Below are 144,179 nucleotides of genomic sequence, written 5' to 3' on the forward strand. Positions count from 1 at the left end.
TAGAGGGGCTCCATGCTCTGAGCGATATTATCAATTGCTGCCCCCTGTTTGGAATTGGAAACCATGGCTTGCTCCCACTCAGTATACCCCGGTGATGTGTGGCCACCGCGTTGCTGGGCTTCACACCTGTGGGGCCCAAGGAGCTGCCGTCCTTGTTGGGTTGGCACCACCTGCGGCTGCAGGACTACATTCCTCCATTGACGTGATGCCCCAGGCACATCAACAACTGGTGTGGAGTGTGACCCTGCGTCCCGATCCACCACAGGCGGAGGTCCCACCACTGTCAGGCCTATCAGTGCAGATGTCGTGGACAGAGGAGTGTCCACATCAGAATCACTCACCGCTGACGAATGGACCTGACACACATCCAACTCAACATTGTCATCAGAGTGATCATCCGGGCTAGACTCGTTGCCAGCCCTAGACACGATGGTCTGTAACACAAGTGGGTTCTTGTGGTCTACCACCCCACGACCCCCAATTGTGCTGGGTTGCTAGTGTGATAGCAACCTTGTGCCTGGCATGACAACACCATCCTCTGGCTCCATTGCATCATCATCTGAAAAGGGGAAAAAAACAAACATGAGTACACATGTCAGAAGCACATAATCCGCAAACACATAGACATCACATTGAAAGCCAACACATGAAGCAGACATGTCACACAAAAATGAGAACCTGGCATGCATCCAGTGGTCTTGATATGCAAAGACATCCCAAAAGCAGAAATGGATGTGTATGAATAGCAAAGCCTGCACAAGTACAAAAAGTAGTATATGAACTCCATCAGACACCACCTCGGTCAGGCTCATGTCACAGGCAGAAAAGACAGATGGCAACAAAGAGATGGCACATACCATAAGCATGTCTGAACTGCAAATTGACCACTGCTGCAAATAAATCCAAACACACGACACACGTAATATGCATATACACATGCATCACTAAACCATCATAACCAAAATAGCTCCATCCATCTGCAGCTCGGCCCGTACCGGGTGGCATGGGCCATGTAGATATAGTGAATGTCCCAAGCAAAGCAAGTGCCTGCAACCAGGCATGAGGGACCATAACGCCCAGTATGGTCCGAGCTGCAGGACATGAAGCCTCCACAACCCCCCCCCCCCAAGGCCTGATTGAGCACATTGTGCTATGAATGTGCCCTATTGCATCATTCCTTGTTTAAATTCTCCACAGCCAGGCACCACCATATTAGCTAAGTGGGCCTGGGCGTACACATACTGCACAACAGTGCACCTTCAGGATTATGCCAGTTGAACATAACGTGCACAATGCAGAAATCTCACCGGCATGAACGTCAATCAACTACATATTAGTCAGTCAACAAAAAAGCTGCGGAAGACACATGTGTAAATGAACACTTTCACACACACATAAGTGAGTAGTCGCAATGTTGCACTACACAATGCTGCTTGCATATGTACATGTGAAAGCGTTTAAAAAAAAACTTTCCCCATACACCTGTATTGTGAACATGAACAGCATCCAATACAGTAAAGCAAGCAGCTACAACGCTGCTTGCATTGATGTATGTGGAAGTGTACACACGTGAAGGGAGCTCCACAGTCATTACAACCTGATTGGCAGGCTACATTCAATCTGCACCCTATGCCAGTTGGTATAGGCCGCAGATTGAGCAATCAACTTTGCTAAACAACCACTAGGGATTTCCATTACTGAGTACATGTGTCACAGGATGCACCTGTGCCCGTGGCATTCATGACAGAGAAGGGATGAAAATCTGACAATGCATGCCAGGTCACTTTGACATTGCATCAGTGAGTAGGCATATAGAACGGTGTGACACGGCTCAGAAGTGGGTTGATGCAGTGCAGAACATGTGTACATTACCCACTATCTACATGAACTAGTACATTATGATGTCTATCAATAAAAATGAAGGCAGTGTAAGGGCAAGTTCAGGTATCACGTGCAATGTGCATGCAATGAGTTGCATGGCTACAAGCAACCCCCCCCCCCCCCAAGTGAAAATGCAGGGAGACATTGCATGGCAGCGAAAGGGTGACCAGAGACCTGTGTATTGGCAGACAGTGTTGACTAGCGTCAATTGCATCATCTGAGTCAACTGACAACACAGCAGATGATAATGGGACAGTATGCAGGACACATGATGAACCCTCAGTAGTACACCCATGTGTGCAGAAGCCACTACACCAGCTGAACAGAGTCAGGGAGCCTGAAACAGGGGGAGGCCTGTGCCCCACACAGACTGTGACACCCTAAACATGTGCGTGATGCAGGACTGAGCCAGAGTGGGCATGGAATGGATGATCCAATGCCATGAAATGTAGGTCATCCTGGACACATACTTCAATAATCATCCAGTCAAGGACACATAGGGGCATGCATGGAATGCACATGGAGCATGAATGGGCACTCATGTCCCTGCGGAGCATCTGCCATCTGCACAGTCCAAGAGAGACACCCTGCATCAAGGACAAAGGATGTACCCCACTGTATGTGTCTGGCAGGTTGGCTGGGGGAAGTGTGCATGTACACAGGAGCCTTGAACAGGCCATTGCAGTACTCCAACATGATACAACATGATACACACCAGTGCCATGGTGAAATTGGGGTGCAGGGGGGTGGAGGGGCAAGGGAGCATGCCTACATGGAGTACCCGCATGCAGGCAGAACACACATGCACGTCAGTCATGCAATGACATAGTCCCAGTGCTGAGAGGAAAGACACCCCAGGCTACATGCAGAAGGTCCAGTGAGCTGGAACATGGACTGGACGGGCAGCCGGACGGGCAGCCGGGTGACTAGCATGTGAGCAGGGTGCAAGTGTGGTGATGATGAGGACAGTCCTCATCTGCTCTACATGTCCAGCATGCTGCACAGCAGGCACACATCAGTGAAGCATTGCATGACTCGCACATGAGAACCATGTACACATGACATTTAGTGGCAGTCAAGCACAACACATCACACAAGCAAAACACACATGGTCTGGTCAAACACGTGACGACACTCACTGGATGGGGCATCTAAGTCCTGCATCTCTCCCACTCCTTTGACCAATCATGCCGGTATGAACCCCGCAACGATTGACTCGTGCGAAGTGAGGTCTTCCTCCTGAGCTGGTGACCCACCGCCAGGCAACCCAGTCACGGCATAATTGGAGGCACGCTTTGCCTTAGCACTGCATAGGAGGTCACCCTGTGCCTCCTGAAATCCTGGAAATCATCCAGGGACTCTTCCGGTGTCAACACGACATGCGCTGGCCCACCCTGAGCCTGGGTGATGGTGTCCACAGCTGCACCTGCAGCTACCACTACCCATGGGCATGTGGCAGTCGATGAAACGGACTGCTGGGTCACATGGGCGCCAGTGCCAGATGCAAGAGCTGCATCTCCCGTAACCATAGGGGGTGGTGGCATGACTACAACAACACATGGCACAACATCATGCCAAACTGGCGCAACCCTGCCTCTTCCCCATCTGTGGCCACCCTGGACACCCTGGAGTCCCCCTACTCCCTGGTCATCCCGGCCACGTCCCTGACCACACCCGCCACATTGAGTACGCCCAGCTGAGGTGCCTCTCACCTTTTGTGGCCTCCCAACCATGGCACAGATGGAGTAGTGCTGGCAGAGATGGAGTAGTGCCAATGGGAGGTGTACACGAAAATTGTCCTGCGCAATTGGGGTGAAGGGGGTGGGATACAAGATGTTAACTGACTGAGTTGATTGAGTTGATTGACTGAGATTCTACTTATTGGCACACCCACTCCCTCCTTCCCACCAGCTCTCTGGCGGGCCTCCCTTGGCCCTCTTCCTGCTCCTACCTGCTCGGCAAAAAACCTCGGGGTCATCTTCGACTCCACACTCTCCTTCTCTCCTCACATCTCTGACGTCTCTAAGAAGTCACACTACCAGCTACACTTCCTCAGAGGTATCCTTCCTTTTCTCTCCTTCCCCCAGAAGCTCACTGTCTCCAGAGCTCTGGTTCTCGCTAGGCTGGACTACTGTAACAGCCTCTATCTAAATCTTCCTGCCTCTACTCTCCGCCCTTTGCAACTCATCCAGAACAGGACTGCGAGACTTGTCCTTGGCCTCAAGCCCAGGGACCGTATCTCTCCAGGACTGAAATCACTACACTGGCTCCCAGTGGCTGCAAGGATTAAGTTCAAAACCCTCTGCATTGTCCACAAGGTCTTCTGGGGCCTTGGGCCGAAATACCTTCAACTCTCTCTTCCTAAATATCTTCCTTCTCGAGCCCTTCGCTCATCCACCTCCAACTACCTCAGGGTCAGCCGCTTCTCCAAGCAACAAGCTGGTGGTAGATCTCTCGCCGCAGCAGGGGCCTCCCTCTAGAACAGCCTTCCTGCCTCCCTGAAACTTGAGGAGAACCATCTCCGGTTCCGGAAGCACCTCAAAACCTTCCTCTTTGCCTCCGCTTTCTCTCCCTCTCTCCCGTGCTAAAATCACTGAACCTGCACTAAATCTGCAACTGGGCCACTCACCGATCTCATGTCCTGGCCCAGCCACTCTTCCTTTCACTGCCTACATGCACTACAGGACTGTCTCTGTATCCCACCGCCCCTTCTCCCGGCACTTACCTTTGCACTTGCCACCAGCTGGCCCTATTATTTATCTCGTATTCTATTAACCATGTACTGCACTTTCCTTGCACTTGCCACCAGCTGGCCCTATTATTTATCTTGTATTCTACTAACCATGTACTGCACTTCCCCTCTCCCCTTCCCCTGCACTTTTTCCCAGTCCCCCTACCCTTGCACTTGCGCGATCTGAATGACACCTGGCCTAGTAGGATCGTTGTCTGTCTCCCTCTGTTCCCCCCCGCCTCGTCGCGCCTTGAAACACTAGTGTATAGGCGCGTTACAAATGCCATATCATATCATATAATAACAGCACCCCTGTACACCTGCTTAGGCCCTTTCCTCGGATTACACACATTAACACGTGGATGTGCCGTTTTTTTCACGTGCTGAATCACTATGCACCCGTCACGAGGGAAACGCCAGTGCGCGTTACATCACAGACGCGCTTATGCGCTAAGGGCCTTTCCTCGAATTACACGCTGACGTGCTGTATTTCTCCGTATCAAGCTGGCCACACGACAATACACGGAAGACCACGCTCCTGCCCAGAAGGCTGAATTACTGCCCCCCCGAGTCTGTCATGATGCCTACCTCCAAGGAGCCAGGTCCGACCCAGCAACCCCAGAGGCAGGCATCATTCCCCCCAGGGAAGTGCCAGCGGGCCCAAGCTGGGGCCCTTTGGACACAGTCCTGGCGCCTTAGGCGCCAGGCTCATGTTGGACCCCTGTCCTGGCACCTTGGGCGCCAGGCTCATAAAGCTAGACATGTGTTCAAGTGTTTTAATGTGCACTTACCTGATGCAGACCATGCTGCTACATCCAGGCCCTCTTGAGGCCTGAATGGAACTACTTTACCTGTGGGACTACTTTCCACCTGGGTGTAGTCAGGGAAGGATACACCTGATCGGTGGAAGGATACATACCTGGGACTTCATCCAAATCTATTTAAACCACACCCGATCAGCAACTCACGCTTCGCGTTGTTCTGCTCCTCGCAGCTGGACGCTCACCGTGTCAGCTCCTGCATCTGGACTTCAGCCACGCCTGTCAGTATCCTGGGTCACCTGCTAAGAGAGAATTGGAAGAGAAAGAAGACCTTACCTGCTAAAGCTGTATCACGGAGACATCACACCGACGATCCTGAAAGGGAAGACATCAATTTTAAAAGCATTTCGCTTCGATTGCTGCAGCGCTGCATTTCACTCACCTTTCCTGGGCACCTCCATTTTCAGCAGCGATCATCCGGATCCGCAGCCACTTCCCAGAGCCTGGAGAGAAAAAGACAAGAACACAAGGTGAGAGAAGGAAGGGAATAGGAAAAGCTCAGTTTCCTTCTAAGACTTACCTGTTGGGTCATTCCCATTTCATTTCGGGTCCTGCCGCTTCCTGGCATTCCGGACCCCGGCCCCTATGGGGAAAAAAGACAAAGACATCGAATGAGCAAATGCAATGACATTACCCGAACGCTTATCCAGAACTTACCTGTCATTTACTGGAACTGCACGTTTCACTTCGGGTCGGCGCCATATCTCCGGCATTCCGAACCCCGGCCCCTAAGGGGAAAAAGACATAAGCGTTAGCGCTTGCTGCTGCAATAAGACTATGAACATTATTATTAAGCTTGAACTTTTGAACTTGCAACAGAACTCTTACAGCGCCCTACCTGAATAGTCAAGCTTATTTGAACTTCCAACAAACCTCAATCCAGTGAAGTAACTGGGTTTCTACGCTCCCCTGCATCAGAAGCAAGATGGAGAACTCATCCTTCCAGACCCTAAGGTGAGACTTCACGGGGAATCGTGGAAGGGAGTCGTGGAGGGTTGGAAGGGAGTGGGAGGCTTGAGCATTATTCCGTCAGTAGGTAATACTCCCTTTTCACGCACAGGGGAATATTCCTGCGAGCCAGAGAAGCCAAAGTAGAGGGGCACTACCTGTCCTGCGCTTCACCATTGAAGAAGCATCAGCACTCAAAGCCAGACCTGCGCCTCCGTGGGAATCAGGTGAGCGTGACAGAGTCCCAAGACCGCTCCCACCTGCCATCTGCTGCTGCATGCCTGCCTGCTGGCCACGTGCCCTGATATTTGTTGCCTGCACGTCAGCCATCTGCAGGGGTCTAGTTGCTGTGACCATCCCTGCTGGAATAGAAGACTCCTGACTGACGTTCCATCGCTCCACAGCCCAGCACCAGGACCCAGTTGCCGAACCACACCTGCCTCAGGGGTTGCCATGTCGGGGGAAACACCATCGGAGACCACTGGCAACCCCCAGCCAGAGAGGCAGAGAACAACCGGCTTCAGTGCCACAGAAGTTGGTATCCTGGTGGAGCAAGTCCTGGTGCATTATGATGCCCTCTTCGGAAGACAACGCGCCGACAATGAAGGATGGAAGAGGATCTGGAAGGACATTGTGGCTGCCATCAATGTGGAGGGGGTGGCAGCCCGCGACATGCAACACGTCTGGAAGTGCTGGGAGGACTTCAGGTCCAGGACCCTCAACAAGGCCCGGCACCTCTTGGAGACAGTGCATGCAGAGGGGTGCCGGGTCCACCTTACCAACATCCAGATGAGGGTCCTGGAACGTATTCGCCCAGTGCTCCACCTCCAGATCCTTGAGAGGCAGACCCGTCTGGAGTCGAGCGGTAAGTGTCCATGCGCACTGATTGGATGCAGTGCATGTTGAGGTGTGTCAGGAGTGTGCAGGTTAGACATATGTCTTGAAAGGCCCATGTATGGATGTGTATGTAAAGGGACATGAGCCTGCCGCATGTGAGTCCAGTCATGTGTGAGGCCCCTCAATGGTGTATGTAAGCATGATTCCGCAAATGCATGTAGGGGTGCACACATGTTTACATTTCTGTCTATGCACACATGGATGCTGGTTCCACCTTCATGTACGTGCACGGTGTAAATGTGCGTGTGTGTGTATTTCACATGTGTGCCACTGTGATACACCATGGATGCATGTGACACCGACATGTAGGAGGCTGCTTGGCAGATGTGACATAGTTGCCGATGATTTCACTGTGACAGGTGGTGGAGATGTACAGATGCGTGTATGTCTGGTGGCGTGTGTGCATGTGTTTGGCACTCCCCGTGTTGCATGTGACCTCAGGCTGACCTTTGGATGCTCATGCTGTTGTATGTGTATGGATGGTGCTGCCTGCTGCATCATTCCTGTTAATTTGCGCACATGTGTGGGTTCAAATGATGTGTGTTGGGGAGTGTGATGCCATCTGTGAAGTTTGACACTGCCACTGTGCAACTGTCATGTGTGTATCAGACCATTGTACAGTGCCCTGATGCCTGTGTTCTGTCTCTCCCTATCTGCAGCGTCAACTGATGAAGAGGGCAGAGACGGTGCTGTGGAGCACAGCAGCAGGGATCCCACTCCCAGCTCCCCTCCCATGTTGTCATCTCTTCGGGGAGTGAGGAGTCTGATGCCGCGGCTGCAGCTGCCGAGGGTAGGTCCAAGAGGCGGAGGTTGGAGGTGGACACCTCGGCAGCTGAAGGGGCAGCTGAGACCCCAAAGGGGCCTATGGAGGAAGATGGCACAGAGACATCCAGGTTGGTGGGGGGTTTGGTTGAGGAGGAGGCCGTGGAAGGGCCATTCACGGGGCCTGGAGGAGGGATTCTACTGGTGCTAGTGGTGCAGTCCAGGGGCAGGGACAGGAGGCAGCACAGGTGGCCGCAGAGGTGCCTGTGTGTAATTCTGTCCCTGATCCTGTGACTGCATCATCCGGCACCAGCAGGGATGCCTTCGTCCAGACCGGTTTTCAGGGAGGGGATGCGCACACAACAACTGGCCTTCAACTCCCTGCGGACGTGGCAATCTGGGACCGTGTTGAGCCTGTCCTGGCTGGGGTGGCGTTGCATCAATGTGGCATTCGGGATGACGTGCAGGGTTCTCGTGAGGACAATGCATGTTATTTTGGATTCCTCGTTGACCACGTCGACCTACTAGGATGGGTCACCGGTGCTGAGTTCCTCCGTGTGCTGGAACTTCTACCAACCCCCTCCTCAACTGAACCCCCTATGCGCCAGTCATCCTACGTGCCATCTTCCTGACCACGTATCACCTGGGCACCCTGTGGAGCTGCCCCTGACCCAGCAGCCAGGCTGGTGGAGGACACATCCCTGCCACAGTCGTGAGTCGGAAGTCCAGCTGGGGTGGCCACCCCAACAACTGGACCCCAGCAGGAGGAGTATGTGCAGGCATCTACAGGCAGGGCACATGCACGGCAGCAGCAGGCTCAAGGTGGGAGCAATGATGGCTCAGGGCCATCGACATCACAGGGGCAGGCATCGGCCAAAGGGCAGGAGGACCCTGGATTGGGGGTGTCTTCCGTGTAGCAACAGTTGGGCCAGCAAATAGATACAGAGTGGCGACGGGCGGAAGAGGCACGGCTCACTATGGTCAGGGCGGAGAACTCCATGCGCAGGGCATTGAGGCGGGCTGAGTGCCACGAGGCAACTCGCAGGGAGTTGGAGGAGGCCATGGCTGCATCCCTGCAAGACCTCGGGGCCAGGGAAGACGCCTGCCACCAGGACGTTGAAGAAGAGTTTGATGATGCCCTGGCCCGGGACATCAACAAGTGAGCCGTTGGACTTGCCCGCCGCCTTTGTACATAGTTATTTAGGGTTAGGTTTCCTTGGTTTTTTCTTTCTTTTGGAGTCCATGGACTTTGCTCCACTTTATGTACATAGTTAGTTTATAGGATTTTTGGTAGGTTTCATTTTGTATGGGCATCATGGACCCTTCGGACTTTCACAGACTTGTACATACTTTAGTTATTTTGTACTCCCCTGGATCAATGGCATTTTTTAATTTTTCATGTACTTTATTTGGACATTTGAAATGGACCACTTCCCATTTTTCCTCTTGTGGATTTTTGGCTTACATTGGATTTTTTTTTTTTTGGGGATTCAATCATTTCTTAATTTACAAGTTTGATATTTCTTTATGTTTTTTCATTACGTATTTTAATACACATCATATTTCTTCAATATTGGTGTGGTGTACTCTCATTGGTTTTGTGCATGTCTCAATGAGCATTGCCTCAGTCATGTGTTGCCAATGTCTGGCTCTGTTGTACATTTATGCTTGGCCATGGTGGTTATTTTGAGGCTCTCATGGCATGGGTAATTTGGGGGTGGGGGCATTGGATGCTTGCGTGCTTGTACTGGGGGGTAGGGGGGATTTGTGTAGGCATTAGGCCCATGGGTCTCTTTTGTTAGAACATGGTGTTTGGTGGGCCACGTCTTGGGGCCTGCTGGCAGGTGCCCGTCCATGGTGGGTGAGTGCTCGACATGAGTCGGGGCCTGCTGGTAGGTGCCCATCAATGGTGGGTGGGGGACATGAGTCAGGGCCTGCTGGCAGGTGCCCGTCAATGGTGGGTGGGGGACATGAGTCGGGGCCTGCTGTCAGGTGCCTGTCAATGGTGGGTGGTTGGATGGGGGACATGAGTCTGGGCCTGCTGGCTGGTGCCCGTCAATGGTGGGTGGGTCAGCGGGTGACATGAGTCGGGGCCTGCTGGCAGGTGCCCCTCAATGGTGGGTGGGTGGACGAGGGACATGAGTCAGGGCTCACAAATCCATGGTGCCATGTGGGCTGCCTACAGGGCATGGTCAAGGGTGTAGGGTAGTGGGCAGGGGGGATTTGTGTAGGCATTAGGCCCATGGGTCTCTTTTGTTAGAACATGGTGTTTGGTGGGCCACGTATCGGGGCCTGCTGGCAGGTGCCCGTCAATCGTGGGACATGAGTCGGGGCCTGCTGGCTGGTGCCTGTCAATGGTGGGTGGGTTTCACGGGGGACATGATTCGGGGCCTGCTGGCAGGTGCCCGTCCATGGTGGGTGGGTGCTCGACATGAGTCGGGCCTGCTGGCAGCTGCCCATCAATGGTGGGTGGGTGGGGAACATGAGTCGGGGCATGCTTGCAGGTGCCCGTCAATGGTGGGTGGGTGGATGGGGGACATGAGTTGGGGCCTGCTGGCAGGTGCCCGTCAATGGTCGGTGGGTCGGTGGGGGGCATGAGTCAGGGCCTGCTGGCAGGTGCCCGTCAATGGTGGGTGGGTGGATGGGGGACATGAGTTGGGGCCTGCTGGCAGGTGCCCGTCAATGGTGGGTGGGTGCTTGGGGGACATGAGTCGGGGCTCACAAGTCCATGGTGCCATGTGGGCTGCCTACAGGGCATGGTCAGGGGTGTAGGGTAGTCCCCTGTGGTGTGGGCTGCCTGCAGGGCATGGGGGGAAGGGCACACCCAGGAGGACCCACAATGCCAAATCGCGTGTAAAACTCCCTGCGCACCCCCGAAATACACATACCCCACTCGCGCCAGGCCTATCGCGTGTTAAACTCCACGCGCACCCCTGAAATACATGTACCATGCTCGCGCCAGGCCTATCACGTGTTAAACTCCACGCGTACCCCCGAAATACACGTACCCCGCTGGCGCTAGCGAAATCGCATGTAAAACTCCCCGTGCACCCCTGAAATACATGTACCCCGCTAGCGCCAGGCCTATCGCATGTAAACTCCATGCGCACCCCGAAATATACGTACCCTGCTCGCGCCATGCCTATCGCGTGTTAAACTCCCCACGCACCCCCAGAATACATGCAGGCAGCCCATCCACCCTCCCCATGCCCCGCAGGCAGCCCATTCACCCTTCCCATGCCCCACAGGCAGCCCATCCACCCAGGGCATACTCCACAGGCAGTCCACACCACAGGGGAGACTTTTTCCACGCAATGTACCTGGCACAATCAGGGTACATGTATTCCGAGGGGTGCGCGGGAGTTTTACACGCGATAGGCCTGTCACGAGCGGGGTATGTGTATTTCAGGGGTGCGCAGGGAGTTTTACACGTGATTTTGCTAGCGCCAGTGGGGTACGTGTATACCGAGGGTGCGCAGGGCATTTTACACACGATTTTGCTAGTGCGAGCGGGGTACGTGTATTCCTAGGGGTGCGTGGGGAGTTTTACATGCATTTTCGCTGCCACGAGTGGGGTACGTGTATTCAGAGGGGTGCGCGGGGAGTTTTACACGTGATAGGCCTGGCGCGAGCGGGGTACGTGTATTCTGGGGGGTGCGTGGGGACTTTTACACACATTTTTGTGGTTGGGGGGCTGTATGCTGGTCCACTGGTCTTTGCGCCATGTACTGGATTTGTGCGATGTTTTTGACGCACAGGCGGGGTTGGAGCATAACTGGCGCTGCTGCAGGGTCGCTGCGTCACTCTGCTCCACGGCTGCTTATGGATGTATAAATCCATGAATACGCTGTGCGCCTAAATGGGCTTTGGTGCACACGGCTGGCGCAGATTGCCGCATGCGCACTCGGTGCGCCAGCCGCATGCCCCACTTGTGCGCCGAATTCTATTAATTACCCCCATAATAATTCAATTCTGATATAATGAACCGAATAGTCTCAGTGTCCCATGTTTCCATGTTAACATTGGGAAAGTCCGGGTCTTGCTAGAAACCGTTAAACATTAAATGTTATGTCAGGGTCGTGTTTCAGTGATAGCCAATGTGGAAGGATCTAGGTAGACTAGATCTCAAAAATGGCAATTAATAGAGTTTTGATGGTTCCCTTTGGACTTCATGTTTCAGCGGTCTCAAGTTGCTTGATTGCCGTCCTTCATCAAGGCTCCATATCGGGGACCTTGTATGAAAAACACATAAGTTGTATAAGCGGTGTTATGACCGAATGAGCATAAAAGTCCCAAGTACACATATAGAAACAATTTTAATTTGAAAAAAAACTTGAGGCGCCGGTGGTGCTCTTACCTCCCGCTGCTCAATCCCAATTTCTGAGTGTTAGAACACATAAGGAGCAACACATCTGGTTCCGGTGGTCCCGTTGTGGACTTGGTGAAAGGGGATTTGTTTCTCAATGAAAGGTATAGGATCCTAATGCTGCAGGCGCTCCACTTTCTGATGTCTCATGGGATCCTATGTTGGGTCCAGTAATAACTCCTATCCGGAACTATGTAAGCAAAAAGGAGGGGAAACTTAATGGGTCCATAGAATTTTGGGAGTTTGTGGTGTCACTATAGAGTGGTTTAGAATTAAAATAGAGGGTGTTGTTCTATAACTAAATGGGTAATGCATTTTCACAGTATTATTGTATTACCTGTAATTCAACACTGAAAGCATACTGTTTTGTGCTGCTTGTGTGCTGTGGCTTGCATCCCCTTAGTTTTGTCTATAGGTCATGTGCTTGGTCCTAAAACAGCGGGGGAAAGGATACCGGAGTGTCATGATCATATAATTCAAGGGTAGTGTACAAGTGATGTCTATGTGGTAATTATAGTGACTTTCTAGAAGATCTTGTAGGTGACTCAGTAGCATCCCCTGTGGATTCATCATGCGATTCTTCTAAACGTACAAGCGGCTGTTAATCTATGTTTGTATACCACTGACATTTTCAGTGTGCCTGTTGCGGGGCCGTTTGAAACGGCTAGAAGGTGGCGGTCAGTGAGTTAGTGCCCAGTGGAGGGAGAGTGCCCGTACTTACATATGTAGTGCTTGACAGGGCTCAGTTAGTTATGTGGCTCCGGGTCTGACTGTGTTCGGTGTTCTGATTGCTAAACCGATGTGGAAATGGTGGCGCATGTATTTTAGAGGCATGTATATGCCTAGTTGTCAGGGAAACTACGTCTGTAGCGTAGTGCGCGCATGTTCGTTGAGGTCTATTGTATTTTGTAACCATGGCAACTGCTCTGTTGGCATGCCGTGGTCCACACTGTGCAAGGCAAACATCAGGTTTCAAAGAAGGTCTTCTGTGTGCATTTTTGCAGTGGAGGTGAGATCTGTATATTTTTTTCAATGACCCGCAGTGTTATTGGGTTGTGGTCCACACATTTGCCACACTTTTGGATTAGTGGTTTAGGTCGGTGGACAGCCAAATCGTAAATTGGCAACCCGATTACTAGTAATGCACACATGCTCGTGAGCCAGTACTTGTGCTATTATTGCAATTTTCGTCGTGTGGTGTTCAAAGTTCCCCTAGTGGCCACTTGTGTGCCATGTTAATATTTGTGATCAATATATGTGCCGCATTACTGGTCGTTGTACCAGTATTTGAATGATTAGTAGACAGTATTTTGCAAATTTTGAGTCTGTATGGGAAAAAGAGGAGTGCTAGAGTCATCCAATGGTCTTAGTTTGAATAAAGTAGTCCCATGCCATGGTGACTATGAGATCAAAGTGAAAAAGTGACAGGTTGGAAAAAGTAATTGAGCCCATGGTGGTAGGCATCTAACCTATGGATCCATCTTGATACTTTTTGTAGAAGGCTTTGGTGTATGTCTGGTTCTCCTTTTATTTTCCCTACCACCCACCACAGAAGGTTGTTTGGTGTGTGGTTGGCTTCCAAGTAATGAATTATGAGTGGTGCTGTGATATTCTTGCATCTGATTTTAGACCGATGCTCTGATATTCTTGTGTTTACCATTCGCGTTGTTTGACCAAAGTAGCTCAAGCCACAACGGCATTGGATTTAATAGATGACATTATTGCTTTTACAATTGGTTAGATCACATAGGATCCATTGTTTATTACCAATGGAAAATTATTTGAATTTCTTAGTAAATTGACATGCAATACAATTGCCACAGGGATAGTGGCCTTGTAAGGAAACGTAGATTCCAGTGGCCACCACTGGTTGTGTCCGGTTGGTAAAGGGAATTTACTGGATATTCCTTTATGTTTTTAGCCCTTTTGTAAGCGAACCTCGGAATTGGTTCCTACGGTAAGTGAAGTTGTGCTAGGTTCCAATACTTCCTAATGATTTTCTTAATTTTGGAGGTGTGTGTGCCATGAGTCACAACACATGTCATGCAATTTTCTGAGGTGTCACTTTGTTCTGGCTCAGGATTCAGTAGGAGATCTCGGTTGGCATGTTTAGCTTGTTTACTGGCTTGTGCCAGTTGTTTTTTTGGGTATCCCTGTGTCCGCAGGCGTGTAGTCAGAGTGTCTGCATGTCTCCTTCCCTCTCGCACTCCAGACACAACCCATTTGAGTTGACAATCTTGTACAATTTATGACTCTGGTCTTGCTATAAAAGACTGTATAGGAAATAGGTTATTGTCATGGTTACTTCCTCGGGGAAGCCCTGTGGTTTTTCAGAGCGGTATTCAAACACCACATAGTTATGACTCTATTTCGGCTCAACAGAAGACTCATGCGACTGCAATGAGCAAGGAGGTGCCTAGTGTAACTAGGAATAACAGCGGTACAAATCCAATGTTGAGTCCTGGTTGGGACTCCCAAAATGTTTCAGCATCTTTAGCAAATGGTACAATAAGGGGTGCGAATGAGAGGGACCACTAAGCTTTTGACAATTCAGGTGACAGGTGGGTTGATGTCGATGCACATTTTGTAACTAAAAAACTTGGGTAGTTCAAGACTTTAAATCATTACTGGAAAGTTTACTTCCGGAGAACCACAATATTAATCTTACATGCAGCGACATATTGAAACTCTTACGCTCGATTTCATCACTGAGAGTAATAACCAGTGGTGATGTTGCTCGAGTGGACTTCATTGATCACTATAGATAAGACCATGCTGTATTGTATATACAGTCTAAGATAGTGCTGGACCTATTGATGAGTGAGTTACAGTCAATGAGGATTCTGGGCTTTGACCTCTCTCATAACAATATAAACAGAATTAAGGGTGGGTTGAGAACCAATGAGGGTGATGGTAGTTTATCCCTGAGGAAGGCTGTAGTTTCACTATGTAGAGACTGCAGTCACCCTCATTCGGCGCTCTTGTCTTAGATCATCTTGAAACATGGCAAATGTCATGTTATAGAATTCCTTTAAGGCAGACTGGGTTTCGGAAACATCATGCCACTTCACATCATGGATTTCTATTGACACTAGCTGCCAGATAAGCTGGAAGGTGGGGTTATTCTAAGGCCAAGGGATGTTTTGGCGATAAAGGCTACTCCACCTCCTTTACCTAAGTTCCTGTCATTCCTGAGTATTGAGTAGCTTTCTGGGATGGCGAGGGATAGAGAAGGTTGTTAGCGGAGATGAGGTCTGCAATGTCTAGCGCATGGCTGACCAATGAACGGGCATTGATGAGAGCGCATTTGATCAGGGGGTGTTCAGTGATGCCAGTGGGGGCTGTTTGGGAGTTGTCCAAGATTTGCGCGGCGCTGGCTTGAACTTGGTTGTGCATGGGGTAAGGGTGTTTTTTGGTGGGTGGTTTGAGGGTTAAGAACGAGAGCCGAGTCTCAGGTTTCTGTCCTTCACTGGGCAAGGGATCCAAAGTGTGGGCGGAGCAGCAAATCGACGGATCCTTTCTAGGGGGCTAAGGGTGCAGTTTGGCTGGTCGATTTGTTTAGTCTCAGCATACTCCATAGTCGAAGTATGTGTGGGATGGTGAGGTGGGGGTGATTGTGGTTGTGGTTTAGGGAGGTTGGTGTTGTTGAGGTGGAGCAGGGAGAGAGTTGACGTCAAGGTGAGAGTGGTTAAGTAAAGGTTTGCCATGAACAGACAGTTTGAGTCTAGAAGTGCAGTCAGGCGCAGTTGACTTGGGACGATAGGCTGGTTTGAGTTGGGGAGAGAGCGGTTGGTTCGTAGCGGGCAGGTCAGTACAGGCTAGGCATAGTGGGCTGCAAATAGGCTATTTCAAAAGCAGGCACAGGGCTGCAGAGTATGCTAGTTCAAAGAACAGGCAAAATAGGCTAGTTAAAAAAACAGACACAGTGGGCTGCAGATAGGCACAGATAGGCAAAAACACGCACAGTGGGCTGCAAATAGGCTAGTACAATAACATGCATAACATGAGGGGATAGAATGCTCCAATACACATATGGCTATCGGAGTTTGAGCAGTTTTAAGCAGTATTAGCTTTGAAAGCTGCGCGGGACAAGCTGTGAGAGACAGAAGAATAGAATCCACAGTATGTATATCTCAAGAGGGTAGGGCTATTTCCGCTTATGCCACAATAAATCTATACTCTTTCAGAGTAGGTTTTTACATGCATCACATATACTAACGCTGTTTCTACATAAGGTAGTTATAAAGCTCTGTTTTCAATGGTAGCAGCAGTGTGGGGAAACAGGCAAAACAACTGGCGCTCGATGTAATGAATAGTGCAGGCAAGGCAGGCTTAACAGAGAGGCAGTCCTCCATCAGCGAGCATCAGTGATGGGTGCATGTTACAAGCAATACAACGTACACTCGGAGTTATGGACAATGCGGCGAGATATAACGGACTTCTGTTCTGTGATCCAATAACAGCGAACAGTAGTAAAAGGTTGCAGGGCCGAGCGATGCAGGTGGTTCACAATCATTGAGGGGCGTTACCGAGTTCACAGAAATAATGGAGCGGCACGGTTCTAAACGGGGGGCTGCGAGCATGGCTATGAAGAGTTGCACATAAATCAGCAATGTTCCACCCTCTACTGTTGTGCACCGAATATTTATGGATTCACGCTGAGAGGATATAAAATTATGCAACTGCAATGTTTGGAAATCAACTGGTGATAAGCACAATTAACAACCAGTGAAATACCCCCTGCCAATTAGTTGCAGAAGAAAGCAGGCAGATTCAAGCCCACATTCCATGCTGCCAGCTGTTTTTAACAGCCTGCCTCAGCTTCTGTCATCTTCCTCGCCACTCCAACGTACATCTGCCCACCCCTTGCACCTACTAAGATTCTAGCAATCTCTTTGTATAGAAAGATCTGAACACTACTGTCATAACACAAACTTTGAAAGCTTATATTCTGAATAAGAGTGCAGGAGACTAACAGGAATTTCTTTCGCTGTTAATACTTGTTAGGCTTGCTTTATATTGTTGGTCTGGGCTAGAAGACCTGGCACATCCCCTTGCACCAGAAATTAATTGAATACATTAAATGTATTAATTAACGAGTGCTGCACACTGATTGTACCTACTAATGTATCTCTGTCCACTCTCCAGTCACCTCCTCCTCTTCATCCAGCCAAGTCACCGCCACAGCCCGGCCTTGTCATTCACACCGGCAATACTTCCAACAGGAAATGGTAAAAGGAAGATGGCCTCTGCTTGGAGCCCTGTGATTCATTTCTATGGCAGACATTTTTTTCTTACACTTTTCTAATCTCTGATTCCACGCTTATCCTGTCCGTGACCTTTAGCATTAGGGGATCTGCATCATGGTGCTAACATCAATAGTGCCTCCCCTTCATGCAGCACCAGGTGGTAACGACCCACACTATGCTCGGCATTACGACTGGGAAACAAGCCATTACCAACCTATATGGCCCTCAGAACATGCCATTGTTATTTAAGTAAACTACACAATCTAAGAATTATTGCACTAGACATTGGAAACTATCAGCTGCCGCACATTTGCATCAGTGGAGCAATCTCCCTTCACTAGGGCAGTTGATCCCCTGCACAAATTGAACATATGGTATCTGCAGGAAAAGTTATATTCTTTGTAATAAACTGACTTTTTGTATGGATAGAAAAATGGTACAAAACATTACCATTTGCATCAACCCTGGTAACACATTTGTTACGTTAAATTTTCATTGCTCAGTCCACTTCAAACATATCCCTGACAGTAATTAAAGAAGTATTCAAGAGAATGGCACGACGATATGGATCACCAAAAATGATATCAACCGTCAGATGATGCAAATATGGTATGGTACACACAAAGTCACAATGCAGCTGCGGCAATAGAGAAACACCTATGCCAACAAGTACCACATTCATTTTGACAGTAAGAGAAAAAAGCACACTTGCCTTAATATTACTTCTGATGTGTACTTTTTTTTAGGCTGAATGAGGTTCTCATATTCGCTATAATCGTGTGGTAGTTGCTGCAGAGTATTTTAATTGTATTAGAGATTATTACTATGTTGTGTTCTCTCATACCAGAGGGTGGGTAAAATGATGTATCATAAGCAATCTAAATGTATTATTGGAGTATTATTCATTTTTAACTAGCAAAGAGCGAACAAGGAAATATAAAATAAGTTCATTCTAGCTTTCAGAAAAAAGTATTGAATTAGGTTTACGACCCGCTGACATATGCTTTGGTATGAAATGGCATGTTATGCTGGGTTATGTTATGTTAGGTTGCTGATGGCTGGTCCCCTTCTGCAATGGCGCAGATGGGCTAAACATGGTGGTATGGAAGGTTGCCTAGAGCACTTCCAGTGGTTTAGCGTAATCCAATCCTTCCAACCTTCATCATTTCTGGCTAAGGTTTTTCTCTCTATGCGAGAGAGGGTTAGTTATGTTTACATGCAGAGGGGACATGGCTTAGTAGTTCAGGCAGAAACCTCCCCTTGGTGGCACTGCCAGACTGATCTCCTGGCCCACTCTGCAATGGCACAGTAAAGCTAAACAAAATGGTGGCATAGATGGTTCCCCCCACACCATTCCCAGTGGTTAAAATGAATCCAAATCTTCTACCCAGACTTGTGTGGAGGATATTATTCAGGAAAACATATAGGGCCTCATAACGAGTCTGGCGGCATCCCAGTGGTAATTTATTGTCAAACCAATAAAACAAAAAACAACAATAAAAGTATAGCCACTGTGCATTGTATATTGTGTATAAACAACAGAAAAGGTATAGCCACTGTGCATTGTATAGCCACTGTGCATTGTATATGCACTGTGCGTATACTTACAGCTGCATTGTGAGTATAACCACTATATTACATTTATCTGTTCTCTTTTTCAGCTTAGCCACTGTGTTATATTTAGCTGCATTTTGAGTATGGCCACTGTGTTATGTTTAGTTGTTTTGTTTAGTACAGCCCTGTGTTGTACGTAGCTGCATTTCAGTTGTAGCCACCTGGTTATATTTAGTTACACTCTGATTATGGCCACTGTCCTATTTAGCAGCATTTTCGAGCATAGCCACAAAGTGTATTCAGCCATATTTTCAATATAGCCAATGTGTAGAATTTAGCCACACTTTGAATTCACCCCCTTCTAAATTCAGCTGCATCTACGTAACAAAGAAACCAGCTCAGACACATGGTTACGTATCATGCTTATGGAAGAATGCATCTGCTATCATACACTACTCTAAAATACATTGTACAACACCCCTGCCATAAGAATACATACGAATGCAGCATATCCCCTGTGACAAAAGTGTGGTCTAGCTGCATACATAATGATTGTCCTGCACTCGCATAGTCCCCAGACTACCTCTCAGCACACATCCACATACCAGCTCGATATGGGGGGCTAGCAGAGACTTGGCCACCCTTACTACCTTCATATTGGCTAAAATGCAAACACGCATTCTAAACTCCTCTGATGAATTTCCCATACCAGCGCTTTGAGACCATACCAATAGGAAAAGGCGCTACACAAAGGACAGTTTCATTACACATTACATTAAGCAATGCTTGGCAGTGTTGAAAGGAAGGAGGTGCCTGATTTGCATAATATTTTAGGATGTTGCAGTTTTGGAAATGAAAGTAGAGAAGGCGTGAGAAGGGTCATAGACAATGTCAATGGGCCTCATTACGACCCTGGCGCTAATGGGTTAACAGCGCCGTAAAAGGCTGCGGCGCCGTTAACCCATTAGCACCTGATTACGAGGACCCTTTGCGGGACCCGACCTTAACGGCTGGTCTACACCAGCCGTTAAAGTAGGGACCCGCAAAGGGACCTTGGTGCTAAGTACGGTACCGCAATTTGTGGTACCGTACTTAGCGCCTTCCCCATTCCCATTGAGCCTTATGGGGCAAAAATTGGAATGGGGAAGGGCCATGGAGGAAGGGGGAATTACCGCCCCGCCAACCTTGTAATGGGGTGGTAATTCCCCCTTTCTCCATGGCGGAGTCGGTAAGTTACCGGCATGGACCATGGTGCTATTAGCACCATGGTTTTCCGCCTGGGTCGTAATGAGGCCCAATGCTTCTAGCTGAAGAGTAGTAAGGGAAAGTGTCAGGTGGGAACTGGAAAGGAATGGTAACAGATGCGAGAGAGTGTTTTTCAGGAAAGAAGAATACATCTGTTTTGATAGTGTTTAAGATCATGAGAGTGTGAAGCCATCCAATATTTAATGGCAGAGAGATAGTTGAAAAGTTTTCTAGAGAGAGGAGAGTTCAGGAAAATAGAAACAAATGTGGGTGTCATATGTGAAGAGTTGGTACAAGAGCCCAAAGGAGGAGGTAAGTGCCCCAAGAGCAAAGGTGTAAAGTGTGTGTGGAACACCAACAGTTGGAGGAGTGAGGTGAGAGAGGTTATGTTGTGTTAATTTATATAGCGCACATTCACCTGAGGGCATCATTGCGCTCACCAGACAAAAGGATATAGCAGGATACAGCAGGCAAGATTCAGAACAGAAAAGTCTTACAAGCCCTGCAGAAAGGAAGATGGTCAGAGGTCGCACGCAGAGACCGGGGGAGCGAATTCCAAGCCTTAGCCGCAGCTACTGAAAAAGCCATGGCCACCCATACGCGATAGTCTGACCTGAGGGATTTGAATCAGTAAGGCTGACTGCGAACGAAGGAATCTCGGGGGAACATAAGGAGGCAATTTGGTTTGCAAATATTCAGCACCACATTTATAAAAAAGCTCTGTGCACAATACAGAGTGACTTAAAAAGGACACATTTCTCGACTGGAAGTCAGTGAAGCTGGTGGAGAAGGGGCGACATATGAGCGCTGAAAGGAGGGTGAGTTACTGACCTAGGCACTGCATTCTGAAGAAGCTGCAGACGGCGCACAAGATAAGCAGGCTGAATAAGGTAGAGCACGTTGCAATAATCAATGTCGTTAAGCGCGAGGGTGGCTTCCACGAATGCCTAAAATTTCAGAGGAATAAAAGACAAGACTTTCTGTAAGATTTTAAGTTTGAAATGGCCGGATTTACAGATAGAGACGACTTGGTCACACATAGAAAGAAACGATGAGAATTTAACCCCCAGATTCTTCACAGAGGAAGCAGGGGAAGGGAACGGGCCAAGAATAGCAAGCCAGAAGTCAGGGGTCCAGAAAGGCAGAGGGCCGGAGGTGCCAACAACCAGAACTTCTGTCTTTTCACCATTCAGCTTCAGCCAGTTCTCGCCCATCCATAAACCCAAGTTCACAAGGCACCCCTTAAACTGTGTAGCAGTATCAGGCCTGGCAAGATCCAGACAAAGCATGATCTGCGTGTCATCAGCATAGAAGTAGCACAAGAAGCTTAGACAATGGTAAGGCAAAGAAGTGGGTGAATATAAATGTTGAACAGAGTGGGAGATAGGGCAGAGTCCAGCAGGACAAAGAGACGGATCCTAGAGCAAAAGCGAGCAAGAAAACAAACTGGGAACGGTCAGCCAAAAAGGCAGAGAACCAAAGCAGGACCTCGCCAGAAACAGAATTCGCAGATGACAGCCAAGAGATCAGAGTGGGATGGTCAATGGTATCAAAGGCAGTTGATAGGCCAAATAAAAAATCCACCCTGATCAACCAGGTGAGCGAGGTCATCAATCACGGACACAAAAACTGATTCGATGCCCCTCCCAGGGTGAAAGCCAGATTGAAAAGAGTGAAATAAAATAGAAGATTCAAGAAATGAGGAAAGCAGGGGGAGACCAGAGACTCAAGAAGCCTCATAAGAAATGGGAGAAGCAAGTTAGGGCAGAAATTAGAAAGAAAAGAAGGATCAAGAGAGGGTTTCTTAAGTAAAGGATTTACTAAAGCATGTTTCAGGGCACGAGGAATAAAGCCAGAGGAGAGAGAGGTATTAATTGCAGATGTAATCAATGATACAATCTCCCCTGAAATCTCCTTGAGAAGAGCGAGGGGAATAGGATCAAGTGGTGAGGCAGATTTAAGCTTATGAATAGTCACCATGATATCATGATCAGTAAAAATAGGAAAGGTAGACCTATTAGCAACAGAAGTGGAAAGAGAGGGGGAGTGAGAGAGAGCCACAGACCGCGAAGCAGTATTAACAATTTTCTGATGGATGATGTTAATCTTAACAAAAAAAAAGTCAGAAAGAGAGTCGCAGAGATCCTGAAAAAAACAGCTTTAACAGCGGAGGACAGTGAGTGAACCAAATTGAACAGTGCTTTAGGTTAGTATTTTGCTGCCTCAACTTTTGCACTATAAAAAGATTGTTTAGCGAAAAAGATGGCCTTTTGATAAGTAGTGGTGGCTAGGCAGAAGAGAGTCGTATCAGCCACACTGTAGCAAGCTCTCCACTTCCTTTCCGCCTGCCTACAGAGAAGTTTATAAGCCCTGAGTTCATCAGAGATCCAGGATTCTGTGAGGTAATCTTTCCTTTTACAAAGCTTAAGAGGAGCCAAAGAGTCAGCAACACTATACAATGTATATGCCAAAGTCATCAGAGAACAAGGCATAGTCTGAGCACATTGGGAGGTGAGACAAGGCACAAGATTGGGTTTGGAAACAAGGTTCCAACTGCGTCTAAGAACGACCTGTCTGACAACAGGTGGAATAGCAGCCAGTAGTGGAATGGAGAATGGCACAACAAAGTTATCGGACCAAGTTACAGGGAAAGGAGGAGTAATGGTAAGAAATGTCTCATGGGCAAAAACAAAGTCGAGGATGTTGCCCAACTGATGGGTAGGGTCAATGACCTGCTGAGGCAGACCGAGGTCTGACATGGAAACTAAGAAAGTGGAGGCATGCAGAGCACTAGTCAAGCTGACGGGAGATTAAAATCACCAACAAACAAAAGGTTGGGGTACTTAAGCTGAAGTTCGGACACAAAGGCAGGAAACTCGGTACAAAAGTTGCTATCAGCACCCGGAGGCCGATAGACCACAAGAACAGACAGAGTGAAGGTAGGTGAGACCAAAATGCAGACTAATAGGCTCTCCATCTTCAAAGTGTGGTCGACCACGATAGATGAAATTTAGGAAATGGCTTCATGAATTAAAGCAACACCCCCCAGGATGACTGGAGGGATGGTCACAATGGACAAGTTCGTAGTTAGGGGGCAGGGCTTGAATTATGGAAGGGCCCGAGCTGTCCCAGAGGCAGGACTCATTCATGAACAGAAGATCAGGGTGAAAAGTATTCAGCAGATCATGATAGTCCAGGGCATGAGTGACCAGAGAATGAGTATTCAATAGGAAACAGCATAAAACAGAGGATTTGAGTTGGCACTTGGCGGGGGTGGGGATTTGCAGAATCCAGGAGGCCACACAGTCTTCTCATTGGGGGCTAGAAGCAGCAAATCACTGCAGGCCACATAGCAGGAGGACATATGTGAAGGAGCATTACCTATGGGATGCGCCCCTTGGCCGGCTTGTGCACGCACAATCACAAATGGGCTAGACTTTGGTGCGACTTCGGCGCGAGGCTCTAGCCCGTTTGCTTGCCCGATGTGCTCACTGAAGAGGCGTTCTTTTTGACAACACAGGGTATTGCGTTAGTCAAACCCCTACTACACCCCAGAGTGAAGAGGGAAGAAAGACAGCAATGTGTGTCTGCAAAGAGAAAGCCAGGCCCCTTCCAGCCGGAGTTGGCGTGTACAATGAAACCAAAGCAAACAAAGTATTAAAAAACAAACAAAACAATCAAATAAATTAACATGGCATCCAGTCAGCCACAGCGCACGCAAAGCGTGCTAAAAGGAAATTAATAAAATCAAAGCAAGTGACTAAAACAAATAGAATTCATTAAGCAAAGCTGGCCGTACCTGGTGGGTGCTGGGCAGAGGCAAGGCGGACTGCTTAAGAGCAGGAGATGCCAGGCCCCTTCCACACCCCAGAGTGAAGAGGGATGACAGACCGCAATGTGTGTCTGCAAATAGGAAGCGAGGCATGTTGTTGTTCCAGGAGAGAGAGAATTGGTGAGGTGCAAGGTGGAATTCAATCGAAGCAAGGGCTCAATTGTGAATCCCAAGAAGTGAGTATTAAGGAGATCAGAGGGATCGGCAGTGTGGAAGGCAGCAGACAGTTCAAGGAGAATTAAGATAGAGGATAGGTTGGTGTGCTTAGCAAAGATGATGAATTTGGAGACATTTATAAGAGCAGTTTCCGTGGATTGACAGGAGCAGAAACTTGCTTGTAGGAGGTCTCGAAGGTTGTGAGATCTATAAGTAATGTTTATGACTATTGAACACAACTCTTTTGAACACTTTAGAGGAGTTTGGAAGGAAAGGCACTGGGCAAAAGTTGGCTGGTAGGTTTGGGTCAGCCCCTAGCTTTTTTAGTAGAGGAATGGCTGTGGCTGTTTGGAAAATAGAGGCAATGGAAGCAGAGTGAAAGGACAGGTTGAAGCATTCAGCAAGGTGAGAGGCAACGAAAGGGCAATAGGCTTGACTAGCTGAGGAGCAAGAGGGTGTGAGGAGGCCCAAGAGGGGTTAGCCTTCATCAGTAGACATAGGACTTCTTTAGAATTAGTGTTACTAAAGTAAAAAAAAGTGAGAGATAGAGGCAGAGGATGATGGTAGAGTATGCAAAGTATAGCATGTAGGAGGAGGGAGTGTGATGAAGGTCCGGGAAGAGACTCCCATTTTGGAAATGTTTGCAGTGAAGTATTCAGCTGAGCTATGAGCAGTGAGAGTTGAGTAATACTCATTTCTTTATGAGCAATGTGGAGTTTGGGGTGGCCTGTAGCCAATGAGAATGGTTGGAGTGAGAGTCAATGATGATGAGGTAGAATTCCCTTGTTCGCTGTGTCAAGCAAGGACTTCAGATCGTTCAGGGCAGAGAGGTAGAGTTGCAGGACCTCATGTGAGTGGGCACCCCTCCATTTGTGCAGCAGGTGATGCATGTGTGTGCAGAGAGAGTGTATTAATGGGGTGACCCATGGTTGAGGACGCTGAGAGGGTGAAGTTAGCAGTGGGAAGTGAGAGAAGGAGTCATGTAGTAGGGGTTGGAAGGTGGAGAAGGCAGTGTTAGTGGAAGAAGCATCAGGTGTGAAGGAGGAGAGTGAGAATTGTAGCTCAGAAAGAAATGGAGGAAAGACAGAACTTTTACATTTCCTTTTAGTAACAGGTGAGGAAATTGGCGAGGAGAGGTCAGAAGGTGGAAAGGAGATGGTGATGGAAACAGTGGAGTGATCAGGTAGAGATGGTGTGACAGTAATATTAATGGCTGAGAGAGAGGTGGAGATGAATTAAAGATCCAAAGAGTTACCCCCAGTGGGGGTTGGTAGGTTATGGATAGAGTGTAGAGCGTGGTCATTAAGAAAAGATGCCAGTTCAGATTTCAGAGAAGTGGTTGTAGAGAGACGGTTAAAGTCACCTAAGAAAATTAGGTAATGTTAGGTGGAAAGAGAATCAAGGAGTTGCCCAGGTTCATCAAAGAATGGTCCAGTCAGGCCAGGCGATTGTTAGATGAGATGATGTGAATAGAGTGAGGCAGAGCAATAGTAGAGATGGTGAATTCAAAAGAGGTAGGAGAGGATGTGGCATTGGAGATTCGCGAGGCATTGAGGTGAGTTTGACACCTCTGCCAGTCAGACGAGGAGAGTGACTGAATGATAGTTTGGAGTCATGTTGAACCACCATGTTGGCAGTGTCAGATTGAGAAATCCAGGTTCCAGTGAGTGCAAGCAGATCAAGGGGAGGAGAGCTGGTGTTAAAGCAGCTTGTAATAAAGGACGTATTACTGCATACAGACTAAGCATTCTAGGTGCAATGTTCAGTTGATGTGGTAAGTAAGAACAGAGAAGTTGAGCCTCAGAGGAATGAGAGGTGTTAGCGGAGGCATGGTGTGATAGGAAAGGAAGAACCTGTAGCGTGACTGGAGAAATGCGTAGGAGGAGCAGCAGGAGCGAATGCATTATAGGTGCGTACAGCAATGTGGAGCGACAGCACAGTAACTAGTAAGATACGGGTGCTCATGGGTGCAGCAGGGAGGAAGGCAAAGCAAAGACTCATAGGCGAAAAAGGCAAAGAGCTGGTCAACGGCTGGTCCTCACCTTTACTGCTCTGCCCTAAACTGGATGCCCCCATCTGGACACCCCTAGAGAGTTCAAAAGTGATGTCACATGCTCTCATCACCTGATCACCTCGTCAAACAGTGGTTGGACTCTCTGATTTTGTCAGTGGTGTTGCTGGGATGATGCAATTACTTTTTGATTGGTTTTCCCAGGGGCAGTGTTCAAAGTGTTCGAAAAGAAGTAGTGGAACTATGTTCCCTACTGGCCTGCCTGCTCCCCCTCAAACCCCATCACCACTCTGCCTCCCACACACAATATAAAGCCCCACTTCACCTTCTGTTTAATGGAATGTTCAGTGCAGTCCACTGAAATTGCAAGTTTCAACTCCTTCCTACGCTTTTATTTTAAAATTAAACCATTCTTTATCGGGTTCTTTTTAACATAAAAGTGTGGAAACTGTAAGAGTTCATTTAACAAAGTAGAGGAGCAACGCTCCCAACTTCTCCCACTCACTTCGACCACTGCCCAGGCAAGTCTATCGTGGCCTTAAACTGGATATTTGGCTAAACCAAAACGTCACATACTGCTCACAAACTGCACTCTGTGATGCACACTTTTATCACATATTCTTGGTTTGGATACACGCCATTATTACATATTATATGCATGGGTCCAAGTTCTCTTCTCTATGCTTAACTCTGATTCAATTAATCTATTTTGGAATAGTTCATTTGCCCTGGCTTTGGCCAGATTTTATGTACTCACACATTATTAATAAATTAACAAACATTCAGACGACCAGCAACACTGGAAATTGGTACACGTAGTGAATTGTATGTTTCAAACATTTAAAATTACATTCAAAATCCATAAAACTCTCTTTTCTTTTACTGTTTCAAGATTTGACGGTGTTGTACGGGAATGAACGCTCTTTGTCTCAGGAATCTGGTCCGGGAAGACGCATTCTAAGCAAAGAGATATTTTTAAGGTGCAGAGAATTGCGTGTTAACTCAATAAAACGGTTGGAAAATGCATTGCCTCGTGATGGCGCAAAGCATGCCGAATCTATCAAAAAAGCAATGTGCGCCTTTTATTCCCTAATGCATGTTGCCAGTCTGCACAGGCTCACGATAATTTCACTTTCCTGGATTTCATGAATTTAAAGTGGGTCATTACTTCCATTTAAAGCGGCATCATGGCACTACACAAACGATATCCAATATAATGCAATCAACGTATGGAGATGACATCAATGCCATACATCAAGAAGACGTGAGTATTACAAAGTTTCCTGCAATACGCATAACCTGACGGAAGAACATTTCAATTCCTGCCAACATTATGAGAAAAAAGTTTGACATTTACCAATCCTGAACTGTCTATCGTCTCCCATTCATCGCCCACATTTGTCAACCGTAATCTCATTTTGAATAGATCAGCTTGTGCTGATGATCACTGCAGATACTGACCATGTTCAAACCAACGGAATAAAGGAAATGGCATTAGACAATATCGAAGAAAGACTGTGGACAACAGTCGGCTGGTGGTGTCACTCTAGCTGGGACACATGAAAAGGAATTTGGGGCACAGAACAAAATAATATCGCAAACACACCCAGCATCAGCAATAATTGCCCACTGTCTTATTGGATATTCAAGAACATAACACACAGGCATATGACTTAAGTGCAAAGACGCTCAGCAAGATTAGTTTGAAACACATGCAATGTAAAACAGTAATCTGGTGTTCCTCAATAGGTTGCACCATGTGCACAAAGGCAATATATGCGCAAAACTGTAGTGTCCTTTTTCCATTTGTACAAATCTAAGGGTGGGGCGGGTTGCTTCCAGCAGTGCATCTTTTTTCTACCACGGGGCACGACCAGTCTGAACTGCTGCTGCCCCGGATCCAATTCACAACCATCTGATTTTTTTTAAACTGTACTGTAATGTCTGCATGCAGTGTTTACATTGTATCGCATATGCACGTTTTTTTTAACCGGCCTGGTAAACATTTAGGTCCTCATTACAAGTATGACGGAGTGGGAAAATTGGCGGTAATGGAATTATCACCAGTTCTCCCGCTCGCCATATTACAGGAATGGTCCTGGAGTGGAGGATTTAATCCTCCAACTTTTCACCTAAGAGTCGGCAAAATTACCTAAGCGCTAATTTAGCCAAAAAGTCCCCATTGCATCGGATGGATTCTAAAGAAATTGGGATTTACACTGCTAGCTCCACTTGTAGTACGGCGGTAATTCTGCCGGACCAAGTGGTGTTAACGGTAAATCGGTTGGCTGGAATTTCTGGCAGATTTACCACCGGAATACCACCCAACTCGTAGTGAGGCCCTTAGTGAGTCCTTGGCCCGCTGATATGCAGTAATAATGATTTTTTACCACAATGGTCATAATGAGGCCCTGAAAAGTTGCATGATAAATATATGACAAAGACAAAAATCATCTTGCCTCTGGAAAACTACCATTATGCTATCACTGTGCAGATCGCTTTAACCCATACCACACCTTGCTCTTTTCATAATTCCACTCTCCTACGCCTGCACACTTGAGCCTGGGCTGAAGCCAAAACGAAAATATTATTTTGTGGCACACACACTAAATTCACAATATAAAATTGCAAAAATAATAGGTGACAATACAATGCACTAAATGGCAGACTATGGGGAAATGAGACAACCAGAAGAAAATCGAGGAGCCTTCATAAATCTAGCCCGAACGCAAAAGATGTCACCGGGTTATCAAACAAACACATAAACGTACATCATAATCAAAATAATAAACATGAAAAGTAGACGTCCTGTGGTTTTGAGGTTTAGCTAAAATTCACCCACATCACATTAAATAATTAAAACAACTCTCAAAGCAAATAAATGTGCTTTAATCTACTATTGAAAATGTTTCATTGAATAACAGTTCCTGAAAGAAATGGGCAACGTATTCAAACAGGGCATCCACTGACCTTGAATGATTTTCCACCAACACGGGAACTGTGAAATTAGACAAATTATTTGAGTGTCCGAATTGGAGCAGAAGGCTACACTAAATCGGATAAATAATCAGGAACACAACCGTTACGAAATTTGCAAATCTAGTGCATGGCCCGGGCATACATTTGATTTCATAAAGTAAGCCAACCAATGGCAGGGGGGCTTGAGTTCTATGATCAAACTTGGGTTACCCCTTGTTGAACAACAAAGTGTTTTCAGGAATTGCTTTGTAATACCTAAATAGAGGTACATACAAGATTGAATTCTCGCGAGAGTCACTGCTATGCAGTCAGTTTCTAAATCTGTTCATACAATGTGGATGAAACTGGGCAGATTTCACAATCTCCTCCACCTGATCTGAGTAGGACAGATGGCTGTCAAAACACCCTGATTTCCAGTCGTTTGCCGCGGCTTCAGAGTAGTACAAAGATGTTTTGACCACTGAAAGGGAAAAGCGATTCCAGTAGAGTCACCAAGGATCTCCTTCCCATCACCATTTAGTCACAGTATCTGTTCTGCATTCATTGCTTCATCATCCCTAGACATTCCTTAATCATCGGACCCACTGTGGATCCACTGTGGATCAACCAGAATCTGATTTTCATCAGCATAAAGTTGATACAAAAGACCAGGGGCGTTGCTAGGGGGGGCTAAGGGGGCTATAGCCCCTGATCTTTTGGTTGTAGCCCTGGATAGAATCTCAGGAGCTACAGCCAAAAGACTAGCTAGCCCCCAGTCCCAACAGTTCTGACATCAGCTTAGCCCCAGGTCTTTTCCAGACCTAGCAACTCCCCTGCAAAAGACCAACACTCTCCCCACCTAGACTCAAGATACATATAGATAATAAACAGGAGAGCAAACAGAGAGGAACCCTGTGGAACACCACAAGGAATCAGGCAACTGGCTGAGATGAATTGTCCCAGCTGCACCCTCTGCCCCATGCCTGATAAACAGATGCTAATGCTAGTCCTTTTATCTTCATTACGTTTTCCAAATGGTGGATTAAGATGCCATGAACCACAGAATAAAATGCTCTGGACAGACCTAATAAAATAATGGCAGCCAGTCCCGCTCTCTGTCCCTGGGGACTAACAGTTTAACTCATCAAAAGGTGAGGTCTTGGTACTCTGCATCGGCAAAACCCAGATTGGGAATCAGCACATATGTTTCCCCCCTCCAGACAATTAACCAATTGCACTGTATCCTCCCTGTCAGGATTTTACTTATAATGGGGTAGTTAGGAATATGTCAAAAGGAAGCAGGAATTTCAGAATCTAAATGTACTTTGTCAAGAGGGATGTGACTACAGCTTCTTTCCGCTGGATAGGAAACAGAACTGTGTGCAACGAATCATTAATCGTAACAGGGAGGTCTTCATTAGAATTGAGATATCGTCTTTTATAACTCTTGCTGGAAAAGGGTTACCAGAAAAGAGGACATTTCGAATCACTAAACCTTTCCTTACAACATTTCAACTAGTTAGAAATTCAAAAGAGCCGAAACCGGAGGATGAGTTGACTGAAACTGGTGCTACATCTTTGGTCCATCAGTAATTGAATCACAGAGTAGCTGAGAAGAGTCTACTTTACTTAATTCCTCAGGAAGTGTAGCACAGTTCTCAATACATTTAAAAATGTTCACTTGAATTTGAATGAGCAGCCAAGATTCTGCCCACAAAATAGACCTTCTTGCCTACTTTCCATAGACTGAAGAATCCTATCTACACTTTACTTCATTTTCTGGAAGGAGTGAGGATATCCTGTGATGCTGCAGTTGCCGAAATTCTCTTTCTTAATCTAAAAGTTCTCAAGTGAACATGTAACTTCAAGCAATATTTAATACAATGCTCTGTTGTGGGGTGAACTGATCGGGGGTACTGAGATAAGCCTAGATGCCAGTAAGAAGAGCAGAATATCTCAAACTATGTTTCTATCATAAAATGAAATGTCTGGCAATATCTAAAAGTATAATTATAATCTCCAGGTCACAACGCAACTTCAGATCTCTCGCTAATAGCACATGATGAAGCAATCAAGACGTGATGTGACCAAGAAACTGGTAAAAGGGTTGGCTCATCAAGTTTGGTATTAATATCTAGAATCAAGTCTAAAATACTTCTGCTACATGTGTGGGGCCTGATGAGCATTGTCTTTAATCTAGAATATCCAATAAAACTGCAAAACCTTACACTATAACAGAATCCATAAAGTCCAGATGAAGATCAATATCATCTAAAATAATATCTGTAGCAGAGAGTGTTTCCAATTCTTCACAATGTGTTTGAAAGTGAGACATAAGCAGATCATTATGCTAAGGATCTATGTGATTACTGCGAAAATAAAATACTGCGGAGAAAAATATCAAAGTGGTTTATTTTGCTTTTTGCACATTTCAATTAAATGATATGCAGGGGAGACTCGCGACAGCTCCCCCGCACCCTCATGGGCCCCTCACATTATTTATTACCCTAAACTACCCCATACATAATTGCATTTAAATGCGTAGTAAACAATTCAGCACTTTGGCATTTTCAGATGTGCATTAATGGGGTTATACCAATTAGGATAATGATAAACAATGGTACCAGGGCAGATAATTCTACAGCTCCTATTACTTTTAACTTTTATAGTAGAATATGTCTATTTACTCTTTAGTGGTTTACTTTATGGAGCAATATCACTAATATAATGATATCCCCAATGCAACAATCCCATCCTACAATCGGGGGAAAAAGCAGGATCCTTTAATCTGAATATTTAAAGAAAATACTAAAACAAGTAATTAAAATGCTAGAGATGTCTCCCGCAATACTTCAAATGAATACAAACAGCCTTTCTACAGAAATGAACATGGAATGTGTCTGCTGATGCCTCACTAATGTTTTCACTCAACACATAATATAAAACCTGTTTCTTACAATCACACTAACATCTATACATTGAAAAACAAATATGGATGACTAGTCTAGCAATGGACCCAAATGCTTCACAATGTAGACACACAAATTGACAGTTTGATTCCATTTTTGTGAAACCGTCACTCTACAGTGTAGAATTATGTTTATCTCAAACCGACCATTCATATCAAAAGGCGAAGTAGTTCTCAGAATCAGGTTTTCAAAAAAGCAATTTATTATGGGCATCAAAGGGATATGTTTGCTCTAATGGATGGTACTCTAATTCTTGGGATAATTGAAATATAGAATATTGGATATTATGTATTAAATTATCTATTACAAACTATGAGTTCTGAGCTTGGGCATAGACTCTTTTTCATTTCATTTGCGATGTTGGATTGGTGGCAAATAATTAGAAATGATAGGATTTCTCAGATTTCCAGTTTCTCTAGGAATGCAGGGAAAGAAGGGCCTAACTCGAGGAATCAGGGTTACTTTCATACTTTGACACCACCCCAGTCCCATATTTTCTTAACAAATTGACTTCAATTACTTTCAATTACTTTATTGACTATGGTTGACACCAATCAAAGGATGTGTGTGTTATTCCTTGATTCAATTTGAGTTGCTGAAGATGATGGGGAATTCCAAATTACAGTAGAAAAGCCCTATTAGGACGATGCTACCTAGGGTTTCAAATTTAATTATAAATCACAAAGCAAGTACAGCTTGTACTACAATCCCTTCTTCAGTACTATAGCTTTAAAACATCGCCCCCCAAAACACCTTTAAATGCTATCTGGGATTTTAATTAATTATTGGGACAAGCGTCTAAATACAATGGGGCTATGGTATTTACATTTTGTCTGTGTTTTCAAGGAAAAGGACTGATAAGGAAACTAACTGGCCGCAGGCAGATTCACCAGCTAAGCTCTTCCTATCAGTCTGTCCACTTATTCTTAAACTCCATCTCATGAAATCAGTCCTGCCTTGGAAAAAGCCTCTACACTCAGTCAAATGTGGGAACAAGCCCTTTTAAGGAGATTTCTCATCAGTTACATTAATGTTTTTCCAAAATCTATCCCTTCTTCTTAGGTGGTTGAGCTTAAATATCCAGGAAACCCTACCCATGCAGCATTATTTGATGTGGCATTTTGAAATGGACAGATCCTATGCAAGGAATCAAAAGTGAAATGGAATATTCATGTTTCAATAATTTCCTACATAGACATGCAATGTTGTTGAAAATGATAGATTGAAATGTGTAAGAATGTTCTGAATCTGGAAATGTCATGTACGTTTCTACCGCTTCATGCATAATAAATTATAAAAATATGTGAGTCATGCATAAATCATACATATATAATTTCTATATGCATATGACTCTTCTGTTTCTGCTGAATTCATATCTGTATCTGAGGTCTTAATGACTTAATGAGACAAATGGTTTGCAAATGATAACTAATGATATTTCCAACTGTAATTGTGTCCTGCAAGTTGCATTTCATTTGTGCGTGGCATACCCCTTAATCAACACAACTTGCACTTAGCTGGTGACCAGGGACTCATCAATCTATTGCCTGAGTGGTTTTATAGATTAGCCAAAGACCATGATCTATATCAACACATTGACACCAACAATCTCCTCCAAACCTACCAACCTGAGTTCAGACCCAGATGCTGCACAGAGACGGCATACAGGTGGTCAATGACATCCTCAACATCCTTGACGATGGCCACCCTTGCCCCCTGGTTCTACTCGAACTGTCAGCCACTTTCGACCCAGCAGACCACCAGGCACTCACAGAGTCTCTACATCGGCGCATGGGGATCAGTAACCTTGGTATGGTATAGGATGTTAATGTTTATTTATATAGCGCCTATACACAGGCAAGTGTTTCAAAGCACTCAAGGAGGGAAGGAACACAGGGAAAAACAACAGTCACTCAGAGCCCTTCAATTCCTGAGACGATAATGGTCTGCACAGGCAGAGTAAGCGAATATGATACATTCAACAGTTTAGATACAATAGGCCTACCGGCGATTCTGCAATTTTTTTCAAGTGCACATTAAGGGGTGAGACAAGGGAGGACAAACAGAACGATCATCAGGCAGGGCTATATTAAGATTGTGCAAGTGTGGGAGGGCAAAGGAGTGGAACCCAATCATTAGAGACTGGTGAAGTGCGGAGAGAAGGTTTTATTACAAGTGCAGTGGGTTGCAGGGCCTTGCAGCAAGTGCAGAAGGATTGGCAGGGGTGCCTGGGACGTGTGCGACTCTGAGGTGCACCAGGCCGCCAGTCAATAAGCTGTGTGGAAGGATGGAGAGAAGAAAGAGCAGATAACTAGGTTAGCAGTGTAGGGTTGTCATGACCCTTGCCTCTGACCCTCACTGGCAAGTCAGCCTTACATTTAGGGCCAGGTCAAAGGCCTTAGGCCTTAAAACCTCATCCAAGACTCTCTTTGGCACCAAGCTCATAACCACTATGAAGGCCAACATTAGAATGGCACTATTTACTTAGGACTATTTAACTTGGGGGGGGGGTTCAGTTAACATGGAGGCACACACATAGCTCAGTTACAAGGAACTGAGCTATGCGGTCTAGTCTTTTGGGTGTGGCAGGCCTGGGACTACTTTACCTGGACTACTTTACCTGAGACTATTTAAACTACACCCAAACAGCAGAACATGCTTTGCGTTGTTCTGCTGTGGGCAGCGTAACGCTCACTGTGTCCAGTTCTTTGATGCCAGCTTACTTGAAACCAACGACCTGCAGAGAGAGAAAGAACACTACGAACCTTGCCTGGAACAGTATCCTGTCTTCAATCCATTGCTAACTTCAGTTCCACTCACCTAAAGGTACGAACTCCATCATCCGGCAACGCATGCATCCTGGAATACCATAACCTGGAAATAGGAGAAAGAAAGACAGCATTAGTAAGCGTTTACTCACATTTCCTCCTGAATGAAGAAAGCCACACAATTCTTACCTGGGTAGTCATCCATTGCGGGAACATTACGGCGCTCGGCCAGGAACATCGCAACCTGCAAGGAGAGAAAAGACACAGGTTAGCAATATAAAAGGCGAAACAGCGCCGCGCATCACGCATCACTCACAGGACAGCATCGCGCACACCGCGCTTTCGCCTACCGGCCCATGCTCATCTTCAAACTGCATGACAACACCAAAATACCTTTCCATACCTAAAAGAAAAGAAGCAAGACATTATTATTCGAACTAAGGAACATAAGAACTGTATATAAAGACTGTAAAGCAGCAAACCTACCGAGTCGCAGCAGGCCTGGATTCCCACAGGGGGCTTGCACCAGTGAAGTAACTTGGTCGCTGCTCGCCCCCCACATCTACGTGCCCCTATCACGAGGAGCAGGACGGAAAATCCACCTCTTACAATATTAAGGTGAGGAGAAGGTCCAAGGGGGAGGAAGAAGTTGAGGCCAAGAGAGGTGGGAAAACATAAAGACAATCTGGTATTGAATCCAGCTCTCCTATATTGCAGATCCATCTTTAACCAGAGGCCTTAACAAAGGACCCGAAGAGGGTTGGAGAGTGCATATTATCCAACCAGGGCTGGGTGGCGTCCCCGTGGATACCAGGTGAGCGTAACAGAGCGCAAAGCCTCACTAATATTATCCACCTGGGCGTCATGGAGACTTCAGAGACTGACCAGTTAGTTCAGTTGTTGGGAGAATTACGCGCTGAAGTACATTCAGCCAGGCAAGAAACCAACGCTCTTAGGAGGGATTTGATTTTTACTAAGGATCGTACTGACGAAATAAGTAGACAATTGCTCCAATAAGAGGCAGGACAGACCCCATTGCCTGGTAACCTCCCGCCAGCACCTGTACCAACTTCTTCCACCAATCCAGTACAAATAATCCTTCCTGGGGCAGTTCCTTTAGCTCCACCTGAACAATTTACAGGAGACCCCAAGAAGTACGCAACGTTCATGAACCAGTGTCGTCTTCATTTCCTTTGCAGACCTGGGGCTTTTCCTAACGACCAAGCGCGGGTTGCTTTTGTCTTGTCATATCTGAGTGGCAGTGTTGCGGATTGGTCGGTACCATTGGTAAGTCAGGATAACCCGTTGTTACATGACTTTGGGGGTTTCCAGATGGAAATGGAAAAACTCTTTGCTCGTCATACCCAAGGCCAAGCATTAGACAACAAACATGTGTCACTCCGTCAAGGAAGTCAAGACTTGCTTACATGTATATAGCAACATTTAACAGACTAGTCGTTGAAGCTGGGTGCCTGAGGAAAAAAGGACCAGACTAATTCATCGGGGTCTACGAGGGGAACTAAAGGATGTTCTTGCTCAAGTGGTTAACCCACCTAAAGACTGTGGAGAATTCATCAACCTTGTGGTGCAATCAGAACACAGATTACAAGACCGAAAAGTGGACCAGATAAGGTTAGGCACTCGAGCTGGGTATGTCCGGTCAAAGAATAATGTTCCACGTACATTGGAAAACACGGTAGAACCCATGCAAATCAGAGGTTTACGGCCCCCTTTAACTTAAACTGAAAGAGACAAGAGAAGGCAACAGCCATTATGCTTATATTGCGGAAAATCATGCCACTTCCTCAAAGAAGGTCCAGTGAAACCACCAAGGAGAACTGTTGGAGCCACAGAGAAGGAAGATAATAACAAGGAGTCTGAAAACTACCAAGCCCAGCAAGAGTAGAGGTCCGCTTGTCGAGCGAGAAGGATGAGCCACAGAACTCACACTTTGCATTACAGTAATTTTGATCAATCACCAACAACCGTCTCAAATGCATGCTGTCGAAGCATACATAGACAGCGGAGCAGTTGGGAATTATGTAGACCAAGATCTGGCAGCAGAGATGGGGCTTCCCTTATGCTCTAAGTCGACTACTGAAAATGTTACTACTGTTGATGGGACAGAAATAGCTTCCAGACCAGTAACCCAATGTACAGCAGCACTAACCCTACTGTGCCAGGATGGACACTGAGAATCTATTGCATTCAATCTCATCAAAGCTCCACAGTTTCGACTAATCTTAGGGATGCCATAGTTGGTAGCTCACAACCCTCTAATAGATTGGCGTGCCTTTTCCGATGATTGTGCTTGCAGCTGTTATTACCATGAAACGGGGGAAACAGACTTATGTACATCTGCTACTCCCAGTATGGCGGCAATTGTACTAGGTGTGACTAGTACTCTCCCAAATGAATACCAAGATTTTCAAGACGTGTTCCAGAAAGAACAAGCCAATACTCTACCACCGCACAGGCCCTAAGATTGTTAGATCGACCTCATACCTGGTGCGCAAATTCCTTGTGGTCGAATCTATGCACTTACTGAACCAGAAAACCTCAATTTGAAATCCTATCTTGATCAGTACCTGGCAAATATATTTATCCGCCCATCTAAATAACCGGCAGCCAGTCCCTTATTCTTCGTAGCAAAGAAGGAAGGAGATTTGAAGACTTGCATCGACTATCGCGCATTAAACCAGATCACAGTAAAAAAACATTATCCACTGCCCCTTATTCCCGAATTATTGGATCAAGTCAAAGATGCCCGAATCTATACCAAACTGGACCTTAGGGGGGTGTACCATCTTGTTCGAGTGAAGAAAGGAGACGAGTGGAAAACCGCCTTTCGTACCAAATACGGCTTGTATGAATACCAGGTAATGCCTTTTGGACTTTGCAACGCTCCTGCTGCATTCCAGTACTTTATGAATGATGTTTTGCGGGAGTTCATTGACGTTTGCGCCCTGGTTTACATTAATAACATTTTAGTGTATTCTGCTACAAAAGAGGACCATGTTAGGCATGTCCGCTCCATCCTTACTAAACACCGCCAACATAAACTGTATGCTAAACTCGAAAAATGTTCTTCTCATGTCACCGAAGTGGAGTTCCTCGGTTTTATCCTCACACCAAAAGGTATCAGAATGGATAGGCACAAGGTAGATGCCATTCTTAACTGGCCGTCACCAACTTCATTTAAAGGAATCCAGAGTATGTTGGGCTTTGCAAACTTTTACCACTGATTCATCCCAGATTTTTCACAAATAGCGCATCCAATTACATCACTATTGAGAAAAAACAATAAAAAGTTCCATTGGACTGAAGAAGCAGAGAAGGCCTTTCAAGAACTTAAGAACAAATTCACTTCTGCTCCACTTCTATGGCATCCTCGCCCAGACCTCCCTTATATAGTTGAAACAGGTGCCTCTAGCATGGCTATGAGAGCTGTTCTCTCACAAAGGCACCCAGGAACTGGCCAGTTACACCATGTGGTCTTCTGGTCACGAAAATTCTCACCTCCCGAACTCAACTATGCTATCACAGACAAAGAACTCTTGGCTATAAAATCAGCTTTCAAGGCATGGCAACACTATCTCCTTGCTGCTAGACATACTGTCACGGTCATAACTGATTATCGAAACCTGCAATACCTAAAAACATCAAAGGCTCAATCGTCCCATCGAATGCGGTGGCCTCTTTTCTTCGCTGAATATGACTATGTGATCACCTACCGGCCAGGAGTCCAAAACGGAAAGGCTGATTAAAAGGTATACATAACTCCAGATCCAGTAGCCATCATTCCAAAAGACAAACTCCTGGGTCTTACAACAACATTGACACATGGTGAACTCCAAAACAAGATCCAACTCTTAATGGATCCCACTTTCTCACAAGAGTGGTGTACTCAAGGAGAACATTACACCATTAAAGACCAGTTACCATATTTTAGGAACCTTCTATACTTGCCAAGTAAAGATTTACAAGAGCAGGTTATTTCGAGTTATCACGACTCCCTGATTGAAGGTCATCCTGGAATTGCCAAAACTGTAGCTAAACATGGTGGCCCACATGGCGTGGATACATCATACAATTTATCCAATCTTGCGGTGTGTGTGCACAAAACAAGTCCCAAAAGCAGAAACCAGCTGGTCTTCTCCAACCATTGGAAATTCCTCCCGCACCATGGCACACACCGTCCCTTGATTTCATTACAGATCTACCTCCCAGTCAGGGATTCAACACCATCTTAGTAGGTGTAGACTTGTTCTCTAAAATGGCACACTTTATTCCTTTTAAGGGTCTTCCAAATGCATCCAATTTAGCAAAAGTATTCCTGGAGGAAATCGTACGGCTACATGGCTTTCCATCGGTCTTGATCTCAGATCGAGGTAGTCAGTTTGTATCCAACTTCTGGAGGAAATGCTGTTCAATGGCCCAAATTGACATTCGACTATCCACAAGTCACCATCCTCAAACAGATGGCCAAACAGAAAGAACAAACCAAACCCACGAGCAATATTTACGTTGCATGTTACATCAAGTAGAAAGAAATTGGACGGACTTGTTATGGATAGCTGAATATGCCTATAATAATTCATTACACACCAGCACTGGACAAACCCCTTTCTACACTATATATGGTAGACATCCACGTACTTCAGAATTGGATCTCCCAACCCCTTTGGAAATGCCAGCGGTTAAAACCCTACATACAACTATTTCCCAGGCCTTCAAAGAAGCAGTAGAACATTTACTCCAAGCCAAGAACAGACAAAAGAAATTCACTGACCAACATCGTAGTAAAGCCCCCGACTATCAAATCGGAGACAAGGTCTTGTTAGCCTCAAAATATGTGCCCATAAAAGGGACTCAGACCTTTCGTCCCCGATATCTAGGACCTTATTTTATTGAATCCATAATAAATCCAGTGGCAGTTAAATTAGCCCTACCACCCACTATGTAGAGTCATCCTGTGTTTCATGTATCACTCCTGAAACCGGTACAACCCGGTACTCGGGTTACAACACCACCAAAAGCAGTATTAGTTGACGGAAAAACCAGAGTTTGAAGTAAAGGATATCCTAGACTCAAAATACACCAGATCCAAACTATACTACTTAGTTGATTGGAAGGGATATGGCCCTCAAGACAGATCATGGGAACCTAGTGAATATGTCCATGTACCTCGCTTAATTAAAAAGTTCCATCAGAATTACCCAAACCAGGACCAGGCGGAAGTGCCACCATGAGAGGGGCCTTGGGAGGAGTGCTGTCATGACCCTTGCCCCTGGCCCTCACTGGCAAGTCAGCCTTACAGTTAGGGCCAGGTCAAAGGCCTTAAAACCTCATCCAAGACTCTCTTGGAGTCAGTCCTGGCGCCAAGCTGATAAGCATCACGAAGAACAACATTAGAATGGGACTATTTACTTGGAACTATTTAACTTGGGGGGTTCAGCCAACATTGAGGCACACACATAGCTGAGTTACAAGGAACTGAGCTATGCGGTCTAGTCTTTTGGGTGTGGCAGGCCTGGGACTACTTTACCTGGACCTCTTTGGGTTTGGCAGGCCTGGGACTATTTTACCTGGACTAATTTACCTGAGACCATTTAAACCACACCCAAACAGCGGAACATGCTTTGCGTTATTCTGCTGTGGGCAGCGTAACGCTCACCGTATCCAGTTCTTTGATGCCAGTTTACCTGAATCCAAGGACCTGCAGAGAGAGAAAGAACACTACGAAACTTGCCTGGAACAGTATTCTGTCTTCAATCCATTGCTGACTTCAGTTCCACTCACCTGAAGGTACGAACTCCATCATCCGGCACCACATGCATCCTGGAATACCATAACCAGGAAAGAGAAGAAAGAAAGACAGCATTAGTAAGCGTTTACTCACGTTTCCTCCTGAATGAAGAAAGCCACACAATTCTTACCTGGGTAGTCATCCATTGCTGGAACATTACGACGCTCGGCCAGGAACATTGCAACCTGCAAGGAGAAAAAAGACACATGTTAGCAATATAAAAGGCGAAACAGCGCCACGCTTTGCATATCACTCACCGGACAGCATCGCGCACACCGCGCTTTCGCCTACCCGCCCATGCTCATCTTCAAACTGCATGACAACACCAAAATACCTTTCCATACCTAAAAGGAAAGAAGCAAGACATTATTATTCGAACTAAGAGGAACATAAGAACTGCAAATAAAGACTGTAAAGCAGCAAACCTACAGAATTGCAGCAGGCCTGGATTCCCACAGAGGGGCTTGCACCAGTGAAGTAACTGGTCGCTGCTCGCCCCACACATCTACGTGCCCCTGCCACGAGGAGCAGGACGGAGAATCCACCTCTTAGAATATTAAGATGAGGAGAAGGCCCAAGGGGGAGGAAGGAGTTGAGGTCAAGGGAGGTGGGAAAACATAAAGACAATCTGGTATTGAATCCATCTCTCCTATATTGCAGACCCATCTTTAACCAGAGGCCTTACCAAGGGACCGGGAGAGGGTTCGAGAGTGCAAATCATCCAACCAGGGCTGGGTGGGGTCCCCGAGGATACCAGGTGTGCGTAACAGGGTGAGAGAGAAGGAAGAGGGGAAGGGGAAGGTCTTGAGTAGTTTCCTGAACTTGAGAATTTCAGGCTCAAGACGGAGAGTGGTAGGGAGGCTGTTCCAGAGGAATGTACCTGCTGAGGGAAGGGATCTCCATCCAAATTTCTGTTTGGAGAACCGGCTCACTTGCAGAAGGTTGGAAGTAGATGAGCAGAGAGCTCGAGAGGGACAGTATATAGGAAGGCAACGTTGAAGGTAAGTAGGTTCCAGGCCCCAGAAAGCCTTGTGGACAATGCAGAGGGTCTTGAATTTGATCCTGGAGCCACTAGGAGCCAGTGAAGGGATTTCAGTGCCGAAGCGATGTGGCCCCTGGGCTTGAGGCCAATAATAAGTCTTGCGGTTCTGCTCTGGATGAGTTGTAGAGGGTGCAGGGCGGAATCAGGCAGGTCGAGGAAGAGGCTGTTGCAGTAATCCATCCTGGAGAGAACTAGGGCTCTGGAGACAGTGAGCCGCTGAGGGAAAGTGAGAAAAGATAGAGTGCCTCTAAGGAGGTGTAGTGGATAGACTTCTTTGAAATGTCAGAAATGTGAGAGGAGAAGGAGAGAGTGGAGTCGGAGATGACCCCAGGCTTTTTGGCCTCACAGGTAGGGGTAGGCGCAGGGCTGGTTCAAGTCCTACTTCACCACCCACCAGTAGTTTGTTCAGATTGCCTCCTCAGTATTGCCAATGCTACCCGTCACCTGTGGAATCCTGCAGGGTTCCATCCTCTCCCCAGTGATATTCAATCTATACATGGAGCCTCTGGGAGCCCTCCTAGCTACACACAACATCCACATTCAGTCTTTGATATCCAGTGTATACTTGAATCTCAGCCCATCCAAGACCTGATTACCTACACCTCAAGAACAACAGTGAACACCCAGACATACAGACCTGACTATCAACCATGAACCCAAGCTCACCTCTTGTGCCAAACCCCTCTGGTTCCAAATCAACAAACATTTCTCCTTCAAGACACACATTGCTAAGAAACCTCAGACAGCTTGGTATCCGCTCTCCTTCCTGTGGAAAGTCAAGCCCTTCCTCCCTCTGGGCAGCCTTAGAGGCACCGTTCAGGTGCTGGTCCTATCCCACCTGGATGGGGGCAATGCCCTCCTTGAAGGCCTCCCGTCATCCTCCCTTATGCTCCTGAGAGGTGACCTACACACGGCCGCACGCCTCACCAAGGGTCTACGCCCTCATCGACCTTCACTTGCTCCCACTGCACGCACCAATCAACTTCAAGTCTTGCTGCATAGAGTCTTCATATGATGATTAAATCATGTTTGTCCTCGTAGTTGGGCAGCGATGGCGGGCTGCATGGGATCCTGGATGCTTGAGTGGTGAGAAATTGGCTGGATCCACGGAGGGGCTGTGGAAGGGAACGCTGTCCCGATGTGCGCCTTGCTTGGTTGAGTGCATCCAGCCGCTGCAGTCCGCTCGATCAGGTAGCCGATAGCCTTCGCTAGGGCAGCCCGCCATCGCTGCCCTACTACGAGGACAAACCTGATTTAATCATCATATGAAGACTCTTAGTGTCCTGAAGAAGATGGTCCACAACTACTTATAACCATCAAAACCGGTCGACCAGACCTGTTGTGGCTCCTCCACGACAACACACGGCACCCCCAAGACCAAGAGGGGGTACCGACACACTGAACGCTAAACCCAGACAAGCATGGGTTTTGTAGCACTCCCCATGGACTAGTGGGACTGTGTGGTTTTAAGTAAAAAGCAGAACACCTTGTTGAAAAACTAGTTTTTTAATATATATTTTCATATATTTTTTGTGGGCAACCACCTACATGTAAAGAGTTTTTGAGCCACCAGGGTGAATAAAGAATTAGCCACAGAAATCCCGATGCCTCTGACCTGTACATGGTCGCCAAAATTGTTTTGGCCCACTACAACGAGATCCAACCCCCCTCTCGTATCAATCCATCATTTTGTTGGTTGCACCCCCACTCTCTGTAGGCTGTTGGCATCAGCACTGCATGCGGTACATATCTAACCACATGCAGATAGCTGAATTTAGTTCCTACTCGTTCCCTCTCATACAGGTACTACACCATCCCCTGTCCACAGTCAGGCAACCTGAGCATAAGACCCCTCCCAATTTTTTCCACCTTTGGTAGGGTTTTGGGTGCCCGACCAGAGGGCCAGAGCAGCTCATCATCTTGTGTCCAACGACTAGGACTACCACGATAATTACCACAACCACTTTTCTTTCCTTGCTTCCTTTTGCAAGTTGTTTCCCCATTGAACCGTCCATTGTGTACAATTATGCCCTTACGGTTTGGGATGGCAGTTGCTACCCTGGTTTATGCAAGCCTCAATTGACCCTGTTGTTACCTCCACACACATGTGTTCTCCATCTGTTCATGTGACCCGAGTAAGAATGCCGGCAGTATAATATTTCACTGCATATGATGCAGTGTATGCCCATCATTCATGTCATAATCCATGTAACAGTCAAAAGGCACATGTTTGGCATATATATCTCAACATCTTGAAAAGGATGACCCATAACCTTGTACATTGGAGTTTTGTTGTGGGTACAGCTTGCTATTGCAACACAAAGTTTACATCACTGTTATAACGTTTTGATTCTGAATAATATCTGCAGAATTCAACTGATGGGCACCTTAGACTATATTTTTGGTAAATAGTTTCAGATTCTCATTTCAAGCTCTACATCCTTCTGTTAGGTTCCAAATATGGAGTGCCATTCAGTTGGAGATGGATCCACGCTTCATGCCTTCAAAATTGACATACACCCATAAGACAAGACCTAGGGCCTCATTAAGAGTTTGTCGGATTTACTTTGGATACAGTTACAGCCACTCATACTCTTGGTGTATTTGCCAGATTACAAGAGGCAGTGCTAAATCCAATTCCTGAAGTCTTATAGGACTCAATTGGAGATTTGGAGAATGTACCACCCCTGGGAACTCTTCCATTTTTGGGAGGTAAAGTGGAGAAAACCCTGCAGTGAAGTACTGAAGGTTTTTCATCTACTTAGCCCCCATACTGGGAAAATATGTCAGTGCAGTGAAAGTGGTGACAATTCTGTTATCACAACATGTTTTACCACACAGACATGAACGTTGTATTTACTTCAGTAGAGTAAAGGCTTTCTAGCAAGTGATGTCCTCTAGGAACCAAATTGACAAAGTTATCCAATGGACTTGTGTCTCCATAATCTAAGACTAAACATGTCCCAACGTGGTCCAAGTGAAGCAGTGAATTCACCAGAGAACATGAGGTGAGGCCTAATGAATCAGTAGAAATGTGCACTTGTAACACATATGGAAATAAAGTTAAAGAAAAAACAGAGGTGCAATGGGGCAACCCATCAAAAGAAAGCTGGAATCCCAGGGAGTGGTGGTAGCAGAGTGGTGGGTGGTGATCACAGTCAGGGTATGGACATCTTCGAGGTCCTAGCCCTAAATACTATTGGGTCGCAAGGATAGCTCAGGGGTAATAGGTTTGTTTTGGAAGCAAGACAACGCAGAGAAACACAGGTTCGAATCCCGGTCCCACGCTTAGAAACTGGTCTCCGGTATTAAGTGTGTTATAAAAGATGGACCAACTTGATTGGATAGAGACCTTAACACTGGCTGGAAAAAACAAACTCCTCTGTCACGTGAACTTTGAACCAAAAAAACTACATACACCGAACGAAGTTCTGAAGAGATTTCCTGACAAGTTGTTAAGATCCGTCTTCTTGCGTTCTCGCCTTAATTTACTGCCAACAAATTAGAGGCCAATCTCAAACAAACCTCTGTCAATTGTGTGGAACGACACGTGAGCCAGAAACCATAAAACATCTTCTTCTGCATTGCCCCGAAACAATAAAGTGGAGAAGAGCTTACTTGAGACCACTAATAGACAGTGACTTCTTGTATGAAGAAAAAACCTGGTGGAATCGACTGATGAGTGGATCTAGGACAACTTGGGCTTTGGCAACTTCCAAAATATTAAAGAATGCCTTAGAGTCTTTTCTACGTAAATCAGAGGGGCCAGTCTAATCAGACTTTTAAGTTCAAAAGGGTAACTGCAAAGCCTAAACTCTAACTTCAAGTCGAATTAAGCTTGCGAAGAAAGAACAGAAAAGACATTTTGATTGACTTGTTCGTCCTGTTTTTGCAAAATCATTGAATTGATAGAAGCAATAAAAATAAAAAAAAATAAAAAAAAGAATTATTTTTTATTTCATCACGGTTTCCCAGTGCCGGGGGCCATGAGACTTTTGGGGTCCCAGAAGAATGGCAAGAACCTTCTTGTCATAGCTTCCATGTTGCAGTTGAATAGAACAATTGGATGATATCAGCAGTTTACCAATTAAGGTTACTGGTGGTTGATCAACAACCAGATGGATATGAGTGGTCACAGTATCTTGGATAGGTGTTTTAGGTGATGGAGAGGAATGGTCTTCAATAAAGCATATGATCCATATTCTATGGACAAATAATGGAAGGCCATCAGGCTACTTGTGAACATAAAGTGAAGACCTGAGGGGCCAAGAGGTGCCTCCTTAGAATGAGCCATCCTACGGTATGCACTTGGCCTGTGGTGTAGGTTTCATGGGCTGGTATGTTTTCCTTCTTCTGGCAAAGATCAAAGAAGCCAATAGAAAGTTTACGGCGATAACGAAAGTGTGAGGTACAAGGTCAGGGCTTAGACATGTTGCTGGTTCCAGTTACATGATATAGCTGTTGTGTTGAGCCTGAACTGTGCCCAGTCCTTTCTTTCAGACAAATTCACCTAATGGGTGTCTCGGACCCAGAACTCACAAAACTGGCTTTAGGAACACAGATGATACCTCTGACAGTGTACTGTGGGATGTCTTCAAACATTTGTTATCATAAACAGTTCAAAGAGGACTTTTCTATTAGAATTGATTGCTTTACAGGTTTATAGTCATAATGTCGAAAAAAAAATGTCGACAGACAAAAATGTCGAAAAAAAATGTCGAAAATAATAATGTCGACATCCTATACTTATAATGTAAAAAGTCATTTTTTCGAAAAAAAAATGTCGACATTTTTTTTGTTGACATTATGACTATAAACCCTTAAAACTATCAACACCTCACCCAACACCCCCCTGCCACCCCCCCCCACACCCCCCAACCACCCTTTCACCCCTCATACTCAACACATACCAATTATTTATTTATTTATTTATTTATTTATTTATTCAATAAATAAATAACCTAAAAAAGGATCATTTACTATGGGGGGGTCCCCCCCAACCCCCCCTCACCCAACACCCCCCTGCCACCCCCCCACACCCCCCAACCACCCTTTCACCCCTCATACTCAACACATACCAATTATTTATTTATTTATTTATTTATTTATTTATTTATTCAATAATTAAATAAATAAAAATTGTATTTACTATGGGGGGGTCCCCCCCCAACCCCCCCTCACCCAACACCCCCCTGCCACCCCCCCACACCCCCCCAACCACCCCTCATACTCAACACATCATATATATATTTATTTATTTATGCATACACTAAATTAAATTTCGAAAAAATATCGAAAAATGTCGACATTTTTGTTTGTCGACATTATTGTTTTTCGACATTAATTTGTCGACATTTTGACTGTCGACATTATTGATGTCGACATTATGACTGCACACCGCTTTACACAGGGAAGGGGGTGTGGGGTGGCTGTTCTCCCGCTAAAGGATATTGCACTCACTAGTACGTTTTCATGTGAAAATGTCCTACTCCTTGAGGTTAGTTCGATGGGATGAGGCTGGGTCAAGAAAGGGTAAATCAGTGGGACACTTAGGTTCCTCGGTGCTGATGATTGTAGGATCCGCCTGAAGTGCAAATACATCACATAGGAGCACAGAACCTGGGAATGGGATAACTATTCCTGACTTAAATCAATGCAACATAGTTTCCTGCCCTATTCAGGGGGCTAGGTGTCAGTGGCTACCATTTTGGAAACTGATTCAACCAGAGGCACACAAGCAGGGCTGTCAAGAACCTAGAAGCATCCTAAGATAGACTCCAGTGGCTGAGATGACATTGCTTTAAATAGGAGTCCTACAGTAATGCTGTGAAACTGGCAGCAAGGCGTGTCTCGGCCTAAATCATGAACAATAGGTAGGATGGCTCTTTTGGATCAGGAATTGACTATAAAGTGCAGAAAAGACCTGTAACAGCATACCATTAAAATCATGCAGTTTTCCTTTTCAAAACAGAACATGTACTTTTCAACGTCGGTGTCCAGCATCTCCTTTCTAAGGTTACCCCAGCCCAGCATTCATCTTTAGCTACCAGAGTGGCCTTCTGTTGTAATACTAGTATTCCTATATTGCCCTATAATGTAACATGCTAAAACGGTGTTCCCTCCTAAAAGGGTACACTGAATCAAACACAATTGTTCCATTTGATTCACCCCATCTTTTTGAGTGCAAGTCGTGCCACATATCCTAGAATGTATCCACAGATCTACAGCAGCCCGTCCTAACCTTTTGTGGCGCACCTACATTCACCTTTTACACAGACCTTCCTAGACAGGACAACACTTGGCCTCTAGATTTGGCAGTCACAAATTACTATTCAGGAGTCTGCACCATGGAGTAATTTCAAGGGCAGTTCTGGGTCAAACAGCCACCACATTTTTACTTGGCAGATGGGGCTGATCTCGAGCACATCACGCAATCAAACACAATTAGGTTAACTACCTATTGCCCTGCTAAACTGCTTCACAGAGACAACCACCTCACTGCAGGTCTACCCCTCTAGGAGATTGATATATTGTTAAGGGTCTACGTTTTAGACTGAATTTGCACTTCCTCAATTTAGACCTGCCCTTCAGTGTACCCACTACCATCTTGCATGTATCAACAAAAACGCTAGCAAATCAGGACTGTGAGCTATTGTCTGCCTAGTCCATAGAATTGGACAGAGCAACTATGTTGTTGCAGACACTGTGTGAAAATATTGTTGCCTTTGCAACCTAGCCCTGGTAGAGTATCCTGTGTATCAACGTAGTGAAACACAGCTAATATTGTAAATAGGGACCTTGGTCATCATTAGAAACCATGAATTGGTTCCCTTAAAAGTCACTATTATATATTTATATCAATTGATCATAAGCAGTATGGCAGCCAGAACCTGATATGATATATGTAATTTACAACGCGCCTGTACATAAGTGTTTCTAGGAGCGAAAAGACAAAGGAGGGAAGACAGAGGGATGACAAGACAAGCGATCTTGCTAGGCCTTGTGTCATTCAGATCGTGCAAGTGTGATGATGTAAATTGCAGGGGAAAGGAGGAGGGGGAAGTGGCAGGGAGAGGGAAGGGGCAAAGTGCAGTCAGGGCAGCATTGCTTTGAGTGAGCTCAGCCAGCGCAGCATGACTCTGGGTAAGTGCAAGGAGGCAGGGAACTGTGGGTAAACAGTTACAGCCACTAGATTTGTGGTAGGCCTGGAGGCAGTGCAGGGTAGACTGATCATGGCTGTTAACCAGTAGACTCTGAGGGTAGCAAAGCAACCAGTTGGTACAGGAGACAGGTAGATCAGCAGGAGAGAGAGAGAAAGCTGAGGAGAAAAGGGAGGTCTTCAGCTGCTTCCGGAACTTCAGGTGGTCCGGCTCAAGTATGAGAGGGGCAGTGTGGCCATTCCAGAGGAAAGCACTGGCAGAGGAGAGAGACCTGCCCCCTATTTTCTGCCTGGAGATGCGTTTGACCCCCAGAGAGTTTGAGGTAACTGAGCGAATGGCTCGAGAAGGAAAGTATTTTGGAAGAGTATGTTGGATGTAGTGCGGGTCCAGGCCCCAAAAAGCCTTTGTAATGCTCACCTGATTCCCGTAGAGGCGCCGGTCTTGACTGGGCGTATACCGTATCTTCAAAGGTGATGTGTAACACACGGCTGGCTTTTTGGGCTGGACCTCTGTGCACTGTATGTCTGACTCGAAGGGTAAGATGTCTGCAGATAGAAAATATGGGATTAATGAACTGGGTTATTGAATGTCTCTCTCTTCTTCCCTTTCTCTTCTCCTGTAGAACCCCAAAGGTTAACGCTCTCACCTTAGGTAAGTGAACGCCGTGCTCTCCATCTGCCTCGGGACAGGGTGCTGTAACCAGTTTCTTCACTGGATAAGGGGAGCAGGCCTCTTGACTTCAGAGGACTGCTGTCCGTCGTTTACTGCACGAACGGTAAGTTTCGAGTAATTCTAATGTCTTTAAAAGTCTTTAGTAATGATGTCTCTTGTTTTGCAGGGTTCCGGCGATGGCGGATGACGGGCTGAAGTGAGTTGAAGATGGAGCCCGTGTGATGAATAGAAGCGCCTGGAAGCACGTAAGTAAGCGCTTGTTGCCTGCTTCACGATGCGCTCTAACTGTCTTTTTATTTTGCAGGTACAAGTTCGGAGCGGCTGCAGGGTGCCGGAATACCCACTGGGTTAGATGTGGAAAGGAGTAATGGCACGTGAGTATTAAAGTTCCCCAATGTCTTTAAACGCACCTTGTTTTGTCTTTCAGATGCGGGATGCAGCGCCGAAGGCCTCCGGAGCGTGCGAAGAGTTGGTAAGCTTTTGTCTTTCAGATGCCGGAATGCAGTGCGAAGACCTCCGGAGCGCACGAAGAGTAGGTAAGCCTTTGTCTTTCAGATGCCGGAATGCAGCGCGAGGCGTTGGTGACAGCCGATGGACCAGGTAAGTGAAGCGCTGTCACTGAAGACCGTAATGCTAACCTGTTCTTTCTTGTCTTTATAGGTGTTGCTGAAGACTGGATTCAGGATGGTAAGCCTTTTTCCTTAGGCCCAGGATCAGATGCAGAAGACACGATGAGCGTTCTGCTGCAGAGGATGCAGAATAACGCAAAGCAAGATTCATCCATCGGGTGTGGTTTAAATAGCCTCCTGTAGTGCTTAGGTGTCTCCTTCCACAGCCACGCCTAGGTAAGAAAAGAGTTCCTGCTTTCCAGAAGAGTTCCAGTGTTCTGAACCTAGGGAGTGGCTCCTGCCCCACCCAACAGGAAAAGTAGTTCCAAACAGAAGAGGATCAGAGGCTCAACTGGCAGGCAAGTAAGCAGCATGGTCTGCTGCAGGTAAGTCTACCCAAGCATTATGAGCCCGGCGCTTCCAGCGCTGGGACTGGGCATATTTATGAGCCTGGTGCCACTGGCGCCAGGACTGGGTCCAAAAGGTCCCAATTGGGACTGGTTGGCACTCGGAACCTGGGTTATGGATCTGCTTCCAAGGGAGTTGGGAAAACCCTGACCTTTTGGAAGCAGAGATCATGACAGTACCCCCCCTCAAGGCCCCTCCCAAACCGGGCTTCTCCGGGGGTTTTGGCTTGTCAGGAAATGTTCGGTGAAATTTTTTGATTAGGCGAGGAGCGTGGACATATTCAGCAGGTTCCAAGGATCTCTCTTGGGGGCCGTAGCCTTTCCAGTCAATTAGGTAAAATAGTTTAGATTTGGAGATCTTGGAGTCCAGAATGCTTTTGACTTCAAACTCGAGTTCTCCATCAACTAGGATGGGTTTTGGAGATTTAGTTAGTCGGGTTTGAGGTTGCACGGGTTTTAATAGAGAGACGTGGAAGACCGGATGTATCTTCATGTGCGGGGGCAAGTCCAACTTGACCGCTACTGGGTTTACTATGGTAGGGATGGAATAGGGACCAAGGTATCTTGGGTTGAATGTGCGTGGCCCTTTTAGAGGTAGATATTTGGTGGATAACCAGACTTGATCCCCTACTTGATATTGAGGGGCTTCCTTCCGATGTTGATCTGCTCCTTTCTTGTATTGTTCTTTAGCCCTTTGAAGGTGAGAAACAGCTTCCTTAAAGGCTTGGGTGATTGTAGAATGCAGGTAGTCTACTGCTGGTGTTTCAAGATTCTGGAGCGGATCCAACTCCGAGGTTCGAGGGTGACTGCCGTATAAAAGAAAAAACGGGGTTTTCCCAGTTCCCGAATGGACAGAGTTATTGTAGGCATATTCGGCTATCCAAAGGATGTCTTTCCAAGTTTTTTCAGTTTGTTGCAGCATGCAGCGTAAATACTGTTCCAGAGTTTGATTGGTCCTCTCGGTTTGTCCGTCGGTCTGAGGGTGGTGACTGGTCGATAGTCTCACATCAATTTGAGCCGACCGACAGCAACTTCGCCAAAAATGAGAAATAAATTGACTACCTCGATCCGAAATTAGAACCGAAGGAAAACCGTGCAGTCGGACGATGTTTTCGAGAAATTCTCGGGCCAGAGTTGCTGCTGTTGGCAAGCCTTTGAGCGGAATGAAATGCGCCATCTTGGAGAATAAGTCCACGATTACTAGAATCGTATTGTATCCGGAGCATGGAGGTAGATCGGTGATGAAGTCCATAGAAAGCGTATGCCAAGGGCGAGGTGGGATGTCAATAGGGCGTAAGAGGCCTGCTGGTCTTTCCTTTTGACTCTTGTTTTGGGCGCATACTCCACAGGACATTATAAAGTCTCTGATATCTTTTTTCCAAGACGGCCACCAGAAGTAGCGCTTGATCTTTTCTGAGGTCTTGGCCATACCGGGATGTCCTTCCATTAAAGAATCGTGATAACAAAAGATTACTTTTTTCTGTAAATCTGTGCTGGGCAGGTATAATCGTTCTTGGAAATACAATAAGTTGTCCTTTACTGCAAAGTCCTTTCCCTGCAGATGCCAATTCTGTATGTCTGCTGGAGTTACAAGTTGCCTGGCTTTATCCTTAACTTCCTCTATGGATTGTGTGGCGATTACACCCAGAATTCTTTGTTCGGGAATGATTGGTACAGGTTTAGGGTTGATCAAGTGTTCTTCCACTCCCATCCGAGAAAGGGCATCAGCTTTACCGTTTTTTGTACCAGGTCGATAGGTAATTATGAAGTCAAACTCGGCAAAGAATAATGCCCAACGGAGTTGTCTAGAGGATTGGGCTTTTGCGGTTTTCAAATATTGCAGGTTTCGGTGATCCGTAATCACAGTAACGGTGTGTCGGGCCCCCAGCAGATAATGCCGCCAAGCCTTAAAGGCAGACTTGATAGCCAGAAGTTCCTTGTCAGTAATCGTGTAATTGATTTCAGGAGGCGAGAATTTGCGGGACCAAAATGCCACGGGATGCAACTGATTGGTTACCGGGTCCTTTTGTGATAGAACTGCCCCCATGGCAAGGCTTGAAGCATCAGTTTCCACGATGTAGGGGAGTTCGGGGCGAGGGTGTTTTAAGATTGGTGCAGAGATAAATTTAGTCTTCAAATCCTGGAAAGCTTGTTCCGCCTCGGTAGACCATTCAAAACGTTTGTTTTTCTTTAACAAGGCAGTGATGGGCTGGACTATTCGAGAGAATTCGGGGATAAACCTGCGGTAAAAGTTAGCGAAGCCTAACATGCTTTGCACACCTTTTACGGAGGATGGTGATGGCCATTTGACAACTGCATCGACCTTCTTTGAATCCATACGCACTCCGCCAGGTGATAATATGAATCCCAAGAATTCAACTTCAGTCACGTTGAAAACACATTTTTCCAACTTAGCGAAAAGTTTGTGTTGACGCAATCTTTCGAGGACCATTTTCACGTGTTTCCGATGTTCAGATTCCGATGAAGAATAAACGAGGATGTCGTCAATGTAAACAACAACACACACATCTATGAGCTCTCTGAGGACATCGTTCATAAAATATTGAAAGGCGGCCGGGGCATTGCAAAGTCCGAAGGGCATGACCTGATATTCAAATAGCCCATATTTGGTGCGGAAGGCCGTCTTCCATTCATCGCCCTATTTTACTCGTACCAAGTGGTAGGCTCCTCTAAGATCTAGCTTTGTATATATGCATGCTTTTCTGACTTGGTCCAGGAGTTCAGGGATCAAAGGTAACGGATATCTATTCTTGACGGTGATCTGGTTCAGGGAGCGATAATCTATACAAGTTCTAAGGTCTCCTTCCTTTTTTGGAACGAAGAACAAAGCTGAAGAAGCAGGGGACTTGGAAGGACGAATAAACCCATTTGCCAGGTATTGATCCAGGTATTGTCGAAGGTGAAGGTTCTCAGGCTCGGTGAGGGCATAAATTCTACTACAAGGAGGAGTAGATCCAGGTATCAGGTCTATCTGGCAGTCATAAGACCTATGAGGAGGTAGAGAGTTAGCCTGATCCTTCCGGAAAACATCTTGGTATTCTAGGTATTCGGGAGGTAACTGGGGAGTCTCTGAAGAAATTGCTGCCAGTGCAACACCTGGTGGAGGGTGACAAGTAGAGACACATTCTGGAAACTGGACCGTTCTTGCTCGCCAATCGATCAGAGGATTGTGTTTCTCTAACCAAGGTATTCCTAGAATAATCTGAAACTGAGGAGCCTTGATCACATCGAACACGATCTTCTCATGGTGTCCATCTTGACTTACTAGCGTCACTTCTTGAGTGGTATGCGTTACTGGTCCGGAGGCTATCTCCGTTCCATCCACCGTAGTAATGACGTCCTTTACAGCCTTGGGACAAAGAGTTAGATTCATCCTCAAAACCATTTCATGATCCACATAATTGCCGATGGCACCGCTGTCGACGTAAGCTTCAATTGCATGTAATCGATCCGGATTATCAGGGCTAATGAGGACCATAGGTATCACGAAATGCGAGGTCACGGAACTGGTTTTCACGCTCGGCAAGAGGACCTCTATTCTTGTCGGGCGAGGTCGTTTCCCTGCTCAGAGTTTGTAACTTTGGTAACTGCAGCTCCTACTGCCTTCTTGGCAGGTTTCACCGGACAGTCTCGAAGAAAGTGCCCTGAGTTTCCGCAATAGAGGCATAATTGCAACTGTTTTCTCCTTTCCCGCTCCTTTTGTGTTAGAGGACCTTTCAGGCCCCCTATTTGCATGGGTTCCCCGGAGTCTACTCCTTTGGAAGGAGTTGGCGGTTTGGAAAATACTCGAGCATCAAACTTGGAACGATCGGCCTTCCTGTTCTGCAGTGTGTGATATATTTGAACGACTAAGTCTATATAGTCCGAACAATCTTGTGGGGGATTCACTACTTGGGCTAACACATCTTTGAGCTCTCCACGTAGACCTCTATAAAACAGCGTAATCCTTTTGTCCTCAGGCCATTGAGTTTCCACTATCAGTCTGTTAAAAGACGCAATATAAGCCAAAAGGTCTTGATTACCTTGTCGCAACGAAAGAAGCTCATTGTCCAAGGCCTGCCCCTGTGAATGTCTTGCGAACAGTTTTTCCATACTGAGCTGAAAAGCTTGAAAATCATGGAGGACCGGATCATCTTGATTTACTAGAGGGATCGACCAGTCTGCCGCATTGCCACTAAGGTACGAAAGCACGAAAGCTACTTTAGCTTGATCAGTTGGAAAGGCTGCTGGCCGGCATAAGAAATGCAACCGGCACTGATTGATAAATACTGCAAACCTCTTTGGGTCACCAGAAAATCGTTCGGGCGGAGCCAGAGGTACATTCCCAGGTAGGTTGATCTGCACTGGATTCATAGAGGATGTAGAAGGAAGATTTCCCCCAGATGCGGGTAACGGGGTCTGTCCGGCTTGTGACTGTAGCAATTGTCTAGCGAGATCATCTGTTCGCTCCTTGGAAATAATCAGTTCCCTTCTTAGAGCGTTCGTTTCCTGACGGGCTGCATGCACTTCTGCCCTTAGTTCCCCAAGTAACTGGGCTAGCCGGTCGGTATCCGAGGTTTCCATAGCGCCTGGACGGGAGTTTTGCGGTAGGCTTTGCGTTCTGTAACGCTCACCTGATTCCCGTAGAGGCGCCGGTCTTGACTGGGCGTATACCGTATCTTCAAAGGTGATGTGTAACACACGGCTGGCTTTTTGGGCTGGACCTCTGTGCACTGTATGTCTGACTCGAAGGGTAAGATGTCTGCAGATAGAAAATATGGGATTAATGAACTGGGTTATTGAATGTCTCTCTCTTCTTCCCTTTCTCTTCTCCTGTAGAACCCCAAAGGTTAACGCTCTCACCTTAGGTAAGTGAACGCCGTGCTCTCCATCTGCCTCGGGGCAGGGTGCTGTAACCAGTTTCTTCACTGGATAAGGGGAGCAGGCCTCTTGACTTCAGAGGACTGCTGTCCGTCGTTTACTGCACGAACGGTAAGTTTCGAGTAATTCTAATGTCTTTAAAAGTCTTTAGTAATGATGTCTCTTGTTTCGCAGGGTTCCGGCAACGGCGGATGACGGGCTGAAGTGAGTTGAAGATGGAGCCCGTGTGATGAATAGAAGCGCCTGGAAGCACGTAAGTAAGCGCTTGTTGCCTGCTTCACTATGCGCTCTAACTGTCTTTTTATTTTGCAGGTACAAGTTCGGAGCGGCTGCAGGGTGCCGGAATACCCACTGGGTTAGATGTGGAAAGGAGTAATGGCACGTGAGTATTAAAGTTCCCCAATGTCTTTAAACGCACCTTGTTTTGTCTTTCAGATGCGGGATGCAGCGCCGAAAGCCTCCGGAGCGTGCGAAGAGTTGGTAAGCTTTTGTCTTTCAGATGCCGGAATGCAGTGCGAAGACCTCCGGAGCGCACGAAGAGTAGGTAAGCCTTTGTCTTTCAGATGCCGGAATGCAGCGCGAGGCGTTGGTGACAGCCGATGGACCAGGTAAGTGAAGCGCTGTCACTGAAGACCGTAATGCTAACCTGTTCTTTCTTGTCTTTATAGGTGTTGCTGAAGACTGGATTCAGGATGGTAAGCCTTTTTCCTTAGGCCCAGGATCAGATGCAGAAGACACGATGAGCGTTCTGCTGCAGAGGATGCAGAATAACGCAAAGCAAGATTCATCCATCGGGTGTGGTTTAAATAGCCTCCTGTAGTGCTTAGGTGTCTCCTTCCACAGCCACGCCTAGGTAAGAAAAGAGTTCCTGCTTTCCAGAAGAGTTCCAGTGTTCTGAACCTAGGGAGTGGCTCCTGCCCCACCCAACAGGAAAAGTAGTTCCAAACAGAAGAGGATCAGAGGCTCAACTGGCAGGCAAGTAAGCAGCATGGTCTGCTGCAGGTAAGTCCACCCAAGCATTATGAGCCCGGCGCTTCCAGCGCTGGGACTGGGCATATTTATGAGCCTGGTGCCACTGGCGCCAGGACTGGGTCCAAAAGGTCCCAATTGGGACTAGTTGTCACTCGGAACCTGGGTTATGGATCTGCTTCCAAGGGAGTTGGGAAAACCCTGACCTTTTGGAAGCAGAGATCATGACAACCTTGTGGACGATGGAGAGTGTATTGAACTTGATCTTTCCAGCCACCTGGAGCCAGTGGGGAGATTTCAAGGCTGGAGAGATATGGTCTCTGGGCTTGAGGCCAAGGACAAGTCCCACAGTCCTGTTAAGGATTGGTTGCTGAGGGCGGAGAGTAAAGGAAGCCATATTGGCCATATTGTGAAAGAGGCTGTTGCAATAGTCCAGCCTAGAGAGAACCAGGGCTCTGGAGACAGTGAGCTTCTGGAGGAAAGTGAGAAAAGAAAGAAGACATCTGAGGAGGTGTAGCTGGTAGTGGGCCTTCTTGGCAAGGTCTGTGATGAGCGGAGAGAAGGAGAGAGTTGAGTCGACTGCACACCCTTTTCCAAATCCCACTGACATATGGCCCTCTACATTAAGGAAATACCTCATAAGTCAACAGAGAGCAAGGAACACACACACACACACACACACACATTTACTTTGACATCTATCTTGATCCCCCCTCCCAGGGTACAGTACTTGATCTTTAGCCTATAATTCTTCCAAAGCTGCCTTGGACTCCCAATCTATATATTAACACCAGACGTCATCTTCTGATACGCATCTCTCTACAAGAGAGTCCCTATACAGTGGACTAAGACATATCCGCACCAATACAAACCATTCTCCCTTGCCTGACTGCTTCCATGCATCTGCAACCTCCTTCCCCATGTTCCCCCCTCCTTCTTACTTGGATCTTTGTCCTGCTTTCCTTCCCAGCAGACTACGGTTTGGTTTCACAAAGTGGGCGCACAATGCTCCAAAGGACAAAGATAGGTGCTTTGAAGTTACTGCATTGAGGATACAGCACAGTACAAAAGCATAGCAACATAATGTAGCATACAAACACACAGACAGTGGAGTTGGCGTTCTAAGTGAAATTCCACCGACTGACACAGTGCGCAGTGCACATATAAAACAAACAAAATAATCAACTGGTTGGAACCAATGTCTTAGATGTTGTCTATTATAAACTGCAATGACCTTCATTCTGCTGGCTGGCTTGAAACCTCCTGCTAGAATCTAGCAATTGATGTGATATGGCAACCACCAGGGCGAAGCAGGCCGCACAAAAGAGTACTGTGCGCAGGTGAACACACGATAGGGCATTACACTTGCATTACTTTTCTCCCTGGCGCCAGGACGTCATGGTGGGAGGGAAGACGAGGCAGAGAGTTTGGGCGAGTAGAGGAACAGGATAGAGCAGGGAGACAACATACGATATGATAAAATATTGTATTTATAGCGCGCCTATACACAAGTGTTTCAATGCGCAACATAGCAGAAATGGAGTGGTGGCAAGTGAGACAAGTGAAAAGGCAGAGAGTGGTCTCGCGGGATGTGGCCGTTGCACAAAAATCGGACCTAGACCTTAAAGTGCACCCTCATGTAACTAAATATTGGAAAAATCATTGAGAAATGCTACATCGATTACATGATTGCAGACACAGGCTACCGCACTGATCTGTCATATTGACACCTTCTAAGAGCAAATCACAGCACATGTAAAGTCCTGGTCCAGTGCATTGACATCGTTCCACTTTTCCAGGATATAATATTAATGTTGCTTTGGTATCCCATTGGCAATGGATTTTAGTTTCACGTTAGCCAGATCTATGCTAACCTCGTCCTTCATTAGGCAAGTTCATAACCCCATTGTAATAAACCCAAGTGCCTACCTCTATGTCATGTCACGGGAGGTAATGTTTAAGGCAGGTATGCAACATTCCTGTTACTTATGACAGGCAGTATACAAGAGAAACGCCAAAAAGGCTTATCAAACAGTCTCCCTGTAAAGGCTCCACTAATCACAGATTCTTCTTTTTTATAGAAATAACCGATATGATTGTAGAGTCTGCAGATTCATGCAATAAACACCACAGTGAAAGAAAGAGGGGAAGAATGTAAGGAAGAAATAGAAAGGGCAATGTTATGAACACTTTATTAGTGAATATTTTTCCATTATCTTCTATAAATTGGAGACTGAGCCTTGCTGTTCAAAGTGGATGTTACTTTAAACAATGTTTAATTGAGCTAATTTAATGTATCTTTCATCCTGTAGCAGGCTTGAGGATAATTTAAATGAAACCACGTGGATTTCATAAAATGTCTCTGCCCATCAGTCAATGTGTACACCTTTTGGTCTGGCTATCGAGAACTTTGGCTCTGACAGAATAGAGGGAACTTGTTGTCAATCAGCTCTTCGTGGATGCTTAACCATTACATCATAAAGAGTACATCAGGATGAAAGCTCTATTATAATCTCGGACAGATGTTAGTGCAGCTCTGTATTGTTGTGAAGAAAAATATTGACTGTTGCCTATAAGAGCTTCTTTTGTTTTAGTGATCCTTGACACATCAGTGTTCTCCACTTTTTACTGCATCATATTATGGTTAAACAATTTGCAAACAAGACTCCCAATCGAAAGGAAACAGCTGCTTTGTGATGTAAAGTGTGCCTTTCATTGGCCATACTATCAATCCGAAGCAACATTTGTACAGGTGCAATCTTGAAACGGTAAAATACACCTGACAATGTCATTTGTACTTTTGTTTGTCAATTCTATAATCATGTTTCTATTTAGTGCGCCTTGCCCTTATCTATGACAACTGTTAGCTGAAGCACGTGATGATTCATTTTAGCACATCCTTGTATTGTACGAGTAACTTACAGATTGCTTTTGCAAAGGATGCAGCACTTTAGGGCATGATGTGTGGTCCTCCAGATCACTGCAGTTTTACAATGAAGTGTGACCTGCTTCGTGTTGTTTTATCTTTAAACTTGGCAGAGTAAATGAAGCAAGATAGGAATTAAAACAGATTGACAAATCTTCGTTCTTCACAGGTTTATGTTCATACATGGAAGAGTAACAAAACCACTAACCCAAAAGATACATACTTTTCTTTCACAGTTGAAAGTATTTCATTTGTACCACAACAAATGAAGAAAGAGTGAATGACTGTTGCTTTAAGGTACATCAATCACTTTCCTGCACGCAAAAATTATTCAATCAAATAAAAAATGGCGTTTGATGCTGTACAGTAGTTATAAAACTACATACATAACAAAAGTGTGCAACATTGTATTGGTAGAGTTCAACTGCAAGGCAATGCAATCCCAAAACATAAACTATCAACTACTGAATTGTAGAAATAGAAAGGAGAAAGGTAATCCTCAGATTTTGCAACTGATTTTTGCAATTAATAGTGCCATTTGACATTCCAATTATGGTGTATTTTGACAAATGTTACAATAACATTATGTCAGAGAGATTGCTCTTATCTGTAGCAAGTAACATCCTATGATCGTGGGATATTCTTATTTATTTATTTAATTGTTTATTTATTTTTACATTTGTAAAGCGCACCAAACCAGGGGGCATCTGGGTGCTGGTTACATGAAGGCTGTGGTTACACTTTGGTTACAGACATAGGCATTACACTAGTTTACAGGTAGGGGTTACAATAGTTATCAGCATAAGTGGTACATAAATGTTGGCTAGAATTAAATTTCTGATCAGGGACAGGTTGGAGTAGGTGGTGCCAAGAGTTTGTTGGGTTCAGTTAAATTTGGAGGTCTTATATTCAGGGATCTTGTATTCTTGGAAAATGAAACAAATCAGCACTTGGAGATGGAGAAATTCATTGATGTGGTGGGTTGTTATGCAGGGCAAATACCACTGACACTGAAATATTGTTTTTCAATGAGGAGGAAAAGAAGATACAGTTTGGAAGAAAACAATCAGCACAACAGACAGTACTGCTGACTGGATCAACCCTATATTTTACATGTAATAATCATTTGTTTGCATATTTATACGACGCTGTACATCAAACATTTTATTTTTATACACAGTCATTATTACCCAACCACAGTTGGCACTCATGTATTGACCTAAGAAAGACTTTGACAGAATTCAAACCTGCGACCTGTAGTTAACACAGTGAGTGCTCAACCTACTAAGCTTATTGGCTTACCTTGCATGTACCTTAGTACATCTTCTGCAGATTACTTTGGAGGGTCGTCATCCCAAAGGTTAAAGTCTCTCATTATCACAATGTTATTTGACAAGTTTTAAATTGAGAGTTTGAGGTACATCTAACCATAAGGCTGAGTTGTAGCCAAGAGGTTGCTAGGCTCCCAAAAGAGAGATGCGTGTGTTAGCATTGGCCAAGAATTTGGAAAGCAGATTTTCAAATATGCTGCACATTTCTGAAGGGAGGATTGTGCACCGGAGGGAATCAGTACTATTCTTGCCAATCCTCCCCTCCAGCAGGTACATTAGTCCTGTCAGTGGCTTGCAGCTTGTAGCCAGCTAGTAACATTTTATCAATAGTGATAGAGAAGTTGTTCTTAAACAATGTTTCAGAGATTCAGAGGTGCATAAGATGGCTGAGTTAAGGTATGTGAAGAATATTAGGGCGATTTCTGATCCCTAACTCTTAGTTACATCTTTCACCCCCCGGTACTTCAATGATTTTCCATTGGAATTAGGATGCACATCCGAAGGTCAGTGAAAGGGTTAACAAGGCTGATCATTTTCCATTTTATGTCAGGTTTTTTTATTTTGATCTTGTTGGCATTGTCCTCCCCATCTGTTATACTGAGAGGGGGCAGCACCATAGGCGACTGCCAAAGGGCTAGAGTCTGATATGGCCTTGTGATGGCCACTGAGTGAAGGTTAAAAGTGAACGTAAATGGGATTTAGGACTGAGCATCAGATGTACTAGGGCTGATGAGCTGTTACGTGTCTCATAGCGGGTGACTGGCTGTGATCTTATTTTCACTGTGTCTCTGATCACTGTGGTGTCAGATTGAGCTCTGCAGGTTTGGCAGTCCAGTGTTCTTGACTAATTTACAAGGGTTTCTGGAAGAGAAATCCACCTTTATATAGGTTTGAGTGGGGAGGGGTGTTGACTCCAAAGGTTTCCAGAGAGGGCTTTTCTGAATTTCTGCAACTAGCAGAAGCATGAAATAAAGGACTTCAGATTCAATTGTCAGCTTTACCCATCCATCACACGTCATCTTTACAAAGTCACGCTAACTTGCATGGGACTGGCCAGACCTGAATCCATAGCTGCTGTATCCATAGCCCAAAATTACTGTCATGCAACCAAATGAGACCAAAATCTGTTAATTGTTTCTTGTAGTCTCTCGATGGAGGGATGCAAATGAGCAATTGGATATAATGCCCCTTTGGGGTGGGGCCAGACGTGGTTTGCATAAGTTTTTCCTGCTTCTGTATTTGTACACCAGGCTACAAAACGATGCATTAGCAAGTTACTCGGAGTAATGGCCAGTGGCTATGATTAATTCAAAGCTTTTCAATCCAGCACACTTCAATTTTGCAAGCGCTGAATAGAACGTGGGTGCTGGAGTTTTTTCTGGGCGGTGGGTGGGTGTTCTCATTGATAGCTAAATGTGCATGGGTCTACCTGGTGGACCAATGTGAGTCAGAAGTAAATGAGGGTGAATTGGATGTATGGCAAACACTGGGTGATGAAGGTTATCAGTGATTGAGAGCACAGGGTTCTTTGGGAGTAACATAATGAGTATTGTGCAGTTTCTGTTTATTTGAGGGAAAAGGCTAGGGTAACTTACAATGCACAAGGATGAGGGAATCAAATGATGAATACTTGGAAATGGGCTTAATGATTTTGACTTATTGTTTGAGAAACTTTGGCTTGCATTTTGGTTTCTAAGATCATGTCCATCTTTTGATGGATGAAAGCTTGTTTTCCTAGGCAGTGTGGTAGTTTCAACTTTATTGAAAATTGCTTGGCCTTGCCAAGTAGATATTCTCAATAGGTATCATACGTGTGGAAGAACAGTGCCAAAGTTCTGAGGTAAGAACATGCCTTTCTTTCATGGAGATTGTATTATGACCATAATGCAGCCTTGAACAATGTCCCCAGTTCGACAAAGCTCCGGCTATGCTGGAGAAGAAATGCAACCTAGTAAAATACGGCACTGAATTTGCATTGAGAACAAGGATGAAGCAACTAAGAGATTGAATACAAGAAACATTGTATTGGCACATATCAGCATGCAGGTAAGGAACACACAGCAAGAAGAGGACAGGTTACGAATAAATAGTGAGGTGGCACGCAATGTCTCAAACTCTGCGTTCGATTATTGTTACAGGTCTGCGACAGCATTCAGTGCCCCCTTGAGGCCCCTCCCGCCACAGACACAGTCGGACACTGGTGTGCTCGGTTCGGGCTCCCCGGTCGCTCTGCGGCAGCCGGGAGCACCCCTTTTATTTATAGGGCACGTGTCAGAGTGCAACATCACTCCACCACGTGCTGGTACCCTTAAAGGGGCAGCACCACACTCCTCCTTTTTCATAATGACAACAATGAAAAAAGGACCACTACATGCTAAAACATATAACACACTGCAAACCAACACCACAAAAAAAACCTTTAATAGCAACCACCCTGGATCCCTGCACCAACTGTCAGGACCCCTGATGTTGCTCCCCGTTCAGGATTCCAGCACATAGTCAATGAGGTGAGCAGGTTTCCCTCACCCGACCTTCCGGATTGGGACTCTCTCGCTGGTGCTCTCATGAGCTCGAGAGCTGGGTGGTGGAACCACACCCCCGCCCTCATCTGGAACCTCCATTATGTCCCTGCTCAGGCCACCTCAGTCCGGTGTTCACCCAGCCTCTTGAAGAAGCTGGCATTGTGAGTGACAGACGCAGTTCCATCCGAGGCAGTCACCATCGACCCCTTCACAGCCAACATGTCCATCGGCCAGGCTCATATGTTAGTGGCAACTTTCCATGTGGTTGCCGGTTCCTTACCAACACCTCATTGTCAGGGGAAAACTGCTGAGGCCTGAGTCCCCTCCGAAGATTCTCCTGTTCAGTTCTTTGCCTCCTTTCCCTTTCCACGTGCTGATCGTCAATCACAGCGGGCTCACACTCACCCGTCTCTGGCAACAGCCCTCTGTGACACCGCTTGAACAGTGCCTCTGCAGCTGCCACCCCCGTGGATGTGTGCGGGTTGGCCCGGTATTCCCGCAGAAATTGATACAGGCCCTTTGCAAACACTGTTCTTGTCCCTGGGCAATGCAGAACAATTTGTTGAGAGTCCTCATCATCCGCTCCGCCTCGCCATTGGCCCTGGGCCGCAGCGGAGTGACCTTTCTGTGGTGAATTCCATAGTCTTCCATCAGTCTGGCAAAGCTATCACCTTGAAAGGGTGCTTCATTGTCTGAGCAGAGTACCTTGGGCAGCCCATGAGTGGCAAAGATCTTCTTGACTGCCACCACCACATTTTTGAATGCCACAGACTCAACAAAGTCCACCTCTGAGTACCTAGACCACTCATCCACAATGACCAAGAAGTGTGTGTCCCGGGTCATAGAGCCAAAGTCAGCATGGACCACCACCCAGGGTCTGGTGCCTCGCCCCCTCGTCTCTATGGCAGGCTCCTTCTGTGCTGGTGATGCCGCCTGACACCACACGCATGCCTTGACAAACTCTTCCACCCGCCTCTCTAGCTCTGGAAAACAGACCTACTGGCGCAGCTGGGCCTTTGATTTGGCAGCACCCTGGTGTCCCTGATGGGCCAGCTCGATGACCTGCTGTATTTTCCCATGCAGGACCACGATCCGGTCGCCCCTGAGTAAAAGGCCAGCCTCTGAGAACGTCAATTTGTCCCTCACCCTCCATAGCTGTTCAAGAGTGGCTTTGGCCTCCTGAGTTCTCAGGGCAATAGTGTCCAGTACAGCCCTCCACGATCCCTGTTGGATGGCCATCCTAAGGATGAGGAAGCATTTGTCTTCTGCGCAGCCTGTTCCTGTTCACCCACCGGCACTGAGTTGGGAGTTGCCGCTTCCACCACCAGTTGAACGTGCGCGTCCGCCTCCTCCACACAGATGTCGAGTGGCCCTCCCGGACTCCCTCTTGGATGTCTAGACAGATAATCTGCTGCATTGTTGCTCCCAGGCCGGTACACGAGGGAGACCCTATAGCATAATAACGCCAGCATCCATCGCTCAATCCTCGCTGGTGGCTTGGAGGATGAGCCTGTCAGGATGGGCAACAAAGGCTTGTGGTCCATGACCACCGTCACTAGTCTCCCCAGCACATACAGCCTGAAGTGTCGACAGCCCCATAGTTCCGCCAAGGCCTCCCACTCAATCTGGGACTATCTTTGTTCAGTGTCCGACAGGGCTTTGCTGGCGTATGCCACTGGATGGACACCCAGATTTGCGTCAACCTGGGTGAGTAGAGCCCCCATTCCGAATGGGCTGGTGTCCACCACAATCTCCGATTGAAGTGCAGGGTCGAAAAAAGACATGGTATCCTCTGCAGTCAGGGCACCTTTAATGTCCACGAATGCAGCCTGCTCCAGCGGCCCCCACTGCCAGGTGACATCCTTCTTAGTGAGGGCTTGCAGTGGCTCTGACCGAGAGGCCAAGTTCTTAATGAACCGGCCACAGTAGGTGACCATCCCGAGAAAACTCTGCACCTCCAAGACATTCTCAGGCGGTCGTGCCTCCATTATGTCCTTTACCTTCCTGAGGTCAAGTGACACACCCCCTTCCTTAAACACGATGCCAAAGAATTCGATCATGGTCTTGAGGAACTGACATTTGTCTTGGTGTAGGGTTAAGCCCAGCAACTGGAACCACTCAAACGTCTTGGCCAGCTTCTTCAGGAGCTCCGCCTCGGACTTCGCAAACACTAAAATGTCATCACTTATAATGAGGACAGCAATCAAGTCAGCGAGGGCCCCACGGATGATGTTCTGAAACACCTCGGCTGCGGACGACACCCCGAAGCACAACCTCTTGTAGCGTTACAAGCCACGATGGGTGGTGAACGTGGTGATGTAGCGTCATCAGGGTGCAGCACCACCTGGTGGTATCCCACCTTTAAGTCCAGCTTCAAAAGGAAACGGGCACCTTGCAGCTCCGTGATGATGTCATCAATGGTAGGCGTCAAGTGTCGTTCTCGTTTTATCACTTTGTTGGGGAGTCGCGTGTCTACAAATATTCTAACTGAGTCCGGTTGCTTCGGTTTCCTCGCAATGACAATTGGGGAAACCCATGGGGTCGGGTCCCCCACCTTTTCAATGATGTCAAGGCTGACCAGATTGTGCAACTCTTGGTCGACCAAGTCACACAAGTGGAATGGCACGAATCGATGTTTCAGAGCAATCAGTTGGATCGACTCGTCTATGTGTAGCCTTACAGGGTCACCTGCCATTCGCCCGATCCCCTCAAACAGGTGGGAGTACTTGTCCAACAGCATTTGGATGTCTTACACATACACAGAGTATGAAAATCTGATGATGCCCTGTGCCTCCGCAGCAGCACAGCTCAGCAGGGTGTTGCTGCTCACCGTCATGACGTAGGAGCGTGCTCTGATCAAGGAATCCCCATGTCCCACATCAGCTAGAAAGGCGCCATCAAGTGAAATCGGTTGTGCCCCCCAAACGTGAATATGCGCACCTTCAGGGAGACCAGTTTCCGAGGACACTCCATGGCATCATAATGTTCTCTCGCCATGACATTGACAGATGCTCTGGTGTCCACAAGTACAGGAACCGATGATCGATGATTCATTCACCCATACTAGAGATCTTGGTTGTCACCTGTTCTTGGGGCGTAGGACACCCACACTGGACACGAAGAAGACATTCTCCTCTTCTTCCTCCTCCTCATCTTTCAGCAAGGTGCCCCCTTCCCCTTGATCCACTGCTCGTCCCGGATCATTGTGTCAGGGTTGTCCCAGGCACAGGACACAGCTAGCCGGCGTAGTCGGCCATAGAAAGTGTCCAGCATCTCGTCGTCTTTTTGGCGAGTAGACCGCATCACAAAACGTTTGTAGTCCACATTTGCCAAAAGCAGGAACTAATTATGTAAAGCAGCCGTTGCCGCATCGTACGAGTTGTCAGCGGTTTGAAGTGATTGAAATACTTCATGTACTGCAGGCCCAGCAGAATACAACAGTGTTGCCAGCTTACTATCATCATTGGTTTCCATGTTGGCTCTAAAGTACACATCCAGCCGATCAATCTACATTTTCCAATGGGCCCCCAGGCTGGAAGGGGCACCCGAGATTTCAAACTCAGGCATTGGCTGTAGTGCCCCGGGTGATCTCATGCGGGGCGGTGGCTGGGGCATTGGGGGTGGAGTTAACACTGCCGGTGCCACTTGGTTGTTGGGATCACTCATGGCTGAGAGCGCACAGGCACCCCACCCTGTTTAAAAATGGGGCTGCAACTCACCCAGACAGTCCTCTCACAATGCCCTTGCTGTAATGATGGACCAAACCTCCAGACTTAGGTGGACACCTTCCACACCCAAGCAGATGGCAGAGTGTTGTCCTGTTCAATTCACCCCCAAGTTGTCCAAAAGAAACAAAAATGGGGGAACACCAGAAATGTATTCCAGTCCAAAAGTACAGGAAGGGGAGATGGGATTGCCAAGGGATAGAGAGACATCACAGTGGCTCCCAAAATTGAGCTGGCTGGGCCCAGGGGATCAACAAAGGAAACTGCAGGCCTCCCCTAGCTCCTCACCTCAACTCGATGAGAAAAACCACTTCAAAACACCAAAATGAATTCCAAAGTGCAGCGCGTGCAGTATCAGCTGCCCGCTGCAGGTGTGTCCAAAAATTAAGGCTGGATGGTGCACAGGCACTCTTTTACAGAGCAGTGACCATCCCAGGCCTATTCTCCAAAATGGCCACCACAGCACGTGGTTCGTCCCCTCTGCGCAGCATGTAGGCTGTGAAAATCAGCCCGAAATGAGAAAAATAAATTCACCACCTTATCACTGCCGTGCCCGGGTGTTTGATCAGACCTCGTCGGCACTGATACAGGTCTGCGACAGCATTCAGGACCCCAGTGAGCACCCTACCACCACAGACACAGTCGGACATTGGTGTGCTCGGCTCGGGCTCCCCGGTCGCTCTGCGGTGGCCGGGAATGCCCCTTCCATTTATAGGGTACACGGCCGAGTGCAACGTCGCTCCACCGCTTGCTGGTACCCTTAAAGGGGCAGCACCAAAGTTATTAACATCCATATTACCATCCACCATTATTTTTCTTAATGCATATATATTTATTTATTTTAGGTTTATTGGTAAAAAAACGAATTTGCCCAAACTTCCTTATTAACAAAATACATGATATAAATACATAAGTGTTTAGAATTAATATAAACATACATACAAAACAATTGTATATTGCTTTTGACTTTCGTGTCTTTGTATTTGTGTTTAAGGTTTCTCTATACACACACACACACACACACACGCATATAGCCAGATAGATATATATCCTCAAAACATTTTTATAAATGTAAAGGTGTTTACAGTGCATTTCAGAAGTAGACAATGGGCCTCATTACGACCCTGGCGGTAGGGGGTTAATGGCGCTGGTAGAGCTGCCGGTGCTGTGAACCCCCTACCGCCTCATCACAAGGTCTGCTTGCGGGTCCCGCTAAAGACGCCTGGTTTTGCCAGGCGTCTTTAGCGGGTCCAGTGAGTAGACCAGGATGCAAACAACGGGCCCGTCATTAACGGGTCCATTGTTTGCATCCTCCCCATTCCCATTGAGCCCTATGGGGGCTCGAATGGGAATGGGGATGTACAGGGTCTGGTTCCTGGAATGGGGAAATACCGGGCCCTCCAAGGTCGGAATGGCCCGGTATTTCCCCATTCCAGGAACCCGGTGCCCGGAATGGGGGTAGCCATGCTGCAAATAGCGGCATGGCTACCTCCAGGGTCGTAATGGCCCCCAATGTCTCTTTGCCCCCAACCCAGTACAATAGTCACATTCTTGTTGCTATGAATACTTTTCATATTCCAGCAAACTACTCTAGTTCGGTTCACATCCATCACAGTCTTTACGCGCATCTTTAGGTCGTCCTCGAGGGCTTTTGAAGGACGCATTACATGGTGTGGTTTTGCTGGTGGGAGTGCGAATGGCATATGGGGCGATTTAAACGAGGCTGTGCTCCAGCAAGTTGTCCGTCTGTTGCTTTAAAAATGCATCATGCAACGAACAGTGCCTGAGAGCAAAACAAGTGTTTAAAAACGCACGGACCATCTGCATGTCATTATATGGCTTGAAACATGTTCATTTTAATAATACCTTTATCATTGTTATTTGTATGCTTATTGCTATGACGGCACCTGTCATGCACGCCCTATATATCACCCATAAATCATTTGAATACTGTCAAAGCCCCGTTATTCGGTAAGACACTGCTTTATTCTTCATGTAAATCATGCTGCATTTTCACATAAAATAGATTACAAAGGTTTAGTGGAGAGAGTTCACTGGACGAACAGTGTTGTGAGAACACACACACAAAGCCAGTTCAGTAGGATACTCTGCCATGAAACATGAGAAGCTGGTGTAACAAAAGTGATGGGCCTCTCCGCGCTCTATACTAATGCAGCTCTATAGCTTTACAAAAATAAATCCTGGGAACAATTACAACAGGGACGCACAAGCATTTTTTTCTTGAGGGCTGGATGCAAATGACGTGCTTCCTGTGTTGAGCCAGCCTGCCCAAGGTTCGGAACAGCAGGACCGTTGCTTTGGAAACTCATGTTTTAAAACTAGAAAACAAAGAGGCATTTTCAGGGGGACTTATTAACTGCATTGCTCTTTATTAACGTCCGCATTCGTATCATACGCATTACAAATGTTTGAGCGTGAAATCGCCTGATAAAAGCATATGCTATTGGCAAGGCTCCAAACCCAGAATGAACGGCTGGCAAGCAGATACCACCCACTGCGCTTCGTCCATTTGCAGAGAGCGGTGATTCTGCAGGCTCTTCTATGGTGTGCCATGTTTAGATTACAGACTGAGGAGGAAGCCGTGGCAGATGAAGTGACCCATGTGGGGCATGATAGGAGGAACCGTGTCCCACGTGCAGGGAGGGTTGGTGGGAATGGTGGGGGAGGTCAAAAAGGTAACCATGCAGGATGAAAGGCTTTTCAACTGTTTGCGTCTCGCGTTTCTTCATAGAGCATAACGGCTCAGAATATACTATTGTCCCAAGGTAACAATGCTTCTCTGCAATAAGGCGTTCCCCTTCCAGGGCTAATTGCTCGCACTCATCCGCTTAGTTGTAAAACAATAACTCTGGATGTACTGTTTGCCAGTGAGGACAAGGCTACACTTGCATGCAACCCTCAGTACTGCCTTCTGTTTGCTGACAGCTAATTGGTCAACGGTCGCACAAACAAGGATGGCCATACCATAGACACAATCTTCTCAATTGAGGTGATCAGGAACAAACTGACCAAAGGCAAACAATTCCCGACCTGATCCCAGGCCTTCAGGATTGGATACAGCCACACCACAACCTCTAGGTGTCAAAGCACCCATTCCCCAATCAAATTCAGGCCAATTTGGTTGAAAAACAGCGTTTTCAGAGAACCAAATAGACCTTGAGTCATGACTTTTCCAAACCAGTCACAAAACTACGTATCCTTGACATTCTATCTACAGCAGGACAATAAAGGCCAAAGACTGTATAACCAACAAGTGCTTTACAGAGACCGTAAGCGGGTGTTGAGATGATGTAAAAGAATCTGATCTAAAACATATTGAGAAAGGAATAAACATGTATGCAAAATCAATAAAAAGTAATTATAAAAATGCAATCCTTTGGGGGAATCAAATTTTAGTCAGATCATCCAGGCATCTAAAAAAACCTGAAAATAACTTCTTAATCATTATTACTAATGAACACATTGACCTTATACCAAAAATAAAAAGAGGACATTGCATGCCAAAAATATCAATGACCTCTATGCAGGGGTGACCTACCATGCACATAGGCCTGACCAGCATGGAAGCCTCACCAAACAGCATGTCCCTTTTCATATTCACCTCTTTTCATAAGAATAACTCATCAGAGTTCTGAATGTCCTAAAGACCACAGCATCTCGGAAAAAAGGTCTTAGTCTTGCCAGCTGCACAAAAGTCAGTATTGCCAAGCTGCAATGGTTCCATCCAAGCAGGTGAGCTGCCCACACCTCTTCAAAAAAACGCTACTTATCTATTCGGAAAGGATAGCGTGAAGCCCAGTGATCTGGAAAACATCTGTCCTATCTCAAACCTTTCTTTTGAAAAACCAAGATAGTCACAACACAATTGCGAGTGAAACCAATGCCTTGCTACACACCCACATGTTTAGATTTAGAAAGAATAGTGATTCAGAGCCAATACTTGTCAACATCATGTAAGAGATTCTGAAATCCATCTACAATAACATCCCAGCAATTCTGATCCTCCTAGATGTGTCTGGGGCATACGTCACAGTAGATCATGAGATCCTGCATCATCAACTCCACCACTGCATGGGGACCTTGGGGAAGGTTATTGACTGGGTCGCTTCCTTCCCTAAAATGATGTAGCATTGAGATATATTTGCAATCCTCATCCAAACTCCTGCCAAAGAGACATGGTTAGCTGAGAGAGTAATCATTGTCACCACGGCTCTTCAGCATTCACAGGAGACCTTTAGTCCTTTGCAATACCATTCCAACCACACGCCAACAACACTAAAATTCTGATTTGTCTTGTTGACAGGGCTAACAAGAAACACATCATTATGTTTTCTTTGAGTAGGATCCAGGATTGGATATTGAACAACAACCTATTACTTAACAATAGTACATGAGATTCAATCCCACTTCTGGAAGTTACACAAAGGTTGGAGTTTGTTTACATGGAGTGAGAATGGATTGCTGACCAAAAGGCATATGGAGCACAAAGGTTACCCGTGCTTCCTTGGGGCAAATTACAGCAGATTGGGAGTTATGTTATCCCAAATGACCAGTAAATCTGTTCTAGAAATCGGGTGTGGATGATTACTCCTGACGGGGGGATCCAGGTGGGTGAAAGAGAAAATAACCCAGAATTGGGAAGAGAGAATAAATTGGGAAAGAGAGCATCAGTATGGAGTTCCTTAATGTTTCAGAGTAATGATAGGGCCATAGAGACTGCATTTTACATAGGCCTCTGCATTATGGAGGAACCAAGTCCACTTTCTGCTCGAGCAGAGAGGGGTCTCCGATTCACAATAAAATTACATAACTAGAATAGCCTGAATTGCGCTGAAGAGCCACCCACAAGAGAGGAAGTATGGTTAGAAACCCTCTCTGAGCCTCTGTAGTGATGCTCAGGCAGTAAAGACCAGACTGATAACTGAGCACAGTATGCAGTTAACACCCCCTCCCAATTGTGAGTTATTCCCTTAGAGCAGTTCACTGTTGCTATTCCCAAATAATTGATTGAGGACCATGAATGTATTTTCTTCATGGCACTGTTATTCTAGATCTTCCCAAGAGAACTGAATGTGCCAGGACTCAACCCTTTCTCTTAAGTTTGACTAACCTGAGTGAGATTCGAGAGCATCTGAGTCTGCCCCAGGTAATGTGCTAGTGAGAGGTCCCTCAGAGATAGATATAAACAGCTGAGCATTCTCTATACGAGACAGCATACCTTGTCTAGAGGTAAGGAGGCCTATATCATGGAAATGCATTCTCCTTTGGCAAATGTGAGTAAATAGAAGTTTGGGAGATCTTCCCCAAAAATCTAAGATCATTAAATGTTCAAAAGAATCAAACTCAGAACAAATGGATCTTCCTCAAAGGTCAAAGGTCAATAATTACCTCAGGATATTTACCATTAGACACCAAGTGAGGGTTCATTACGGTGGGGTAATGTCCCACTTTCAAGTTATTGCCCAAGGTGGCACCCTGTTCATAAATAAATACATATACATATGTTATGAATAAACTGGCTTTATACATATGTAGGAGAAAGCGTTCTATTTGGTGTATTCCAAACTTATTTGTAAATATTTAAACATGTATATTGAAACAACAACAGATCTCAGAATGAGTGCACAACCCGAAAGGCATGGGGCAGTCTAGTCTAAGAACTTGCAAGCTCAACTTGGGAAATCAGGCCTCATCGTTGGCAATTATATATCCCTTCTGCCAAGTGGGAAAGCTGTCAGAAGAAATGTCCATCACTGCCTTCATATTCTTAAGAAAATAGTTCCTCACTTAGATTTCGGACACACAGTAGACATCTTTAGGGCATTCGGGCAACTACAACTGATGAAATCATTGTTGCTATATTGTCGGGTGAATTAAATAAATGGGCTAGCAAAATCGGTAAACCCTCGAAATTTCAGAACATAAATTGGGGCATTACTTAAAGGGTTCTTAGTCTCACTCTTACAGAAACAAGATTTGTTATCGTAAAACAATTCATTATTTTGTGTATGTGTCAATCTATCTCTTGCCTTTGATCATGTTGGCTGAAACCGTTTATGAATTAAACTCTGGTCTTGAGGCATACATGAAGGCTTACTGAAATTAATAATGAGTTTATATCTTGATACCACAGTGCATATTAGTTTGGACATGGGAGGATCTTTAAGAAAAGAGATATCTACATTCAAAGGATTACGGCAAGGCTGTGTCCTGGCACCTTCCCTATTTAATTGATATGTTTCTGTATTGATTGAAGTTTTAGTAAATATCAATGTATTTCCTCCATAATTGGGTCACCTTAGAACACATGTGCTATTATTTACAGACGATATAATGCTGTCCCATAAGATGCAAGTAGGACTAGAGCATGCATTGTCTTCCCTGTAAGCGTATATGAATTTAAACAATCTTAAAATAATTCTACAAAATCAGCTGTTTTAATAATGAAAGTAGGGTTAACAAACAATGAAAAAAAGTACCTGGCCTACAGAATGGAAAAAGATTATGCTGTCAACAAAACTAACATATTGGGGATATGAAATCTTAGAGAAACACAGCAGCAAAAATACTATAACATGATCGAAAATGGAATTGGTACAGTTTTTGGCCCAAATAAGAAAAATCAAGTCAAACTATTATGCTTTCACGTTGCTCCATCTAAGAAAATATCATTGCAGGAAAGTGATACCTGCTTTAACTTATGGGTTGGTCTTATCCACGTCACTCAAATCTATGGCATTAGATCGTCCGGAAGGGTCTTTTGGAAAAAGATCTTGGAATTGCCTAATGCAATTCCGTAAACTCTAATTCGTTATGAATTGGAGCTGCACATATGGACTTCTATAATAAATCGGAATACATTACATTTATTTTGATGAGATCATAAGCGCAAATAAGAATTAATTATACAATGATCTGAATGAAATGTATTAAGAAAATACATGTAAAAGTTTAACTATGTACAGGAATGTGAGTTGATTTTGACAGAATCGTACCGTAATCACCAGCTTTGCTGGAAAATCTGGCAAAAACCATGAGAAATCTAAAAGCATATGATGTGTGTCAACAATTAAAATAATTAAGCAAATAAAAACTATTTAAAGAATATGTTAAGATACCTAGACCAGTACACCAATTACCAAAATATCTACTTTGATATCCCAATAAACATCTCTGTAATGTCTTCATGATATTCGCTTTCATTTATTGGGAACTCTGGAGAGATGGGGAGCAATTTGAGGTTTTGGCATTGAAAACAGTGCCTGCAGGCTTTGTCAAAACCCACAGCAATATCAAACACTGAAACACGTGATTATACATTTTGTGTCTATGCACAATTAAAGAGGATTATTACTAGAAAAAATGTGTGCATAATCCTAGCATGGCTTTCAGTGAGGACATATGGTTGTGCTTAATGGTGGGGAATAATACATCACTGACCACAGCACTTTCTTAAGAAAATACATGAACTTTTAGGTGAGGATGTTTATTATGAAATGTAATTCATGTAGAAATCTGTAGGTTGAATTATTTTTTTCTTCTCTCTTTTTTACTGATGTATGCGTCTAGCATTGCATTTCTTAATGTTTATATACTGCAATAAGGTTGAAAAGACACAGTGATTTTTAAAAAAACAAATTGTATCACAAATAAAAAATGTTTAATAAAAAGGTTGATTAAACCATCCAGTCTGGAGGTCTGCGTCTCTTTGTTCATGTCATCCAATACATCATTGAGTGACATTTAAAGTGTTCAGCACTTAACATAGAACCATTTTGGACAGTAATCCATGTGCACTGATGGAAAAATACACCCCTACAAAGGAACTCAGCTCATCCAGACTGTGCCACGTGGTAATTCATAGGATGTAATTGGTGATAAGATGATTTCATACATCAGTCCAAAGATATGGAATACTCTCCCAGAGAGCATGAGAACTCTGGAAAACATTCTGAATTTTAAGAAAGCTCTCTCAGCTCTCCTTTTCAAGAAAGACTGCCTCAAGGGGCAGCAATGTAATGGCCCTTAGCTCCGGGGCCATCACGCCAACTGAATGAATGGAACCAAGTCCATTGAATTAAACTATTCTGCCATTGGGCGAGACACAAAGCCTGTGCAGAAAGGACTCCTTTCACCCACTGACCCACGTTGTTCCTGTTCACATACGTGGCTGCACTCTGAGTGAATATCTCTGCCTTGCCCCTTCGCTATTTTGTAATACTTCAGTGAAAATGTGTTGCGATTTTGATTCAGTCTAAAATATCATTAGTTATTTGAGATTCATCCCGTCACAAATTCAACCACCCAAAAAAGAGGGGGCCCTGAATTTTGATTGCATACTATATCAATTTAAAGTACAAACCTACATGTTCACCTTTTAAACTCTTGCCCATGAATCTTACATTCAGAATCAGCTTAAAGTGCACAGAATGTTCACCCTATATATCCTCCACTGTATCACAGAATGTAACAACTCAAACATCTATTGCAAAATACAATCATATTAAGTGGCTTATCCCACCCTTGAAATCACGAACTAAAATAAAAAACGCACCCTGATTGGATTAATGTTCTTCTCTTCCCTTGCCATACAGGCAGATTCTCGCCAGCCTCCTTCCGTCAGCCATTGATTAAAAACAGCAGTTTTTGTCCATGTAAGATTTGATGCAAACATAACCAATGTTGCTTGTTGGAATGTTTAAATGTTTTCCTGTCGTGCTGGCCATCTATGTATGCTGAAAGAATGCAAGTGCTTTGAGTGATTGACAGCTCAGGAGAATGTTGATGAGTGTTTGCTGGTGAAAGTTCTGAGAGTGTCCGTTGGGGCCTGAGCTTGTGTGAAAGGCGGGTGGGTGGTCTGCCCCTTTGTACATTACTGAAGAGTAACTGGAACCGCTGAACTGTACATATGTAATTAAACTTAACTTATTATTCATACTCAAGTGGCTCAGAGCTGGTCTGTGTTTAGACAATATCTGCCCACTAGGTTACAACATTACTGCTGTTGCAACTATACAATCTGCTGCTTTGAACTATTTTCCCCCTTTAAAACCATGTTCAGTGTATGTTATTTTAAACATTTTTTATTGTATTGAACATTTGTATGGCGCCTATACAGCAGAAAGTGTTTCCAGGTGCCACAAAGGGAACAGAGGAGGATAAAACGAAGAAAAGGTCCTACTGGGCCTAGTGACATTCGGATGTTGCAAGTGCAACACCAGGAATTGCAGGGGGTGGTGGAGGGGCATAGCAAAGGGGAAGGTAAGAGGAGGGGTAGAGGGGATGCAGGACGGAAGGGGCAAAGGGGCTGGGATGGGTAAGTGCTAGGTGAGGCCAGGACGGGTTGAGGGTAAGGCAGTGCGAGGAGGTGGGGTGGACCAGACTCTGTAGTCTGATTGGGGAAGAGGGCCCGGCCCGAAGGCAAGTGCAGGGTGCTGAGGGAGACTGGTCAAGGATTGGCATGGCCCCTGTATGACTCAGAAGGGACCAGGCAGCCAGTCATGTCAATGGGGGGAATTAACAAATAAGGAGGAGAGAGAAGGAAGGTCTAGAGAAGTTTCTGGAACTTAAGGAGATCAGGCTCAAGTCACAGAGGGGCATGGAGAGATCTGACCCCCACTCTCTGCTTAGAGAAACGTCTGATTTACAGAGTTATAGCTGGACGACCGAAGGACTCTAGCAGGGTGGTACTTAGTGAGAAAAAGTTGAATGTAGCACAGTTGTTTCAGGCCCTAGAATACCTGGTGGGTGATGCAGAGGGTCTTGAATTTGATCCTTGTAGTCACAGGGAGGCAGTGGAGAGCTTTTAGGGCTGGAGAGATGTGGTCTCTGGGCTTGAAGCCAAAGATAAATCTCGCAGTCCTATTCTGGATTAGTTGAAGAGAGCAAAGGGAGGACAGAGGCAGATTAAGGAAGAGGCTGTTACAGTAGTCCAGCCTGGAGAGAACCAGAACTCTAGAGATATTGAGTTTCTGTGGTAAGGTGAGGAAAGGGAGAATGCTTCTGAGGAGGTGAAGCTGAAAGTGAGCCTTCTTGGAAAGGTCAGGAATATGTGGAGAGAAGGAGAGAGAGGAGTCAAAGATGACCCCCAGGTTTTATGACGCACAAGAGGGTGAGGGGAAGGGGCCAAGGGGGCAGAGAGTAAGGGGGAATAAAGGGAGGGTGCCAATGAGAAGAATCTCGGTCTTGCTGACATTAAGACAGAGATCATTAGCAGCGCATCATGCTTGAATAGCAATCAGACAATCGGGAATGAGAGAGGAAGGAGGAGAGGTAGAGAAGGGAAGTTTAAAGAAGAGCTGATTGTCATCCGCATAACACTGGAAGTGAGAAGAGAAGGTGGAGATCAGATGGGCAAGAGGAGCATGGTAATTGTTAAAAAGCCAGAGCGATAGGACAGGACCCTGAGGGACACTGCAGGTAGAGGGTGAACTAGTGGAAAGAAAAGGGCCTATTTGAACCTGGGAGGGCAGATTTGAGAGCAAAGAGGTCAGCAAAGCCAGCACCCAGTCCGTGATGTGAAGAGTATCACAGAGTTGGTTAAGGAGGACGGCATTATTGACCATGTCGAAGGCAGTGGATAGATCAAGGAGGATGAGAACAGAGGGAGAGTTGGAATTGTGGTCTGAAAGCAAGTCTTCATGGGTGGTCAGAAGAGCAGTTTCCATGCCTCTGGCTGCTCTGAAGCCAGACTGGTGGTCATGAAGACAGCCAACCAAATTAGTGTGTACCATTAGTTGGGAGATGGCAACTTCTCCAAAAGTTTGCCCAAGAAGGGGGTAGTGGAGATAGGGCATTAGTTTGCCGGTCAAGAAGGGATTGCAGATGGCTTTTTTAGAAGGGGTGCACAAGGGAGTGTTTAAGAGGTGAAGTGAAGGAGTTAGTGGCAAAACAGTGATTGCAGAACTCTTTTACGACTTTTTCTTGCTTCTACGTGCTGTGAAAGTGAGTAGTCAATGTGCCATTCTCTGAAGGAATCGCAACTCGCAGTGAGTGTTGTAAAAAGTTGTTTAGTTTAGTGATTGTTGAGATGAATGTATAATTTTTAGTTTTTACAGTATTTACTAGAAGAAAAGGTAATCAAAAGAACTGACGATATTTCCGTCATTGTCTGCTCAAAATTGAATGGAGGCCATTACTTTTGGGGTGGCATTAAGTTAAGTTATGCTGTGGATGTGTGATGTCATTGAGGTGTGCTGAAGTGTTCCCAGGATTTGTAGGGGCTACTAAACAGATACTCATATTGAATTCCCTACTGCTGATAGCCAGGTTGATTTTGAAAAGGTTGTACTGGCAGACTGAGATGTGAGAACAAGGAATTGCCTGTGTTTGGAATGAGTGATGCAGGACACAAAAGGAACATTTCAACTGAAAGGATCTCTCTCACTTTGAGCCATACCATTTTGGCCACGGCTAGAGAAGGGAAAGTGTATTGCCCTTGTATTTTGTATTTTTCGGATTTGGATTTACTTAAAGAACAGAAATCACTTACAATAGCGCATTTACAGATGGCAGAGGCATTCCCATGAAGTGTGTCTACAAAAGCACAAGCATCAGAACAAATGATGAGTCACTTTATGAGGGTGTAGAAAAGGGGGACATATACCAGGGAAAAGACAAAACAAACAGAAACAAATATATAAATAAGAAAACAGGCAATGTACAAAGGTAAAATTAACATAAGGGGGAAGTGCATCAAACTAAAGAGGCATAGTATTTGAGTATACAAAATTGTATTATTAAGCATCCTTAGAGGCAGTGTTGAGGTCAGGTAGGGAGGATGGGAGAGAGGGCAGGGTGAACTGGCTGTTTAGCAAGTAAGCAAAGTTTAAGCCACACTTTGAAGAGATCCACAGTTGAGCTGGCTTTGATTGTTATTGGCAGTGGGTTCTAGTGGAGTCGGGCGAGTAGAGAGAAAGAGGCACAGGGAGGGTATGGGATGGTCAGGTTGAGTGCAGAGGAGGATCAAAGTGAACGAGATAGTGAGCAAACTGAGATACAAGGAGAATGGTAATGAGAAGCAAGATCATTGATAGCTTTGTAGGCTAGTAGAAGGAATTAGAAAAGAGAGCAGTTGTACATGGAGAGCCAACCAGCATGTTGTCAGTAGGTAGAAGTAGGGGAGGATCTGAGTTTGTTGCAGAGAGTACATGCAGCAAAATTGATGACTCTGTCTAGAGGTAGGAAAGAGTAGATGGGAAAGCCAGGGAGTAGGCTTTGCCAGTAGTCTAGTTTACTGATCACAAGAGTGTAGATTAGAGTTTTGGTAGAGTGGTTAGTAAGAAAAGGAGACACTTTCTGAATGTTAAGGAGGTTAATACAAACAGCAGAGGATGTGGTAGTGATGAATCTTTGCAGATGTAGGTCGCTATCAAAGAGCACCTCAAGATTGCAAGCCATTTTTGAAGAGTTCAGCATGAGGCATTGGAGATCAATCCAGTGACGAATTGCCATAAAACAGTTCGTAATCTGTTCTGAGAAGGCTGGAGTGAAGGAGGGAAATGGGAAAATATGTGCGTGTCATCAACAAAAAGGTGATATTTAAAGCGAAAAGATGAGATAAGTCTTCCTAGGGCAGAGGCATAGAGGGTGAAGATCAGAAGCCCAAATACTGATCTTTGAGTGACATAGAACGGAGAGGTACGAGTTCAGAGTTGTAGGTTCACCCTTCCAGGCAGAAGATGTTCCAGGTAAGAGCAGATTTGCAAAAGACAAGTTCCTACAGAGTGGAAAGGAGAGAGGAGTGGTTGACAACGGCAGGGGAATGTTTTAACCTGGTGGGGGGAAGCTATTCAAGCTAATTAAGTGTGAATGTACTAAATCTGCCACATCATACTCTTCCGTGCTGTATTCCACGCAATCGTGACTCTGGGTAGAGTGCAAGCCCGGTTAACCTCTATACGGACTACACTCCCCAGACGCACGTGTGCAGGATGCGCTTGATGCACGTCATTCACCCCCGACACAGCCTTTAACTGGTTCACGTCAGCGCGAAGCAATTAGTTAGACTGTTTTTAGCTGTGGGAAGTGGCTGTTAGCACAGGACAGTTGATAGGTGATTGTTTGTATATTTAACCCAGCCTTTTAATCGAATTAGCACGCATTTTAGTTTTGTAAAACAAAGGCAGGGGAATTTTTTAACTTGGTGGGGGAAAGCTATTCAAGCTAATTAAGTGTGAATGTGCTAACTCTGCTACATCATACTTATCTGTGTGCTGTATTCCACGCGATCGTGACTCTGGGTAGAGTGTAAGCCCAGTGAAGCTCCATACGGACTACACTCCCCAGACGCACATGCGCAGGACGCTCTTGATGCATGTCATTCACCCCCGACACAGCCTTTAACTGGTTCGCATCAGCGCAAAACGCTGACGCAAAGCCTGTTTAGGCCTGTTTGCGGCCTGGAGCAGCGAGAGGTGTTAGGCAGACACCTGTGCAGTTCCCTTAGGGAACACTGCAAAAGATAAGACTACAGGTGTTGGCAGTAAACCCACTTGGTAGCAGTCTGTACCATCCAGATTGACCTGGTATCCGTGGCTGAGTAGTCAGACTTCTCTCAAGAAGAGTTAGGCAGTATGCAAAGTATACACAATAGGCACTCAGACACACTAATACAAGCAAACACTGACCAGAGCTTTGGTATCAAAGTATATAATTATTTATTTAAAAACACACTGTTTGAAACACTCCAGCACTCTTATTGTAAAATATTCTAAACACAGTTACTATTGTAATATATACACCCCTTTTTCCTTATCAGATAAGTCACAGTAAAACACCACTTATTTTCATACAGAGGTGAGCGCTTAACTGGATGGCACTCCAGTAAGTTTGTGAGAAAGGGAGGGAAAAAGACAGAATATGGAAAGGTACACCACTCTAAGATTCAGGAACACTGTTAGCAAGGAAGAAGAGCAAAAGTCACTGGTGAGCCAAAGTCCAAAGGCTGGGCCCACTCTTAGAGAGAGCAGAGCACAAATGCACCCAAGATCACACAGTTACACTAGGGTTTGAAAGTCTTGCAAAGGGTTCAAAAAGAGTTTAGAGAGGCTTTAGGAAAGTTTAGCCAGGGTGTCCCAGGCTAACCCAGGTTTCGAAAGCTGGGGGCTACATCTACCCCGTACAGTCGGTAGCAAGGGAAGCCGGGCGGGACACGGTACCTTAAGTGGGAAGGATCCTCCAGCGGTGGCAGTTGTTCCTGGCAGTGGGTGCAAGTCACATCGTCATCCAGGGGAAGAGAAGATCTCGACTTGGAGGAAAGATGAAGGTCGTTGCACTACCAGGGAGGAAACCAGCCGCTGAGTTTTCCGGTTAAAGGTGGTACCTTTGTTCGCGGTCGTGGTAAAATGTGGTATCCCGGTTGCCGGGGTGCTTGGCACAGGCAAGGCGGCCACGAGGTACGTCGGGAAGGCGAAAAGACGGTGAAACTGGTTATCCCCACCAGTCAAAGGAAGAAGACTCTCCGGCGGAAGATCTCCTCTGTCGTTGGGAAAAGTGGTGAGACGGTCCAGCAGGGCTCCACCGGTGGTGGTGTCATGGCAGGTCGGCTCAGCTTCTCCCTCGTCGGATTCTTAGGTCCTGGGCGACGTCTGAAGTTCCAGTCCCCAAAGCCATGCTTTTATGCAGAAAACCCCCATTCACTCAGCCTAGCTGTCACTCAAACATGCTAAGTGGTGAGCCGGCCGGCTCATCACTTGGGCCAATCAGGACGGAGTGCGACTTGAGTTGCCTAGGCAACTCAGTCCAGGGTGCATAAATTCCCCTCCACCCCTCCTAAGTACCCCAGACAGAGTGGCACCACTTTGGAGGGCTTCTGTGGAGAAGCCTGCCAAAAAGTGGAACAAAGGGCTCGACTTGGGTTGGAGTCACAGAAGAGACACAAACGCCATTTTAGAATCAAGTTTTGGCAAAAAATACCAACCAGAGAATTAATATTAATTAAATAAACCGGTGGTATGTTCGAGGCTACCGTAAATAATTAAATAAAGATAGTAGCCTAAAACAATGGGAAATCCCATAGGAAAATATTCGCGGTTGAATATAAAAAGTAGTATCCACTGCCACCAGCCAAAACTCGATCAGGGGGGACGGAGACGTGCCCCCTCGACTAACAGACCCCGGGGCAATTGAATTGCCCCAGCCAGTACGTCCACAATATGATGGTTTGTACTGGTTCTGTTCAGAATTTAAGACTAGTAAAGTCAATGGTGACTTTACATGCCCTGGCAGACAGTAGTCAGTCCCAGGGTATGGAGTCTATACTGGGGGGTCACTATGACACCCCTGTGTTACTGCACTGAGGGTGCTGTGTAACACACATCACAAAAACACATGAAGCCCTATGGGGTAAAAGACCCCATAGCCCATTAAACACATTTAGATTCAAAGAAACACACTCAAAACATGCCCAAGAGTGAGGGTAAAAGAGTCTCACTCTTGGCAGGAGAAGAAAATAAACCCCAAAAATCCAGCAAAGCTGCTGGGGGACTCACTAGGTTAGGAAATTCAGCCTAAACAGAGAATTCTCCCTAGCAAGCGGCATGAAACGCTGCCAGTGAAGGTCACAGTGTTGCATTACATTATTGAGGGCAAGTTCTAGAAGATGGAAAAGAGTGAAATTAAAGTAAGTTACACGGCAATACAGTTGAAATCCTGGGATCATGAGCAGGGTCATTTACATTTGAGAAGCTTAAACAAAATTCGACAGTATGGATTGCAAAAGAGTGCTCAGATGGTAAGGGATGAGGAGAATTTTACCATAAAAGTGGCCTCCCTTAACGCACACTCAGCAGTGGCACACGCCGTGGAAGTGGGAGAACTAATTCAAGAGTTAGACTTGGAGCTCCTATGCCAAGATGGAAAAGAGTGAAATTAAAGTAAGTTACACGGCAATACAGTTGAAATCCTGGGATCATGAGCAGGGTCATTTACATTTGAGAAGCTTAAACAAAATTCGACATGTTTCAGACATGATCATGTCTGGGATCATGTCTGAAACATGGTTCACAGAACGGTCAAAAACGATATTCCACAAGCTTGTACCTGAGAAGTATATTATTCAGATTATCAACAGAGAGGACAGGAGAGGAGGGGGCATTGCAATAATTTACAAGTCATCCATGATTATTTCACATATGGAGAAACTGGACTGGAATGATAATGCCCAGTTTGGGGAATTCTCAATATTTTTGTCCCATACCCGAGCAGCCCGGACCCCTACAGAACGTTTTGGAAATGTTAGATGCTCACCTCACCTTAATGGGAAGCAAACATAAAAACGTATTACGTATAGGAGACTGGAACATTTGTTGGAGAGGGATAATACCCACCCCAATCACGGTGCCCTGATGGAACTCCTGGATAATCATGATTCAGAGGTTATTACCAGGGATTCCTCTCATACTAAGGGCCACTGTTTAGATCTTCTGCACAATTCCGTGAGTCCATCTCACTTCTGTGGTCAGATCACTGTCTGCAATTATTTGCTATCAGGGGAACTGGACCACATAAAGAGAAAGGGCGGGAGACTACTTCAGCATGGGGCCGGAAGGCGACAGACTTGGAAAAAATCCCTGGGGAGGAAGTGGAGAACCGATTGGCATATCTAGATTCTGGCCTTACATGCAAAGAGTTTTTCAGTAAGGGGCAGCCATTTTAAAAGAGATCTGCGACAAGTACGCACCAAAAATTCAAATCTTGGTTTAGCCCAGCATTGGGTCTGATGCGCAAACAGGTACGTCAAGCCAATAGACTATGGAGGTCTTCCAGATTGGATAGAGACACTGAGAAGGCGAGAGTCTGCTTAAAGGACTATAAACCTGCTGTGTTTGTGGCAAAAAAATAATTTCTTCAAAGAGAAATCAAGCAGGCGGGTAACCAAGCTAGAGCTTTATTTGATGTAGTGGCAAGGTTTAGGAACCCCAAATGTATGGCAGCACCCACTGCTGATTCACAGGAACAAGCCAACAAGTTCAACTGCTTCTTTGAACAAAATATTGTGGATCTTCAGAAAAGCATTATTGAAGTGATGATTGCAGAAAAGTGGGAAGAACCCAGAGAAGAGATAGGAGTGGTAGAAGATAAGGAAGAAGAGGAGAGTTCTGCTTCCAACCTATTGAGAAGGAAACAGTACAAGCCCTAATACTCCAACTAAAACCTACAAAGGACATTGCTTTTCCCATGCCAGTGTGTACCGCCATTCGTTTGGCAGCTAACCTCACCCCATTTATAACCTCCTTTATAAATAAATCCTTAAGGAAGGGCAGTGTTCAATGCTCCCTTAAAGGAGCTCTGGTAAAACCCTTGTTGAAGAAGCCTAATTTAGATCCCATGGTGTTGAAAAACTATCGTCCAGACGCCAATCTATGTTGGCCAACCAAATTCCTGCAAAAAGTGGTCTGCAGCCAATTCCAGCAATTCGTAGATAGCAAAGACCTCTTAGATGAATACCAATCGGGGTTTCGCCCAAACCATGGGACAGAGACTGCCCTTTTGGCGGTCCAGGATGATCTATTGGAAAGCTGCAGGCAGGGGAAGCTCTACAATACTTTTGATGCTTGACCTGTCTGCGCAATTCGACACGATCAACCATAAGATCATCCTTCAAAGGATTGGAAAAATAGGGAGAGCCACTAAAGTAGTGGTCAACTGGTTTGACTCCTTCCTGCAGGATAGAACCCAGCAGGTGATACTGGGAGCTTTCCTCTCAGAGCTAATACAGCTGAAATGTGGAGTACCCGAAGGTTCAGCGCTCTCACCTCTGATCTTTAACCTGTATATCCGACCGCTGTTTGATATTTTGAGAAAACACGGTTTACGATTCCATTCATATGCCGACGACACACAGATTTATGTGGAGACAGACAACCTGTCCGAGGCATTTGAAGGGATTGATAGGTGCATGCAAGATATAAAGAAATGGATGGCATGTAACCAGCTGCAGCTCAATGCAGAGAAAACAGAGGTGATACTATTTAGATCAGAGAAAAAAAAGAGAAGTGAAGAACAAAATATAATACCGCAGATCCTGGGTGAAGAGATCCCGTTCTCGAAGAAAGTGAAAAACTTTGGGTGCACTTGGCAAGAGAACCTAGCCAGTGAGGCCCAGGTAGGGGCTAAAGTAAAAGCTGTGTACTATGCTTAGGAACATACTCCCCTTTATAGCACCCCAAGATCATTCTGTGGTTGTAGGAGCACTGGTAAATTCCCACCTTGACTACTGTAACAGTCTGATGACGGGGATTCCAGTGAAACAGATGTTGAGACTTCAGAGGGCACAGAATGCAGCAGTCAGGCCAATTGCCCACTTGGAGAAAAGCAACCATGTCTCAACATCCCGGAGAGCACTCCACTGGCTCATGGTGGAGGATCGAGTTAAATTTAAAGTGGCGTGTCTCATGTATAAATGTTTCTATAAAATTGTGCCTAGATTCTTGACCACCAGAATCCACCACTATCAACCAACCAGTGACCTCCGGTCAGGAGATAAACTTTTGGTGGATGTTGCGTGGACCAAACGCACCTCGAAGGGTGACTGGAGGTTTTCTGTGTTTGGCCCAAAGCTATGGAACCAGTTGCCAATTGCCTTACGATCATGCACCTCACTAGAAGACTTCAGGAAAGAACTGAAAACCTTCTTATTTAACGTAATCTAAGTAATAAGGGCACGTACAGTTCCTCACAGTTAGAAGTCAATTTTTAGTTAACAACTGGGCCCGAATGCAGTTCATTCTGCTTGGTGCGCATTAGAAGTAACCAAATAGACAAATAGATAAATCAGTGTTGAAAGCGGAAGAAAGGTCCAAAAATGAGTAAAGAAGATAGTTTGGAGGGGTGAGCATTTGAAAGAAAGTTGGATACATGCATGAGACATGCATGAGTGCAGTCTCAGTGGAGTCTTTACTACGGAGGCCAGACAGATGTGGATCTCCAAGAGCATTATCCTCAAGATACTTAGTCGAAACAGAACCTGCTCAAGGACTTTGAACAATGAGAAAGGAGAGAAACTGGATGATAGTTTGCTGGGACTTTTGGGTCAGCAGAGGGTTACTTCAATAGGGGTATGACAGTTGCAGATTTGAGGGAGGCAGCAAAGAGTTCAGTAGAGAGAAAAAGGTGAAAGAGCTCAGAGAGATAAGAGCAAGTTATTGGGACAACATTTTACATTATTTGGGAAGCAAAAGGATTTATAGGAGTGCAAAATGGGTTGGCACTGCGAAGGATGAGCAGTAATTCAATAGTCCAAGTAGAGTAGAAGAGGTAGAGCGAAGACAGAAGTAAGTTTGGGGAGGGAGAGAGAGAATGGCTATGAGAGTGTCATGAATTGTGGAGATGTTAGAGGAAAAGAAGTGAGCAATAGCAGAAAGAGAGAAGACCATGGATATTGACTTGGGAGGTGTGAACAAAGATTGGCTGTAAAGGAAAGTTTGTGGGATATTTGGGAGGTGATTAGGCTTGTGAAGTAGGAGGATTTGGCAGTGCAGAGATTAGGACAGGAAGGGAACGTTCGTAGGATAGGCGTAGGGTAGGTGTACAGTAGGTCATGGCGCCTGGTTGTTTTGAGTGTCTGAATTTTAGAGGTGATCCAAGGTTGAGGTTGGGAATGGGGAGGTGGGAATGTGCAAGCAGAATAGTTTTGGTCGAATGGAGTTATAAGTGCATAGTGAAAGTCAGAGAAAGCATGGTCAATGGAAGATGCACGAATAGGGTCAAGAGACATGTGAAAACATAAAAATAATATGAGGCCGGGAAGCCCAAAAGAAACACACCAACACAGGTTACAAAGAACATACAAGTGCTTTATTTAAAAGCTACAACAGTTACCAAAGTCAATTGACAAACGGATAGCTATTCGGCTCTCAGAGTAACGTAACGAACTTCAACGAAGGTTGGATGCATTAGTAAGAGAGACCATACATTGGAATACTTGGGTCTTTTATATGATTTGTCCAGCCCTTAGCCAACCCTCTCGCGGGTTAACCATTCTTGGGATCGGACCTAAGGGTTCCTTGCCAGGTCAATCCTATAATTTATGCATTTTGATTAGTTTCACTGATATAGTTGTATATGTACACATAGGTCAGCAATAGGACAAGGTCTCAGTTCGCGACCCCAACAAGTAGCCTGCAGGCACATTAATTATTCATGTGTGCGGAGGTCACAACGGCCAGAATCTTACTCAGAATGTCATTCGGCCTCCATTTTGATGTTCAGGGTGACTTCCACATTACAAGAGAACCTAAAATGGTGGCTTAATCCAAGATGGCGACTTACATTACTTTCTCTAAGGTCAAGACCTTGCCGCAGAGTTTATTCGCATGATGTTTTTGACAACTTGGCGTAGGCCAATACACATGCAATTGCTGCAATAGGAGGCATAATATTATTTCAATTCCGACAGACCCTCCTTTTGGCCTATGCCAAGTGCTAATATCATTTCTAATACTTTTGCAAATAACTCCATGCATTGTCGTCCATACATCCTGAATCATTATCTGTAATGTCTATAGAGATTAGGTCGTTCATCAGAACCTCTTGTAACACAAACTCTTTAGATGCTGTATCTAGGGCATACATTCTGTGCCCTACTGTGCTCACTGCTTGAGCACAACATCCCCCTAGCTTTACACATATACTAGGTAGACATTGAAAACAGCAACAAAGAAATAGCAGGATCCCTAAAATAACCAGAATGACAGAAAGCACCTTCCAACCCCAAGATCGTAAAGAATCCCAAAACCAGGCGCTGATATTCCAATCTCCCACAGGAACATGCACCTCAGAACTAAGGATGTGCAAGTTCTGTATTGCTTTGAAAATTGTCGGTGAGGAATCTGGTACGAAAACACAACAAGCGGACCCCACTAATTTGCATACTCCACCACGTTCTGCCAGAATGACATCTAATGCCATCCGATTTTGGAGTGCTACCAATCTTATTGCCTTTTGTTCTAGTGTCATATTGTAGAGTATGTCCGTGGTCCGGTTGATGGTTCTCTCCAATACTCTTGCTAGTCCCCTAATGTTTTCAGAGTTTGCTATCTGTCCCCAAAAGGGCACAACTGATTTTGCTATATCTCCCAGTACTTGCCCAGGGGTATCTCCGTTCTCGTCCAGCCGTGGGCGAGCCTTAGAAACCTCCAATGTACTAGCTATAAATACCCCAGGTAACATGATTCCTAAATAACAGGTTCCCTGCCAATCCTTGGGCAACCAGGGAAATGCTGAACTACCACAAACAAAATAAACAGGCCCCCCTACATACAGAGGCCTGTTCTCTCCAGTCAAATTTACAATGTTCATACAACCTTCAAAATCTCCCATTGGCCGAGTGCCATTTCTTCGTACACAAAAGGGGACTGAATCAGGGCTATGATTTATAGAGTAGGAAGGAGGCATGGCGTCCTTATCGCCTATCGTAGCCATTTTAAAGGAAATTAGAGTTTGAAAGGGAAGAGATAGTTTATCAGACGGCCTAATAGAAGCAACATTAGGTTTACTTCTATTTGAAAAAATCGAGCATCCCAGGGGAGTTAATTCACGTTTCTCAAAATCATTTAAATTAGTTCCATCAAAGTTCCCAGAGATGCTATCATTCCAACGGCCAAAGAATAGTGCTCTAAGAGAAACATAGCAAGCAGTCGTTAAAGGTAAAGGGTGAATATACCATCCTAGCCCCTTGTTCCCATGTTGCGGTAAATGATTGCAAATCCAACAATTACTCTTATTAAAAATGGCATGCGTTGCATTCATTACTATCATTAAAGTGATATTATGATACTTTCGTCTATGCTGGGAGTCTCTAGGTGACAGAGTGTGAAGGTGTACAGAGGGAGTCAAAGCAGTAGGTTCAATCTCAATTGGCAGTAGAGGTTTTAGAGGGTAAATTTCTTCGAAGTACCAAAGTCCTACGGCAGTAACTACACAAATTCCAACCATTATTAACACAACACAGCAATACGTTTTTGGGGCCCAGGCACATTGTTCGTTGTCCAAGTTAGGCATCCCCCTATTTACAAGTCCAGTGCGCGGAGCAGTGGTGGAGGTGGCAGGCATTGCAGTTTCTCAATCGACGACCCCAATGTTCGTTGCTGGCGACACTACGGTTGCGCGACTTCTTAGTCCTTCCCAACCCTAGCCAGCAGAATCCCTTTTCTTTCCTTATGTTCGAAAGGAACTTTCTTTTAAAATAGAAAACTTTCAATCTCTTCTCCTTTCTAAATGCACGGAAAGACCCGTGCCGCAGTTCTATTTTCTTCGTCGAAGGTCGTACCTGGTGGTACCCAGTACTGTTTGATCCGGAAATAAGGTAACGTCACTTCCTGAGGGAAGCGACGTATCGGAGGCGACGGAAGTCGCAGAACTTGAAACAGTGTTTTCCGGAAGTGACTTTTCAAAAGAGTGCAGAGACAGAATGGACTGTTCCCCAAGCTCCACGGGCTCAGAGAAATTCTCCAACGCACTCACAGCGCTGTTTGCTACTCCAAGATCAAAGATTGTAGCATCAGCGAGGGGCTCTGCTTCTTCTGTAACGTGTGGCGTCGGGTGAGGAAGTTTCTTGACATGCGTCGCGTGGATCCAGTGTTTTTTCCCAGCCACCCGCACTGCTGTCCGGGTGACCAACAGCACCTGGTAGGGTCCCCTCTAGCGAGGAGCGAGACAGGATGACCTTTCGTAGGCCTTCACTAGGACCCAACTTCCAGGCTGAATATCGTGTCCTGGGCCCGTGAACCGTAGAGGTAAAGCTGAGTGAACCTGATGATAAATGAAATACAGGTTTTTAGTCAACTGGTTGCAGTAGTCTACAAGCAATACATTTTCCACCTCCCTCAGGGCTTTAGGCTTCGGAAGACCCCAAATGTTAGCAGGTCTCCCCATCATTACCTCAAATGGGGAAAGCCCAGTCTTAGTTTGAGGTGTGGTACGCTTGGCTAATAATACAATAGGTAAGGCATATGGCCATTTCAATTTGGTAAAGGCACATGTTTTTGCAAGCTTATTCTTTAAGATACCGTTATGTCTCTCTACCAACCCAGCACTTTGAGGATGTCTAGCTGAGTGAAATCGTTTTTCAATATGTAACGCTGTGTATATCTGCAAAATTACTGCTGCAACAAAATGGGAACCATTGTCCGACCAAATTACCCTTGGGAGCCCAAATCGTGGAAAGAATTCTTTTACCATAGTCTTTGCAGTGGTCATGGCAGTAGCATCTTTAACGGGGAAAGCCTCGACCCATTTACTAAAAGCACAAATAATCACAAGAACATATTTTATATTGTTACACCGTTCCATCTCAATAAAATCAAAGTGGATGACCTCGAAGGGAACAGAAGGGGGCCCAAAGCTTCCCCTTGGAGTTACTGTCCCCTTCTCCACATTGTGCTGTAAGCAAATCATACAATTCTGAACATGTCGTTGTGCAGTCTTCAGAATTTTATCATTCACCCAGGCTTGTTCTAACATTTTCGTGATCTGCTGAGCACACACATGCGTAGGACCGTGTGCCATCGTAACCATTGCCAGCACATATGAATCAGGGAGCAACCATTTTCCTTCAGATGCATCCACCCAACACCCATCATCATCCCGTTTCCCCATTCCTTCGGCCCACCTTTTAGACTCTTCTACTGTGGCATCAGTTTGAATATCTCGCACAGACCCAATACCCTCATCCATTACATAGGCATCTTTTGTTTCCCTTAGAGCATACATGTCCGTGCTAAGGTCTGTAGCCATTTGCCTGGCTATCTGGTCAGCGAAAGCGTTCCCTTTTCCCACATCATCTATGACCTTCCGATGTGCTGCACATTTCATGATCGCTAACTGCCTAGGGAGTGAGAGTGCCGAGAGCAATTGCACTAACAGGGGACCATGCTGGATCTTGGTCCCATGTGAGGTTAGGAACCCTCTTTCCGACCAGAGCCTCCCAAAGTTGTGAGCCACCCCAAAGGCGTACTGGCTATCAGTATATATGTTTACTATACGCCCTTCGAAGAGTTCACAAGCTCGGGTCAATGCTATAATCTCTGCGGCCTGCGCAGAGTTATACGAAATTCTCTTAGTTTCAACAACCGTACTCAACATAGTAACTGCGTAAGCAGCTGTAGATGTACCATCTGTAAGTTTGAAGCAGGAGCCATCACAAAACAGCTCCCCTTCTGCATTGTCCAAAGGAGTATCTATAAGATCTATCCTGCCCTTCGTTTCCTGCTCAGTGGTATACAGGCAGTCATGTAATTCTTCGTCACCGCAAACAGTATTTTGCGGGAAAGGTAGGAGTTCAGCCGGATTAAGAACACAACACCTCTTAATTTGAATGTGAGGGGCAAACAGAATTAATTCATACCTTGTTAGGTGTGCAGAGGTGAGGTGTTGCATTTGGGTTTTGTTCAATAGGATATCTACAGAGTGAGGTACCATCAAAATCAAATCATGGCCTAGGACTATTCCCTCACTCTGTTTTACAGACGCGGCAGCAGCAGCGACAGCTCGCAAACATCTTGGCAAAGCGCATGCGACAGGATCAAGGGCGGAGGAGTATTAGCCGCACGGCCTATTCTTCCCTCCGTGTTCCTGTGTTAACACAGCCAAAGCACATCCATCACATTCATGCACAAACAACACAAAGGCGTTATCATAATTTGGAGTACCCAGAACCGGTGCAGAGCATAACGCGATTTTGAGAAGCTCAAATGATCGTTGATGTTCCGACTTCCATGGCAGTGGCAGAGAAATGCCCTTCTTCGTCAAAGCCAACATCGGTTTTATCACTAGTGAAAAGTTCGGGATCCACAACCTACAGTAAGAAGCCATACCTATTAAGGCTCTGACTTCCTTCTGTGTATTTGGAACAGACATGCCAGAAATGTGTTTTTTTTCTTTCAGGTGTCAATCTTCTCCCCTCCTTTGACAGGAGGTAGCCTAAATAGGCGACCTCCTGACAACAATATTGACATTTTTCGAGCAAAGCTTTATGACCATTTTTAGCTAGATGAACAAGCAACAGTACAGTGCCTTCTTTACAAGCACTTTCAGAATCTGCAGCCAAAAGCAAATCATCGACATACTGAAGCAGTGTACAAGTAGGTGGCAATTCAAGGGTGTCGAGCTGCTCTTTCAAAGCTCTACTATAAATGCTTGGACTTTCAGTATACCCTTGAGGTGCCCGAGTAAATGTAAATGAACGTCCCCCTAAGGTGAACGCAAACAAATATCTACTCTCTTTGTGTATAGGAATGCTAAAGAAAGCATTTTTTAAATCCACAACGCTGAAATGCGTAGCCGTAGCAGTGATCATTGTCAGTATCGTTGTTACATTAGGCACAATGGGAAATTGTGGGGCGACGACTCTGTTAATAACACGAAGATCAATTATGAACCGGTATGGGATTGCATTGTCGCCTTTCTTGTATACAGGCAAAATCAGGCTGTTACATAAACTACCTGCAATCTCCTCGATCACCCCACGATGCACAAAATCGGAGACAATGCACTTCAAAGCACGCTCACCCTCAACTGATATTTTATACTGCGGAATGCGTGGTAATTTAACTCCATGTTTCATAACTATTTTAACGGGCTCAATCTGTAGTACCCCGACATCATTGTCGTCAACCGCCCATAAACATTCCAGGACAACGCTAAACTCAGGAGGCAATGGTCGAGTCAAAAACTGAGAATTGGGAAGTTGCTGTGGTGAAACCGTCAGTCGTACTCCATCAAAGGAACAATGAATTACTGCATTCAGTTTCTTTAACAAATTTAACCCCAGCAAATTCTCTCCACAGTTCGAAGTCAGAAGGAAAGGGCAATGGTCCGTAAAGGGACCCAAAGAAACAGACACCAGCGAAGAAACCGGACAGACAATTGGTATACCAGAAAACCCTACAGAAACATTTGTTTGCCCTGACAGTGGAATGTTTGGAACCCGGGAATGATCAATGGAGCACTTCTGTGCTCCAGTGTCTATCAAATACTGGTGTTTCCTATTCCCCACTAACAATTCAACGTAGGGGCCTTTCTGATTAACGGGAATAGGTGAAGATTCCAAACCCTGGTTCGGGCAGTCCTAACGAAATAAAATGTCGTCGGAAGGCAGCTCTTCAGAAAGGTAGGCAGCAGAAGGGTGATCAAATATGTTTCTTGCGTCCACACTCGAGTTCTGATTTTCCCGTGAAAAAGGTTGCTGAGGATCTTGTGAAAACTGACCTCTATCAGGGCCCCCTGCTCCAGGGCGACTTCTAGGTCGTCTACCCATGCTCCCAAACGCATTGTTTGACCTTTGTCGAAGGACGGGGCACTGTGCTCGCCAATGACCTTCCTGGCGGCAATAGGCACGTTGATTAATATTCACAGAACCCAAAGGAGCGTTTCCTTTTGGGACATACTGACCTCTGGTCTGTGTCGTACCTCCTCTGGGGTTTCTGGCAATTTGTTGTAATAATACTTTAGTCTTCAGATCTCCTTTCCTCTTCTCTATTTTCTCCTTTTCACTATTAACACGGTTCTCATAATACTGAGCCATGTGCAAAACTTCAGATTGAGATTTTGCCTGCCAAGCGCTCTCAGAGGACATAATCTGTGACTGGATGTCGGGCAACAATCCACGTACAAATGTATCCACCAACAACCTTTTCCCAGACTCTGTACCCAAGTCCTGTCCACTGAAGTCAGAAAATACCTGTTCGTATCTATTAAAGAATTTGGTGGCGCCTTCAGTTTTTCCTTGAACACAGGCCGTAAGCTTGTCCCAAATAATTCTTTTCTCTGGAATTATAGTTTTTAATTTTGCGACAATTCTATCAGGCAAAGTGAGTACTACCTGAGGTGGTTTCTCAGCAGCTGGTCTTTCCCCATCAAACCTAGTCATATTAGCCCACATATCTCCCAACCCTGGCACATCGTCTATTGTCCGAACCTGCTTCCATAAATCTATGGGTAGGAGTACAGGGAATAGCAAGTCAATATCACTTAAGGTGAACACAGAGGACTGCAAAACGGACTCTATCTCTTTGTAAAACCCTGTCAGGTTTTTCCTGATATCGGGAAGTGATTGTTTAATAGTGTTCACTTCCTGTCGTGAAAACGGGACGTGAACAAATTGCGATACATAATGCGCAGGGATATCCACAGCGGGTGCACCAGTCCCAATGTTAGCAGGAATCTCAACCTTTGGGACAAATGTCGGAGGAACCCCTCTCACAGGCAACTGAGATATAGGTAACTCCGACCGCTTACTAAGCAACAGAGCCAGGTGGAGCGCTAAGGCAGTCGAAGAAGTGTCGGCCGAAAAAGCCCTTTTACAAATCCCCAATAACTCTATAGGGCAACTAACCTTCTTCCTTACACATTCTTCCTGCAGGTACTGTACCATTACCTGAATCACCTTCTTTTGCATTTCCACTGTATATTGACTATACGTGTCATATACTTCATCTGGCGATATCGATGAATCCGAGATCCATCGAATCGCATCTTTGGTACAAATTCGTACTTCCTCAGGTGCCGATCTACGACACAGAAGGAACCGTTTCTGTACATACATACTGTCGTCTTCATCATCCTCATTTCGTGATTTTTCAAAGTCCCTCCTATACTCAAACAATCTTTCAACATGACCATGTACTTTCTTCTCTGTGTCCCTTGAAAGTGCCAAAGTATTTAGATCCCTCACCCCTTGTGGGAGATCCGAATTTTGTAATCTACCCCACATCACACATAAATGAGTCCCCAAACCTTCGATAAAAACATTTTTCTCGGGAAAACTGTTCAAATTTGATAATGTGGAAAAAACATTAACTTTATCACCTTTCTCCATACGGTGCTTAGCCCACGCAAACAATTCCCGTTTCTTGTCTACAGAAACAGTATTACGAGTGACAATCTTTGGCCCCGCACCTTGATCAACTTCAGTCAATACGGAACCACTCGGGAGCGGTGGTGCGGGCAAATTCAATAAGGGTGCAACTATCGGCGCGGGAGGAAGGGGTGGTGTGATAGGTGGAGGAACAACAACTAGAGGAATAGGAACAATAGTTTGTACAGGGGGAACAGGAATAACAGCACGGACAACAGCAGGAATGGGTAGAGCACCCGGGAGAGGATCATGCGGAGGTGGCGCGGAAGCACCAGGCCTGCGTTCATTTAACAATTTTTCAATAAATTCTTCAGAAACATGGAAATCTTTAGAGGGATAAATTTTCTGGATTCCGAGTGAAAAAGCCCTATCCCTATTTTTAACTGGCTCTGAATGTTTTTCTTTATCATATAACAACGCCTTTTCGGCATTTGTTTTATGACGGCGTGCATATTTATCCCTACTTTTAAGCTGCTGCAATGCTTCTTTTTTCCAATTCTGCAAAACATCAAAGGCTGCAGGTCTGGCCTTCTTTTTTAGCAAGACCGATTCTAGGTATTCAATACGGGGAATCACAAAACTACCATTGATTGGCCACTGAAATTCGGAGGCATGTCTGGTTTGTCTGTGCCAAATATCATTAAATACTATACTTCCAATGCCATACTTACAGTACATAGTACATGCCGGCGACCCCTCTTGTGGTGCCGGATGGCTAAATTCCAAAGATTGTTGATCGCTGCGGAACAGAGCCCTAAAGCAGCTAGACAATTTCCCAGGCATTTCACAAAAAATTGGTGTTACCTGGTCAATAATTGTGTCTGCAGATACAGTACGCCAAATTCAAATTGTCAGGGTTAAATTAAGAGCCGGGTCACGACTGCACCTGACCAAACCTAAGGAGGACCGTACGGTTTACCAAAGAACTTACCTAACAAATTTTACCTTGTGTTTGGTGGTTTCGACAAATCTGCCCGCCTCAAAAATGGACACTAGTCAAGATGCCGTGTCAGACCACACGACTATCGCCCAAGGATCGGATCGTGCAGCGCTGCCGAGGTATCGCGTCTCGTTCAGTCGGGCCCGCAGTATCACACCGTCCGATCCCGGTTCGATAGTCTGCGTCAACCTTCAATGATCCGGCATCAATCTTGAGGGTCCCTGTCCGGGCGCCAACTGTGAAAACATAAAAATAATATGAGGCCGGTAAGCCCAAAAGAAACACACCAACACAGGTTACAAAGAACATACAAGTGCTTTATTTAAAAGCTACAACAGTTACCAAAGTCAATTGACAAACGGATAGCTATTCGGCTCTCAGAGTAACGTAACGAACTTCAACAAAGGTTCGATGCATTAGTAAGAGAGACCGAACATTGGAATACTTGGGTCTTTTATATGATTTGTCCAGCCCTTGGCCAACCCTCTCGCGGGTTAACCATTCTAGGGATCGGGCATAAGGGTTCCTTGCCAGGTCAATCCTATAATTTATGCATTTTGATTAGTTTCACTGATATAGTTGTATATTTACACATAGGTCAGCAATAGGACAAGGTCTCAGTTCGCGACCCCAACAAGTAGCCTGCAGGCACATTAATTATTTGTGTGTGCGGAGGTCACAACGGCCAGAATCTTACTCAGAATGTCATTCGGCCTCCATTTTGATGTTCAGGGTGACTTCCACATTACAAGAGAACCTAAAATGGCGGCTTAATCCAAGATGGCAACTTACATTACTTTCTCTAAGGTCAAGACCTTTCCGCGGAGTTTATTCGCATGATGTTTTAGACAACTTGGCGTAGGCCAATACACATACAATTGCTGCGATAGGAGGCATAATATTATTTCAATTCCGACAGACAGGCGAGAGGTCTTCACATCATTAAGGTGAGGGGGAACAAAGTCCTGGCTTACTTTCAACTTGTCATTAAAGAGGGTAGATGAGGAGTAGAAGGTAGAAGGACTGAGAAGTTAAACTAAACAATGGCATGATCAGAGGTAGAGGGGTCAATGGAGAGGTCAGAGGAGGAGAGTGTGAGGGGTCAGAACTGCGAGGCAGACAACTTGGTAAAGAATTTTCACAAGTAGCCATTTTATTAACTCATAACGGTGTGACAAATGCCTCGCTATCCCTAACCTACGGCAGATTTCCCTGCCTATGAAACCAAAGCTAATAAACACTCTAAGAAAAATAATCTGTTCCTCACACTTATACATATATCAAATTCATAAAGGTAAAACATGGCAATTCAGGTTTAATAGAAATAACAGTTATGCTCAGTATGTACCTAGTAACTGCATATGCGTGTAACCTGAGTTGGATCCCCTTCCCCAGATTCAAAGCAGGATTTTAAATCAAAGTTCATAATAAAACAAGTTCCTTTTTGTAGCAAAGTTCTGGTCATAAAGTTCTTCTTACACCAAAAGTCTTTTACTTGGCTTTTAATAAAAGTTCTATCAAATAAAAAGTCATTATCTTTCCACTTGTCAATAGTTCAACTCAACTTCTTCTTCTTGAGAAAGCAGCTACTTTCACAATTCTTCTGTTTTGTCAGGATGATTTCACCACAATTCATAAAACACATTTGTGACGTTGTCACTTCCTCTTCATCACATCCTCCAACCACAATGTAGCACTTCAATGATTTCTTCCTGGTCCACTAACATGCCAGGACTACCACTAAGAATCCCCTTCCTGGTATACTCAACTTCCAGGACAAAACTCCTAACCCTACTACAAGCAGTCTGTGATAAGGCTTGAGTCAAACCTTTAGAAAAGTGTTTAACTTTCATCAACATCAAACTTTACAACTTCTTCTGGGAAGACATGAAACACATTGGTGATGTTTTCTACACTGTTTTAATTGCCACATGAAATGCAGGTTGGGGTCCTCTTCTCCTTTATACTTCCTACCAGGAAGGCTTCCTTCCTGCTACTCGTGTTTTCCCACGTTGACATCAAGTATAAGCTGACAATGTTTATTTATTACACTTGCCCTTCTTTGGCTTGGGCAATGCTTTTTGATATCTTGCTCAACTATTGCCTCTTTGTCACTTTGGGAATAATGGATAAAATCTTTCTGCAATAGTGTTCTCTTGTTATTGTGCCAATGCAGGTTATATGCTTTCTGAAGTATTTCCCCCTCTTTACTTTGGCAATGGTGGTTCTTAGCTTGCTTCAAAATTGCCCCCTCTTTATCTTGGCAATATTCTTGGCTTTTGCAATAATGATTATAACCTTTCATTTCTTGTCCTCTTGAAAAATTCATATTACGCCAATATAACTTTCTTACATTAGTTCGGTAATCAAAATATTTTATCAGCAGCCAGCGGTCGACTACGGAGTGTTCCGGGGTTACCCAACAAAGGTAAACTCACTCACTGGTTTCTTTATACGCATTTATTCGATCCGCAGCCACTGCCACTGCCAGTTCTGCTTATTCTGCTGCCTTCTGCAGTGCTAACTCCTTTAGTCTTTTTCCCACGGTCCGTGCCGATTGGTAAAGGAGCTTTTCTCGCGCTCTCTGCAATCTGGGGTTCACCAGCCACAGGTACAAGGCACGCAATAAGGAGAGCCTCTCTCCTCAAACGGAAAGCCTGCTAAAACACTGTTTTCTGCTGCACAACCTCTGCTCTTCAAATGATGAATCTCGAAGACCCTTTCATTACCGACATCAACATCAAAGACAGCGGCAGCTCCGGTGGCTCTGTTTCTGCTGCTGCCACAGCGGCTTGCAACTCCTGCTACTGCTCCTCCTTTTTGTTCTAATGGCCTACACCTGAGGGGGCCTTAAATACTCAAAAGTCCAGCTCAGTTGTGGGTCATTAGAACCACCAGACTGCATATTGCAGTTTGGTGCCTCTGACCTCCTCTTCCTCGTCCCAGTACTTAGGGCATTGTGGGAATCGAAAATGGTTAATTTTTTCATCAAAGTTCTCAATTCTACAATATGCTATCAAAACTGTAGGGTCTCTAGGGAACTTACTTAGATGGCTCTCCTAGTACTCCTGACTCGAGTCCCCTCTCGTATGATCCTCCTGCAGAACACCACCCCCAGGGTCAGGATCAGGAAGTATTTGCCTTTCCTTTCCCTAGAGCTATGTGAAGGGTCCCATGCCAGGGTTCTTGTGATAAATACCTCTGATTCATCACACAAGTGAATTAGAAAGAAAGACAAGGTCTAGAGAGTTCCCACCAGAGTGGATAGGCTGGTCATGGAGAGAGTAGAGAAATAATCACATAGGAGGGATTGAAGTTCAAGGCAGGTGGCTTCAAAGGGCTTGCAAAAGTTAAAGTCCCCCCAGCACTACAAAGGGGATGTTGATAGGAAGTGACTAAAGGAGAAGGGTAACATTAGGGAGGAAGTAGTTGAGAGGAGCAGGTGGTCAATTGAGAGCCAGAACAGTGAGAGGAGTAGGAGGGAGGATATGAATGGAGGCATATTAAAAAAAAGGAAGAGTTAATGTCAGATGGTGCAGACGGGCAGTGTTTAGGGCCTAATTGATAAGGAACCACACATGGCCGCCCTTCCCAAACGGTCCGGGAGAGTGGGAGAAGGTAGAAGAGTCAGTGAGAAGAACATCCAGTGTAGCACAGTCATGAGAGGAGGTGCAGGTTTCTGTGACAGCAAGTAAAAGTTGAGGGTGATAAGAGTCAAAGTGGTGAATAATTTAGGAAGACTTGTTGCAGAAAGATTGTGCATTCCAGTGACCAAGAGAAAGAGTGATGGAAGATGGGGGAGAGGAGAATGTGTAGTGCGGTTAGGAATATATGAGATTGGAGATACTGGGAGCGTCTTAGTTGAGGGGTGCAAGTGCAAGGGGAAGAGAGGAAGATGGGGAGGCCAGAGACTGATACTGAAGTTAGACCAGGTTGAGGCTTAAGGCAATGTGAGAAGGGAAGGAGAAGAGTGAATAGAAAGAGGAACGGAGCAAAGTCAAGATGCATGATGAAGGGCAAAAGAAATAGGCAAGTGAAGACAATGAAGAAAGAGTGCAGCCCAAGAGAGAGAGGGTAGCTGAATAAGTTAAAGGAAAGGGGAGAAGGGTTGACTGAGAAGAAGCAGGTGTAAGTACTGACATGGGGTAGAGTGGGGGTATGGGTAACCAACTGTCAGTTATCAGACCCAAAACAGAAACTTTCTTTGGTCTTATGGGGTAACAGAAACTATGCAGTGAAAGTATAGTTAATAGGTGGAAGGATCTCTATGCATGGAACCAGAGATCAGGTAGAGGGTGAACTCAATGAAGTCCTGGCTTGAGCAGGGGATCTGGCCCCATGCCCTTTCCAGCCCTAACAGGCCCAAACAATGAGCGGCCCTTTTCTGCCTTTAGCCATTCACTGGAGACACCCAGGATGGATTCTCAGGGGGAATTGAAATTGGTAGGCAGGGTGTCGCATGTTCCTCTGGGAGCCAATCACAGTGCTCAATATGGCTTCCACAATTGCAAGCAGCGTTGTGGGTGTTGCAGCCCAAGGGATGTTTGTTTTGCAGGCATGACCCTTAGATGGTGCACAGGGTCCTCCGTCATGTATTTAGTGAAATGGTAAATAAGCCACTGTCATGCAATATGAAGAATTAAATTAGATGTAAAGTTGTAAAATAATGCATTAGTTAGTTCAAAGGAGACATCCTAAATGAAAAACAGCCCGCAGAGGTTGCCTGGTGCCTTAGGCCTAGGCTTTGAGTCCTTCCTGCACTGTATTCAAGTGATGCCCACAGGATCAGAAGAGCACACAGGTTTGCACTTACTCCCTAGGCCATCAGCGGTTAGGTTCTGTAGACATGAACACTGGGTGGAAATACAGGCAAACTCGTAAATAAGGGGTCTTTTGGTATGTGGCTCTGCTGGATCAAGGCCCTGGAATGGGCTGCCTGGAAGTTCTTAAGGCATGGATGAAGCTTTATGGGGATGTAATGGTGATGTGGGAGGCTGGATTCCTCTTGTCATGAGTCTGGGGGCCTAATGCACAGAAGTGTTTTATAACGGCAAAACCCGATTAAAAAAACCCTCTGTGAATAAGTGCCTGAGAATCCGTCTACATAATCCAGTCTTGTGAGCCCTTCTCATCCTGGACTGCAGTTACTGCGTCCTGTTAATAGAAGGCAGCAGGGTAATGCAAGGATCAGATGGGTTGTAGAGTCAGCTTTTGCAAAAGGAAAGAGTAAATGCAGGTGAAATTAGCTTTACTCTTTCCTTTCACTCTCCGTTTGTGAAAAATATAAATATCGCTTGCATGCTCCTATCAGGAGCTAATTGCAGGCGAATTCCATAGAAATCAATTTATTTTCATTCCTACATGAACATCTCGTGCAGGTGTATAAGTAGGCGGTTTTGGTGGCGGAACGGGATTGTGGAGGAGGAACCTTATTTCCCTTCTTGTTTCCCTCTTTGCTTGCACAATGTGTAGCAAATGCTCCAGAGTGGAAAAATGGTAAAATGTGCGTAAACGCTGGTGAAAGCCTTTTACTCTCTGTTCAGCCTCTGAAAAAAAATGCAAGTCCCTCAGCTCTGCAAGAATAATTATCTGATTACACAGTTGTAAAGATTGGCATATATAGTGCCTTGTATTGACAGTTGTTTTATAAGAGAAACCCGAAAAACTAGGCTCCCTGTTGCCTACCCACAATCAAGATGGCACCACCCGGTCAAGGGCCTCCGGTGGTGGGAAACAGCAGGCAGCAGTGTGTTCTCGCCCACTATTCTAGGTGCTTGATTGGCTGAACGCCTTTACGCAGGTGTAAATATAGTTTATTTAGCCTCTATTTATTCCCAGAAACAATTGGAGAGCAAAATCTCAAGTGATATTAATATGCAGTTTGAAACTTATGTAGAAGAAATGCTTGTACCATTTAAGCAAGTAATGGATATGGATACTTCACTGTTGTTTATGTTTCCAAGAGCTGAGATCACACTAACAATACGTTTCAAAAGATTGCAGGGGGGAAAGAAAGCATTCAATAAACCTTAGCCAAAGGTCCTGTTAACACAACAGCTCAAATTGGAGCTGGCAGGCCAATATCACCCTGGTAGAGGATACACCAAGCTACAAGATGCCTCAGAATATGCACTGAGAAACCAAAATTTAGAGGCACACAGCCAGCTGAAAATCAACTAAGTCTTCATTTGCACCATGTAATAAGGTGGGCCAGCAAATCATTGACTACAATGTGCATTGTGGTGGAGACCAACATGTTTTCACTTCACTGGAATAAAATAAGGAAGAATTCAACTTTGACATTATGTGTGACTGTCTTGTTTTAGAATAACAGCATTAAATGAAAGTTAAAATAAGAGATTCCAGACTAGAATAGAATGTTTGATCTTTCTGTTAATAATGACAGATTAACCTACATGCTGAAAGGAGCACAAACGTCCTCTATCAAAGATATGCATGCTTTCTGAAATCTAGTGGCGTGGGTTGTGGGGACCAAAGGGAGGAGAGGTACTGATACTTATTGTAGGTAATGTGGTACAAGACAGAAATGGCTGTTGCCTGCTCAGAGCAGTGCCTATTCACACAGCTCCCAAAGAGAGAAAACAGCAAGAAGTAAGGATCTCTGGTTTAACTTACCTATTCATTATTTGGCTGAGAGTTCTGCATCTTATTTTTCTATGATGGTTTGTTATTTCCTAAATGCTGGGTACTAATGTGATATAGTAAGGTAACATGCATGTCAATTTTACTCAATGAGGATTTCTATCCAGTCAGGGTTTGCTGAGAATTGGAGGTTGGGATGGTAAAATGGACTCCTAGGTGGGGTAGCTAGCTTAGGTGGGCCAACAGTCCCAGACAGGCTCTGGAGGACTGCAAGATGCAAGCTTAAAATTGGCTGCAGATATTGGGGATTTGCCAGAAGGTTTCAACACGAAATAGTACTTTCAAGTATTGGTGAACAGAGCTGCCAATTTAATTTTCCCATTGGCTAGTAAGTTCTAACAGTCAGTCTACAAAAGCTGCTCCAACCAGGTTTCAATGACTTGGGTTTGCTGATTGTTGTGTCCATTCTCAGATTTATTTTTCATATTCCACTGAATAAGATGAACAAATATTGCTGTTTGCCACAAAGGTAAAAAGCAATACATATTAATTTCACTAATTAATTGAACACTGAATGTTCATGTATCTCCAATTTAAATTCTCACTTGAATATCATATTTGTATGCTTGCTCTGATAATTTGCAGTGTTATGAGCAGTGTTGCCCATTGTGGCTGCTAAACAAAAACTACAAATAATCAAAGAAAAAATACAAATATGATATTAATGTGAGAATTTAATTCAGAGGTAAATAAAAATTTGGTGTTCAATTTATTAGAGAAATTAACATGTATCGAGTTTATTGCAAAAGAAATCAATGAAAAGAAAGACACACTTGGCCTCATTATGAGTTTAGAGGTAGCCCTGCCGTTTTTAGCAGCAAGGCTACCCCTAAACCGAGGACCGGGTCTGGGTCCCAAAAAAAGTGAATTACAGGGCCATTCCGACTATTGCGGGCCCGGTAATTACCTTTTCTCGGGACCTGGTACATCCCCATTCCCATTCAAGCCCCTATAAGGCTCAATGGGAATGGGGAGAATGCTAACAACGGACCCGTTAATGACAACAAACAAATTACTCATGTTCTTTTGGAAGAATTATTCTTTATTTTTTTCCAAATGGTCGAATTATAATTTTATTTTTTTTTTTACATTTATTTTTGGGGGGGTTCCCCCCCGAACCCTCCTTTTTATATATTAATTTTTTTTTAACCAAACAAAACGAAAAAAATATATAAATAAATAAAAAAAATGTCGACCATTTTTTTTCCGACCATTTGGTTTCAACCAAATGGTCATTAGATCTTGTTTTTTCAACCAAATGAGTGGACACCCATTTTCCCATGGGAAAGTGTTTGACTTTGAGAAATAAAGACAAGAAATGCCAAAAACAGAAAATCTTTCATTGTGTCCAGTGCTGTTTTTGATACTCACAGGGATTAGTAACAAACAAAATATAATAAGAAAACTCACAGACTTACATAACAGAATCAAAATACTGCCTGTATTTGTTTTCCACTAGGTGGAACGCATTTCCTCCTGGCAGATAATGATAGATGTCACTGGATTGCAAAAGAAATATGTCCCTGGCTGAGGCCCAATCAAAAAATGTGCTCCTCTTCGCAATGCAGAAGGATATAAGGTTACAGAGTTGAGGGGATGCTCACAAAATCCACATGGAGGAAGCCTTTTTCATGCTGACCGCAGTGGTTTATTTATATTCATTGGATATTTATAAGGCGCTTATACAAGAAGACAGTGGTCCTTATTACGAGTCCGGCAGTAACCCGCCGTTGCGACCAGCAGGTTGACCAGCTTTGTTGCTAATGGTGCCGCTGCTTCTGTGAAAACTGCGGGTTGGTGCCGTTGCGCCTGGCAAGTCAGATCTGTTGGGCTCAATGGCACCCGCCCCCAGCGTTGTAGTGTGGCAGTCTGGGAAAGGGTGCCGGTACAGTGAGACTGACACCCTTATTTCCGGACTACCACACTTGTAATGAGGCCCAGTGTCTTAAAGTGCCACAAGGCAAAGGGAGGGAACAAGGGAGAAAATAGACAAGGAAAATGACAATAGATAAATTGAAACAAACAGCGGTCCTACTAGGCCTTGTGACATTTGGCACATGCAAGTGCATTGAAAAGAAAAAAAGGGAGTGGGGTGGGGGTAAGTGCTATTAGGGTCCCCCGGGGGAGGATGTGCCAGAGGTGCCTGTTGGGGAGGCAACAGGTAAGTGCAAGGATGGAGACGTCCAAAGTGAGGAGGGAGGTATACGACCCAACAGGCAAGTGCAGGGCAGAGGCAAACCACCTGATAGGCAGTGGTTTCCAGAGGGCAATGTAGGGGCTGCAGGGGTGCTGGTGCCGATTGGGCAAAAGGCCAGGACCCTAATGGGTACTTGGGGGACCAGGTCGCCACTCTCAGTGGCGGAGGGGATGGTTAGCCTGGGAGGGAAGAGAAAGGTCTTGGGTTGTTTCCAGAACTTGAGGTGGTCTGGTGTTAGACAGAGGGAGAGAGGGAGACTGTTCCATAGGAGGGAGTCAGCTGTAGAGAGATCATCCCCCAGCTCTCTGCTTGGAGAAACATTTGATCAAGCAGAGGGTTGGAATAGGGAGATCGAAGGGATCTGGAAGGAGAGTTTTTCGTAAGAGAGAGCTGCAGGTAGTGTGGTCTCAGGTCCCAAACAGCCTTGTGGATGATGCAATGGGTCTTGAATTTGATTGAATTTGATCCAAGACCCTTTGCATCATCCACAAGACTGTCTGGGGCATGGGGCCACACTCCCTGCAGCTCTCTCTTACTAAATACTCTCCTTCCAACGGAAGCCGGTGGAGACATTTTAGAGCTGGAGAGATACAGTCCCAGAGCTTGAGGCCAAGGATACATTTTGCAGCCCTAATTGGATTAGTTGAAGAGGACGGAATGAAGAAAGAGGCAGGTTGAGGAAGGGGCTGTTACAGTAGTCCAGCCTGAAGAGGACCAGAGCCCTAGAGACATTGAGCCTCTAGGGGAAGGTGAGGTAAGGGACAATGCCTCTAAGGAGGTGAAGTTGAAAGTGGGCCTTCTTGGCAAGGTCCAAGATGTAAGTAGTAAAGGAGAGGGATGAGTCGAAGATGGCATTAAGAGAGAGATCACTGGAGGTGCACCAACGCTGAATAGCAGACATGAAGTCAGGGATAATAGAGGAAGAAGAAGAGGAGGCAAGGGGGAGCTTGAAGAAGAGATGTATATCATCTGCGTAACACTGGAAATGAGGGGAGAAGGCAGAGATCAGGTAGGCAAGAGGTGCAAGGTAAATGTTCAAATGTCAAGGTGAGAGGATAGAGCCCTGGGGAACACCACATGTAGAGAGAGTGGTGGAGGAGGAGAAGGATCCCAAGAGCACCTTGTAAGGGCATCAGTGAGGAAGGAGGTCAAGAAATCTAGTCCCCGGTCTTAGATGCCAAGGGTATCTTGGAGCCATTTTATGAGGATAGAGTGGTTGACAGTGTCAAAGGCGGAAGAGAGGCAAGGAGAATGAGAACAGCATGAGAGTTAGAGTAAGGTTTTGTGAGCAGTTCATCATCTGTGTTCAGGAGAGCAGTTTCTGTGCCTCTGAATGCTTGAAATCCAGATTTATGGTTGTGTAAACAACCAACAAGCTATGTGTGTTGGGTCAGTTCGGGGAAGACCAACTTCTTTCTCAAGGAAGAGTGTAATAGAGAGAGTGCTTGAGGGAGGAAGGGAAAGAGCCAGGGGCTAGGGAGTGGTTGTAGAGGTCAGCAAGAGCCAGAGTGAAGGAGGAGATGTTATCCTTAATGGTTCTGGAAGAACAGGGAGATACCTGTTTGGATGAGACCTTCATAGAACACACTACTCTAGAGACCTCATCCATCGTGATAGATGAGGAGGAGAGAGTGGTTGGGGGTGGAAAAAGAGGCCAAGAGAGGCAGAGAGAGGAGTGAAGGAAGGGGAAGAAGAGAGAGAGGTCAGAATGCCCTGAGATTTAGAGGTGAAATGGGTGGCCAGTGCAGTACAGAGGGCCTGAGTAGGACGAGGCGAGTTGGATACTGCAGATGGATTGGCTAGTTTCTTGCAGATTATGAAGAGTTCAGCTGTGTTGTTAGAAGCTCCAGAGATATGGGCCTGGATGTGGGCCATCTTTGTGGAATGGATAGAGAGACAGTATTGCCTTTTGAGTAGGCGACAGGCCAGTTTGTCAGAGGATGGGTCCAAGGTCTGCCACTTCCATTCAGCAACTCTGCACTTGCGTTTCAGAGCAGTGAGAACGGAGTCCTACCAACGGTTACGCTTGGAGGCAGGTTTCAGGTAGATCCTCATGACAGGGGCAAAGGGGAAAGAATGTAAAGAGCGTTAGTCATAGGAAGATGAAGATTGGCAAGGACAGAGTCAGTGGGAGAGTCAGGAGGAGGAGAGGGAGGAGAGATGAAGTTGGAGGCAAGCGCAGCAGTAGCGGATTCTCATTTCATAGGTTGGATGATCATGAAGGAGGCTGGCAGTGCTGGTGGAAGCTCAATCAGGCGGCCGAGAGGTCCCAGACGGGAAGAGAGGAGAGAGTGGTCAGACCAGGAGAGAGGGGTAATGAGAGGGTTGGAAAACTGTAGATCAGAGGGGTTGAAGGCATCAAGAATGTGTCCGGCATAGGGGGTACGGCAAGAAGGGAGGATAGTGAGGGCGAGAGCGGTACAATGATCAAAGAAAAGTGTAGAGGTAGGAATAGTGGAGTCAAGGTGGATGTTGAAGTCTCCAAGGAGTAGTTTAGAGGTAGAAGTCAGAAGAGAGGAGGTAAAGTCAGCCCATTCCGAGAGGAAAACAGAGACAGTTGCAGGGGGCTGGTAGATAGTAGCAAGGGTGGCAGAGTCGGAGAGACACCAATCTTACAGACAAGACTTTCAAAGGAGTAGAGGTGGGTGGGTATGAGAGAGATAGGGACCCACTCAGGGAAGATTAGGGCTACTTTGCCACCAGATTAGTTGGGCCGAGGCTTGGAGAGGATCTTGTAGCTGGGAGAGACGAAGAGGTCAAAAGCAGTGACACATCTGGCATCGAACCACGCCTCGGTGAGAATGAGGATGTCATGATCAAAGTCTTCAATAAGGAGGCAGATTTCTGAAGAATGTTTGGCAGCAGATCGAGCATTCAGAGTGACTAAATGTAGCTGGTCACCACCTTTGAAGGTTTTTCCAAGAGGAGGAGTTAAGGGGGGTGGTACACCCCTCAGAGGTAGTGAAGGAGGTGCAGAGAGAGGAAGGAGGAGTAGCAGGAGAAGATAGGAAGTTGATGAGGGTATGTAGATGCCGGTCAAAGAGAAAAAGATTGGGTTGAGGACCCTGACAGTGCCATTGTAATAGATGTTAATGATGCACCTAGAGGATGAGAAGTGAGCCAAGAGTACTTCACATCTATTGCCACCATTAATAGGTGAAGAAGAAAAAGGGAAGAGATCAGATAGGAGGTCCATAGCTCTGGAGAGGGGACAGAAATGAGGATGTCAGTGAGAGTGTGTCAGGAAGTAGCACTAACGTAGGTGTCAGCAATAGGTAGGCCAGGAGTAGAGGCCAAGAGATCTTCCTTCAACTTTTTTCTTCCAGACTTTGTGAGAGAGGAGGGTTAGGTCATAGAGTAACAGTTGGAATAGATGGGAGGGATGGAGAGAGCCATTGAGGAAAAGAGGGACAGATGGAGAGGCTACACAATGCACAAGCAAACTCACCAGGCGGCCTAGCAGCTGAGGGAGGCAGGTGGGTGCACAGATGTAAAAGCCCAAAATGAGGATGCACAGATGTAAAGAACACCTAAAATTGAATGTTTGAACAGGCACTTAATGTGGGACAAAATGGAGGATGCAGAAATGTACATCAAAATTCGAATTTTCCAACAGACACTTAATGCAGCACAAAATGGAGGATGCACAGATGAAAAAGCACACCAAAAATTGAATTGTCCACCATGCACTTAATGCAGCAGAAAAGGAGGATGCACAGATGTAAAGCACACCTAAATTCGAATTTCAAAACAGGCACTTAATGGCACACAAAAAGGAGGATGCACAGATGTAAAGCACACCTAAAATTGAATGTTCGAACAGGCACTTAATGCGGCACAAAATGGAGGATGCACAGATGTAAAAGCACACCTAAATTCGAATTTTCCCATAAAGCACTAAAATCACAACTAGAATTGAGATTCAGAGTACCTGTAACAACACACCTAGTTTTGAGTTTCCAAGTACAAGAAAAAGAAACAGCGTTGAGATTTAAATGGTGAAGGTAAAAAAAAATAAAAAAACAAGTGTCTCGATCTCCAGTGCTCAGCCTTTCCTGGGGCATCATTCCGAACAATACCCAAGTTAAGTTATTAGAGGCAGGTTTTTACTTGTGCTGGGCATGGCCTGGACACAAAACACAATAAGGGATACTGATTGAAGGTCCAAAATGTAACCTTAAGTGTTAATTAAAGTGCCGTGTTATCACACACACAAACACTTTAAGGAACCAACTGTATAACATGGTATTTTTGTTTGCTTACACTAAATGTGTTACCTACCAGTCCCTACTAGAAGAACACTCTTTCCCTGTGTGGGGTGTCGGTCCCTAGGAAGGAGGTGATGCACCGCTTATCTAAAAGGGAAAGAATGGGAGAGCAGTCCCTGAATCTACAATGTTATTTACTAAATGTGATTCTTAATAAAAGGTAGAACAGTATCTCAATCAGTAGAGCAACATTTCTAGGAGGAACTTTTTCGCCAAGGGCACCTTGGCCCTATATCATTTAATCGTCCTTCCAAGAAGTGTGTTAGCACTATGTTGTAGATCAGTTGTTTGGTTAAGGGAAACCATAAAAACCTTGTATCAAAAGAAAAGGTAGTTTAGAAAGAAATAGTATTTACATCAGAAGTGTCCACTTGGCTTCTACAGACCATTAATGGTTTATGATTGTTTGAACAACTTCATTATTTGGTGCAGGATGGAGAGAAACTGTTCCCCATTACAGTGACATCACTTCCATCCCGTAGCCCACGTGCTCTTGTGGATATTGTGCGTCCATGTGGTCGACCGGTTTCAATAACTTCCCAAAGTGTGTCATCTTCTTCAGGACCAAGTTATTTAGTTGTGTCTGGATCAGATCAGCATTCCCGATGGATATGGGGGCTGGTCACCACATCTACCTAGGTAGGAATATTGAGAGCTAGTTTTGGTCTAGGTCCAGTAGGTAAATAATTGCTTTTCATATGCATGTTAGCATTAATCTGAATTGCTTATATTGGTATGGTAACAACCCATTACTGTTTAGAGAAGGGCTCCGTCTACAGCCCAATCATACCCCCATACCACCCAGGTGCTCTGTTTTCCAGAAAATTCAATGCAATTTAAACCGTGGTTAAGTATTACCTTCAACCCAGACAGATAACATGTGTCTGGATGCTCTTTAAATGATCCCGGTCTCCCGTCGTTGGTTGAGATCCAAGGGATTCCTGTTTTGGTTGTGGGTCTCCTAGGATTTAAAACGGTTCATCATAATCCACCCCTAGTAGCCCTTATAGTTTCATTTGTTTTCATTCTCGGTCCCTATTTTACATAATCAGTGGAGATCTGCCTCTTAGTACACAAGGGATACCCACTGATGCGCACTTGGGCTGCAGGTAGAGCTGTTTATTGTCTTAAGGTGCTGGCAATTATGTTTTTTTGCTACATTCGCCACCGATGGTGCACCAGCTAGCCAAATTATGTTATGTCAGGCATATCATATCAGATATCTCACTGGTGGCTTTGATTTGATGGCATCCCAGGTAACACACTTTTTATCAGATGATTACTGTCCTTTTTGATTGTGTACAAATTACGTCCAGTATACGTTCGGTGGGCAGCTCAAGTGCCAGATCTTGTTCCATGTCAGGAGGGTGAGCCCACGTGTTGTGTTACTGTCGGGGAGCTAAGAATGATTACGTGACTCTACACTGTAGGTTCATTGTTGAGCAGGCTAACGTTGACAGTTAAAAATTAAATATTACTTAAGTGTATCCCCCACGACCGTCGGTGCAGCATGCCAGAACTGGTCCTTTATTGCAAACAAGTGTACAAGAGACTGTTGATTTTAATTATCAACACAGCAAAAACCGTCTCCAAAAAACTGATGAAAGAAATACAAGAAAAACTTGACATCAGCAAAGTAAACATCGCATTGGAAATTTACAATACCAAATTAGCAGCTTTTGAAACCTCAATGAGAGAATTCCACGAAATGAATCTCACAAAAAAGATTAGCAAACTTAAAAAAAATCTGGCAGCTTTCGCCCACAATAGGGTATATCCCTACACTACCAAAGAATACTACTCGGATGAAACTAAACAGGCAAGAAAAGATGCCTATCTATAGAACCAACTAACAGGAGGGAGACAATTTCGCACCAACAGATCGGGCTCATCTAACAACTCCAGCATGACCTCAAATGACGACGCAAGAGCTCGCCAATGACAGGCGGTTTGTTTCAACACCACAGGACCATTCCTTAATAATCAAGGACGAGGACCTAGTAATAGTGCTTTTTTAGGCCCACAAGGAAACCAACACTGCAGACCCAGATGGCAAACCTTCTCGCCACGAATCATCAGCAGTCGAGGACAAGGACTCCAGCAGCCAAAGTTTCTCTAATTATGAATTCATCCACTCACGTCTTGACAAAAACAGAAATGGGTATCTTGGGAAAGGGACTTTCCTTTGTACCAACAGCCCGATACGATCCTTTTGAAACTTGTAGCGAGATTACCCAATTACTAAGGAAAATAAGACAAAACAGAGCAAGAAAATTCTCAATTTACAGACCTGCGTCCTCCATCGCTATTCTTTCGACCTTCTGAAAGTAATACAGTTGAATGTATAACATTCGGACAGGCCCTAATGAAAAGACTGGAAGCACCAGAGAAAAATCCCCAATTTGTACACTACTGTAGCAAGGAAGAACTGGAAGTACTAAGAGCTTCATCCAACAACGACAAGATTATGATCAAACCTGCAGACAAGGGCGGAGCGATCGTGATAATGAACACCCAGGACTATCAACAAATGGTACACTCTCTAGTGGATAACAATAAAAGCTATTGACCACTACCGGCAGATCCAACTCCATTGCTGAGAACACTGATTGCTCCCATTGTGGAAGAAGCACTCGTTGAAGGACATATCAATGAGAAAGAGGCTGCCTCATGAATGATCAAAACCTGTCACCAGGGCACACAGGTTTTATCACACACCTGGCTGAGATTGCCTTGACACAAAACTATTTCTTATACGAAGATACTTTTTTCCAACAAACATATGCCACGGCTATGTGGGCTTCCTTTGCCCCAAGCCTGGCAAATCTGTATGTTGAATACTTTGAAGTCGAACATATTTATGCAAGAATGAATCCCTTCCTGGCTCATATCAACATGTGGAAGAGGTACATCGACGACATGCTTTTAATCTTCCAAGGCACAGAGGAGAAATGATCTACCTTCCATCTTTGGCTTAACACCTGCAATGTCCACTTAAAATTCAGTATGGACTCGAGTAGAATGGAAGCACACTTCTTGGATCTTCACACAACTGTTCAGGATGGCGGTCTGGTATCAAGAATATACAAAAAAACATAGATAGGAATTCACTACTACAGTATAACAGTTACCACCCAAAAGCACTCAGGGACAATCTACCCTTTGGCCAGGTCCTGAGGTATTGGAGGACATGCACACTAACTCATGACTACAATACGCAAGCAGGAGCCTTAAAAAAACAACTCAAAGATAGAGGTTACCCCAAAAAAATCATTAATTACACTTTTAAGCGAGCCAGGAATATACCAAGGGAAATTACACTACAACAGCACACTAAGACAACTGAAAGAGAAGAAATTACAGCAGTGATGAGTTATTCACTGATGTTTAACTCTCTGAAGAGAGAAATCAAAAGACTTTGGCTTATTCTCAACACAGGCTCCAGCTCCCAACCTATGCCCTCCTTCGCAATTAAGAGGCAAAGAAATATAAGAGATTGCCTAGTACACACCCTCAAAGAAAGCAACATGACATCAAGAGACCCCACGATCTGGGGCACAAACAAACCCACTGGCCACACACCATGCGGAGGATGCACCATGTGTGCCAAAACCACCAGGAGCAGAAGTATTGAAATAGGGTGGAAAACCCCTTGGGAGCAGAGGCACTAACCAATTGTAAGAGCAAAGGCGTCATATACCTCATCACCTGCCCTTGCGAATTACGATATGTGGGAATGACAGTGCGAGAAGTGAGAAAAAGATTGATTGAACACAAGTCATGCATTTGAACCAGCAAACTCTCAGCACTCCTGGTTGACCATTTTCTAACACATGTTCACACACAGGATGACTTTAAATGGACTATTCTTGAAAAGGTGAGACCACCACGAAGAGTAGGCAACTTTGGCGCAAAGCTACTAAAACGAGAGCAGCTGTGGATATTCCGCCTGGGCACAGTTAGAAATGGCTGCAACAAAGAGATCCAGTGGCATGACCTTGCCCTGATGAAATAATACACCATGAGGAATAGGTCCTCATTCCTTAGCACCGGAAACAACCTTTCATAATCAAATAAGAGATTTTACACCGCTTCTATTTTGCACTAGTTAACATTGGATGAAGTAAATTAAAAAGCGGCATTACACCCTAGTGCCACTAAATTAAGGACCCAACAGAGACATCTATGAGATAGCCCGCTATGCATTTATGCGCATCCCTACTCCACTCCAAAATGGCCGACAGCAGAGTTCAGGATGTAGAAACCGATGATGGTCCTTTAAAGCTACTGTTGGGTTGCTTAGCAACTGTTTGTTATGTGGACGGAGCACGAGCAATTAGACGTTCCAACTACCCTGTAGGCTTGGATCACATCCACACTAACGGTAAACCCTTGGCACCCCGCACCCTGATCGTGGTGATAGACATATTACTAGCATGTTTAACAACGAATCGAGAATGAAGGGTTTTGCACATGTCTATCACCTTTACAGGGATTACATAAATTGTCTGATAAAAAGTGTATTACATGGGATTCCATCAAACCAAAGGCACCAGTGAGGTATCTGATAAGATAGGCCTGACATAACATCATTTGGCTAGCTGGCGCACCATCGGTGGTGAATGTAACAGAAAAACATTATTGCCAGCACCTTTGGACAATAAACAGCTCTACCTGTCACTCAAGTGTGCATCAGTGGGTATCCCTTGTGTATTAAGAGGCATATCTCCACTGATTATGTGAAATAGGGACTGAGAACAAAAACAAATCAAACTATAAGGACTACTAGGGGTGGATTATGATTAACAGTAACCGTTTTAAACCCTAGGAGACCCACGACCGAAACAGGAATCCCTTGGATCTCAACCAACGACGGGAGACCGGGATCATTTAAAGATCACCCAGACACATGTTATCTGTCTGGGTTGAAGATAATACTCAACCACGGTTGAAATTGCATTGAATTGTTTCTGGAAATGGGAGCATGATTGGGGTGTAGACAGAGCCCTTCTCTAAACAGTTATGGGTTGTTACCATACCAATATAAGCAATTCAGATTAATGCTAACATGCATATAAAAAGCAATTATTTACCTACTGGACCTAGACCAAAACTAGTTCTCAATATTCCTCCCTAGGTAGATGTGGTGACCAACCTCCATATCCATCGTGAATGCTGATCTGATCCAGACACAACTAAATGACTTGATCCTGAAGAAGATGACACACTTTGGGAAGTCATCAAAACCGGTCGACCACCTGGACGCATGATATCCCCAAGAGTACGTGGGATATGGGATTGAAGTGGTGTCACTGTAACGGAGAACAGTTTCTCTCCATCCTCCATCAAATAACGAAGTTGTTCAAACAATCATAAACCATTAGTGGTCTATAGAAGCCAAGTGGACACTTCTGATTTAAAAACAATTTCTTTCTAAAATACCTTTTCTTTTGATAAAAGGTTTTTATGGTTTCCCTTAACCAAGCAATTGATCTACAACATAGTGCCAACACACTTCTTGGAAGGGTGAATAAATTATATAGGGCCCAGGTGCCCATGGTGAAAATGTTCCTCCTAGAAATGTTGCTCTACTGATTGAGATACTGTTCTACTTTTTCTTAAGAATCACATTTAGTAAATAACATTGTAGATTCAGGGACTGCTCTCCCAGTCTTTCCCTTTTAGATAGGCAGTACGGCACCTCCTTCCTAGGGACCGACACCCCACACAGGGAAATGGTGTTCTTTTAGTAGGGACTTTCCTGGAAGGCTCAGGTTTTCTGCATTTGTGGTTCCCCAGTGGTGCAGGGTGACCAGCTTGCTGGCTTCCTACAGCAATCCATTACAGCCTTCCCTCCTGCTGCTGGGGGTGAAGCTCTCTCCCCCAGTCATGCAGTGCTGGTGTCTCTGATGTTCTTCAGTGGCAATAATTATGTTCTCATCTGTGACTCACTCGTTTCCTGCCTAATTTCTTCCAAAGGAGGGTGATTTCTGCTTTTGATCTTTGACTGTATTCTTGGCTCCAGTTGCAGGTTTTCTACAAGGTATTCTACAAGTAACAGAAAGACACTGGTGAGTAGTTGATAAAGTAGTTAAAGCTGGAGTTAAGGGTCTGCACACAGCTATAATGGCAAAAGGAGGGGGGGGCATAATTGGAGCTTTCTACTGCCATCATCCGCCTCAGTGTTAAGACTGTCTCTGGATTGCTGGCACATATCCAACCCCCTGCTGAGATGGGTCTCCATGCCCGCTTGGTAAGGCCTGAGTCTGATCTTGTCACAATGTAAAAAAGAGATCATACTTTCATGGTAAAAATAGAATATGCATGTGGGAAATTGTTAAGGATACTATTAAAAGGAAGAGCTGAAGACATGCCGTCACTTTCAGATGTATGGATAACTGCAATGGACTTTGACTAATGCCAAAGAAAGATTGGAAGATTGGAAGCATATTGTGAGAATCCTGAGGGTATTCTCCCAAGTAGACCTTGAGAATCCCTTGCAGCTTTAAGTGGTACTTGCCAATTATTTCCTCTTCACGCAATTGGGTAGTTTGGTTTTATGGCAAAATAAGACACAAATACACATATAGAACTCTGTACAAATGAGGAAAAGAAACCGAAGAATCTCTACATGTCACAGCTCATTGGAGCATTAAACCTTCTAAGTTGACCTTGTTGGCTTGCTTCAAGAAGAAAGAGACGATTCAGCATGGGAATCCTCCCGTCCCCTGCACACTATCAAATGTTGGCAAAAACCAATTACTTAAATGTTTAGAAACAATGGTTTTGAAAAATGTCAAATACATATAGAGAAAAATTACATAATGCAAAGATTGTTTTAGAAAAATATAAGTTTTGGTATATTTTTGAATTTGCAGGCACAGATAAGCTCATACAGACCCATTTCACTTATAAATAGTGAAACCAAAGTATTAGCCAAAATACTAGCGGACTGATTGCAGCAAGTCATCCCTTCATTGATTCCCCCAGACCAATATGGTTTCATGCCCCAAAGGTCTACCTGTATGAACCTTTACAGGTTACACTCAGTCCTGGAAAGGGCAGACAGTCTTCAGAGTCCATTAGCACTACTAGCAATCTACTTTGAGGAAGCCCTTGATTCAGTGCGATGGGAGGCCATCTGGGAATAATGGGCCACATAGGTTTCGGCTGGTACTTTCTGAGCTGGGTGCACTTGCTATACAACTGCCCAAGCGCCAGAACTAAAGTCAATGGCTGGCAGTCAGACTCTTTTCTTCTGGGCAGGGGAACAAGACAGGGCTGCCCTCTGTCAGCCATGATATTTGCGATCGCCATAGAACCCCTGGCTATACTCCTATGAAACACCACACTCAGGGAGGGTTTCCGATGGTCAGACACATGGGAGGATAAATTCTCACTCTATGCAGATGGTTTGTGAATCTATTTGAAAGACCCAATTAACTCCTGCCAAAGAGTCACACAAATGCTACAGAGATACGAGGCCTTTAGTGGACTAATCGTAAATTGCTACATTGTTCCCCATAGGAAGCACAACTGCCACAATACCAACAAATTGTCCTTATTGCATTGTAACGGGACAATTTAAATACGTCAGCGTACAAATCACACAACACCTCACAGACTACATACCCATGAACCTACACCCAATCGTGGCAAGATTTGCAGAGGACATTCGCCATTGGATCTCCCTGCCACTGACGCTGTTAGGTAGAGACGCCCTGTTCAAAATGATTGCTCTTCCTCGGTTTCTGTAAATCCTGCAAAGCGCACCACTCCATATCCTCAAAATTGACTGTGTCCTCTCCAAACTATTATGGTGCGGGGGTCATCCACGCATAGCTCTCCCCATGTTGCAAATGTCCATCTGGGAGGGGAGAATTGGATTGCCTAGACTGCAAACAAACTACTGGGCTGGTCAGTTGGCAGTGGTGAACGACATGCTTCATGGAGACGCAAACTTGCCACACATTAGAGGGATCAATGCTGACGATACAGCATCACCACTGGAACTCTTGTACCGCGGCTTGGACGGTACAACGCCCCCCTCAATGTCAGCACAAATCACCCGAATCTGGGCAGAAACACACCAACACATGGGGTGGGACTCGAAATTGACACCCATACAACCGTTATGGAACAACAGGTTCCTCCCAGAAATTAGCAAGCTTCCCAGATGGCCTGCCTGGAACAAACAAGCGATAGCAAGGATTGGACATATAGTGCGGGAGGGCAAGGTAATCCCGTTTGAAACACTACAATCTGACTTCTCCCTCCCATACACAGAAATATACCCAAATGAAGCATGCACTGCAATCTAGCTTACAGAACATGCGGAAAATGCCAGATTACACCCCAACGGAACGCAACATAGTCCAGGAACAAATTAAGCTCAAAATTACCTCAACCATGTACAATGCAATCAAATCCTTTGCCACACCGGAACTGACCAGCCTAAAAGCCAAATGGGGGTGGGACGTGGGGACATTACAGCAGAGGACTGGAGAGAAGCACTGATGTATCCCCGGGAAGTAACCATATCGTCCAGGCTCAGACTGGTCCAATTTAAGATACTACACTGCACCTACTACCCGAGAGTTGCACTGTTCAAGTGGGGTAGAGCCCCATACTCATGATGCCTGCATTGCAAACGCGTGGAAGGGAGCTTTTTTCTTAACTTATGGGAATGCGACAACATACAACCGCTCTGGCAGAAATGCTGCGAAAAATTGTCAAGATTCATGGGTAAATCAGTTCCTAGGGAACCAAAACATCTGCTACTAGGGGTCTCTGACGAAAGCGACCTGTCACGATACGAGAAGTTACTCTGGTTGACTGCTACAGCAGTACTCAGAAGGAGCATTGCACAGTTGTGGGGTGCGGAGACAATGCCAAACTATGAACAATGGGTCACAGACATGGATATATGCGCAGCAATGGAACACAGAGTATATACAGCGAGGGGATGCCCGCAGAAGGCGTACAAGATCTGAGGAAAATGGGAGGATGCACGCTGACTGATCTAAACTGCATTAGAGATGTTATACCCCCAATAGTATGGGCAATCTCATGCAGGTGTGTCTGAAACGCACAGACTGGCTTACAGGATCCCTCTATGGTGCTTGACGGTCCCGGGGTCCGCGGCCCCGTGTCTCCCTTTTCCTTTAAATAATGTTTTGTTTGTAATGTTTACCTAAGTATGAAAATCCAATTAAAAAAAAGTTGATTGGCCACCAAGGGGCGCACGGATGAGATCCTCTCCTGCGTGAGCTCCCGTCGTTTTTAGACCCCCCCAGGGTAGAAACTCGAGACAGAGTTGTGTGAAGGTCATCGCCACGTATGGAAGAAAATTTGGGTGAAATCGGCCCCGGCTTCCTGCAAATATCGTTGTGGAACTGTGAGGCGAAAACAAAACTAGATTTGGCCCCGACTCTGGCCTGAACTCGTAGACTGTCAGGAGCGACCGCTGCGCGAACACTCTGTGTCCACCCAGCGCTACTCTCGGATGCGAAGATCCACTGGAACAGGCGGTGAACCACAATAGCAGAGAAAGGAGCGGTGAGATTTTCGGAAGCGCTGTGACGCTGGGCGCCCCAGGATGAAAATGGAGATACGGGCCCCATGCTTCCTTTTCCGCTGAAAAAAAACCTTCGCGGCGGGCCCAAATCGCCTCCCCCTGACAGATCAAATGAAGTGGTGACTCCGCTGGACCGAGGAGCGGCCTGGGACGCACGCGACGAGGCGCTGGTGCTCCCTGCGGAGCACAAGAAGTAAGTGACCGCCGATGATCTCCCCCCATTCACCCCCACCATACAACGGTCTCACCTCGAGACCACAGTAGCGCCGGTCGCGGCCTTGCCTGCACTCTAAGCCCCGGAGCAGGGCCCTGCAAACCGTACGGCCAGAACCACGGCAATAGGCTGACTCACACCCGGTCGCGTATCATGAAGGACAATCTGTAGTGTGCACGAATGGCACGGCCGTGGGGTACTTCTCCCTGACCACAGCCCTTGGATGCATCCTACAGGGAAATAAATAAGGGACACTTAACATAATTTCCTGTGCCATCCCCATTTAGGAAGGCGTAGGATCCCTCAAGAGGGAAGGACACATTACGGCAAAGGTGAGGCATATGGATGACGATACCTGCTTAGCTGCACACGCCTTCTGATATCAACCCCACAGAATACAGAGCTTTGTTGCCCCGCTGGTGGAGGCAGAGGGTAGGAGAGGGGTTTGTGCACCACCCAAAGTAAGCCGCCCTTCGAGAGTCATATACCCTCACGCCAACCTGCCCACCACAGACCATCGTCATCCCCCGGGATACCCGAAGAACCCGATCCTCCCTAAGGAAACAGTAAAGGATTAAAGATATAATAGACAAACTCCGCACCCGAACCGCGGACCCCCACAGGGAGGTGAACACAAGACACTGCAGAGTTACCAACAACCCCATCCACTACCTTTTCCACGGGTTGAGGACTCTATCCAGACTGTAATAACAGACACACCTGCCTCACAGAGGGAAAGCCCCCCGGAGATAAATCTAAAACGGTCTGTCTCAGACGGAAAGTAAAAGGAGGAAATAAGGGGAAAAAGGGGCGTGTGCCACCTCTGTGGTAACAGGCATTCCGGAATCTGCACTGTCCGACACGTTGAAAAGAAGGCATTAGCCGCACGAACGTCCAACAGAAACTTGCCATCTACGCATACGGCCCGACACCCAGACACTACGTCGGCCCCAAGATGGCCTCACCGCCAACCACAGACACAAAAACCGCCACCACAAAAGGAGACAAAGCGGATTTACTGGTGGAAATAAGGAATATGGGAGCCAATATAGGAGGGAAAATTGACAGACTCAAACAGCGCCTTGACAACATAGAGGATAGGGTTGAAGGTGTCGACAACAACCAGGCCTCAATTGGCGTCTTGGAAACACAGCTGGCCCACAGAATAACTGAACTAGAACAGAGAGAGCAAGAGTTCAAACTCAAGATGGATGATTTGGAGAACCGGGAAAGGAGAAACAATTTACGCTTTTTTTGGATCCCAGAGAAAGAAGCGGAAACAGAAGAAGACCTAGAAACGACACTCTATGACATCATCAAGCTCCTAGTCACCGACAACAACATTGATGAACCCAAGACAGAGTGCATTCACAGAGTGGGAGGCCCACCTGGAGGCCCGAGATCAGTTCTGGCACGATTCCACCGATATCAGGATAGGATGAGAGTGTTGGAAAAGGCAAGGAGTGGAGGCACGATCACCGTAAGTGGATCTCAAATAACGATATATCAGGACCTCTCCTCCCTGACCTTAGCCCTGAGGAAAATGTGTAAACCACTTAGGACATGGCTCAAAATCCGTGACAAGCGCTATATATGGGGATACCCCTTTTCTCTTTCTTTCGAACATGAAGGCACGAAGATCAGCTTGAGCTCTGAGCAACAAATCAAAGCATGCATATCCGATCTACTAGGCCCGCAGGATCGGGAGGAATCCCGAGATGATGCCCCCAAAGATGGGAGGGAATGGCAGACACAGAGCCCAAAGAAGAAGAAGGTGAGAGGCTCGAGAAAATATTGCGGAGGAAATGGCTCTCCGGAGGGGGGTAGTTGACCCTCGACAAGTATGGTACATCTTGCTTGCTTGCTTGAATTGACATTTGATAAGGGGATGACACGGGTGTTTATGATGGAAATGTGACTGAGACCTCCACTTATTTTGCAGAAATGTGCTAACTCCGGGGGGAGGTTACCGGGGGCTCATTAGTTATGTTGATGATTATTTTCCAAGGAAGTGAGGTAACGGTCTCCACTGGTGGTTCGATTCCGGGCTAGTGTGTTTAACTAGGCTCGATCAGACACCACCAAACTCAGGGAGGATGGAGGGAGGGGGGGTGGGAAGGATGGACAGGGGCACATGTCAAGTCAAGGGTAAATTTAGGATCTACGAAAATTGATATGGTTGCGTGGTTGACTCTGCACCGAAGAAGCGGGTTGAAATGGTCAGAGAATATGTATGGCCTCAGATTCCGTTGTTATGATGACCGCTTAAGCATATAGCTGGGTGCCATAAGGGTGGGAACGCTGAACGTCAAAGGTCTTAATTCACCGACTAAAAGGTCACTTGTGTTTAGAGAATTCCGGGGATCGAAAAAATTGATATTCTTTTATTGCAGGAAACTAAATATATGAAGGGTGATGAGAGGGTGGTCCTGGGGAGGCGATCCAGGTTGGAGTTCTGGGGTTCGGGACCATTGAGGAGGGGGGAGTGGGAATACTCATTAGAAAAGGGATAGACTTCAAGACTACAAAGACTTGGTCAGATGCAGAAGGCCGAGCCTTACTTGTTTCGGGACCATTGGGAATGTGTCCACTACGATTGCCACAATTTACTCCCCCAACGTAGGGCAAGTCAGATTCCTCTCCAAAACAATCCCCAAAACCATGTTAGAGTGAACAGGTCATGTCATCCTTGGAGGAGATTTTAATATGTGGGCTGATCCCACGTTAGATTGGAAACCTGGTAATCCAGAAACACGTGACAAACTCGGAAGAGATCACGCCCAATTCAGGGTAATGATGTAACTGTATGGACTGACTGATGTGTGAAGACGAATGCATCCTATGGAGAAAGCTTACACCTTTTTTCAGCCCCACACAATACATTCACTTGCATTGACCACCTCTATTTCTCCGGAGACCTATGCGATGCAGCCTCACACACAGAACTCACACCGATCACATGGTCTGATCATGACATGGTGATACTATGGGAATCCCTACCAGTTAGAGGTGGAAAGTGGAGGTGCAATGAGACCCTATGGAAAGACCCTGTTTTTAAGTCAGAGATGGAAACTGAAATTATTGAATACTTTCGATTGAAGGATACCGGGGAGGTCTCTAAACATGGGGTCTGGGATGCGGGCAAAGCGACCTGGAGGGGAATCCTTATGAGGGAGGGAGCCAATAAAAAAGAGAGAGAACTCAGATTGAAAACAAACTCCGCAGAGAAATCACCCAACTAGATAATGAAGCGAAGGAAGGGGATGTATTAGATCACGAAAAAAGTCAGTGAGGCCAGAAAAAAGAGAGAGGAGCTCCACCTTCTAGAACATGACCAAATAGTTTGCAAACTTCTCCTCCTAAAACATACATTTTATGAGAAAGGCGATAAAGCGGATGCATTGCTGGTGGCCAGGCTACGAGCACAGCAAGCAGAACGCAGGGTGCAGGAAATAGTTGATGGAGGACCCAACACAGAAATAAGTAGGACCACCATCCCCGAAGCCTTTGCAGACTTCTATGAAGCCTTGTACACCCCAGAGACGGACCCAGACCCGTCTAGCATTCAGTCCTATCTAGCCGACATCAATATGCCCAAATTGACATGTATAGAGTCAGAGAACCTGGACGCTCCCATAACTGAGGAGGAGATTCAGGAGGCCATAAAACGACTCACACTTGGTAAATCCCCGGGAGAAGATGGGTATACGGCAGGTTTTTACAAGACATTTGCCACAGAGCTCACACCCTTTCTCGCTGAACTATTTAATGAGATCCTAGAGACAGGGAAACCTCCAGATTCATTTGTCAGAGCACTCATAATGGTCATCCCAAAAGAGGGGAGAGATCCCAAAAGATGTGGATCATATCGTCCCATCTCACTGCTCAACATAGACGCAAAAATGTACACAGGGGTCCTGGCAGCTAGAATTGAATCATTCATGCCCCACCTCATCCACCCTGACCAAGTGGGCTTTATACCGGCCGTCAGGGAGCCGATACCATGCGCAAGACCCTCCATTTGGAACACACCTCCCACAACCTGAACACTGAACCCTCACTATTCTCCATCGATGCAGAAAAGGCATTTGATAGGGTAGATTGGGACTTTCTAATGGGAGTTCTTCTCAAAATTGGAATGGGCCCCAAACTTAGAAAGGGAATCCAGGCAGTCTACACGACGCTCACAGCCTCGGTATTTGTAAACGGGGAATATTTTAGGTGGTTTCAATTGAAGCAGGGTACCAGACAGGGATGGCCCCTATTGGCCATCTTGTTTGCTTTATCGCTCGAACCATTAGCACACAATATAAGAATGGACACCGGAATAGAGGGAATGCACCTAGGACACACAGAGTACAAGTTAGCATTGTATGCCGACGACATACTCCTACACTCCTACATGTGGTCAATCCCGAAAGATCCATTGCCCGAGCCATATCCCTCCTTGAAGAATATGGTCAGTTATCAGGATTTAAGGTCAATCGGTCCAAATCCATATTGTTTCCCCTTCAGGGGGCAGTGGACGCAAATGAAACAAAATATTCCTTCCTTGGACTGACGCTTGAGCACGACACCATGCAATACTTAGGGATACGAATTACGAAACAAAGAGACACTCTATATGAAGCAAACTTTCCAAAACTCCTTGCCAAATTCCACGCGGACCTGGCCAGGTGGGACAAATTGACAATCTCGTGGCTTGGCCGGCTTAACGCCATAAAAATGACCTGTCTCCCGAGGTTTCTGTATCCCTTTCAGATGCTTCCCATTAAAATACTGGAGCAATGCTTCAAAGAAGTTAAAAAAGTGACCCTAAAATTCCTATGGCCAGGAAAAAACCCAGGATCGCCTACAACACATTGACGTTGCCCAAAGATGAAGGAGGGGTAGGTCTCCCAGACCTCAAGAAGGATTGTAGGTCAAATGGTCGAATCTAAATGGTCGACAGGTCAAATGGTCGACACCAAAAGGTCGACAGGTCAAATGATCGAAATTAATTTTATTTTTTTTACATTTTTTTGGGGGGGTCCCTCCAACCCCCTTTTTTTTCCTAAAAACCCCTTTTTTCCCTAAACAAAAACCTAAACAAATATATAGAACTAAAAAAATATTTGATCATTTGTCCTGTCGACCAAATTGTGTCGACCATTTGACTAGACACCCTCAAGAAGTACTATACTGCTGCCCAATTACGGGTACTTGTCCCTCACTTGCGCAATCAAAAAGAACCACAGTGGATAACAATGGATAATCACTACTTAGACCCAGCAACACTCTCGGAGTGGCTTTGGGCCCCATGAAAGAGAATATTGAGGAAGACAATGGAGCATCCGCTCTTTGCCGCCATATGGGAAATATGGTGGGAGGGTCCAGAGATGAGAGAAATCAGAACATGGCCGTCTCCACTGAGCCATCTATGGTCCCCAGGTATAAATAACCACATCCCCAATGTTGAAAGATTTCAGGTGTGGTATGAAGCAGGGCTAGAAAGGGTGGGCCAGCTTCTCCGAAGCAATTCCTTTATCACACTCCCAGAGCTAACAGAGGCCCTAAATATAGGTGTTCTGTCAACTTTCCACTATTTACAGATCAAAGGAGTCTTGACGAAAGCAGCATGGAGAGAAAAACTGAGTAGGGAGCTCAACCCCTTTGAAAAACTGTTAGACTCTAGGACCGACAGGAAGGGCCTGATTTCTGCCATGTACAAAATACTAGTAGAGGCGGGTAGAGGGAACACACATAACCTCAGAGCATGATGGGGGAATGACATGGGGATGGAAATCGATGAAGACACGTGGGATAAAATGTGTCGTATGGCAACACGCACCTCTATATCATGCCAATACAAACTCCATTCCATTAAACTCTTGCATTCTGGCAGGACGACCCCTATAAATTATCCAAAATGTACCAATCATCTTCCCCTTTCTGTTGGCGTGAATGTGGACAAGTCGCAGACTATTGACATATGTGGTGGGGATGTCCTCGAATTAAGGTTTATTGGGAAGAAGTCTTGGGGTGGATTAGGCACCTGGACGGGATTCAAAGAACGGTGGACCCCCATCTTGTCCTGTTCGGTCTCGAGAAAATAGAGGATGAATGGAAGAGAGTCCAAGGCTTAGCCCCCCATCTGTTGCTCGCTGCTCCGGCTCTACTGGCCACCAAATGGAAATCAATCACGACCCCGACCGAGAATGAATGGATCAATGTTGCAATGAACATATGTACCATGGAGAAAATTACTGCATCACACCACGGCAGGGCAATACAGTGTGAAGTCTTGTGGTCAGATTTCCTAAGCAAACACACATCAAATAGACACCAAACCCCAAATGGTAATAATGTCCATTGTGTATAGGGCCTGACTAGGTCCTTCTCCTCTTGTGAGCTAATCCCCGTCTGTCTGTTCTGAGGCCGCTTTCACACTACCTTTCAGGCACCAGTAGAGTCATGACGAAATGCCCTCCTTATGGCGAGTCCCCGGAGATGCCATATCGAAAAGTTTCAGCCCGTGACAATGAGCGCATGACCATGAAAACACAACTCCTTGGTAACACGATTCCCTAGTCCTTGGAGGGTGAAACAAATAAAGAGAACGAGAGAAGTATGTTAGTGAATTTTATTGTTATACTGGTGTGTGTACAGAAACAGACTTAAGTAATGTACACTGATGTTATTAAGCTATTTGAATAAGCACTTTTCAACTGTGTAACGAGTATGGACGTATATGTAACCTTTTCTTCTTTCTCATTGAGAGAATTGTTATGTGTTCAAAATCTAATAAAAACAAATTTAAAAATAAATAAAAATGTTGATTAAAAAAAGAAAGAGCCATTCAACTGCTTCAAGTCCCTCAGTATGGTGAATGGAAGTGTGTAGACTACACACATCAAGACTAAACAATACGCAATCTGAACTCAATGCTGAAAACTCTTTCAAACAGTTAAGAAAGTCAGTAGTATCTTTTAGGTATGTTGAAGTTACTTGGATGAGTGGTTGAATAAGTCTGTCTATATAGACGGCTAGAGGATCAAAGATACTTTCGGTCCCAGCGACTATAGGTCTCAGTGGAGGATTATGACTGTCTTTGTGAATCTTAGGCAAACTGTAGAATACAGGGGTGATTGGATGTTGATTGACTAGAAAGTCATACTTTTTTTCACTAATCCATTCATTATCTTCTGCTTTCTCAAGTGTCTTATTAATTAGAGTTCTGATTTCAGGAAGGGTATCCCTATCAAGAGATTGGATGCGTACACATATTTCTTTAGGAGTGCCCACACTCGCAGCACGAGACGCGTGACTGGTGACTCAGTTCCTCTATCACTTCAAATCACATTATGTAACTCTCTTTTCATTACTTTTGTCTTGTACAGTGGGGTTATCCATCATGATGTCCACATGGGAGACTTATCCCTTAGCGGTGATACTTCTCAATTTGTTCCGGGAACCAGCATCTACTGTTGAGTTAACTACTGTTCCATGTTTTTTAACATTACTGCTACTTACAATTAAGCACTTGTTTGTACTTACCACTAATGAGTTGTTAACACAGTCCCATGATATGTGAAATTGGCAGCATCATCTTTACAACTTGTATTTAATTGCCTAAAAAAGATTACCTTGAAGAATTGCACCAATAGATGAATGGGTATTATCTTTGGATTACCTTTGAATTGTAATTGCTTTCATTACTGTGTTTCAAAAAATGAATCCTAGACATTATTACATTAGAATGAGAATTGTGCAATTATTATTATTGTTTGATGATTACTTGCTATCTAGTTGATTGAAACTGTTGTTCAATTCCCTTTCAACAGTCCGTTCAGGCCTTGGAAGAAGAGGATTTACTCCTCAAAACGTGTTGCCACAGAAAACGGACCATTTTGTTTGCTATTTTGATTGCTTCTATCTGTATACTTCCTGTACATCTTATCTGTACCTGCAAATTAAGAAATATACAAAAACTTATATTTCTCTAAAAAAATCTTTGCGTTATGTCATTTTTCTCTATATGCATTTGACATTTTTCAAACAATTGTTTCTAAACATTTGAGTAATTGTTTTTTGCCAACATTTGATAGTGTGCAGGGGAGCGGGAGGATTCCCACGTTGAAGCATCTCTTTCTGAGGCCAACACCTCAGTTTCTCCCCTGCACCTAAAATGTATGAATTAATTTGTATGTAAATAAACCTACTTATTTTTCTAAATTTAACTTTAGAGGCGTGCACCACTGTTTCTGTTCCTTGTTGGCCTGCTTTACATTACTAGGTCAACCATGCATTGGTCTCTAAATATCATAGCAGGTTTGGGGAGTCTTGGCAGGACAGCACTTGTTTAGTCCGCCTGCCATTTACATCAGATTCATGCTAAGCCTCAGAAGTGTGCTTTTGGGAAGGAGGGTGCTATATATGTTTTTATTCTGATTTCCTCGCTCAGACCCTTTATGAAAAAAAATGCGGTAGCTACGCTTTTTGAATGAATATTCCCAGGATCTTGTATGTGTTATGGCGTTCTAAGCTTTATAGATAGTTCATTAAGAACTACCCATGTAATAAAAAGCTAAACTTGGTACTAAGTAGGATGAGCCACGTTAAATGACTTTTTTTAATTCTAAAGTTATTTCATGGCTTGGCTTATACTGTGACATATTGATCCCCCTAGATGTTTCATTGTAGAAAAAATGTAGAAAAAGAGGGGCTCATTATGAGTTCCCCAGTCTGAAGGAAATGCTGGTAAAAATGCAGGTAATTCCGGCACCAGCATTTTTTCCGTACTGGGGAAGCACAAGTTTGCCAATGGGGACAGTGATCTACTGGCAGATCAGACCTGCCAGTAGTTCAGGCCCCTACTGGCAAATAAGTGCTGGAATCACTGGCACCGTACTATTGGTGCCGGTAATTCTGGCAATCCCATCCATTGGACTCCATGGAATGGGAATTTACCAGCATCTCCACTGCCTGTAATATCCCGGTAATCCGGGATATCGGACGGCGGAAATGATAAGGCAGTTTTTCCAGTATCCCGCTGGAATTACCAGCGGGATACCGGCAAAACTGTAAGGAGGGCCTCTAATTGAACGACTAGCGCTCACTTGCTACACATTTAGAATGACCCTTAAACACTGAATTCTGCATTTTAGATCTCTCATAATTGCTGTATGAGGTCTCCTGGCTATGTAATGCAATAGTTAGCAAAAGTTTTCTTTTTAACCGAATGCTTTAATTAAAAAAAAACATAAGAATCTTACTCAATGCAAGCGCAGCTGATCAGCGATAGAAAAAAACCTATCAGTAAGGAAAGGTGCTTGCTCAGAATGGAGGACTTTCTGTTTTCAGCTTAGGTTTCTTTTGTAATTCAAAATAGCCATTCAAACGTGTACCTAATTCTGCGGGTGCATTGCCGAAATAGTTGTCAAGCATGTCAGCATATTCCTTGTGCATTATGATTCTTTCATGAACTATGTTCCTGGTGTAGGTAATGCCAAAGCTTATGCTTTGTTTACAATGTAGCTAGAGTCGGTGGCTGAGGAGGCACAAGCTCTGACTAATCGTCCAATAGATGATGGTAAAATTGTCCTGTTATGTTCTTGCTATCCGAAGGCACTGTTGAGAATTGACTATTTAGCACTGTCCTCAGTAAAAGTGGAAGTAAAAGTGGAGGGATTGCATTTTTGGGGTCCAGCCTTGTTTAGATAATTTCAGGGTGAAGTGTTTAGAATGTGTCATAACACCACTCCTGCAGAGTAATACAAGCTATCAGTCAGTCCTAGAGTCCTAGAGTTGGAGAAAAGGTCATTATGGTGTCCTATTCTGGGGGAGGATTTTTACCAGAGTAAGTCTCAATGAATAATTAAAAAAACATGGTTCTCTTTAGCTATGGGGTTTATTGTGAAATTGCATGCCCCAGAAGTTATTGGGCCTCATTACGCGGTTGGAGGTAGCCATGGTGCTATTAGCACCATGGCTACCTCCAAACCGGGCTGCATTACAGGGTTCCTGCAATGAGGACTTACCGGGTCATTCCGACATAGGAGGACCTGTAATTCCTCCTTGCAGGAACCATTCCCCATTCCCATTTGAGCCCCCATAGGGCTCAAATGGGAATGGGGAGGGAGGTAATAACGGGCACATTAAAACTGGCCCGCTATTACCTCCCTCTCCCCCTCGCGGGACCCGGAAAGGACGCCTGGTTATACCAGGCGTCCTTACAGGACGCCGCAAAGGGAACCTCCTAATCGGCGCACCCGTAATGAAGGGTACCGGTCCCGTGCCGGCACCCTTCCTTACGGGAGCGCCACCCTTGTAATGAGGCCCATTGTGTTGGTGGCAAAAACATTTTCCAAAATGGGGCCACTGCAGAAGCTGCCTGCAAATGCAAAGTTATGTGCGAGTTTTTGCTTCAGGTTTTCCATCGGCACTGATGTCCAAGAAAAATTGTTTCCCTATTGAGACTTCTTTTTTATAACTATTTTTGCAGAGATGTATGTAAGGGTTTGGTTTTGGAAATAGACGTCTCCTCTGCCTAGCTTTCTTAAACGAATGGCCAGATGCAAAGGCTAGACTAGACATTAAAAGGTTCTGGTTTCTGTTGATGTGAGCCCCCGAGACCCTCTCTTGGCACAGTTTCATCCTGGTAAGCAGCCTCTGAGTCCAGATAGTAAAAAGCAGGGCAATAAATGATGGCTCTCATATAGTGGCAGAAAGTACAGATCCCTACTTTTTTTATATTAAAGCAATTGTGCAGTAAAAAGTAAACCCTATCACCAAAGGGCCTTGAGACAAAATGGCTAATGACGAATCAACAATGTTCAAAAAGATAAATTAATGGTCTATGCAAATCAAGGCAACATTTGACATTTAAACATAGACAAAAGAGTCTGCAGTTTATCTCGATACTCTGAAAGCATTCTTTTCAGACCAGCGACACATTAATAACTATGTTGTATTTAAGAATAGGAAGTAATCAAACACTTTGTTTATATTTTCACATCTATACATGATAACCCTCCAGAAATCTCAAATATATTAACCGAGATAATATGCTACCTCTACTCACCCCCATCATATACCTACCTCACTTATATAGCAGTCCCTCAACCTTGGTCAGCCATTATAATCAATTATGCTCGCAGCTATCGAGAAAATTGCTCCACTAAAATGTAAAAAGACAGGGCGATTCATGGAATGAATGTGCGCCGAAAACGTGCGATTCGCAGTGAAAGAGCGAATATCGCAGGGAAACCATCGCACATCTATTCATGAAAGTCCATACACGAGTAAAATCAGGGATGTGCGCTGAAAAAGTGCGCGGCACACGCCGGTGCACAGGTCATCTAACGGCGTGCGCCAAGGCCACAGCGAAAGCGCACATAGCGCGGCGCACATAACAAAAGTAGGCGGAACATGAGGCGGAACACTCGGAATGGGGAACAACTCGTGAAAATGTGGGCATCACGGGGGAAGTACAGGAGGCAAGTGCGCGGAACGCCCACACGCTCGCCTACAACACGTATTCATGAAATCGAATAGGGCAAACCAGCGCACGGGCAAAGACGCGCACTGACCCAAACCCGTCCGCAACAGGAAGGCAGGCGTTAGCGTCCCTGCGCTAGAAAAAAATGTGCGCCAACATGTGTGCTAACAAAAAGCACGAATAAACAGCTCTGATGAATGTCCCATATTGTGGCCCCCTAGGACAAATGGCATGCAAAGGGGTACGCGACAAACAGCGACACCCGCTGTGTGAACAATTAGCTTGTGCGTGTATTTCGTGTGTGCGCGTGAAGTTACACACGCGATCGTGCCTGGTGGAGCGGGATACGTGTATTCCAAGAGTTCGCAGGAATTTTCAAATGCGATAGGCCCTGTGCGAGTGGGGTGCGTGTATTCCTGGGGTTCGCGTGAAGTTTCACATGCGATTGGGCTGGGTACGTGTAAATCTGGGGTGCGCGGGAAGTTTCACACGCGATTGGCCTTGGTCGAGCGGGGAACGTGTATTTCGGGGGTGCGCAGGAATTATCACACGCGACAGGCCCTGTGCGAGTGGGGTACGTGTATATCTGGGGTGCAGGGGAGTCCTACACGTGAATTGGCAGTGTGGGTCCTTCCAGGTGTTCCCTCTACACCCTCCACGGCCCCTGCAAGCAGCCCACACCACAGGGGACTTCATGTTCCGCAGGCAGCCCATCCACCATGGGCATGCCCCCCAGGCAAGCCACATGTCAGCTTGCACCACTACTACTACTGATCACCAATGCATGACCCCCTGCACCCCCACCCCCCAGCAGTGCGGGGCACCTGCCAGCAGGCCCACACTCATGTCCCACTCATGTCCCCTTGCACACCCACCCCCCAGCAGTGCGGGGCACCTGCCAGCAGGCTCCCACTCATGGCCCACTCATGTCCCCCTGCACCCCCACCCCCCAGCAGTGCGGGGCACCTGCCAGCAGGCCCCCACCCATGTCCCCTTGCACACCCACCCCCCAGCAGTGCGGGGCACCTGCCAGCAGGCCCCCACACATGTCCCACTCATGTCCCCCTGCACCCCCACCCCCCAGCAGTGCGGGGCACCTGCCAGCAGGCCCCCACCCATGTCCCCTTGCACACCCACCCCCCAGCAGTGCGGGGCACCTGCCAGCAAGCCCCCACTCATCGTCCCACTCATGTCCCCCTGCACCCCCACCCCCCAGCAGTGCAGGGCACCTGCCAGCAGGCCCCCACTCATGTCCCCTTGCACACCCACCCCCCAGCAGTGCGGGGAACCTGCCAGCAGGCTCCCACTCATGTCCCACTCATGTCCCCGTGCACCCCCACCCCCCAGCAGTGCGGGGCACCTGCCAGCAGGCCCCCACTCATGTCCCACTCATGTCCCCCTGCACCCCCACCCCCCAGCAGTGCGGGGCACCTGCCAGCAGGCACCCACTCATGTCCCCTTGCACACCCACCCCCCAGCAGTGCGGGGCACCTGCCAGCAGGCCCCAACTCATGTCCCACTCATATCCCCCTGCACCCCCACCCCCCACCAGTGCGGGGCACCTGCCAGCAGGCCCACACTCATGTCCCCCTGCACCCCCAACCCCCAGCAGTGCGGGGCACCTGCCAGCAGGCCTCCACTCATGTCCCCTTGCACACCCACCCCCCAGCAGTGCGGGGCACCTGCCAGCAGGCCCCCACTCATGTCCCCTTGCACACCCACCCCCCACCAGTGTGGGGCACCTGCCAGCAGGCCCCCACTCATGTCCCCTAGCACCCCCAACCCCCAGCAATGCGGGGCACATGCCAGCAGGCCCCCACTCATGTCCCACTCATGTCCCCCTCCACCCCCACCCCCCAGCAGTGCGGGGCACCTGTCAGCAGGCCCCCACTCATGTCCCACTCATGTCCCCCTGCACCCCCACGCCCCACCAGTGCGGGGCACCTGCCAGCAGGCCCCCACTCATGTCCCCTTGCACCCCCACCCCCCAGCAGTGCGGGGCACCTGCCAGCAGGCCCCCACTCATGTCCCCTTGCACACCCACCCCCCAGCAGTGCGGGGCACCTGCCAGCAGGCCCCCACTCATGTCCTCTCATGTCCCCCTGGACCTCCTCCAGTGCGAGGCACCTGCCAGCAGGCCCCCACTCATGTCCCACTCATGTCACTCTGCACCCCCACCCCCCAGCAGTGCGGGGCACCTGCCAGTAGGCCCACACTCATGTCCCCTTGTACCCCCACCCTCCAGCAGTGCGGGGCACCTGCCAGCAGGCCCCCACTCATGTCCCACTCATGTCCCCCTGTACCCCCTCGCCCCAGCAATGCGGGGCACCTGCCAGCAGGCCCCCACTCATGTCCCACTCATGTCCCCCTGCACCCCCACCCCCCAGCAGTGCGGGGCACCTGCCAGCAGGCCCCCACTCATGTCCCCTTGCACACCCACCCCCCAGCAGTGCGGGGCACCTGCCAGCAGGCCCCCACTCATGTCCCACTCATGTCCCCCTGTACCCCCTCGCCCCAGCAATGCGGGGCACCTGCCAGCAGGCCCCCACTCATGTCCCACTCATGTCCCCCTGCACCCCCACCCCCCAGCAGTGCGGGGCACCTGCCAGCAGGCCCCCACTCATGTCCCACTCATGTCCCCCTGCACCCCCACCCCCCAGCAGTGCGGGGCACCTGCCAGCAGGCCCCCACTCATGTCCCCTTGCACACCCACCCCCCAGCCGTGCGGGGCACCTGCCAGCAGGCCCCCACTCATGTCCCACTCATGTCCCCCTGCACCCCCACACCCCACCAGTGCGGGGCACCTGCCAGGAGGCCCCCACTCATGTCCCACTCATGTCCCCCTGCACCCCCACCCCCCAGCAGTGCGGGGCACCTGCCAGCAGGCCCCCACTCATGTCCCCTTGCACACCCACCCCCCCAGGAGTGCGGGGCACCTGCCAGCAAGCCCCCACTCATGTCCCACTCATGTCCCCATGCACCCCCACCCCCCACCAGTGCGGGGCACCTGCCAGGAGGCCCCCACTCATTTCCCACTCATGTCCCCCTGCACCCCCACCCCCCAGCAGTGCGGGGACCTTGCCAGCAGGCCCCCACTCATGTCTCACTCATGTCCCCCTGCACCCCCACCCCCCAGTAGTGCGGGGCACCTTCCAGCAGGCCCCCACTCATGTCCCACTCATGTCCCTCTGCAACCCCACCAGTGCGGGGCACCTGCCAGCAGGCCCCCACTCATGTCCCACTCATGTCCCCCTGCGCCCCCACCCCCCACCAGTGGGGGGCACCTGCCAGGAGGCCCCCACTCATGTCCCCCTGCACCCCCACCAGTGCGGGGCACCTGCCAGCAGGCCCCCACTCATGTCCCACTCATGACCCCCTGCACCCCTACCCCCCAGCTGTGCGGGGCACCTGCCAGCAGGCCCCCACTCATGTCCCACTCATGTCCCCCTGCACCCCCACCCCCCAGCTGTGCGGGGCACCTGCCAGCAGGCCCCCACTCATGTCCCACTCATGTCCCCCTGCACCCCCACCCCCCAGCAGTGCGGGGCACCTGCCAGCAGGCCCTCACTCATGTCCCCTTGCACACCCACCCCCCAGCAGTGCGGGGCAACTGCCAGCAGGCCCCCACTCATGTCCCCCTGCACCCCCACCCCCCAGCAGTGCGGGGCACCTGCCAGCAGGCCCCCACTCATGTCCCCTTGCACACCCACCCCCCAGCCGTGCGGGGCACCTGCCAGCAGGCCCCCACTCATGTCCCACTCATGTCCCCCTGCACCCCCACACCCCACCAGTGCGGGGCACCTGCCAGGAGGCCCCCACTCATGTCCCACTCATGTCCCCCTGCACTCCCACCCCCCACCAGTGCGGGGCACCTGCCAGCAGGCCCCCACTCATGTCCCACTCATGTCCCCCTGCACCTCCACCCCCCACCAGTGCGGGACACCTGCCAGCAGACCCCCACTCATGTCCCCTTGCACACCCACCCCCCAGTAGTGAAATGGTGATCCCACGACACAAACCAAAAGTCAACTATGTACATCAACACATGTCCGCCACATGAAGGCAGGCGGTAGTGTCCCTGCGCATTAAAAAAATGTGCGCTAACGAAAAGCCGTATATACAGCTCGATTAATGTCCCATACTGTGGCCCTCTAGGACAAATGACGTGCAAAAGGGTACGCAACAAACACGGACACCCGCTGTGTCAAAAATAGCATATATTTCGGGTGCTCGCGGGAAGTTTCACACGCGATTGGGACTGGGCGAGCGGGGTACGTGTATTACTTTGGTGGGCATGGAAGTACAGGAGGCAAATGCGCGGTACGCCCACACGCACACGCAAAAAAACTTGCGCTAGTCCGGAAACACGTACGCAAGCAGGAAGCAGGCGTACTTCGACCCGCGCAGCATAAAAGTGCACGCAAACAACAAACAAGCTGAGACGCCAGGATAAATATACCGTTCCTAGCAGCAGTGGCCGTGGGATACCACAGGAGGAGGAGGAGGATAGCCAGGGCCAGAATTTTTACACCCAGAACCAGCCTTTTTGGGATGCCTGAGGACCATGTGTATGGGAGGTATAGGTTTCCACCTCACATAATACTCGACCTGGTCAGTGAGTGGGAGGATGACCTCACATCACCCACCCTCTGCTCCCAAGCACTCAGCCCCCTGGTGAAGGTCCTTAATGTACTGCACTTCTTGGCCACTGGATCATTTCAGAGGACAAGTGCCATAGTGGGGGGGGTGTCACAGGCCACGCAGTCACGCTGCCTACACCAGGTCTTGGCCATCATGACTGCACGCCCATCACTACGCAGGCACATATACCGGCCCAGAACACCTGCAGAAAGGCGGGCTGTCGTCCAGGATTTTTACAGGGTGGCACACCTCCCCAAAGTGCTAGGTGCCATTAACTGCACCCATGTGGCTCTACGTCCCCCCAGGGCATCTGAGCACATCTATAGAAACCGCAAGCACTGGCATTCCATCAACATCCAGGTAGTATGTGATGCCAAGGGAATTATCACCTCAGTATATGCCAACTATCCAGGGTCCACCCACGACAGTTTCATTTACAGAATGTCAACCCTAAACCGGGACCTAGAAGCTGGTCGGCATGGTGATACATGGCTGGTTGGTGAGTATAAATGCCACAGCACATGCATGCATGTCAGATACTGAGTAATGTCACAACCCCACTAATGATACCCATCACCACCTCCCCAGGGGACAGTGCCTACCCTCTGAGCACCCACATGATGACGCCAATTCGGAACCCCACCACGCCACCCGAGGTAAGATACAACACAGCCCATATTTCAACCTGGGGCATAGTGGAGCGCACATTCGGAGTGCTCAAGTCACGCTTTCGCTCACTTGACCGCTCTGGTGGGCAGCTGTTATATGCTCCCCCATTAGTGTGCAGGATCATAGTGGCAGCATGTGTCCTGCACAACGTTGCAAAACGCAGGGGCCTGCCGGTGGACATGGTGGTGCCCCCACATCCCCAACCACATGCACACCTGCTGTGCATGGGAGGGGAAAGGGCACAGGGTGAGACAGGCCATACGCAGCTGGTGGCTAATTACTTCACCTAAAATCACACCCCTGTGGAGTGCACACAGCCCTGGCACATACCAGCTGACTATCAATGATGATGAGTCAACTGGCAGTCAACTGTCACAACCATACCAGCCTGAGATTGTTCACCTGGTAGTGTTCCATTGTGTGCATCCCTACCTACACAAACACCACCAATGCTGTGTCATCAAAAGACACACTTCTATGCTGCAATAATCATTACCCCCTTGCAGGATACAACATGACAACAGTGCCATGTCACCCAACACCTCCCCAGCACCGCCCCCCAACACACCATGGCATGTCATAATATGTGAGAGCAAACAAAGGAATCCCCAAACATGACACAAGTGTCACAAAGTACAGTGTCCTGATGGGAAAATGGCCACACACAATGTGCTCCCATTAATGTAGAACTGACAACACACATGACCAAAGACTTACCACAATACAATGCAGCTAGCCACCCCAAACATAGCATTCACATGACAGTACTAAGTTAAAGGATACATAGACTTACAACCTGGTGATGCTAGCACATCGACCACCCCCAACTGTACAGTGTTGGTGCCACGCAAATCTGGAAGTGCACTGCTTACAACATGAACTCCATCTCCAAAGTAGACGGCCTTGTGAAGACATGTGGAATGAACCTGCAAATTAGGAGGGAGACATGGATGCACAAGCACACATCAATACAACATGCAGTGTACAATACTACAACAATATGCACTAGGAATGTATACACAGTATTGACTACAGACTGCCCATACATGTCATGGGAGTCCAACGTCACTGTATAAGTTACTGTCACTTGGGCACACCCTTTGCAAGCCCATGGTAACGGGAAGCAGGAGGGGTGTGTGTCTCACGAACCCAAGCATCTAACCCAAACTCAGGACAAGCCTGGATGTGCCCAGCCGCAATACAGTGGATGCCCACGGGAGCCACACAACGCAACACACTGTAACAAAAAAGTAAAAATCAAAAACCAAAATCCAAAAATCAAAAATCAAAAATGGCCACCCAGGAGGTCCGAGGACAAGGTGCACACCAACAGCCACCTGTGTGGATGTTGCGAAGAAAAAACACCTCCATGGGCTCATGGCCTGCACGGCTACGCTATTGTGAGAGATTCTGAATCGCTGTGGTCACTCTCATCACCCTGTGCTGCTGCCGCCACAGGAAGTGGTGGTGCTATGGGAGGCAGCCCACGCAATGCCCTAGTCTGGTCCTCCATGGCAGCAAGCACGCGGGTGTGGAAGGTCTCGTTCTGGAGGATTATGGTGCGGAGATCCCCATGCACCACCTGACGTGATGCCCGGTCCTCCTCCCGAGTTGCCTGCATCTCTGCTGAGAGCGTACGTGTGACACGCTCCAGCAGCTGTTCTGTCCTCGTGACAGGGGAAGCCTCAAGCTCCACAAGAGTCTGCCTGAGGTGACAGACTTCTACCCTCAGGGCTTCCCTCTGGCCCTGGGACTCTAAAGAAATGGCTTCCCGCAGAGTGTCCAGGGCCGCCCGTCTGTCCCTGTTGGACGCCAACTTGTCCTCCCTGAGTGATTGGCAAATGGAGTATGTTGCCTGCTGTAGTTGCTCCATCTGCCTCTCTGGGGGGACAATGGAAGTGGCCACCCTCTCCATAGCTTGAGCCATCATATCAGATGCTGCTGCCTGTTGGTTTGCCATACCGTATATGGATCTCTCCCATGCGGTATTGCCTGGTGGCGTACGGCCACCGCGTTGGCGGGCACCACACCTGTCTGGGGCAAGGCGAACTGTGCCTTGCTGTGTCGGCACTGCCTGAGGCTGCAGGACTGCATTCCCCCTCTGATCTACTGGCCCAGGAACAGGATCAGTTGTTGCGGAGTGTGGCCCTGCATCCGTAACCACCAAAGGCGGACCTACCAACACTGACATCCCCATAGTGGGCTGTACCCCTGGTGCAGGTGGATCGGACAGAACAGAATCCCTCCCAGAAACACCTACCTGCGAAGCCACATTGGTCTCATCATCCGAATCAACACCCGAAAAGAGGTCTGGTGAGGTGCACCCAGAGACACCCCTGGAGAGAACGGTCTGCAGCAAGAGTGGGTTCTCACCCACCAACACACTCCATCCCCCACTGGTGCCCGGTCATGCCTGAGATCCCTCCTGGGTCTGCACCATCTCCACACCCTCAACAGCATCAAGTGCGTCATCCCCTGCAGAACCATGAAAGACAAAAAATGGAAACAGGCATTAGCACCATGGCGCACAATTAGGCCTCACGAGGTACAGAACCAGTACTTGATTGACACATGTCCCACATGACTATAACCCTCCCATGCATGCACTGTCACTGAGTTTGAAGGGGAGGAAAATGTCAGACACTGATGACACCAAGATGGAAGAGCAATACATTAGCTGCATGCTGGCTAGCAGAGCCATCACACATTGGCCTGTGAGTGGCATGTCCAATCCACATACATGACACATGCCATCACACAGATGGCATGTACCATAGGCATGTCACATATCGTTTGACAATAGGGCTGAGATATGCGTAGTGAAAGTGGGGGGATCGAAACAATCAACCTGAATGAACAATGAGAAATACGGAACAATGTTGTTGCAAGATGCCACTTCAAGGGCGACTGGCGTGATGTTGCACAAAAAGTCTACTGTGGGCAGAAGGGATACTGTAATACCCAAATCCACGGGCGCAGAATGTTATGGATGAAGCACATGGGTGACCCAAACCACTCAGGCACACACACCCTCACCTGGCACTCAATCAGAACCCCTCACACACACAACATACAATGGATCACACACACATGCATGTGCACTCACCGGACAATGCCTCATAATCTGGCACAGCTCCCACACCTTGGATCTGTTCCTCTGTGACGTAGGTCCCAGCAACAGACTCATGTACAGTGAGTTCAATGTCCTCTTGTGGAGACCCACCTCCAGTCACCAGAGTAGCGGCATGACTTGAGGCCAGCTTTTTCTTTGCCCTGCGCTTAAGGTCATTCCAGCGCTTGTAGCACTCACCAGGTGTGCACCTCACTGATCCAAGGGCACTTATGATGTCCGCGGCGGTCTGCCAGTGTACCTGACATTGAGCAGGTGTGGTCTTGCACCCTGCAGTTATCAACATTTCGCTGTCGTGTGCGGACACATACTGCACAAGTGCACCACGTTCGGCTTCATTGAAGCTAGGCTTCCTTTGCGTGCCGAACTGCGTAGCCGTGTCTGGGGTATCAGCCTGTAGTGGTCGAGCACTCTTCCTCTTTTTCTTTGAAGGTGGTGGGGATCCTGAGTGGCCTACGCCACTCTGGCCACCAGGGGCAGGAGCACCGGTGGACTGGGTAGTTGGAGTGTGGGAATGCACACTGAGCATGGGACTTGGTGCAGGCATTGGCTGAAGGGTTACGTAGTCAGGGGGAACATTAGCAAGATGGACTGGGACCAACACTGCCCTGGCTGGGAGAGCAGAGCTGGGGTGGATGGAGCTGCAGCTGCCCCTGCAGCCTCTCCACCCTGCCTACTCGGGGCAGCAGATGACATAGCTGCCCCTGATCCACGTGGCCTGGTGACACCAACTTGCACCGCCACACGTGGCCTAGACTTAGCGACCTGGAAGTCAGCCTGGGAGTCACCCTCTGCCAGGTCAGGTGCCACAATGGGCCGGTCCAACAAGGGCTGATCAGAGATGGTGTCAGCCATGTTTCCCTCAACTATGGGGGGGGCATGGGTGTCCCTGACTGGTCCTCCACACATGGGGGGCTAGGGGTACCCTGCATATCCCGGCCACGTCCCCTACAGCGCCCACCACAGCAACCTCTTGAGGCTCGGCCACCTTTGCCACCCTTACCGCTTGGTCGCCTCCCAACCATGGCAGTGATGTTGTTGTGCGTATGGGAGTTGCAGTAAACTATTGTCCTGGGCAATTGGGTGTCAAAGGGGTAGGGTACTAGATGGAATTCGTACCCTATTGCTCTAGCAAGGCTGTATGTGACCCCTGGGGAAAGATGACGGGTCACGCAACGCACAGGCACCCCAAAAACAGAAAATAACATGCACGCAACCCCTCGTAGACGACGTGCGTGGAAAAATGGACCCGCACTACGCTGTGGCACCCAGAAACACAAAAATGAACGTACGCGTGTTACACGCAGCCTACAATGACCTCTGAAGGGGTACACGACACACGGGGCAAGCACAGTTGTTAAATACGTGCGCGACTCACCATTGTTAGGGAGAATTCTCTGTTTAGGCTGAATTTCCTAACCTAGTGAGTCCCCCAGCAGCTTTGCTGGATTTCTGGAGTTTGTTTTTATCCATCCTGCCAAGAGTGAGACTCTTTTCTCCCACTCTTGGACATGAATGTGGTTGATTCCTGTGAATGTCAATGTGTTCTATGGGCTATGGGGTCTTTTACTCCATAGGGTCTCATGTGTTTTACTATGTGTATTACACTGCATCCTCCGTGCCGTAACACTGGGACGTCCTAGGGGACCCCCACCATAGACTCCATACCCTGGGACTGACTACTGTCTCCCAGGGCATGTAAAGTCACCATTGGCTTTACTAGACCTAAATTTACTAACAGAACTAGTACAAACCATCCTATTGTGGACGTACTAGTAGGGGTAATTCGATTACCCCTGGGTCTGTTATTCGAGGGGGCACTGTCCCGTCCCCCCTCATCGAGTTTTGGCTGGTGGCAGTGGAAACTACTTGTTATATTCGACCCGAATATAACTCTATGGGATTCTTCCCATTGTTGGAGGCTAATACTTTTCCCGTTAGTCTCTAACATACCGCTGGTTTATTTGTCTTAAATAAATCTACCGGTCGGTACTTTCTGCCAGAACTCGATTTTTAAAATGGCGTCTGTGTTCACCTCTGTAACTCCGAACCAAAGGTTGAGCCCTTTGTTACACAGAAGCCCTCCAGAGTGGTGCCATTCTGTCTGGGTACCACAGTGGGTTTAGACACCCTGGACTGAGTTGCCTTGCCAACTCAAGTCACACTCTGGTGTGATTGGCCCAAGTGGCGAGCCACCCTGCTCACCACTTAGCGTGTTTTGATTGACAGCTAGGCTGAATGAATGGGGGGTTGCTGCATAAAAGCAGGGCTTTTGGGACTGGATCTTCAGAAGTCGCCACAGGACCTAAGAATCCGATGAGGGTAAAGCTGAGCCGACCTGCAACGACGACACCTCCGGTGGAGCCCTGCTGAACCGACTCACCACTTCCCAACGACAGAGGAGATCTCCCTGTTGGAGAGTCTTCTCCCCCTGACTGGTGGGAACAACCAGTCCCTTTGCTTTTTCTTCGCTTCCAGGGCGTAGTGGTCGAATTGCCCGTGCTGTGCACCCCGGCAACCGGATAGCCACTAGCCCATACCGCGACCAAAAGGTGGTGCCTTGTGACAGAGCACTCTGCGGCTGGTCTCTTCCCTGGTGGTGCAACGATCTTCAACTTTCCTTCGACGACGAGATCATCTCATCTCTTGGCAAAGCCCCGACTTCCATCCACCACCAGGAACAACTGCCCCCGCCGGAGCTGTCTCTTCACTTACAAGGTACCGTGTCCGCCTGGCTTCCCTTGTGACGGTTAGCGTGAGGTGTCTTAAATCCTTACCTTTTCCATTGGATCGCCTCCAGACCTTCTTAACTTTTTGTTCTAAACTGGTCCAAACTTCCTGTGACAATTTGCTACAAAGACTCGAAGTGCGTTTCCACTGTGATACTTGTTGGGACATATCGCCTTGCCTCTCTCCGAGTGGGCCTGGCCCCTGAACTTTGTGATCCACAGTAGACCCTGCCTTGCGGGCCTTACATTTGCTTCGTAAAAGTTTTGGTACTGAGTTGGTTTCATACCCTGGCTTTTCTCTCCCTTTCTAACGAATATTAAATTGCCATCTAGGTTAAAGGATTCACCTCTGTCTGCAAATAAGTGGTGCTGTTGAACCTAGACTTGTCGAAATATTGTTAGGGGATTGATATACTTATAGTAATTGTAATTGAAGTTGTTTGCGGTATTAGTGCTGTAAGGATATTTGGCGTGTTACAGCACAGAGTACAGCACTACTGCACAGGTAGCATTTTTTTGATGCAGCACCACCACATGGGTGTGGTGCATTGCTATATGTGTTGCCAGAGTAACATGGACATATAAGTAAAGACAGGCTATTCAGTCAAAAACGATACAGTGGGTGGTACCCCTTTCATTCAGAGGGCTAATTCTACACCATGCACATGATGCCATAACTGCAGGCCATAGAGGTTCACAAAAAACATTAGAAATACTAAAAGATTATGCTTACTGGCCACATATGTCCCAAGATGTGGAATTATATACTAGAGGATGTCTAGTATGCGCCCAATTTAAACATGCTTCACCAATGCATAGAGCCCCATTAATGAAAAGAGGCCTAACTCTTCCATGGTCAGATCTGCAAATAGACTATGTAGTGCCTTTAAAAAGGTCGAGCAGAGGAAACGGTTATATTTTAAGTGTGGTATGTTTGATGTCAAAGTGGATTGAATGCATTCCTGCACCAGATTGTAGTGCGCAAACAGCAGCCACATTGCTGGTGAACCATGTGTTCTCAAGGTTTGGGTTGCCACAAAGAATTGAGTCAGACAGAGGAAGTCATTTCACAAGTATTCTAATGAGTAAGGTATGGCAAATACTGGGTGTGAAAAGAAAACTACATATTGCATATCGGGCGGCCTCTTCAGGTGGAGTTGAACGAAGCAATTCCTGGCAGAAGCAGGTTCCAGCTGGGATTTACGTTCACCGTTGGTTTTGATGGCAATCAGATCAACTCCTGCCAAACCAACAGGTGTTAGCCCCCATGAGGTCTTGACAGGTAGGAAAATGGTGTTACCACAACACCTGCTATACAGAACACATGAGCAAACACTTGTGAGTGCATCCACAGTTCATGAGTACCTTGATGAACTGAGGAAGCATTTGCAACATGCATTTGCTTTTGTGCAGAGAAATCTGGAAAGAGCTGCTGACAGTGCAAAGTCTTATTATGATAAAAAGACATCAGTAAAGGAATACAGTGTAGGGGATCAGGTGTACAAGTTACATTTTGGAAAAAGTAAACAGACAAATTCTAAATTTCTAGCAGCCTGGCAGAGGCCATTTCGAATTACAGATAAGGTCTCTCCTGTAGTTTATAAAATTTTGAAAAATGAAGGTGAAACGGCAATAGAGCAGTTCGTCCATGTAAATCAAATCAAACCATGCCATCCCAGACATGAGATCAGGCAGCTTGAGCATGTAGAAACAGATAAAGTCCCTTGAACACAAAAAGAGAAAATAAATGGGTACAATCAGGAGGCAGTGACAGAGAAGTTAAAAAGTTGATTGTTATAATGGCACACAAACACGTTAAAATATGTAAAAATATATAATATAAAATATGTAAATAAATAAATATATAAATAAATAAATAAATAAATAAATATAATGGAAGCTCATGGTTGTTGTGCAGAGCGAAAATGTATTAAATATTGAATGCTGTTTTATATATGCTTGTTTTCTTTTTAACTTGTGTTTAATTTCAGGAAAAAAAAAAATGTTTTTACCAAGCATGTTTTATTTTTGGAAAAAGGGTGAAGTTAGTATTGTGCAATATATTTAATCTGTTTCTTTTCTATTTTGGTTTAGAACATTAACTATTTATACCAGAGGTCATGGGAGACAATGGAGTCCTGGAGCCCACGTGGACGGATTCCGGGAAAGCCCCAAAGAGGGGTGAAGACCAAGGCTGCAAAGCGATCAGCATTGAAGATGATACCGATGATATGGTTAATGATGATGATATTTGGAGGGATCTTCAAGTATTCAGAAGCACAGGTTGTCATTGAACCTGGACCAGCATCTGGTATCGCGGTGGAAGAGGCACCAGGATTCATCATGAGTGATAGAAGGATGATTTTCCAAAATATCTACATACCATTGAATCCTGAGATTTTGATTGAAAAACATTTGAACAATACCGGAATTAAGATAGAACAGACTAAAGAGTGGCTGGAAATAAGAGAAGAGGACACTAAGCAGTCAATAAGAGATATATTAATTAGTTGGAGAAAACATTTGTGAATTCAGCAGACATTAAGAAGAGGAGAGGAAAGAGAGGTGCGGTGATGCTCGCGATATCATTGGTAA

This window comes from Ambystoma mexicanum, chromosome 6q (genome assembly GCF_040938575.1).
Source record: "Ambystoma mexicanum isolate Mex_15411 chromosome 6q, UKY_AmexF1_1, whole genome shotgun sequence".
Classification (NCBI taxonomy): Eukaryota; Metazoa; Chordata; class Amphibia; order Caudata; family Ambystomatidae; genus Ambystoma; species Ambystoma mexicanum.